This window comes from Pavona decussata, unplaced genomic scaffold (genome assembly GCF_977016875.1).
Source record: "Pavona decussata unplaced genomic scaffold, jaPavDecu1.1 SCAFFOLD_223, whole genome shotgun sequence".
Taxonomy (NCBI): Eukaryota; Metazoa; Cnidaria; class Anthozoa; order Scleractinia; family Agariciidae; genus Pavona; species Pavona decussata.
This window is the reverse complement of record NW_028145628.1, coordinates 3,908,205-4,052,383: the sequence shown is the minus strand read 5'-3', so window position 1 is coordinate 4,052,383 and position 144,179 is coordinate 3,908,205. Positions and strand designations below refer to the sequence as shown.

The 144,179-nt window shown below is 39.3% G+C and overlaps 8 protein-coding genes across 10 annotated transcripts in view; 3 read left to right on the top strand and 5 right to left on the bottom strand.

Annotated features, from left to right (window-relative positions):
• Positions 1-4,615: 4,615 nt before the first annotated feature.
• On the top strand, positions 4,616-6,254 carry LOC146459259 (uncharacterized). The gene has a single exon (XM_085089811.1). The coding sequence runs from the start codon at positions 4,657-4,659 to the stop codon at positions 5,536-5,538; it is 882 nt and encodes a 293-aa protein (XP_084945937.1). The 5' UTR covers positions 4,616-4,656; the 3' UTR covers positions 5,539-6,254.
• A 3,471-nt stretch (positions 6,255-9,725) lies between these two features.
• LOC146459258 (osmotic avoidance abnormal protein 3-like) lies at positions 9,726-12,569 on the bottom strand. Of its 2 annotated transcripts, XM_085089812.1 has the most exons (3): positions 11,541-12,566; positions 10,954-11,132; positions 9,726-10,631 (listed from the first exon to the last, which is right to left on the bottom strand). In XM_085089812.1, exons 1-3 carry the CDS (start codon positions 11,554-11,556, stop codon positions 10,533-10,535), a joined length of 294 nt encoding a protein of 97 aa, XP_084945938.1. In that variant the 5' UTR covers positions 11,557-12,566; the 3' UTR covers positions 9,726-10,532. The 2 variants fall into 2 exon arrangements, with proteins under 2 accessions (XP_084945938.1, XP_084945939.1); XM_085089813.1 differs by having other exon boundaries at positions 10,583-11,132; positions 11,541-12,569.
• A 19,137-nt stretch (positions 12,570-31,706) lies between these two features.
• On the bottom strand, positions 31,707-102,681 carry LOC146459257 (A disintegrin and metalloproteinase with thrombospondin motifs 9-like). The gene is made up of 64 exons (XM_085089806.1): positions 102,445-102,681; positions 77,346-77,594; positions 76,875-77,242; positions 75,867-76,026; positions 73,164-73,357; positions 71,891-71,974; positions 71,564-71,688; positions 71,225-71,265; positions 70,531-70,636; positions 70,022-70,165; positions 69,668-69,812; positions 69,246-69,350; positions 66,329-66,471; positions 66,053-66,116; positions 65,813-65,939; positions 65,419-65,555; positions 64,564-64,681; positions 63,365-63,457; positions 62,055-62,221; positions 61,254-61,386; positions 60,339-60,465; positions 59,294-59,498; positions 58,587-58,754; positions 57,923-58,087; positions 57,310-57,537; positions 57,030-57,212; positions 56,261-56,518; positions 55,832-55,993; positions 54,977-55,138; positions 54,745-54,894; positions 54,355-54,516; positions 54,111-54,260; positions 53,843-54,004; positions 53,592-53,741; positions 53,335-53,496; positions 53,084-53,233; positions 52,647-52,808; positions 52,229-52,378; positions 51,720-51,869; positions 50,770-50,919; positions 50,228-50,377; positions 49,835-49,981; positions 49,603-49,752; positions 49,215-49,364; positions 48,916-49,065; positions 48,566-48,715; positions 47,817-47,966; positions 47,326-47,475; positions 46,127-46,276; positions 45,416-45,574; positions 44,863-45,015; positions 44,590-44,769; positions 43,905-44,075; positions 43,574-43,756; positions 42,328-42,498; positions 41,752-41,907; positions 41,054-41,195; positions 40,376-40,467; positions 40,077-40,171; positions 39,822-39,958; positions 39,271-39,365; positions 36,444-36,548; positions 36,239-36,329; positions 31,707-35,406 (listed from the first exon to the last, which is right to left on the bottom strand). The coding sequence occupies exons 2-64, from the start codon at positions 77,500-77,502 to the stop codon at positions 35,396-35,398; spliced, it is 9,255 nt and encodes a 3,084-aa protein (XP_084945932.1). The 5' UTR covers positions 77,503-77,594; positions 102,445-102,681; the 3' UTR covers positions 31,707-35,395.
• Positions 77,604-121,390, top strand: LOC146459256 (uncharacterized). 2 transcript variants are annotated; one of them, XM_085089809.1, is made up of 5 exons: positions 77,604-77,779; positions 110,636-111,136; positions 117,433-118,457; positions 119,012-119,386; positions 119,788-121,390. In XM_085089809.1, the coding sequence occupies exons 2-5, from the start codon at positions 110,653-110,655 to the stop codon at positions 121,060-121,062; spliced, it is 3,159 nt and encodes a 1,052-aa protein (XP_084945935.1). In that variant the 5' UTR covers positions 77,604-77,779; positions 110,636-110,652; the 3' UTR covers positions 121,063-121,390. The 2 variants fall into 2 exon arrangements, with proteins under 2 accessions (XP_084945935.1, XP_084945934.1); XM_085089808.1 differs by lacking the exon at positions 77,604-77,779 and having other exon boundaries at positions 110,520-111,136.
• Positions 121,391-123,457: 2,067 nt separating this feature from the next.
• Positions 123,458-129,372, bottom strand: LOC146459255 (uncharacterized). The gene is made up of 6 exons (XM_085089917.1): positions 129,322-129,372; positions 128,788-128,958; positions 127,497-127,591; positions 126,274-126,360; positions 125,570-125,631; positions 123,458-124,799 (listed from the first exon to the last, which is right to left on the bottom strand). Exons 1-6 carry the CDS (start codon positions 129,329-129,331, stop codon positions 123,986-123,988), a joined length of 1,239 nt encoding a protein of 412 aa, XP_084946043.1. The 5' UTR covers positions 129,332-129,372; the 3' UTR covers positions 123,458-123,985.
• Positions 129,373-131,754: 2,382 nt separating this feature from the next.
• On the top strand, positions 131,755-132,213 carry LOC146459254 (uncharacterized). The gene has a single exon (XM_085089747.1). The coding sequence runs from the start codon at positions 131,755-131,757 to the stop codon at positions 132,211-132,213; it is 459 nt and encodes a 152-aa protein (XP_084945873.1).
• A 469-nt stretch (positions 132,214-132,682) lies between these two features.
• LOC146459253 (uncharacterized) lies at positions 132,683-141,362 on the bottom strand. Its single transcript, XM_085089825.1, has 11 exons — positions 141,030-141,362; positions 140,764-140,850; positions 139,560-139,622; positions 138,948-139,026; positions 137,744-137,886; positions 137,210-137,314; positions 136,756-136,867; positions 135,822-135,924; positions 135,611-135,667; positions 134,690-134,784; positions 132,683-134,115 (listed from the first exon to the last, which is right to left on the bottom strand). The coding sequence occupies exons 1-11, from the start codon at positions 141,102-141,104 to the stop codon at positions 134,024-134,026; spliced, it is 1,011 nt and encodes a 336-aa protein (XP_084945951.1). The 5' UTR covers positions 141,105-141,362; the 3' UTR covers positions 132,683-134,023.
• A 1,735-nt stretch (positions 141,363-143,097) lies between these two features.
• Positions 143,098-144,179, bottom strand: part of LOC146459252 (uncharacterized) — a 5,869-nt gene continuing 4,787 nt past the window's right edge. The window contains exons 1-2 of the mRNA XM_085089746.1: positions 143,641-144,179; positions 143,098-143,498 (exon numbers count right to left, since the gene is read on the bottom strand). The exon at positions 143,641-144,179 is cut by the window's right edge and continues 4,787 nt beyond it. Coding sequence (XP_084945872.1) covers positions 143,098-143,498; positions 143,641-144,179 — 940 coding nt within the window. The remainder of the gene's footprint in view (positions 143,499-143,640) is intronic.

The window sequence follows — 144,179 nt, the reverse complement described above, 5'->3', positions numbered from 1 at the left end:
GAGAAAGAGAAACCTGGCTATCCAGTTTATCCCGCTGGTTATCACAGATGTCAGAGGTATCCATGACCTCACCCAAGACAGGCTCAGAAGAACCAACACCAGAAACCAGAGAGGAAGGGGCAGGGAATAGGACGGCGGCAAAAGCTGAAGGCAGGGGCTGGGGCGGGAGTGGGGGCAGGGACAGATGCGGGAGCAGGGGTAGGGGCAGGGGCAGAATTAGAGGCAACACCCCATGGGTTAGTGCAATTCTTAGCAAAATGGCCCTTGGACTTGCAAAGACGACATTTATTACGATACTCGCAGTCAGCCACTTTGTGACTGCCCCTGCAAATGTAGCACTCAAGGGGTTGCCCCCTATACCAAATCTTAAGGCGATACTTCCAAAACTGCAAGGTACATGTACATGGAATATCCCGAGCAAGCTTCATCTCAAGAAGATGAGTGCCCGTTGTCACATGGGAAAGACCCACCCAATGTTGAGACCGAACATTAAGAATCTCACCATAAAAACGCAGGTCAGTGGACAAAAGCTCAACATCTTCCTCAGCAGGAAAATAATGAACGTGGACAAGGGAGGAGTGCTGAACATGGTTCCAAACCTGGCACTCAACACCGCCAATAACTCAAGTGGGCTGAGCCGCAAAAGACTTTTTGGAATCCGGAGATTCCAACATGACTTTACAAATCCCACCGGAATCGACTGCACAGAATGCGCAGGACTAAACTGGAGATAAACTGCCTGGGCAATATCATCTCGTCTAGAACCGGCGGGAAACTCCCTCAAATAAAAAACAGCAGTACGAGTGTTAGTGGCCATAGCCAAGCACAAAAAGAAGAAAGATGAAAAACGTTAAGCCGAGCAGGACCGGGCAAAGTGCGCAATGGAATAAATGTGATGATGTACATTGTACTACTATGTTTTCTTCTTCAGCAACATTTGACATCTTAAATGGCAAATGAAAATCTCAGCAATTTACCATGCCAACATTCTAACTGTTGCTTAAGCAAGAATTAAAGCCATTAAGACTCGAACAAAGTTGCACTACATGTCATTGGCAAAATGAAAGGAGCATACTGAAGGGTTTTTTAACCTCTGGGTGCTTTACATTGTTTTTCAGACCTTGACTCAGCAACACCAGGCTGAAATCTAGGCGAGACCACGACGAGTTTGTGACAAGCTTAAAAGAACAACACGAGGAAAAGGTAAGTTCTTTGGTTTTCTTGCAGCGTTTTCTTTTTTTGAAGCGCTTTGCACCACTTGTTTCAAGAGTTGTTTTGTTTACTGCTTTCTTTCTTGGAGCGCTTATCATTTTCCTCCCTGTGGATTCCACGTTAAAGTCCTCATTCCAAAAGAAAGTTCATCATTCTGACCAGCCAATCACACAAGCGAAAACAACTATTGAACCAATCAGTACTCAACAACAAATTTTAATACATGTAATGTATTATACATGTAATACTAAACGAATTTATTACTAGAATCAATTATAAATACAAAGTTGAAAATTTGTAATTTATAACCGAAAAAAATACTGGTAACGTGATTATGCTCCTCATAAACTTAACAGACTGAGTTTTCTTTATAGTATTAAATTAAGATCAGAAATCGTTCCTGCTCCCCCATCCCCATGCTATTAATCTTTCTTTTCTGTTTTTTTTTGTTGTTGTTTTATTCAGAATAAATTAATTATTTTATTTTATTCATTTTTCTTATGTATGTAAGTAACACCTGGTGTAAATAAGCAATGTATATTGTAATATCGGAGGCCATAGCAGGGTACTTTGTCATTGTAATTTGTAATTTGTGATGCGCCGTGTAATTTGTTAAAGATGGGTTACTTTAAATAAATATTGAAAAAAAAATACAAGTAACAGGCACCAAGCGCGGGAAAATGCGTGAGACGGTCACGATTGGTTTTTCGGTTGACCACAGGTGTAATTGATGGATTAAGTGGTAAAAAGTTTTTGTTATTATCAGAGATCACCATAAAGTTCAACAAAGTAAACGCAAATAGCAAAACCGGTATTTCAGTTTTCTTCTGTTTATTTTAGGTTCAGTGTCTCCTTCAACAGATTCCTTGTTGCGATGATTCTCAGGAAGAGATAAAAAACAACTTCAGGTAATGATTGTTTTTGTATCAATTTTTGTTTGTTAGCCCAGAGCGTTTTTCATGCTAATTTGCATGGAATTTTTTTTTTAATTGTACAGGAACAACAAGCTGCTCTTAAACAAGAAAACTATAATTTTAACAAGGTAAGAGGCTGATGTAAGTAGCGTGCAAGGATTAAATTTTTTTGTAACCCTTCATTTCCAAGATCATTAAAGTATCAACATGTAATTCTATTGTACATAACTTTTATCTGTTATATATGTTTAAAAGCCAATTCTATTGAAAATGATAACTGAAAATTTTATTCTTACAGCTCGGGCTTATTTTACATACACCACCCCACAAGCATTCAAATGTTTTTTTTCTAATTCTTCTGTCCTTCTTTTTTTATTATTTATTTATTTTTATTTTTTTATTTCTAGTTTTGCTTTAGCAATTGAAAAAAACTGACAGATTTCTTTGCAACTGACTCACCATTGCCTCAGCCAAAGAAACAGGTAAAAGGTAAGCAAATACAGTGTACCGCATCTGATTTTATTTTATTATTTTCCTTTTCTGTGGTTTCAAAAGTTATGGTTTGGGACGTGAATGACGGCCTAAAGTTTTGATTCTTATCTCTTGAATTGACGCAAATGAGATGTGATAAAGAAATTGAGCTTAAAGATCTGTAAACTATAATGGCCATGTCTCAACAGTTCTGATAAGGTATCTTGCCATATTTCTCAACAGAAAACGAAAAATTCGAAGGAAATACTTGAAGTGATAGATATGGAGTGGGCCCTGGAAAAGAGTGACGAAAGTGAAGCAGAAGATTCTGTCGACCGTGATCCGGACTGAGTCAAAACTCCACGAATCAGTCTACAAAGGAGGCCTGAAAGGCGAACACGCTCCACAGAAAGGCGTTCGCGATCGATAGCCAATTATTGTGGACAGGTAAAGGTACTTGGAGTCGAAAATGTGAACTGTTTTACATTAGAGAACTGGATTCAGTTACATTAATCGACAAATTTTTGTATGATAATCATGTATTAATCAGTGAATGACACAGGTATACTTGGCAAAAGAAAATTCCGAGTGTTCCTATCAGGAGTCGAACCTAAGACCTTCCAATTAATAGTTCGGATGCTCTACCACTGAGCTACAAGAGACTCGTGGGAGCTAAGGCCATTAAACTAGGTTCATATGACAAACATTCTGTATACTACTAGGATTGGAATGTCACTTGCACTGTGTGGCATATGCGCAAAGAAATATTTTTTATATAGATCTTTTTAAATAATAATACAGTTAACTATAATGGTGACAGGATGACACCGAAACGTCGTTCCGTTTTTTCGCTCATTTTTATAGATAACTATATATCTCTTTGTTTATCTTTTTATTTATTTATTTATTTATTTATTTATTCATTTATCTTTTTATTTATTTATTCATTTATTTATTTATTTATTCATTTATTATTTTTACACAAGGCTGTGATTGCTTCAGAAATTGTGCGACTAACAACTGTCCTTGCCGCAAAACTACCTCAGAATGTTCAGAAGATTATCGTTGCAAAACGACAAAATGTACGAACCGCAGTCAGGTAAGAACTTGAAACATTTGATTCCTTTGGGTGCCAAGCCATTAATTCGTCATTTTGTTCTCAAACAAGAAGCTGTTTTCAGCTTATACTCCGGCCATATTTGACTGCGTGGTGCGTAAGCTTACAATCTTTTGGCAGTACCTCCAGCATCGTTAATTCCCCAAATAGATAGATACAGAGATATAATGAGGCAATAAGTAACCACCAAATAGAATTGAATTTCTTGCAGTCAGAATGAAATACAGGGGAAAACGACATTTGTCATGCACAAAAGACTCTATAAAAATAGACACATAAACAGATTCAGTTTCTTCGCGTCTGTTCATGTGACCCTGGGTCAAATGACTAAAAATATTAAGACTTTAGCATTCATAGAGAGAAGTATCTCGGAAATTCTTAATGACTACTTTAAATCATTTCTGTCCAAAACTGTAAATATCCAGACTTGAACAATGATGAAGGAAAACGTTTGTAAAAGTTTACGTTTTAATACAATGTCAGTGATCACCACAAGATTTGGTAGAAAGCGTAGAACACTTTTAATTGAATGTGGCCTTCACATGCACACAACGATAATACCGGAAATTGCTGTTAGCGTGATCAATGCTCAGGGTCATACAGATATTTATATGACTCTTGGATCGTATTGAAGCAAATCGTTTCTGTTTCCAAATGAAAGGTGAAAACGTAAGGATTAAAGCCTGGGAATTAAAGCATCCCGGTATGAAGCACAAGGTATTCTACTTTACAAATGTTTTCCCCTGTATTTTACTCGTAAAAGAAATGATTCAGAAATAAATGAAACAAGAAATATGAGTGATAGGAACCGACGTTTCGGTACATCTTGCGCCATTATCAAGGTTACATAATTAATGATAAAAAGCAGTTTGTAAAAAGGCTAAGTTGAAGCAAATTTGCATAACATAGCGGCAAGCTAATTACTTAAATACTCTGGTCAAGATGCCAGATCTGGTGGCAGCCACAGCATTTCTGGATACCTTGAATCACGCCCATAGCGCCGTAAGTTTCACTATGGAGGTAGAGGAAAATGGGATGCTCCCTTTCCTTGGTTTACAGCTTCTAAATCACGCACCATGTGTTGAAACAAAGGTTTACGTTAAGCCGACAAACACAGGTCTTCTCCTGCACTATCATAGCCATGTGGACAGCTGCTACAAACAGGGTTTACTCGTCACCATGCTTGATTGCGCGCACCGGCTATCATCATCTTGGACACATTTCTCAGAGGAGTGTGAACGCTTGAGAGGAGTTTTCCGAAAGCTGAGGTATCCAAATCACCTTATTGATTCTGTCATCAACAAGTTTATCACCTCGAGAGTCGCAGCGGACCAGTCTAAACAGCATACCGATGACGTCATCCGGATAGCTATCCCCTATAAAGATCAGGATGCTGCAGTGTCTGTCAAACGGCAACTTAGAGATCTTAGCAGCAAGGTGGGAAAGACCATTCAACCCGTGTTTAGTAGCCGTAAGCTTTATCAAGATCTAAGCCTGCGTGAGCCCAAGCCCAACATTGTAACCCAGCAATGTGTTGTTTATTTATTCAAGTGTGACCTGTGTGATGCAGGTTATGTTGGGTATACAAAGGGCCACCTTCACACGCGCGTTGAGGGACACCGTCAAAAGGCGTCATCAATCTGCAAGCATTACTACAAAGAACATAACACTGCTGTTCCGAACAATTTCTTAGCACGCTTCAACGTAATCAAGAAATGTATGAACAAATTTGACTGCCTTGTTAATGAAATGTTGTATATTCAAGAGCTTAAACCAACATTGAATGTGCAGTCCGATTCTCTTCGTGCTAAAGTATTTAAGTAATTAGCTTGCCGCTATGTTATGCAAATTTGCTTCAACTTAGCCTTTTTACAAACTGCTTTTTATCATTAATTATGTAACCTTGACAATGGCGCAAGATGCACCGAAATGTCGGTTCCCATCACTCATATTTCTTGTTTCATATTTTACTCGTACTGCAAATAATGCAATTTTATCTTGTGGTTACTTATAGCTTCACTATATCTCTGTATCTATCGATTAACGCGCAAGACTTCGTACCATGTGTTACGTTGTCGGTCGCGTTCTTTGTAGTCCGGCCATGAGGTGCCGAGTTATAATTACGTGGGATGTCCTAAGGGGCATGCCGTGTCTAAAAATGGGCTCCGGACCATCGCGACCCCCCAAAAATTAAAAGAATTTGATAACGCGACCGAAAACTTAACTTGTGCCACCCGAGTACAAAGAGAGAGACCGATAACTTAACTCGTGGCCCGAAGTCTTATCTCTCGGCCAATCGCGACCAAAAAAATTAAAAAGAATTTGATAACGCGACCGAAAACTTAACTCGTGCCGCCTTACGGCCCGAGAAATAATAATAATTAGCTTAAATCTCGGAGGCTCTCTGCATGATGATCTCTGGATGACAAAGGAAAATTCGTCGACAGGACATGCTCGCATTTTCACAAAGTTGGACTCATTGGTTTTCTTGCGATCTCTTTTTGGTCTGCAAGGAAACAACTATATCTTTTGTTTTCTGTTTGTCTTTTCAGAAGCCTCTCTCTGGACTGCCAGCTGTTACGACCATATTAGAAAGCGAGGGTGGTCAGTAGATTGCGTCATTCTTTCAAGCCCTGATTACTCATTGGTTCACAATAAAAATTTCCTTCACAAACCCAAAACCTTGGAGCACCACTGAAATTACCGCTCAGTGACTTTTCTTAGAATTTTCAAAGATTTTATCCGCAGGTTGAAAAGTGTAATCACCGCCTTGTGCGGACTGCGTTATAAACAGCCCGATAGGAAAGTGCTGCTCAGTAGCTTTCCTTGAGTGGTCATAGACCCTATGCAAAAATGGCTGGATTTTTAATATTCTTTTGTTTGCATTCAAATTAACCCTACTGACCTTGCTCTTAAGTTCAAATATCAAAATAATATTTTTAAATGATCCGACTCTCATGTGAACTGTGTTCAAGAAAACTCAAATAAACCGAAAACAGTAAAAGCTGTTTTAGCTCTCTTTTGGAGGTCAGATATTTTAATACACCCACTCCACCTCTGTTAAACCCTCCCCACCCATCATTTCCCGTGTTAGAAAACAAAAATCACATATCAATGCTTCAAAACTACAGCATACGAATCATTTAGTGCGCCTATGTGAAAACTCGGTCTTCAATGTGCAGACTTATTATTGCGTTAACTAAAGGTAAATATGACATTTGTGATACACAGCCTATTGGTTCTATGTTTCAGTTGGTTGGATGGTAAAAGTTTGGAAAAGTTAATTTAGGTTTTTTTTAAAACTCAGGATTTAAATTAAGAATTTCAATCCCCTTCTTTGTTAACCTCCCCTTTAATTAATAGGTAACTCTTCCTTCCTTCCCTGGCCTTCCAGGGGGAGGTGTTTTGAAGTTTTAGGGTAACTTTGGTCTCAATTAGGCATAAGAGTTTGGATAAAAGCTTCAACGTACTTTTTCAAGCACCTAGTCTGACAAAATATACTTTAAGCACTCGTTCACTATTGATATGAAATGTAAATTTGCAAATTGTTCAACTTGATATCAAGGGAGGGTGAGATTGTTATGTACCACAAAATGCAAAGGTTGGTAATAAAATTTAGTCATTAAATAGAGCAGCTTTTTAGAGCAGTTTCCAATCAAGTGTCGTAAAACCAAAACCAAAGTAATTACTCTGGCCAATCGCAACATGTAAACAACACAACGAGCCGATCAGGATTCGAAGCAAATACTTGTTAATGGCGCCAAGCGCGGGAAAACGCGTGTTGCGAAAACACGATTGGGTTTGGTTTTGCTTCTCATTGTTTGAGAAAGTGGTGCGAGTTTTGTTAACCAATTACAGAGCGTAGTAATGTAAACCCAAGCAAACGCGAAATTACTTTCGACAGTCAATTAAAAACTGGTTAATCGAGTGCCTTAAAACCAAAACCAAAGGTATCACTCTGCCCAATCACAACAGACGCAAACAGCGCAATGAACCAATCAGAATTCCAAGCAAATACATGTAACCGACGCAAAGCGCGGGAAAACGCGTGCGAGCGAGGCGCGATTGCAGAGCGTAGTAAAGCAAAACCAATGTAAACACAAATTACTTTCGACACTCAATTGAGTGCTAAGCGTAATGAATTTAATCTCGTTGACATAAAGAAACTCGGCCATCTTTATTCACCAGTTTTAACAGAAACTTATTGTATGATATGAAAGTTCCTTACCTTAATTTCAGATTGATCCCTCTGACTCTATCCTCATATTTCTTTAGTGAAGTTACTGAAAAATAAAAGTACTCAAATCAATGATTCTACAGGACACATGTTTTATCCTTGTTATTTTCCTATGCCAACCTATTTAATAGGCTATTTGCGTTCTATCCATCTATAGCTAAAGCTACCCATCTAAGGCACAGCAAGTTTCGTTAATAATGTCATATCAGCATCAGCTCAAACTAATTAAGTGCCTTTGTCTTGGAGATTAAAAAGGGTACCATCGTTGAAATTGATTGCATGCAGAAAAGTTCAATTCTCTTTCTTCCCTTACCCCGCGTCCCAAACTAAATGGGTGGTAAACACGCTACAATTTGTTGTTCTTTACTAGCATTTTTGATGAAATCATAGTTCCGATCCAACTTATTGAAAATGAAATTAAATCAAATTAAACCGGGAAAAAAGCTAAATCCCCGGCAAAACTAAAGTACAGACGTTTGAATAAAATAAATTGCCGCCATTACGAACTCTCGCTATTAAGGACACTAACTCGCGGTCTCCAGTGTGTCCGCAATCAAAGGAGATGATTTTATGTGTATTGAGAAGCGCTTTTACGGGATGTTATCGCTACAGATTCCATAGCAATTCCTATTTCCCTTTCCATTTTGTAATTAATGTAAACGACATTCAAATTTTGCCGCATCAATGACTTCAAAAATTAACATTGTTAACCTAGAACTTTGACCAAGCAAAACAGTCTCAAAATTTTTTCAAATGCTGAAATAACAAGAATAAACAAAAAATCCTATTACATTTTAACATACTAGTGTATTTTACAAAGCAGAAGTTAGGTTAAAATATCTGTTTTATGGACAAGTTTCCAAGTAAGGTGGTTTAAGCGAGCAGCAAGCTAGCGCGCGTTTTTTTAAAACTCAGCTAAAAGAGTACAAACTCAAGCCAGTAACATTTTCTACGTTTGTACAAAACTCTTTCCTTCATGTATACCTTCCTATTTTTTCAAGGAGACAGTTCAACCGATGTTTCGAAAGGTTGACTCAGAAATTCACGAGAGGCTTGCAAAGTAAGTCATGAATATGAATTAGAAACTAAAGCCAATCGCTGCTAATTCCACAAAATATTTCACGCGCTCTTGACTCAACGTGCAAAGAGAAAGATACTGCACGTCCTGGATTGGTTCCCATGCAAAATGAGCTTAGATTGTTTCCAAGCGAAAAGGTTGTCGTCATTTCCGAATTAAAAAATGAAATAAATATTTCATGCAAGGAAGGTGAAAAAAAAAAATTCGTTTTCAAAAGGCATCTATGTTAATGTGTACTTTTCTGCTGTCGTTAGGTCAACGAGTGAATGCCACCAAAAGCGCGAATTTGTTCATCAAGACAAAAATGGAAAAAAAAATCTTAATTTAAAGCCTTAAAGCATTAATTTAAGGCAGATTTTCACTAGCAACTCAAGCATAAGCACAAGATAAGAGCTTTATGTCAAGTGAAAACGAACGCGACGCGAGCACAAGCACAAGAAAAGGAAAAATTTTGCGGATCCTTGTGCTTGTGCCGAGGCCGTTTTCACGGGAAAATAAGCATTTTTATGCTTGTACTTGCGTCGCTAGTGAAAACCAGGCTTTAGCCGATCAAATCACCATCGAGGCAATCATCTCTTTGGTCCTAGCGTCAGCATTTTATTTCCTCAAACCAGCGATCGCTGTTGTTTTTTTTTTCCCACTGGTAAAGATACATACTAAGTGTTACATATTGCGGAGGAATCAGAGGGTGAGATCGGTCGTCGTCATAATTCGTCATAATTCTTAGCGTACGAAAATCCTAAAAACGTTCATAAAAAGGCAGAGAAAAGTTATAAAAACTTCAAACCTAGCATACACAATGTTGTTAGTACAGGGACGAATTTTGAAAAAAAAAAATGGTTTTCTGCGAGTCTTTTGGCTCTGTTAGGTTCGCAAGGTTTTTTATATAGAACCTACATCCCCTATCTTATTCCATACGGTGGATTAAAACAGTTAGGACGACTAAGTAACGGCAAAGCGATTAAGATACTCGCTTCCTTCTTTTTCGTTGTCTTTTTGCTTTCTAAACGTGTTACATCCAGTTATGTCCAGAAATGCACGTGTCTAAGATTGGGCTCGCTACCTTTTTTTTTTCTTCATGGTAGCTTCAAATCTGGCCATTAATTTATTCATTAAACTTTGCTCCCTCCTAGAAGGATTCTTATTGCATTGGACGTAGAAAGAACGCATTCCTAATTGTGTTTGGGATTGTATGGGACAACGAATGGATCTTGGGATGCGTATCTGGCATCCTCCGCAGATTTTGCAGGGGAGGGGGGGGGGGGGGGATGATACCATCATCATTTTGGAAAAGGAGAGAAGGCCTGGGATCGAAATAATCGAACGCACTTCCTAATTAGAAGAAATAAATTTTTCTCTTTTTCCTTCTTGCCTCGCACCCTGCTCTCGTCGGTCTGGAGCTTCTCGCTCAGCTAAATCAATGCTAGTTATGCAGTTTGTTTCTGCAAGAGAACTTGTTTTCGCGGCATTAATTTATATGCCTCACCACCTTCCTTCGTTTTCTCAGGGAAAAAAATCAGTCAATGACCCGTCATTGTTGTACCTTGATGCTCCTGCTTCATTTCCAGTCAGTCTTTGCAGCTGCATTTGTAGTAACTGAACCTTAAGAAAATGGAAAAATTAAATTCAGTGCATTTGAACATTTCCTGTCGAAAGACTTGGAATGACGTGCAGTATAAGCCAATCTGGTTAACGTTCCTTTCTTCGTAGTTTCAATTACTTCAGAACTATTTGCTGTATGCAAGTTGTTTGGCGTATGTAAATCCAGCGAAGATCCGTTTTCTTGCTTGTAAATGGAGTAACGATGGTATTTTTGCATAATTCAGATCAAGATTTATTCAGCTATTTTCCCCCTTAAAGGAACGCTATTTTGCTCCGCTTAATAGTTGGAGAAAAAGTATGTGTTGTGTTATTTTCAACGTACTTGTTCTTTCAGCCTAGCAAGTTCATCTGCTGCCGGGTCGGGATTAACGACGACCGGTTTGTTTCTTATCTGCCTGGTGTGGTCCGCGTATCTTAAGGTGTTGAGGATTTCTTCGAAATTGTTGTACGCTGGACTCAAGCAGGCGATCATTGATGTGTTGCTGTTTCCTCCGAGAGAATCTGTGAAACAAAAATAAAGGCAGAAAGTCGTGTTACAATGGTGTTTTTTTTTTTATTACATGTACTTTCTAAAGCCAACTTGGCTATAATCGATAGCAGGCGCCGCTCATAATTATTGTGGAGAGCCTACTTAAAAGGAACAAAAACATAGCTTGAAATTACTCCCTAGCCTTCTACATACTCATGTAATATGAATCAGTCTTTTTGCCCACGAGTCTTTGACACATTTCCGTTTACAGGGATTGTTAATAGACCTACGGTTTTCAAATATCTCTGTGGAGAGTTGGTCTGCAATTAATGATTAATCATCTTCCAGAAAATGACAAAAAGGAGACATGTCGTTGATTTTATCTCCTTTTCCACCGAGCGTGCTCCGATTTATCATTGAGGGGATAATTTGTTGCTTACCTTCAAGTAGGCGCATTAATTTGGAGTTTCTGTATGGAACGTGAAATTCATCACTTGTAAGGGCACTTATAACGTTGCCGAGGGCAAGGAGACCTTTGTTGATGTTGGCTCCTAAGAAATAAAAAATAATATTATATGTATTAAGTCAACTCTAAATATTAGGCGGACACCCAATAGACTACTGCAACCTGTCCCCTTGAAAGAGAGCGCAGGTGTCTGCCCTAAAAGAGAGTTTAGTTGGAATAGAAACAGACCCGTGAAAAAGACGCTTCCACGGTTTTTAACCTTTTACATGAACTAGTTAGCGAAAATCTATTAACACCATCTATTAATACCACCGTTTGTGGTGCCCCCCATCATACTGGCAAACGTCTGTAAAATTTCGCGACTTTGCAGAGCTGTATCTTAGCTCCCTTCTGACATAACACTTTCATACTTGGCAAGTTTACTGATTTTGTGACGCTCTTTTCACTGGGCCTTATCAAAAGTCGAACAAAAAAGGGGGAGGGGAGGGTCTATTCAGCTGAAACCAGCAAACCTGACTCAGACTTCGACAGAGACCCTGTACAGTCAGTTATTCCGAGATTAGTGGTGAAAAGAATGATCATGATTGCTTGGGTTTTAAGTCACGCTTCCGCGCCTTACTCTTTTTATCGAAAGCCGTAAGTGGAATCTTTTGAAAACGCTTTTTATGGTTCGGTGTGGCCGGAAAAACACATATGTATATTAAGCACTGTCTTTTTTCTTTAAGCAATAACACAGTTGCGAGGAGCTGAAAAAGATGTGAAAATGCTACTCTAGAGTAAACGCAATTAATGTGCTGTACACGTGGTCGACCAGGCCCCAATTGTTCAAAGAGCGGATAACTATATTATCCACTTGATAAGTAACTGCACTCCAACCAATGCTTTTGACAAGTTTTCCACACAATCCCATTCTTAAATTTGACATACGTGTATGCTTCTACTCTATTCACAAATTGTAGGACTATCGAGAAAATCCTGCACACATTTAATCTGCCGGATACCACACTATCCAGTAGATAAAGTTATCGGCGCTTTAAAAAACTGTGGCCAAATGTTAAAAACGTGGAGGGATTACCTTTCAAATACCCGTCATGGCAGTGAATATTTGTATATTCTAAGCCAACACTTCCTCTGATTCGACTTCTAAGCTTCATACAAGTCACACTTTTAAAGCAACCATCTCTCTTAATGGGTACGTGACCCCACACAGGGTTACTGCCTGTTTTTGTTTAAACAGAACGTGTCTGAGTTGTTTAGATGTTTACCTTCTTGAAAGTGCTCCCTCTTGAGCATGGGTCTTTTTGACCCCCTTTCCAATCCCGCCAGATCAATTAGGTGGAACTTTGCATTTCTCAGCTCACTTCTGAAGAGAAAGAGATTAGTTTCAGAAGATATGCTGTATACTATTTTTACACAAGTGTCTCATTTTTTATTAAATGGGGATTAAAGTCTCTTCCATTTAAGCTTATAATAATTATTATTTTAGAACAAAACGACGATTTTATGGCTTGGCACACAAAGGAATCGAAAGTTTCAAGTTCTTACCTAACTGGATTGGCTGTTCATGGCGGTGGCCCCGGTTGCCCTTGATGCCGACCCTTGCATGAGGCACCTTATCATGTCTTTGCAACCGGTAACAGGAACTTCCTGTAAGCCAGCAATCTAGAAAAAGAAAAAATAATCCAATGTCAACAGATACGACAGTCAAGCTTGATATATTTACAGTCACTAAAACAGTACTCAGCAGCAACCTTGCTGTCATGACTCTTAAATGCAAGGATATCCCGCCATCCATTTCTTTCTATCCCAACTGTCGCGTATAATCATCACCCACCCAATCTGAGGGAATAAGTCACATCAGATAGAATTGCATTTCTCGCAGTCAGAATGAAATACAGGGAAAAACGACATTTGTCATGCACAAAAGACACTATAAAAATAAAAACATAAACAGATTCAGTTTCTTCGCGTCTGTTCATGTGACCCCGGGTCAAATGACTAAAAATATTAAGCATTCATAGAGAGAAGTATCTTGGAAATTCTTAATGACTACTTCAAATCATTTCTGTCCAAAACTGTAATTATCCGGACTTGAACAATGATGACGGAAAACGCTTGTAAAAGTTTGCGTTTTAATGCACCTTTTGCTATTCATTATGAGAAAATACGCATCCATTTGCGTAAAATGGCGACCAATTGCGCGAAGACACATTCATTAGCGCCAAACAACGAACATTTGCGCTTAACTCAGATTCAATAACGATTTTTGCATTTTTATCAACATTCAAAAACACTTTTGGGCATTCTTATACGTCATTCGACATACAAAAGAGAAAAATATACTTTCATTTGCGCTAATATTCAAGTCATTAACACCATCTTGAAAGTCAATAGAGGTAATAGACAAACATTAACGTGTATAAACCATTTATTAACATTTTTATCACACTGTTTGAAATTCAATAGCATGCCTGGACGGCATTAGTGCGGATAAGACAAATGTTAATGCGCTTGTACAAACAATTGAGCGTTCTTTAGATTCAATATACAAAAATCGATTTTCAATTAAACAGTACAATTTCAAAAAATTATTTTGTTCTCAATTTTAGTTTACCCTTCAATAAGCTCTCTATTCAAACATCTTGGCAGATAGGTCTGCATGAAGCGGTATCATCGCGCACTTTTAGCTTCGCGGCATTTTGCCAGAGGTCAGGAAACCCTTACGAAGTGAATGAACTGTACAAAATTTTCTGATGCTTTTATCCCATTCTGCACTTGACAAACAGGTTACGTAACCTTTGTCAAGTGCAGAATGGGATAAAAGCATCAGAAAATTTCGAGTACATCACACTGTCAATGCAAAAGTCTTGTAAATTAGGTATTGTTCAATTGAAAATCGATTTTTGTATATTGAATCTAAAGAACCCTAAATTGTTTGTACAAGCGCATTAATATTTGTCTTATCCACACTAATGCCGTCCAGGAATCCTATTGAATTTCAAACAGTGTGATAAAAATGTTAATAAATGGTTTATACACGTCAATGTTTGTCCATTACCTCTATTGACTTTCAAGATGGTGTTAATGACTTGAATATTGGCGCAAATGAAAGTATATTTTTCTCTTTTGTATGTCGAATGACGCATAAGAATGCCCAAAAGTGTTTTTGAATGTTGATAAAAATGCAAAAATCGTTATTGAATCTGAGTTAAAGGGGCAGTATCATGGGAGATCGATGGGAGATATCATGAGTTTTGGCCAAAATTCACTAAATTTAAACTTTGAACACTGTGTTAATTAATTTCTCAATCACTAATTTAAAAAAATATTAATAGTGATTCAAAGACGAAAGGTTAAACCAAAATATAGTACAACCAGCGATTTTTGATGCGTTACAACAACGAAATTTGAAAACGTCCGCCAGACGTTTTCAAATTTAAACCCCTCTCTATCTTGGTCCTCTGCCGGCGAAAATATCCATGGATAGTTTCTTTGTATTCTGATAGTCTTTTAATGGAATTTTGTCATTAAATCTTGGCTGCAATCAACCGAATAGCGTCTTTCCGATTTTCGATGTGTTACTAAAAATAGCGTGATACTGTCCCTTTAAGCGCAAATGTTCGTTGTTTGGCGCTAATGAATGTGTCTTCGCGCAATTAGTCGCCATTTTACGCAAATGGATGCGCATTTTCTTGAAATGAACAGCAAAAGGTGTACAATGCCAGTGATCACCACAAGATTTGGTAGAAGGCGTAGAACACTTTTAATTAAATGTGGCCTTCACATGCACACAACGATCATACGGGAAATTGCTGTTAGCGTCATCGATGCTCGGGGTCAAAGAGATAGTAAGTGAACTTTATTTAAGACACGGTGGCCCAGTCAGCTACGGGGCTGTAATCCTGAGGGGCCCTGTATACACCTAAAATTATTATAGCAAAGTAATGAATTACAATGAACGCTTGCAGTCTAAAAACTTGTGGTCTGAGATATTTATACGACTCTCGGTTTGTATTGAAACAAACGGTTTCTGTCTTCAAATGAAAGGTGAAAAAGTAAGGATTAAAGCCCGGGAATTAAAGCATCCCGGTATGAAGCACAAGGTATTCTACATAACAAATGTCTTCTCCTGTATTTTACTCGTACTACAAATAATGCAATTTTATCTTGTGGTTACTTATTGCTTCACTATATCTCTGTATCTATCGATTAACGCGTAAGACTTCGTATTATGAGTTACGTTGTCGGTCGCGTTCTTTGTAGTCCGGCCGTGAGGTGCCGAGTTATAATTACGTGGAATGTCCTAAGGGGCATACCGTGTCTAAAAATGGGCTCCGGACCATCGCGACCCCCCAAAATTAAAAGAATTTGATAATGCGACCGGAAACGTAACTCGTGCCGCCCGAGTACAAAAAAAGAGACTGATAACTTAACTCGTGGCCCGAAGTCTTACCTCTCGGCCCAAAAAGAATTTGATAATGCGACCGAAAACTTAACTCGTGCCGCCTTACGGCCCGAGAAATAATAATAATAAGCTTTAATCTCAGAGGCTCTCTGCATGATGATCTCTGGATGACAAAGGAAAATTCTTCTGCGACAGGACAAGCTCGCATTTTCACAAAGTTGGACTCATTGGTTTTCTTGCGATCTCTTTTTGGTCTGCAAGGAAACAACTATATCTTTTGTTTTCTTTTTGTCATTTCAGAAGCCTCCCTCTGGACTGCCAGCTGTTTCAACCCTATTAGAAAGCGAGGGTGGTCAGTAGATTGCGTCATTCTTTCAAGCCCTGGTTACTCATTGGTTCACAAGAAAAATTTCCTGCACAAACTCAAAACCTTGGAGCACCACTGAAATTACCGCTCAGTAACTTTTCTTCGAATTGTCAAAGATTTCATCCGCGGGTTGAAAAGTGTAATCACCGCCTTGTGCGTGTTGCGTAATAAACAGCCCTATCGGAAAGTGCTGCTCCGTAGCTTTCTTTGAGTGGTCATAGACCCTATGCAAAAATGGCTTGCATTTTAGTATTCTTTGTTTGCATTCAAATTAGCCCTACTGAACTCGCTCTTAAGTTCAAATATCAAAATAATATTTTTAAATAATTCGACTCTCATGTGAACTGTGTTCGAGAAAACTTAAATAAACCGAAAACGGTAAAAGCTGTTTTAGCTCTCTTTTGGAGGTCTGTCAGATATTTTAATACACCCACTCCACCTCTATTAAACCCTTTCCACCCATTATTTCCCGTGTTAGAAAACATAAATCACATATCAATGCTTCAAAACTACAGCGTGCGAATTATTTAGTGTGCCTATGCGAAAACTCGGTCTTCAATGTGCAGAGTTATTATTGCGCTAACTAAAGGTAAGAATGACATTTGTGATACACAGCCTATTGGTTCTATGTTTCAGTTGGTTGGATGGTAAAAGGTTGGAAAAAGCTAATTTAGGTTTTGTTTAAGACTCACGTTTTTAAATTAAGAATTTCAATCCCCTTCTTTGTTAACCTCCCCTTAAATTAATAGGCAACTCTCTCCCCCCTCCCAGGCCTTCCATGGGGAGCTGTTGTAGAGCTTTAGGGTAACTTTGGTCTCAATTAGGCATAAGAGTTTGGATGAAAGTTTCAACGTACGTTTTCTAGCACCTAGTCTGACAGAAAATATACTTTAAGAGCGGATGTCTGTAAATATCAACCAGAGGTGTGCAATAGCGAAAAATTCAAAATTCTCAAAAAAATTCACAACATAGCCCACGGTAAACTATTGCAAGAAATACATGTTTTACTTCGATCCGATAATTATTTTTGATGTGAGGCTATGATCTTGAATTCACCGCTCCTGGTCCGGGTTTTCGGTGTCTGACACCACATGTTGCGAAGACCTTGTTTAAAAATTAAACCAGTTTTGTTCCAAACAAAAAACATCCAGTCTGATAAAGTACATAATTATGAACATCATGAATGGTATCTTACTCATCTGAAGTAAAAATTAAATATTTAGGAGATTTTTCAATATTTACAATTTTTTAAGCGATTTCTCGTGATGCCAAATTGACAAATTTGCAAGGCTAAAATCATCAACTGGTACATGGCGTTGAGGATAAAGATTTACACCACGTGAAAGAGCATCATTTCTTCTTATAAAATCCGCTTTCAAAACTATGGGCAACACAAAAGGAGATTTTTGAGGCCGCGAATTACAAGTAGTACTTTAGTGAAATTTGAGCTTTTCTGTCACGGCATTCCGATGCTAAAACTCAGATAAACACAACATGAAAACGTTTCAAACAACAATTGTTTGTTGGTACTTGCTATAGGTTATGGCCCACGTTCATAATATTACTTTCCATGGTTTTTAATCATTTCGGGCAGGCACAAAAGATTGTATCAGTTTTATTAGACCCCGAGTTCAAAAGCGTATAAAGGTCACAAAGGTCAGTTTACGTAGTCAACGTTTTGAATTCGGACCAGAATGTTTTGCGTTGAATCTTACTTTAGAACAAATGAAACAACAGCTACAAGTGCTACGTAATTCATACCTTTTTAGCGAGCTTTCTGTACATTGTAGAAACCATCACATCAATCAGGAACGATACATGCATCTTGCCGCGATTTAAAAATACGTTTAACGGCAGAGATTGCGTTACAGTTTGCGCAGACCATTTGCCCCCAGGGGGAGGGGGACTCCTATATCAAATTGACGAGTTGATCGTCATAAATTTTAAAAAAGTACCACTAAAAGGTACCAGAATTTCTTTTGTAGCCGTGCTCTGTTTAATTTTCCCACTTAGTGGTACCAATTCTAAAATGAATACGCTTAGTGGCAGTTGAGTGATATTTATAATAACTTTCTCTTATATGTTTTCGCTCAATACCCTAAAACTGGCTAAAAGGTACCGTCATACCTTTGACAGGTACCAAACCACGAATTTTAACCCGCGAAAGCTACGATCACCCCCGTCAATTTTTATATAAAGGTCCACCCCCGGGTACCCTGCGAGCAGAGGCCCTTCGACTTATCTAGGAAGATCAAAGGGCCTCTGCTCGAATGGTACCCCCCGGGCGCGTGCCAAGGGTAATTTTTCACTGCCCTTCGATACAAACTGTAACTGCGATTTACTTGTGAGCTGTATTTTCTGTCACTGAACTTTCTAAACGTGCAGTTAGCCCACGTTGGTATTCAGATCGCTTCAGTTTGTTTATTTTGCTCTGCAATCCAACTTTAATGCTCGATTCTGGTTTCACGGCGTTCAAACAAATTGAGCCGAAATGGTATTGTGTGAGTATGCCTCGATTGTTGGAGGACAATGTGGACAAAGTGTTGGAAATCCAGCGAATACCCAATGTATTCCAATCAGAGATTGTACAACAGACATTCGAAACTATCTAAGGGCCACTGGGTTTGCTGACTGAACGCTGAAAACTGAGGCGGAGCTTCTCGTAGGCAGAGCAGGTATCGAATTAATGTAACGCAAAACTCCTGACCTTAAATAAGAATTACCTTTAGTAACGCTTGCAATTTGATTTTGAATTACTGGTTATTACATCCACACACATTTACGATTTTTAGTGATTTTTTTTAAAAGTTATTTGGCCCTGTGCTTTGTCACTGTTTCAGTTTCCTGACGTAAAGAATGGGGAGCTTAGTGGGGAGGCGGCGGGGTAAGAAACGGGGTTGCGTCACCACTGTCGTCCCTATTTTCCCCAATATTTCCTGCAGTACGACTCACACCTGTTACAGTCGACCACAGTACATTGTCAGTAGGAATAAGGGAGGAGCGTAGGGGGAGCAATTTTTGTCAGAAAGAGGGCCAGGGTTTCACAGCCTGGACGGCACAGCTACGCTATTATTTCTTTATGAAGTTTAATGCTCGGCCCCACTAGCACTTGTGCTATAAACACTGCCGAGGGTAAATAAAAGTTATTTTTTTATTTTTTTATTTTTACGCTCCTTTGGCTGTAAAGCCAGTTCTACAAAGTGACAAAACTAACTGACTAAACTTCAGGGCAAAATTTCCCTTGATATCTTCGAAATCGATGACAGCCATCTAATCAGGTCTATTTGCTCAAGACATCGAGATGCTTATGGCATCAGACGGCGCTGCCTAAACCGATTCTGCGCCGGTCCCACCAAGTTGGGCAGCTAATCATTTCAAGCAAACGAAGGGAGATCGGGGCATCACATTTGTGCAATCTAGACTTATCCACAAGATGACCTCGATATTAGTGCCTGTCGGCTTTCGCAAGTACTCTAAGGCCCCGTTTATATGGAGAAAAGTTGTCCCGGGCAAGAGGGTCACCCTCCCAGCCGAGTCAACTTTAGCGAGCGTTTATATGAGAAAAAAGTTGACCCTTTTGCCCGAGCCAAGAGCTGACCGTCTAGAGATCATGAAAACATGCGAAAAAAAAAAACCGCCTCGAAGTCTGCAAATCAAATCGGTTGTTTTTCTTAAGTTTACAAACGTTGGCTTTTTATACCCAAGAAATTCTGGTTCCTATGGTTTTTGAAACCAAGTTAAACAATTCTGAAGTTAAAACTTGCCGGGCAAAATCGGTTTGCGAAGGCTACACAAGTCGTGGTTGACTGAATCTAACCGCGTGACACTTCAAGTTCTTTTCGCGTTGAATTTCGCCTGTCGTTAAGTCCGTAATCACACAAAACTGAGATACAAGCGTTTGTTGTGGCATGACTTGATAACACTAAACGCCAAATGATTTATATACCTTTTCATATAATTTGACTTTGTCGGCGTTGAAGTCGGTGGCATTGAACTCGCACAACAGAGCTCGCGCATGCTCTGATTGTCTCGCCTTGACGGGGTTGACCCGGCTAGGCGAGCCAAAGTGTTTATATGGGGAAAAGTTGGCCCGGCTAGGAGGATGACCCTACCATCGCAAAAGGGTGACCCGGCTAGGCGGGTCACCCTTCTTAGTTCTAGCCGAGCCAACTTTTTGTTTCTCATGTAAACGGTTCGCCAAGTTTTGTAAGGAAATGTAGGAAAAGTTGGCTCGCCCAGGGTAGCTCGGGTAGGCGGGTGACCCTTCTACCCGGGACAACTTTTCTCCATATAAACGGGGCCTAAAAATTCAGAGCATAGCACCATATATTCAGGCAACATGATCTTGTTGGATCGTGTTCTTACTTTGACCCATTAAGGCCAAAAGAAACCATACTTTGTCTGCTCAAATTCCATTACTGATGGATGAACTATCTTTTATCGTATGAAAACTATCATACAACAGACAATTTGTGTGAACAATAATTTGAAAATTGGGTCTTATCCAGATGAACTAGACAGTCACATTGCTTTTAACTCTCCTTGAGTAGCATTCATGGTAGCCTCGCGAAACGCCCCTCGGGGACGGGAGCGATGAGAGGCGGCTGTATTCGCAGGCTACGTTAGACTGAAATTTGAAAAACTTTATCAAAGATCAAAACAACTGCGCGAGTGTAGACGCAACCAGATAAAATTGTGGTAACCCAAAACCGTAATCTCGCTTTGAACTTATTATATAATTAATTGTCTTTGGGGTCTAGCTGGACGAAACATCGATTTCTATCCCGTGGACAAGGGCGTACGTAAGTGCAAGGTCAGCGGTATACCGATGAAATGTATGTAACACAATCTTTGTGACCAAATGTATAAAACGGCCAGTAAGGTGTTACGATGTTTCCTATACTGATGTTCCATATTTCTTAAACATCCAGTGTGGCCGCTCAAAGGTATGAGTTATATAGCACTCTTAGCTATTTGCTCCATTTTTTTCAAAGTAAGATTGAATGAAAGAAGTCCTGGTTTCATTTTATTCCATTGCGACCGGTTGACAACGTAAGCTGACCCGTGTACGGCTTTTGAACTCCGCTAAAATCTTTTGACACTGCCCCTTAAAGATAGAAAACCAAGGAAAATAGTCTTACAAGCATAGGTCATGCACAGGCAGTGCCCTCTAGCAAGAATTAATAAACCATTGTTGCTTGAAACGTTTTCATGTTGTGTTTATCTGAGTTTTAGCAACGGAATGCCGTGACAGAAAAGCTCAAATTTCACTAAAGTACTACTTGTAATTCGCGGCCTCAAAAATCTCCTTTTGTGTTGCCCATAGTTTTGAAAGCGGATTTTATAAGAAGAAATGATGCTCTTTCACGTGGTGTAAATCTTTATCCTCAATGCCATGTACCAGTTGATGATTTTAGCCTCGCAAATTTGTCAATTTGGCATCACGAGAAATCGCTTAAAAAATTGTAAATATTGAAAAATCTCCTAAATATTTAATTTTTACTTCAGATGAGTAAGATACCATTCATGATGTTCATAATTATGTACTTTATCAGACTGGATGTTTTTTGTTTGGAACAAAACTGGTTTGATTTTTAAAACAAGGTCTTCGCAACATGTGGTGTCAGACACCGAAAACCCGGACCAGGAGCGGTGAATTCAAGATCATAGCCTCACATCAAAAATAATTATCGGATCGAAGTAAAACATGTATTTCTTGCAATAGTTTACCGTGGGCGATGTTGTGAATTTTTTTGAGAATTTTGAATTTTTCGCTATTGCACACCTCTGGCTGATATTTACAGACGAACTCGTCCACTATTGATACGAAATGTAAATTTGCAAATTGTTTGAGGTGTTATCAAGGGAGGGTGAAATTGTTATGTACCAGAAAGTGCAAAGGTCGGTGACCATCAAATTCTAAAATTCTGCAAAAATTCAAATTCTAAAATTCAAATTCTGCAAATCAGGACTTCTTCAGACCTCCCCCAAAATTTAGTCATTAAATAGAGCAGCTTTTTAGAGCAGTTTCCAATTAAGTGTCATAAAACCAAAACCAAAGTAGTTACTCTGGCCAATCGCAACAGATGTAAACGACACAACGAGCCGATCTGGATTCGAAGCAAATACATGTTAATGGCGCCAAGCGCAGGAAAACGCGTGCGGCAAAAACAGGATTGGTTTTGGTTTTGTTTCTCATTGGTTGAGAAAGTGGCGTAAGTTTTGTTAACCAATTACGGAGGGTAGTTATGCAAAACCAAAGCAAACGCGAAATTACTTTCGACAGTCAATTAAAAAGTGGTCAATCGAGTGTCAACCAAAGTTATCACTCTGCCCAATCACAACAGACGCAAACAGCGCAATGAACCAATCAGAATCCGAAGCAAATGCATGTAACCGACGCAAAGCGCGGGAAAACGCGTGCGAGCGAGGTGCGATTGGTTTTGGTGTTCACTAACCAATCACAGAGCGTAGTAGAGCAAAACCAATGTAAACACAAATTACTTTCGACACTCAATTGAGTGCTAGGCGAATGAATTTAATCTCGTTGACATAAAGAAACTCGGCCATCCTTATTCACCATTTTTAAAAAGAAACTTATTGTATGATATGAAAGTTCCTTACCTTAATTTCAGATTGATCCCTCTGACTCTATCCTCATATTTCTTTAGTGAAGTTACTGAAAAATAAAAGTTCTCAAATCAATGATTTTGCAGGGCACATGTTTTATCCTTTTTATTTTCCTATGCAATCCTATTTAATAGCCTATTTGCGTTCTATCCATCTATAGCTAAAGCTACCCATCTAAGGCACAGCAAATTCCGTTAATAATGTCATGTCAGCATCAGATCAAGTTAATTAAGTGGCTTTGTCTTGGAGATTAAAAAGGTTACCATCGTTAAATTGATTGCATGCAGAAAATTTCAATCCTCTTCCTTCCCTTACCCCGCGTCCCAAACTAAATGGGTTGTAAATAGGCTACAATTTGTTATTCTTTACTAGCATTCTTGATTAAATCATAGTTAATTGGGGGCTTCACACTAGAGCTTGTAAGTATAATCTAAGTGCACTTGAAACCCACTTGAGTGTGAAGGGGTAAAACCTACCAACTTGAACCTTACTTAGTGACCATAGAAACGTTCGTAGTTCAAAGAAGCCGAAGTACGCCGCCAAGTATGGCCAACACCACACTTGAGAACATACTTGACCAATAGGAAAAGGGAAACCAACTGAAAGCCACGTGCTGCGGTGCCACAAACAGATAAACATTTTGCCGTGAACTAAAATTAATCCAAAAAAAATCAAAATGGATGGCTGGAGATACGCCTTGCAGTTTGAGGACTCCATGGAACAGTCTTTTTTGTAAGTAAACATAAAAAGGAAGGAAAAGTCGATACAAATAGTAAAACGTACGATCTTATTTGAATTTCATCTTTACAGACAGTCTGAACCATCGATTTTTAGTTCAGAAGATGTTGCCTGTTCTTTTGTTTTGTCGCCAAGAACTCATAAACAATGAAGTACCTACGCATTTCCTTTGATGTTAAAACTCTCTGAGTTAAAATTAAAGACAAAATAAAGAGTAAACAACATAAAACATTTTTCCGTTACAAAGGCTCCATGATTTTCCGACGAGCAATTGCATTTCTGATTTTACCGCGAAAGATGATTGACAGCTTGTGCTTCAAGTGTATACTTTGTCACCAGGTGTGAAGCCAAGTTTTCTAAAGTGCGACTTGAGATTTTCAAGTGCACTTGAATCAAGTGCTTACTTGAAACTAACTTAGCTTGTAGTGTGAAGCCAACAAATAAGGAGAAAAAGACTTTTAAATTTGAAAGACATGTTTCGGCAACTCCTGTGCCATCGTCAGTTTACGGATAAAATTACATTGATGAACAATGAACAATATATATATATATATTAAGATTGTTACAAAATTGCTGCTTTTACGTCCTTTTGGTAAATCATAGTTCCGATCCAACTTATTGAAAATCAAATTAAATCAGCCACTGTACTGTCAAGCCAGCAAAGTATTCTGTATTTTAATCCCCACCAATTCTTGTAGCGAAACTGATTGTATCATTTGAAAGTTCTCACCTTGCAGTTTCGTCTTTATTCAATGATTTCAGACTGTCCTCTATATGATTCCGTCAACGCACTTCCATTTTGACTACTTCGAGTTTACCAACCAAGCTTATCTGAAATAGTAGATGATCAAATCAATATTCAATTTCAATAAAATTACAATAAGGTACGATATATTGCATTAGTATATACCACACTTGTGAATAGTGCTTTTCGCGCGCGCTGATTGGCTAGCTCGGAGGTGATTAGCCAAGTACTATTCACCTCCGAACAACCAAAGAGAAACAAGATGGCTTACAGTTTCGCCACGGTAAAAGAGACGGCTATTACAAAAAATAAAAAAAAATGCAAGAAATTTTGGTTTGACGGCATTACATGGTAGGTTATTTAATCTTTCAAACCTCATATTCTAAGGCGAAAAATAAAAATACAATGCATTGTTTACGAAAGCTGTCGAGCACTATAATTACAGTGTAAACATCTAATGTTTTGCAGTATGGTTTCAACAACAGGACAAATTTCACACAACAATCGAAGAAAAGACACGTAGCAACTAAACAAGTGCCTCCAGAAGTTTTATTTGTCCGCAAGAAAGCAAGACGGAACTTTCTACAATATGAAATCGCTTGCCGCGAGATTTTAAAATTTCCCACCATTTGTCGAGTATTGTCAAAAATAATGTAATTTTTGGTCCACTTCTTATTCAGCTTGTGTGGTATATACTAAAACAATTGTTCACCTCAGTGTCGGTGAAAGTGATGGATATTTACCTCGCCGCTTCGCGGCTCGGAATATATTCATCACTATTCACCTCCACTTCGGTAAATAATTGTTAAATATCGCCAAACTGACAAGCAGAAATTTTACAGCTATAGCCAACTCACGCCGATAATACCGGGACAAAAGCTAAATCCCCGGCAAAACTAAAGTACAGACGTTTGAATGAAATCAATTGTAGCCATTACGAACTCTCGCTATTAAGGACACTAACTCGCGGTCTCCAGTGTGTCAACAATAAAAGGAGTTGAGTGTATATACATTTAAAAGCGCTTTTACGGGATGTTATCGCTGCAGATTCGATAGTAATTCCTATTTCCCTTTTCCATTTTATAATTAATGTAAAGGACATTTAAATTTTGCCGCGTCAATGACTTCAAAAATTAACATTGTTAACCAACAACTTTGACCAAGCAAAACAGTCTCAAAATTCTTTTAAATGCTGAAATAACAAGGATAAACAAAAAATCCTATTACATTTTAACATACTAGTGTATTTTACAAAGCAGAAGTTAGGTTAAAATATCTGTTTTATGGACAAGTTTCCAAGAAGGGTGGTTTGAGCGAACAGCAAGCTAGCGCACGTGTTTTTAAAAGTCAGCTGAAAGAGTAAAAACTCAAGCCACTAACATTTTCAAAGCAGGGCTTACCTTCTACGTTTGTACAAACCTCTTTCCTTCGAGAATACCTTCCAATTTTACCATTTTCCGCTCTTAATTTCAAGAAGACAGTTCAACCGATGTTTCGAAAGGTTGACTCAGAAATTCACGAGAGGCTTGCAAAGTAAGTCATGAATATGAATTAGAAACTAAAGCCAATCGCGGCTAATTACACAAAATATTTCACGCGCTCTTGACTGCACGTGCAAAGAGAACGATACTGCATGTCCTGGATTGGTTCCCATGCAAAATGAGCTTAGATTGTTTCCGAGCGAAAAGGTTGTCGTCATTTCCGAATTAAAAAAAAAATGAAATAAATATTTCATTTAAGGAAGGTGAAAAAAAAAATCGTTTTCAAAACGCAGCTATGTTAATATATACTTTTCTGCTGTCGTTAGGTCAACGAGTGAATGCCACCAAAAGCGCGAATTTGTTCATCAAGACAAAAATGGAAAATAAACTCTTAATTTAAAGCCTTTAAACCTTAATTTAAGCCAGATTTTCACTAGCGATTCAAGCATAAGCACAAGCATAAGAGCTTTATGTCAAGTGAAAACGAACGCGACGCGAGCACAAGCACAAGAAAAGGAAAAATTTTGATCCCCGTGCTTGTGCCGAGGCCGTTTTCAGGGGGGAAATAAGCATTCTTATGCTTGTGCTTGCGTCGCTAGTGAAAACCAGGCTTTAGCCAACCAAATCACCAACGAGGCGATCATCTCTTTGAGCCTAGCGCTAGCAGGTTATCTCCTCAAACCAGCGATCGCTGTTTATTTTCCCCACTGGTAAAGATACATACCAAGTGTTACATATTGCGGAGGAATCAGAGGGTGAGATCGGTCGTCGTCATAATTCGTCATAATTCTTAGGGTACGAAAATCCTAAAAACGTTCATAAAAAGGCACAGAAAAATTTTAAAAACTTCAAACCTAGCATACACAATGTTGTTAGTACAGGGACGAATTTTGAAAAAAAAAAAAGGGTTTTCTGCGTGTCTATTGGCTCTGTTAGGTTTGGAAGGTATTGTATATAAAATCTACATCTGCTATCGTTTTCCGTATGGTGGATTAAAACAGTTAGGACGATTAAGTAACGGCAAAGCGATTAAGATACTCGGTTCCTTCTTTTTCGTCATCTTTTTGCTTTCTAAACGTGTTATATCCAGTTATGTCCAGAAATGCACGTGTCTAAAATTGGGCTCGCTACCTTTTTTTTTCTTCATGGTAGCTTCAAATCTGCACATTAATTTATTGATAAAACTCTGCTCTCTCCTAGAAGGGATCTATTCTGATTGTCTTCAACAAAAATTCTATTATCGACGCGTCTATCATGAGAGAGGGTACCCCCTCATCCCTACCTGCGTGACGTCAAATTAACAAATCGATGGCAGTTTTCTATGGTCTATACTCTTATAGACCATAAAATGACGTCAAAAAATGTTCAAAACTCAAGTGGAACCACGAGCCGCAGGCGAGTGGTTTCACTGCCAAGTTTTGGACATTTTATGGCGTCATTTTATGGTCTATACGAGTATAGACCATAGAAAACTGCCGTCGATTTGTTTTTTAAAATAACATGGCAAAAGTGCGCGTGGAATTGGCTTTTTTTTTTCGTTGAGAAAGCGCGCGCGTTACATCTGACGTCATTTTTATTGTCTGTACTCTTATAGACAATAGCTACGAGCCAATCAGCGCGCGGAAATTTGGACAGTTATTGTAAAATCATCATTTGATTTATTCATTAAACCTGGATTAAATTCTGCTCTCTCCTAGAAGGGATGTTTTTGTCACTATTGTGGCGGCCATATTGTTTACATGTTTTAAACTCAACTGTGCCGTTTTCGAAAAGAAAATTAACCATTTGAAGCGCTAAACCGAAAGAATAGCTTCTAAGAAGCACTCGACAGTTAAAACGGTGGAAATTGGAGAGTTCCTGGCGAAGGAATCATGCTTTGTTTGACAGTTTTGGAACCACGATGAGAGAGGATGAGGTCATTGATGAGCTAAAACACACATCACATCACTTTGTCGAATTGATACTTAAACGTTACTGGAAATCCACTTCTCATGGCAGGAAAGTTATTTTCAATATTCTTGTGCGTGTGTTTAATTCAAAAGTGGGAACAGGATGTAATTCTTTCAAGTGGCTTCACCTTTAAGGATCTAAGAGCTTCCACGCACAAATGAAAATATTTTACACTGTCAAAACACTGAGCTATTTTCGAAAATAAGTTAGTTATTATTTACACAAGAAACGCCCGATTTATCTGATATTCATAACCTCCCTTAGCTCAATCTATGGATTCTCCTAGGAGTATAAAGTCCTTGTAATGTTTGCAGTTTCAGGGGTTTGGTGGTTTATCCCAACATTAGCGTCTAGCTGGTGCTTTTCTTTATTCTGCAAACCTATTTGCTCAACAATGTGTCGAACTTGCAAAGAGTACATTCACCTCGATCACTTCTGCAGTAAAACGGTAACTCTAAGTTTTCGCTTGTCACACAACGCTTCTCCAAATAAATAGCCTGTCACGCAAAATTCATTACGTAACGTAATCGCAAATAATCACAAAACTACACGGTAACGCTTCTAAGAAACCGCCGGGGTACCCAACGTATTTCCGCAATATTTTGTGATGCTCCTATCCATTAAGATGTCACAAATTGGCAATCCGTCACGCTACGCTCTCCCCGAAGATCACGCAACTTTCCCCATGAAAAAAATTTCCTACATCTTCCCTAACTAGCGTCTCATTTCTAAGCTACTAAGGGGTGCCTTGATCACAAATCCTTTGTAACAGAGGGTTCTGTTACATGTTGCATTACAATTCACAGGACAAAAAAGAAGAATGAATTGCAACAAACTTGGACCTGTCTTCCTTTTTTGTTGGTGCTTGGCTGCCCTTGGTTCGTTTCACTTGTTTTTTGTTCTTCTATTCTTGTAAGTGCTGCATACACTCGAAGGCTTAGTCTGTTCTCAAAGTCACACCCTCTAAAATTATCCTGCAATTGAGATCAGGCCTGTAGCAAGGCTAAAACAACTGAGGGGGCTTAGCAAAATGGTTAAACAAAACTTTTTTGTACGTAAGATCACCAGAATTCGTGCCGATATCGATATGATCGATGTGGATGCTACAGTACCCATTGACTCTGAAGTGGGAGATGGTAGTACATTCAGCGCCTTCCACCCTCTTACCGAGAGTGATGTATGTGCCCTCATTCAGAAGCCAGCGAAGAAGACTTGCCCCCTGGATCTTATGCCAACCTCACTGGTTGTTGGTTGTCTCGACGTGCTCCTCTCTGTCATCACACGCATAGTTAATTCATCGCTGTCCTCGGGCTACTTCCCCGCTGAGTGGAAGGTAGCCCTTGTAAGCCCCCTTCTAAAGAAGGCTGGCCTTGATCCGGTGTTCAAGAACCTACGACTTGTTAGTAATCTTCAATTTCTATCAAAACTGACAGAACGCGCTGTATTTGATCAGACGTGCAATCACATGATGAATTTTGGCCTGTTTCCCCTTTTTCAGTCTGCATATAGAAAATTCCACAGTACTGAGACTGCACTCCTATGGGTCCAGAATGACATACTAATGAATATGAACCGCCAGCATGCGACACTTTTAGTTCTTCTAGATCTCAGTGCGGCTTTTGACACGGTAGACCACAAAATCTTACTTCATCGCCTACATTCAAGTCTTGGCATCACAGGAACGGCTCTGAAGTGGTTTGAATCGTACCTTTCCAACCGATTACGACGCGTGTTTTCAGGGGGCTGTCTCCCTGACAGTATAAAGTTACCACATGGTGTCCCTCAAGGCTCATGTTTGGGACCCCTGCTATTTACCATCTATTCTAGCAAGTTATTTGAGGTGATAAAAGATCATCTCCCTGTAGCACACGCATACGCAGATGATACACAACTCTACTTGTCATTCAAGCCTGACACCTCATCAAGCCAATCTGAAGCAATTGAAGCAATGGAACTTTGCATAAAGGTAATCAGAGCATGGATGACTACTGACAAGTTAAAGTTGAATGACGACAAAACTGAATTCTTAATAATTGGTACACGACAACAGCTTAGCAAAGTTCATATCGAGAAATGATCGGTCGGTGGTGTCAGCGCGGCTCCTGTTATTTCTGCAAGAAACCTTGGAACTTGGTTTGACACCAACCTCAGTTTAGTGACGCACATTACTAACACATATAAAGCTGCTTTCTACCATTCGCATAATATAAGACGTATCAGGAAGTTTCTTACGATGGAGTCTACCAAGGTGTTAGTGCATGCCTTCATAATGGGACGCATTGATTATTGTAATAGTCAGGCTCCTCTATGGTTTATCGACCACTCATATTAATAAGCTGCAACTCGTGCAAAATGCAGCTGCCAGGCTGATTTGTTCAACTCCGCGCTTTAGCCATGTTACTCCCGTGTTATTTTCTTTACATTGGCTACCAGTCAAATTTAGAATTGATTTTAAGATTTTAATAATTACTTTTAAAGCCATACATGGCCAAGCACCTGATTACATTTGTAATCTCGTTAATGTTAGGAATTTTTCCACGTATGGTCTTCGCTCAAATTCTGAACTTTTGTTAGTACCACCATCCACGAAAACGAAGAAGACACTCGGTGACAGGGCTTTTACTGCTGCTGCACCATCACTGTGGAATAAACTGCCGAGCGCAATAAGGGACAAGGATAATCTTACACGTTTTAAGTCCAAATTGAAGACATTTTTATTTAGACTTGCTTACAATACGATGTAAGGACTGTAAGAATTGTAAATAACTATTTTTAATTAATTATTTTTTTTAATTTTTTACATATACAATTTGTTAGGCGCATTTGATCATATGCACTTGCTAATTTGCGCCATACAAATATTAATTATTATTATTATTATTATTATTATTATTATTATTATTATTATTATGTTTTTGCGATCTATACAATGCATAATTAGGCAATCAAAGTATTGTGAGCATTGTAAAACTTGTAAAGGTTGTTTGTATTGTAAGGTGTGCAATTGTTAGTACTGCAAATATCGTAAGCATATATTGTAAGTATTGTAAGTACAGTACTGTAATTATCGTGAATAGTGTAAGTAGTGTTTAGTACTGTATTGTGTGTCAAGTAATGAGAGTTGTTAAATTTGGATGCAGACTAAAGAATTTTAAAATGGCTTTCATTTTTAATAAGGTCTATACTTTAAGGTTTAATCCGGCACGCTCCCAAAATTCACTTAGAACTTCTACACACGTTTATATAGAATTTAAGCTGTTAGATGAAACATTCTTCATTTAAAGCCTATTCTCTGACTAAGTTGATAAATTTGTTTTTTCTCATTTGATTAATTTAGACCCGTCACTGCATCTGCTGACAGATCCAGCAGAGGAGCGCAAGATCTTGAAAGAAGTAAAAAATATAACGTCTCAAGGATTGAAAAAGCCTGACAAAATGAAGAGGACAGCTTCATCGATTCTCAAACCAAACGGATCAGAAAATCATCCTTTGCTAAGCAAGCGTCCTAAAGTGCTCAATAAGCCACATTCCAAAAGTTCTATTTCTTCATCCGACGAGGACCCAGTCCAATCGCGACAGCATGGTATTTCTCGACCCGGGACCACCCCTGGTCGGTCTATTCCCGTTCAAGGAAGTTCGAGGACTCCTGGGTTCAGCTTTGGCGATGGTAGGAAGGTGATTGTGAAGAAATCAGTAACGAAGCTCAATACGGAAAACAAGAAGAAGAGGAAACTTTTGAAACCAGTCAACAATGCTTCAATTTTGGGTGTGAAACTTTAGTACAAACTTTAATAATGTGCGTTAGAAATTGCTTTGGTTGGCTGTCATTTACCAGTGCGATACAACAATTAAATTTACATAACGGTAACAGTTCGTTAGCAGTTACCAAGGGTACAGGAATTATAGATCTTACGTATTTATTGAGTAACAAAGTAATAATATAAATACCACAGGGACAGTAGAACACATTACGCGCCAATAAATTAATATTAAAAAAAAAAAAGAAAAAAGAAAAAAAGAATTACACGTGGAAGGATGAGGCGTCTTCTCTATACAGTCAACTTTTCCAGAACATATTTAGGATTCACTCTATTAATAAAATCTTGGAGGAGGAGTGCTTCTTCGTTCAACATTTTCTTATAAATGTAATACTGTATATTAAATAAAAGTGTGTAGTTGAATTTTTTGTTCAATGATGTAGGGCTATTGAGATTTCCAAAGAGTGTCGCTTCCGTGCTTGGAGCAAACGTAGGGCCGTTTGTGTCATTAAAATACTGGACAACCTTCTCAGAGAAAAGTTTGGTGAAATGGCAATGAATGAATGTGTGATCAATGGAGTCGAGATCTCCACAGTATAAACACTCGCCATCTGCTTTGATTCCAAATCTTAAAAGTTCTGTCCTTGTCACCACCGTCCTGTGTAAAAATTTAAATTGTAACTTTCTCAATTTCATTTCTTTACAGTTTGTTTTGACCGACTTGGAGATCGATATCCAACTGTTCTCATCACTCTGAACGGTTTTATCGCATCTTTTCTCACCTGTTTCTTCCTCGGTATATAAACAAGTGGCGATATTCCAAGTGATTGAATAATTAATACTCCGCCAAACAAAGTTAAATCACGGGAACTCCATATGTCTAGATTGGATGGTAATTTTTTGCATTTTATATCAATGACAAAATTTTGATGGTCATTTCCTTTTTTGTCATAAGAGGTCATAAGATAAAATAAAGTCTAGGAACCTCGTCGGCCCGTTAACCCATTTCAGTTGGAGCGGTGTATTTCTATTATTAGCACTTTCTCCAAGCCACATTGCCTTTGTTTTCTCTTTGTTTAGGCTAAGACCCGAGATACAACCAAAATCAATAACGATTGATACCGCGTTTTCAACTGACTATATAAGGTTTGTGTCATCCGCAAACTGGCTTGCCTAATAGCTGGGCAATGGGGTTTGCTATAAACAGTGAGCTTGACAGTTTCTGGAGTGCGAAAATGTCTGTTTATTGGCTGCTTCTGAAAAGTTCTGAAAATGAATAAGTGTTCACGGTTGGAGTAAACGAACAGTAATACGGTAACAATAACGGTATAATGGCAATACGATTTAGAGATGAAGGACAAATAGGACATTTTCACTATGGCGTCATTTGACTACAACCACCAGAATCCTTCAGTTTTTTGTTTTCTCATGCTAATTAGAGCTATTGTTCTTTGCTCTCCAATGGTATTACAAAATTTGAATTTGAAAAGGAAAATAAAATGAATTCTGGTAGTTGTAGTCAAATGACCCCATCATGAAAATAGCCTTTTGAAATTAACTTGAACATTCAACCCAGTGGGTAATTCAGCTCAAACAAACACTTCATCAGATAAATTTCAACTTTAACTTTTATTTTCATATGATATATTTAAACTCTGTACAGGCACACTAGTCACCAAAACGAGGCGAGCTAGTTTAAATAAATAAATTTCAACTGTATGTATAAATGTATATATAAATCTCTACATTCTCTTTGTGGTTTAATATCACCTACCGTATTTGCATTAAGACATTTTTGATACTTAATAACATTTATGATAGACATTCTTGCTATATGACTGCATTACAAAAATCAGGCGTTGTGTAAAATGTCATTCGCTTTTTAATGTAAAATAAAAATTTCTTTCATTAGGCTAATAATAAATATAGAAATCTTTCAATGCAGCTCATTGAAATCAGCTCGTTGAAATATGTACAACTTTTGCGATAATTATCTTTTGTTGGTTATTCAGGCATCTAGACTAGTGAAGAAACAACAACTACACGTGAAAAAGGCGGTAATTAGAGCGATGAGTGTCGCATTGGTTTTGCTGTACCACACTCTGTGATGGGTTAGCACGACGCGCGCCACTTTCTCAACCAATAAGGTTGGCGCGTTTTTCCGCGTATGACGCCGGTCAAATGTATTTAGTTTGAATTCTGGTTGGCTTATCGCGTTGTTCACGTCTGGTGTGATTGGCAAGGATAAGTATTTCGGCGTTGCTCTTACGACACTCAATTAAAAATCGTTATAAAATTTTAGATTTGCAATAATGTAGATTAGAACTGAAATGAACTGTAATCCGACAAGAAAGCAATAATATTAGCTATTAACTGCAGTTTCTTTTTGTAACACACTTCAAATAACTGATCCTCTTAGAAAAGCAACTTGTCCTAACGAAAATACTTTCGGCTGCGAGTAGGCGAACTAACTCTTAAATAATCTACATATTTCATTAATGTTAGCATTGCTAGTAAGTACTTTTTCAATCCATTAAAAAAAATAATGAAAATAATTGTGTTGGCGAACGCTCTTTGTATTTCGAAAAAGTAGAAGTAATTACCAAACTAACAAGAAAAACAATATTTTACCACTTGAAAATGTAATTCATATCTTCGCGCCGTCGTGTAATACCCTCTATATTAAATTTTCTTTTACCATTATAATTTAAATGCAAATTCGTGTTTAAAATAGGACATTATGAATTTATTACAAAACAGCCATATCTCGCTATACTAAAGTGTAAGTCTTGACCGTTTTAAGGAAAACTTGAAAAGAACATGGCCTAATAATTATTGTATCGACTTGTTTATTTTAATCTTATTTAATTTTGCCACACCTTCAAAAGTTCTTAATTTAAATTAGTTTTCTGTAGTCCACGTATGACTAACAAACACAAATGATATATTACGTTGTATTCCGTTAATATTTTACGCTTTCTCTTGTGCCAAGCTAAGTTTGCCGCCAACCCGCAAGAAGAAAATCCAAGCTCAATTTTAGCAACCAATCGATATTAAGAGATAACACAGTGTCGGACTCAGCAAAACAAGTCGGGTGACATCTTTTGACTCAACGAATCGACATCCTTTCCAAAAAACTTAAATTAAAGCCAATTTCGTTTGCTGTTGGCGCGGCATCAGCGGTTGGCATTTTATCTCTTTCTTGTTAAGTTCAAAAACCATTTTTATATCAAAATATCTACTCCCATAACACATCATTTTGAGACGAAGGATCAGCCTTAACTCTGTTCTCTTTACGTGTCATAATTAGATCAGCCTTAATCTATTCCGTCAATATTTCAAGACGCGTTCACTCTTACTCCAATCTCGTCCCTAGGGCAGCTCTGGGGACAAGGTTACTCTTCATACTAAGCAAGCATATTCACGCATGTTTAAGACGTCGACAATGACCTTTTAAAAATGAAACGTCCTACAACGGCCACTACATGTAACAGAAAGATATAAAACGAAACGCAAAATACAAATCATGATGCAATTTAATCTGCGTGCATCCAGTTTCGTGTCGTTTGTCTCTTCCGTGTTAAATCTTTTACAAACATTTGCAATAAACAATAAATACTTCCATATAACTTTTAAGATGACAGATTGTCCGAATGAAATGAAAATATTTTACCTTTAAATGGAATAAATTCTAAAAAGCCTATGAACAGAAATATGTACACCTATTATAAAACAGACTAAATTATTCTCAATCCTCAGGTGGCATCTGAAAAAGAACATTTATGCAAGATCAGCAAGCTTAACAACCAAACCACATATTGGGTGTTGTTTAAGATAATTATGGGGCGTAGCTTACCCGTTTCTCCCCCCCCCCCCCCCGCCCCTTAGTTTTCCTCGGAATTTGACCCTATTTGTATAATTTTCCAATAGTTGTAGCCTGCGTGGGAGGCGCTAGAATGGGGAAGGGAGAGGGGAAAATTGGGCGCGCGAGAAACGCGCGGCGCGAGGGAGAGGTTTAAGGTTAGGGTTAGACCTGAAGCCAGATTCACAAAGCACTGCCAAGTTAAGATATATCTTAAGTATTGAGGATGATGAATTATTCAGTCAAGGAAAATCAGAGTTCTTCCAACAACAGCCGAACTCATGACCTTCCGATTACAAGTTCGGATGACCTACTACTGAGCTACAGGGCCCAGTTGTTCAAAGCCCGATTAAGCTAATCCTGGGTTAACGTGAACTTTGATTGGAGTATATTTACTAATCCATAAGGATTCGTCCAAACGATTTTTGTCCCTAAGTCTTGCCTTAAACTTTTCTTTACCATTAACTTAAAATGAGCCTTTAAAGTCATTTTTAACGAGCGAGATGAAAACCTCGGTTAACTTTTAATCGTGGATTAGCGTTAATGGGCTCTCGAACAACCCGGCCCAGGAGACTCGAGGGAACTAAGGCCATGCATCCTAGTTGAGTTTTCACCGCTCGTTGCGTCGGTCTTCGGCCCATTAGGATCCTTCACCATGCGCGCAGGAAATTAAAACTTCTTGTACCCAGGGAGTAAATCTTAAGAGATTGGAGTCTGCTAATGAGACATAAATTACCTTCCACAAGTTGAACTTGTAGCCCTACATCTTCTTCAGGGCTGCAGGTGCCGCACAACCCTCCACATTTACCTATAACTTGAAGGCCCTCCTGCAGTAAAACAGTAATGAATTTAACAACGAAACAAAGCACGTTTTCTGCTGAAAAACAACACAGAGCGGAATATACAAGATCAATAAAATGTACTGACTCGAACATACTCACCGGATATCTATAGATAATTTGAGAATACGCCAGCCCAGTTGATCCCCACATTACTTTGGAGATTAATCTGATGCCAGTTGCTTTTAAATTGATACTAAAACGACCCTGAAAAAATAAAATAAAAAAGTTTAAAATTTGTGCTCTGTTTTTTTGGTGTCAAAACACTTCAGCCTACCAAGAGTGATTTGAGTTTCTATAAGTAAAACAAAAGTAATAGTATAAGTAACCAATCACAACTCGAAGCAAATATATTTACCGGTGTCGAAAGCGGAAAAGAAAACTTCAGGCAAATAACAATTGGTTTTAGTTTTGCTTCTCGTTGGTTGAAAAAATGGCGCGATTTTTGCCGGCCATTTACAGAAACGTGGTAAAATAAAACTAACGCCAACGGAAAAAAAATTGGATTTTAATCCAACATACCCGGATATATTTTTGAGTACACTCCGACACCTCTCGTCTCAGAGGTGTTGGTTTGTACATTAATAAATCTCTGAAGTTTACAGTTATTGAAAAAACATCTAATGAGGCCTTCTAGGCGCTATGGATTGAAATCCAATCCTCACAAAAAAGCAACATCATTTGTGGTATTATATAATTATAGACAGCATAATTCTCCGCAAAGGTTCCAAGAATATTTTTACGACACTCTTGAGAAACTAATAGCTTCAAACAAATCAGTTCATATTATGGGCGACTTCAACATAAATCTCCTCCACGCCGAAAGCTCCTGCAATGGTCAGGAATTTTTACTTATTCTTTTATTGCAACTATTGATAAACCAACATGTGTACATAACAGCTCTGCCACCTTAATCGACAATATTTTGACTAACAATGTTGATGCTAATATCACCAGTGGCAATATTGTCTCAGCGACCATTTTTTACAGTTGTTGAGAAAGCAAAAGCGAAGAGATTTTTCTGGTTTTGCACACTGTCTGGTCTCGTCGAGATACACGTTCCTTTGAAAACTCTCTCAAAACGCAAGATAAAGCAGTTTAAAAAACATGCATAACCAATGGCCTCAAAAAAATCTATCAAAGTGAAAACTGAATTCTCTTTTTCAATCAGGGGATTTTTCACAATATAAACTCTATAGAAATAAAATTTCTGCTCTTACTAGGTTGAGTAACAAGAATTATTATCAAGCATTCTTTGCTGACAATCTGAATAACATGAAGAACACCTGGAATGGCATAAATAGCCTTATCAACGACAAAAAGAAAAAATCACGGGCTATTTTTTACAAAAACGACACCCTTGTTAAATCACAGTATGGCTTTCGTGAAAAGCATTCCACTCAACCAAGACTTGACTCAACACGCTGTTATTGACATTGTTGATATCATGCAAGACAATATGGACCTAAAATTATTTACTTGTGGCATCTTTTTAGATTTAAAAAAGGCCTTCGATACCGTCAGTCATTCAATCTTGCTAAAAAAAAGCTTAATCACTATGGTATCAGGGGCATCATTAATGACTGTTTTTTTTTCGTACCTTCTTGGCCGTTCACAAGTGACTGAAGTAGATTCTAACTTATCCACCATTAGTAAGATCTCGTGTGGTGTCCGCAAGGCTCTGTTCTAAGCCCTTTCTTATTTCTGATTTATATTAATGATTTTCACAACTCTTCAGCGAAATTTTCGTTTTACCTTTTTGCAGATGACACAAGTTTGTTGTATGCCGAAAAAAATGTTAAGTCTCTTGAAGAAACGTTCAATAACGAACTAGTTTTAAAAGTCTCGGATTGGCTCAATGCAAATAAGCCAACATTAAATGTTACAAAATCAGACTTTGTTATGTTTCGTCCTTACCGACGTAAGATGGACCATTCGGTCAATATTTAAATGTTTGATAATAGTAGTCACTTTCTTGCTTCCCTTGAGTGTAAGAATCATGTAAAAATTCTAGGTGTCTTACTGGACAGTCATTTGAGCTGGAAATACCACATTGACAATGTAACTTAAAATAAGTAGAATTATTAAAGTAATTGCCCGTCTTAGGCACCTCGTCCCTTTTACAACTCTATGAAGTATTTACCGTTCTTTGATACTGCCCTATCTGTCCTATGGTTTGGCTGCTTGGGTCCAAGCTGCCAAATCCCATCTACAAAAAATCCTCGTGCCACAAAAACGTGCTCTTCGGTTGATGTATTTCTCTGAACCCAGAGCGCATGCGGTGCCTTTATTTACCTCCTCAAAAATCCTCCCTTTAAATATGTTATACGTTAAAAGAGTCTCCTCAATAATGTTCGACGTCTCATGTTTAACTGTTTCCACTAACATTACAAATATTTTCATTAAAGACAATGAAAAGCATAATCATGAGACCAGGTTTTCTTTTTTATAATAACCCATCGAGACTGAGTCATTCCAAAACCAAGGTTCTTTTGCTAGGTACGGTGCTAAGCTTTGGAATTTCATTTGCAATAAACTTCGTCAACTCCCCAAGAGTTCTTTGGAAAAACATATCAATGACATGTTATTCTCGTTATTAGAGGCCGAGGACGATTATGATGAACCGCCCATATATACTGCTTCAAAAAATAGTGATCTTTCGGACGGACACACAGTTTCATTTATATACTGAAAATCTTATTTAGTTTAGTTTATCAGCTGAATTTACTTGTTACAAGTGGTTGATTTTGTAAATTCATTATATACGTTTGTACATGTTTTTTATTTACGTAATTTATCACTGACTGCTGTACTACTTATCTCCACCCGCCTCGACTAGAACCTGCTGTTTGCGGGCGGAACTAAACCTTATGTAAATGACAGAGTGTTAATAATAATAAAGTGTAAGTGTAAAGTGTGCAATTCTCACCTGTGGACAATTTCCTTGAGCGCTGTAGCAATCCCCCGCTGTCCCGTATGGTGGCGGATTGAGACCTCTTGTTGATGCAAACGTTTTATCCTCCGCTGAAAGGTAACGAAACACACTTTGAAGATTACAACTATTCGATACCTAAACATTTTGGCACAAATACAAGGCCATTAAAACGAATTTAAATGCGTACAGAAGAACAAACTAGCACCAGTTTGGCAAAAAAGTCAATTCCTAGTTAAAGAAATAATCGATGCCGTGCTGCCTCCTCGTCCTCAGCCGGGAATCATTGTTATAACAAATGAAACAACAACGTTCTCAAGAAAGTGTTAGTCTTGATACGTGCCTAGTATGTTCTTATAGTTTTGACCTTACAAAAAAGCGTACATTACGTCAATTCACTTGATGCTTATCAACTTAATAGCCCTGAAAGCGAGCATTTTTTTTTGGCAAAGCTTCGTACGTCTCCCGGGCTATTCCAACAAGTTAGGTCCTCTCACAGTTTCTCTAGGCATAATAACAAATTGTTTGTAGTGTTTGGGGCGACTTACCAATAATTCGCATAGATGTCAAATCTAATCTGATTTTTGTGAAGTAAGAGCCACCTGACACCTTATAATCTTCATCCTCACAGTCACATTCTTCAAAGTGCGAACCATTAAACGGACAACTCCAAGCATTCCGCAACCTGAAAAAAGAAAAATATTTATTCCTTAAAAAATCCAATATTATATGGTAGGCAGAGGCCAAGGATAAAGCCTTTCGATACAAGCTAAAACTCTACTTTACGCAAAAATACGACTTACCTTTTAGGGTAAATTTCTGCGAAGTTATCAGTAGGACCTGTTTTGAGTGTAATATACTCCTTAGGCTCTTCGGACATCATTGCGTGACAATACACCTGATAGAAATACAGTAGACATAGTGATTAAACCTTGCAAAGTCTTCATTTACGAATAGGTTTAAGGCACATTAGCAGAAGAATTATTGAAAATTGTCTTCTCAGTATAGCGGTTTTTCGATTTAGGGTTACACTGTTGTTTGTAAAGGAACAACGAATGAATTTTAAGCCATCGTATAGATAGCGATGCTCAGCGTAGTTTACCTGAAGTTCCTTTCCTTGAATTATTAAGGTTTGTTCGCCATCAGCTTGCAATCCGCTGATTAACTGGACTTCTTTACAAGTTGTGGGCGGACCTTAAAATAAAACAAGGAACATCTTATTAACCTGTGCGGCCAAAGGTTCACATGCTTTGATCGTCATTATCATCATCTTTATTTATTTACACACGGAATAACTTTCATAAAAATGCTCTTTTAGAGAGCCGTGTTAAAGATACAATATGTCATACAATATGGAAAATAGGAGTAATAAGGCTTAGGTATATATGAATAAATTACAAATATAATACAATTTGGAAAACATATAATAAAACATAGATCTAAATCTGGAAGCCCGACAAAGAGCATTCTTTCCAGCACTCAACGGAATAAAAGTTTTGTATTGAAACACCAACGAATATTTCAATAAATGCACACCATGGTCAGTGTATGTATTGCAAACAATAAAAAAGGTAACAATAAATAAATAAATAAATAAATAAATAAATAAGTAAATAAATAAATAAACAAATAAGGAATGCAAGCTACCAAAAATACTGTTTTCAATGCGCAACAGGATTTTGTATTCCTCTTGAAATCAACACCACACTTGCCCAGTTATCAACACTACAATAGCGTGCGCACGTATTGAGTGCCTATATTAATGTGCTGCAAAACTCACATGCATTCATTTGACACACACGTGATGGGTCCGGTTTGCTTGATGTAGGCGTTGTGCAGTATTCGTCACCAAGGTAAGTTCCGTTTCTAGCCAAGCACTTGACAGCTCTTCTCATGATACCTTGGCCACAAGTAACAGAGCACTAGGAGAATAAAATTGGTTGACGTAAGCCTTAGCAAGTGATGGAAACCTACAATGTAACAGACGGAAATCTTTGATCTAGGCAAGATTCAAACTCAAGACCTCTGTGTTAAGATCCTCTAGCGCTGTAACAGGATGAACTACGAGGTAAGTTGGGAGAGGGTTGTGAAAGTTACTTATGCGAGAGTAGACCAGGGAACTGTTGTTGGTCAAATTGACTGACATTTCTAAATCCTGAGCAGAAGTCCTCATTACAGAAGGGTAACTGGTCCATCGTAAATTTTTCACATCCACCATTTTCTTTGGTTGTTAGCTTGTTTAGCAAGAGAATGAAGAGAGTGATTTCAAATTGGCTTTGGTGTTGCTTCGCAGTGCTCTTTGATCGGTTGGCAAAGCAACCTTCTTATCCTAAGGCAAACCAAACCAAAACGAATCATAACCTGCCCATATTCTTCGATTTCGGATTGGTTCATGGCTTTGTTTTCGTCTGTTGTGTTCGACCAGAGTAGTAAGTTTTTGTTTTTACCAACAAATGTAATCGCTCTATATTGCATTACCTGAGACCAGGGCCCTACTCGCCAGAACAGAAATCCACCGCACTTTCCCATGTTACACGGCCGCCATACGGGAGGCTTCGTTCTCTTGTCACACCCCGTGCCACCAACACACTCCACTATCCTGTACTGATAACCGTGTGCACAAGTTCTAGAGCACTGTGGGCGCAGAGACACACCAACGTTAATGTAAAGAACAAGGATGTTAATTTCGAAGAAAAAAAAGATTCCCGTCTCCCTTTGAAAAACGACATTAGCTTTTAGTTTTGGGATTGGGATATAACTTAGCGCTCCATGAAGTATGGAAATATTTGTTACACAAAAAATCCATGACATCCTTTTGGACGCCGAAGTATTCTTAAACCAAAACAAAGCCAAATCAGTTGTTGTGTCCCAGATAAAATGACAATTTCGACAAAACTTAGCCTTCAGATTAATCTTGAAAGAAAACTTCTCTGTGCTTGCGAAAGTAGCCAGGGAAGAGCTAACCATAACCTACTATCTTGTTGTCTTTAGCTACAGTCTCATCTCCAATAACCTGAGTCTGGAAACTAAAGAGGTTAGGGCTTCATCACTTACCACTGACCAGTCACCGTGTTTCCACTTGGCTGGACATTTGGACCCATAGCACACAGAAGCATTTTCTGGTCTGGAGGCGGGGTTACACAGCGTGTCGCTGACTTTACTTGCAGACAAGTCGACACACCATACGTCACGTGACTTCTGGCCGTAACCACAAGAACTAGAACACTAAAATTAGAAAGTGAGACAAAAAGGTTAGTGACCCGGCTACTCATTTCACGTACTACATACATTACGGTCAAGAGTAAGGTACGTAAGGTTAAGTGAGCAGCCTACGCCCATTCCAATTGAATGGATGAGCCAAGTCAGAGGTTGCTTGTTCTTTTGAGGTAATTGTTGTGTGAGTTAACACGTCAATGAGTGACTTTGACAGAAGGCCTGCATACAGTCAGGTAGGGTGTTGTGGAGTTAGTGGGGACGTGAATAAGAAAGTACGACGGAGTAGGAAAGAACTATTTTCCACGCGTTTTATTTTCTTGATCGTTTATTCGTTCAGTGTATTTCGCTGGTGAAACTAGAAGGTCGTTTAGCACCAGGAAAAAGGAACATGTTAGAAACGTAAAAATGTGTGCCAAAAGTTCTAATGTGGCTATCAGGCTTGGTCCAAAACCACAAGATTGACTTTGAGAATACCTCAATCATTAACAAGTCGAATTATCGCCACCTTAAGACCCTTGAGTCCTAGAATACCGCGAAAACTGTTGACGCTGACAATAACTCATGCCCACTCCCTAATCTTATTCTTCTTAACAAATAATGTTTTTCACACTTATCACCCGTTTTGCATATTTTATGTATTTATTAGTCCTCGTTTCATATTCTCTTCATATTTCATCCGTTGAAGACAACAGGACGGTTGTCGAAAGTTCATGTCTTTTCAATTTTTAACCAGACAACGTTTTAAAATTTTTAATCACCACACGTTACACGATCATCTGGGTGAACGATACATTTATGTCAACATTCCCAGTGCATTATGCCTTAATACCCACGGCCAGTTGCCAGCTAACCTCGTAGCTCATTTGGTGAGAGCGCTGGTGATCTACTCAAGAGGTCGTGGGTTCAAATCCCGCCGAGGTCAAAGATTTTCTTTGGCATCGGCAACCCACATTTCCTGGGCTAGGATGACTGGGGAACTAGTAGGACAGTAGTCCTCACGGCACCTAATAAACATATTTTCATTCCATTCCCCAGTGTAATCCCGTACTGTGTTTCACTTAACAGGGATGTGTTGACATCATACCTCAGTCCATGTCGAAGTCTGCCACTGGTATTGATTAGGAAGAGCTGGGCATCTTCTTTTGTTACATGGCTGTTTATCTAATGGTCGCGTGTTACGGTCACAAAACGTATCAACCTTGTACTCTAACGCGTGAAGACATCTGATGGCTCGGTCTTTTGTTCCCTCTCCACAAGTTGCTGAACACTAACAAAACAAATAGAAATGTTCTCCTTAAAACGATCAAGCGGAATGATCCAGAAAAAATTCCGAAACTAAAATAAGGCCTCCTTAATAAAATACATCCCTGCTTAAATCTGAACACATTAACCCTTTTCTAAACAGTTGGTCTTACCTCGCTCCACAGGCCGATCTCCCACCCACCGCACCGACGTTTCTTGTTGCAGGACCGCTGTGTCCTGGGCTTACGTTCGCTGGCGCAGTATTCATCCGGGACTCTTGCTCCGTTTTTAGTACTGCACCATACGTCACGCGTCTTGTCACCAACACCACAATAAACTGAGCACTGTTATTCAGTTTGAAACATAAAATATGACATAATTTAGAGCAAACTGAAACATCGCAACAACAACAACAACAACAAGTTACAATAACGATAACGACAATTAACACTCCACCATACATTTTGAGACTTGTCATCGATATCACAGACTAGTATAATTTAAAAGACAAAAAATAAAAATAAAAGTTAAAAGCCAACACTAACACCACAGCCACAATAAAAATCCATCAATTTATTATACTGTGGTATCGAAATGGTTTTCAACTAAAAATTCTAAATCAAAACCAATCGACTCACTCATAATAACCATCTTATAACTTGGGGGAAAAAATCGCGGGAAAACACATTCGAACAAATCACAGTTAGTTCTGTTTTGTTTTAATTGGTTGATAAAAAGGCGCGAGCTTTTAAGCCAAACAGAGAGCATGGTAAAGCTACACCAAAGCAAATACGGATTCGCTTGGGCATTTGATTATAAACCACTAAATACTTGCGCAATTGACGAATGCATGCTCACCTTAGTCCACTCGCCTTTACGCCATCTGGCCTGTGGGACACATGCCTTCACAATGCAATCCTCTTGACCAGTGGGTCTTAGCTTCCTGTCACAAGCGGAATCTTGCACTCGTTTACGGGTGATCATTGAGAAACAGCCAACAGCTCTTCTTTTGGTTCCGGATCCGCAAGTACGAGAACACTACAAGAAGTATAACATATGTTGGATGAGGCTTTGGAATGGACAAGAGTCGGTGATAGGGATTAAGATGGATGTTAATTTGTAAGGCAATACCTGAGTCCACCGTCCCGTGTTCCACCTTGGGCAGAGTCCAAGGTCACATCTGGCCGTCGTAACAGGTTTGGTTGTTTCATCACATGACGCGTTTACTCCGCTGACACATTGGATGTTTCGTTGCTTGATTCCATTGCCACAGGTTACTGAACACTTTAAAACAAATCGCAGAACAGTTGTTAAACAAGCGAGTTATTACTCAAATTTTGAACTTGTCACTTTAAGGATCATCGTTAACTTACTTTTTGACAAGATTCTGTGAAAACTACGGGATTTTCCCTCTTTCTTTTCGTTCATATCACATGTTGTCAGAGAAGAACAGAAGACAAACCTTTCCCAAAAAGAAGGCCAAATCCAAACCCACATTACCTGAAGGAATAAGGGGGTTAGTTTCTAAAGAAAACCCTGGCGCTGCGTCGGTGGGGAGTGGAAACCAAAGTTTAGTTTCATCAACAGATGAGGGAATTTGCTCACCGTAAAGATAACATAAAATACAATATTGTGTTTCGAAAGAAGACGAACTTCATTGCTTATGTAAAACGAGTGTCCTTACCTCGGTCCAGTCCCCAATCTTCCAATGTGGACACTGTCCCAGATTACAGTTCGCTCGCTCTGCTGGCTTAGTTTCAGGGTCACAAGCGGAGCTCTTTCCAGTTTCCCCGCGGCACTCAACCAATCGCTCCTTGACTCCTTCACCACAAGACGCTGAACACTGCAAATTGGACGACATTTCTTAGGGTGTGGTTTAACTAGGAATATTGTTTCTCTCAATGTGCTAAACTGGAAATTACACACTTTCAGAGGTAAATATTGCGTCATAGTAGCAAACATCTTTTTTAACTCGACTTGATTCAAAACGATGTTCTCGTCTCCGAGAAGCCAAATTTGTTACCAAAACTCATGTGTTTTGTGAATCTGAGACGGTAAATATTCGCGTCTACCGCAATGCTTTCTTAATCTTGTCTCCACACTGAAATCCTTTTCCTCAGCGCCAAGGATGACGGATCATGCATCAGTAGCGCTGACCAAAAGAGCGCAGCTGTGGGGACAAGAATATGTCTCCTTGCAGTCCCACAACAAAAGGCATTTGTTTTAAATAAAAAAAAAATACATTTCCATGACAACGTTTTAATTGACTTAAAAATGGCGAAAGCGCGTGATTTTCTTGCTGGAGAATTCATGAAGTAAACGAGTGTCTCCTCCCTTTCCAGCTTCTACTAAGTTACAGCTTGATTGTAAGAGAGGCGTCGAAATACAGTCATACCTCTGACCACAGTGCAATTCTCCACTGTGGGCAGGAACTAAGGTTGCACTTCGCAGATGTGGCAGGTTTTGTTTTGGGGTCACATTTGTTTGTTCCTTCGCTGCACTGGACGGTCCTCGTTTTAAGTCCATCGCCACAAGTCACTGTACACTAGAGAAAGATAACCAAGACGTTAAATTAAAACAAACAAACAAACAAACAAAAACAACAACACAAACAACCCCATAACTAGCAACAACAACAAAAAACAGATAATGAAAGTTTGTAAAAGTTTTAATTTTTAGCTTTTTTTCCCAATTAATTTTAGTTGAGTAAGTCGGGAAGAATCCGCGACCTGTATAAACTGCACCGTATCAAGAGGTCACACGCTATTGGGCGGTCAGTTGTGAAAGTTTCAAACATTACTTATTGTAATTTTAACCTCTATTTAGCGGTCATGGCCACCCGTTGCCAAGTCCGAACGAGCTAGTTCTATTGTCTTGACTTGTATTTTAAACGGTCACTTTGTAACAGGAAACCACTCAAATACAGTAACAAATAGCCTGCCAGGTCATTGAATTCCGTGTTTTCACAAATAATTAAGTCACCGGGAAATAATGTATTCACTGGAAGGCACTTTGTGGTCCGACAGTCTTCTCAGCATTGCATGTCGAATTCCTCTTTCATTAATTTTCTTTTAACCAGTTAAACGAGAAGTTGTTCCCTTGAAAATGATGTACATGTTTACACGGTTCCCCTTAATGATGGCCCTTCCCAGTTTGCGACCTGTATTTTAAAAGCGGTCACGTAGCCATCCCCCGAAGGAGGCCGCGCCTAATACAATGGTATTCTTTTATGGTATTGTCTCATATGGTTGGACCTTTGGTGTACAAATAAATAACGATTGGAACTTACGTACTTAGAACGGAAGAGGCGTGGACGGTAAAAGCAGACAAAACAAAGATTGCTGTATACCGCCTCTGTTCACGCGTGAAAGATGGAAACTTCGTCAGGGACATTTGTTCAAGTCGCTAGAAAGTAGAAGTTTTGGCAAAGCGTTTTCAACAGACAGCACCCTAGTCTGAAAAACTGTCCTTAAAATATTCGTTTCTAACGAAAACGAACGATAACGCATAATCGTGAACAAGAACTGAAAACAAGCATTCCCCTGACCCCACTCTCCTGAAATTCAATGCTACGGTCATAGTAGAACCACTCACCTGACCCCACTCCCCTGCTTCCCACACAGGACACGCATCAAGGGCACACTTTGTTGTTGATGCTGGTTTGATTGCCACGTCACACGGGACATCTAGTCTGCTGCACGTGATCGCACGTTGTTTTACACCACTTCCACACGTGAGAGAGCACTGTAACGATCGATATTTTGAGAATTGTCAACATTAAACACAGTTTGACAGAATTTGAGGAAACACAAGGCCCTTTCTCAACAATAATTATAATAAATGTAATTCATTGACTCTTATAGGTTATATAAATTATTTGTCTTCTCTGCTTTATAAATAAAAAACTTCCCTATTTCATTCGAGAACTTACTGAATGGAAGGGAATTCTCGGTTTTCGTTGTGAACTGAGAACTGTAATTTGGTGTTTAATAGTTGTTGCAAAAACATCCCGTATTGAGGCGAGAATCACTGAGGGTTTTTGCTGGCTTCCAGTTGATTTTGGTTCAACATGAAGATTCTCGTACCTTGCTCCATTCGCCTTTTCTCCATTCAGGACAGGATCCGGGGCTACATCGAGAAACAGTTTCAGGTTTTGATCTGGAATCACAGTTGTTTACTCCTCCACTGCAGAACACTGTACGCCTTCTGAAACCATCTCCACAGGTAACTGAACACTGTAAATTAAAAAAAAAAACTAATGAGAGTTGTAAGAAGTGACAAACGTAGAGGAAGAGAGTATAACGCCGTTGTGGACGTATCTCTCTGTGGCAACCAACAGACTATTGACACTAAATATCTGTTACGAAGACATTAAACGTCTCAGAAATAACTGACCTCAAAATTTCGTGCTTACAGTGGAAAACTAATTCCTTTTATTTTCGACAAATATGTCATTCAGAGTGCGAAATAGGACCAGCTAACAACAACTCGTAAATTCGAGTACTTAGATTCTGTTCCCTAAAAATATCTGCAACTTCAATTTTCTGCTTACATATCATTTGAACAGATCAAACTTTGTTAGCTTACACAAATATGACTCTTAAAGGTCACAGAACGACTTGGAAAGACACTTAAAAACATTTTAAGTATTGATCTTAAGTGTTCTTGTTGGGTGCTTCTCATTTCTACTTTGATTCACTTGTCTCTCATTACCCATGTACATAAATGGTGATGGCGAACCCCTGGAGAAACCAAACAGAAAACCGACAAGCTCTTGAGCTGTGCTTCCAGACCAGGTTAAATAAACCTTAAATTAAGTTTAAATTCAGCGTACCTGTCCCCACTCGCCAACTTTCCATTCGGGACAGGAGCCAAGGTTACAACGGGATGTTACTGGCGGTTTGGTTCTGGATTCACATCTGACATCTGATCTGCTGCATTTGACTTCTCGTTGTTTCGTGCCATTTCCACAAGTAACAGAACACTGAGACATAATCAGAAGATAATTCCGATTTAATATGGCGATCCGGCCAAGGAACAGGAACACGCAATCTAACATTTGTTTGTTCTTATTTCAAGTATGCGAGTCTTCAACAAGAAACATAAACGCGTTAAGTATGTGGTATGTGCGTCTTCAACCAGGTAGAGAAGTTAAAACCGAAAGTAACTTAAAATTCAGCGCACCTGCCCCCACTCGCCAACTCTCCATTCGGGGCATAAGCCAAGGTTACAATTGGATGTAGCTTGCGGTTTTCCTCTGGAGTCGCATGGGACATCTGATCTGCTGCATTTGGCTTCTCGTTGTTTTATTCCATCTCCACAAGTAACGGAACACTGGGAAACAATCAAAAGGCAATGCCGAGTTACTATGACAACCGAGCCATGGCGCAGGTCTAAACAATCTAGAATTTGTCTGGGCTCAAGCATGTGCTTCTTCAAATAAGATGAAATAAACACCGAAAGTAATACTTAATTCAGCGTACCTGTCCCCACTCGCCAACTCTCCATTCAGGGCACATGCCAAGGTTACAAGGGGACGTAACTTGTGGTTTGAATCTGGATTCACATCTGACATCTGATCTGCTGCATTTGACTTCTCGTTGTTTAGTGCCATCTCCACAAGTAACAGAACACTGGGAAACAATCAGAACACCTGCTGAGTTACTATGACAACCAGGCCATAGCGTAGGTCTAAACAATGTAGAATTTGTCTGTTCTAAAAATAAGTATGTCAGTCTTCAACCAAGGAAAAAAACCTCTTTTATATGTGCTTCTTCAACTAGGTTATAAAACAAACAATACACAAAACAAAACCAAAAAATCAGCAAACAAACAAAAAAACAACCTAAAATAACTTAAAATTCAGCGTACCTGTCCCCACTCGCCAACTTTCCATTCCGGACAGGAGCCAAGGTTACAACTGGTTATAACTTGTGGTTTGGTTCTGGAGTCACATGGGACATCTAATCTGCTGCATTTAACTGCTCGTTGTTTTATTCCATCCCCACAAGTAACAGAACACTGGGGAACAATCAGAGCACAATGCCGAGTTACAAAGGTGATCAGGTCGAGGAACAGGTCTCAAGTACTGATGTGAACCTACCTGGCTCCAATCTTTAACTTTCCACTCAGGACAGGAACCAAGGTTACATGAAGTACTAGATTGCGGTTGCGATCTAACATCACATTTCCCTCTTACACTGCACTTGACGGTACGTGTTTTTGTTCCATTTCCACATGATACTGAACACTAAGAAACGAAAAACAGAATATCTCACGGTGTTATAAGGCAAATTGTTTTTCGTATTCTATTTATATTTCATAAAACAATTCTATCGGAGTACTAGTTTACGCCGGTTTTCACCGCGCGCGCGTTCTTTGGAGTAAATATATATGACGCCAAGAAGGCACACGATTTAGCTTTGATCCTCAGGTCCAAGGTAGCAGGCTGGAGTCCTGTATTTTTTGTGAAAAACAGAAAAAAAATGTTTATCACCTGACTCCATCTTCCAACATTCCACTCTGGACAGGAACCAAGGTAACATCTGGCAGTGGAGTGAGGTTGGGTTCTAGCGTTACAGTTTCCTTTCCCTCCAGTGCATTCAACTGCGCGGGTTCTCGCTCCATTTCCACAAGTCACTGAACACTGTAAAAGAAGAAATAATTTAGTAATCCTCTTTCTGTACCACTTATCTCTCATGCTCATCCCTCCTTGACGGCTCCCGTCTCTTCCCTTCATCCCCCCATAAATACCATTATCCGACTTCCCACCCCTAACAAATACCGGTTTACCTCACTTCTCACCCATCCCTCCCCCACCTCCTCAAAAACCGTTTCATCCCGCCTCCAACCCTCTCTTCCCCCATCTCCCAGGTACTCGTAGTAAATATTTTTATCGGAATATCCAGTTATCGACTTTTGTCGACACTTATTGCATGACCGAGCTTCAAAAATCCCTATAATCCATGTTTCTCTTTAATTCCACGAAATTGCCGTTTCTCGGCCAAGAAAACATTTTCAGTGAATACGAATGTTTACCTCGCTCCAACGTCCTGTTCTCCACACAGGACACCTGCCCATATTACAAATACTGTACACGTCTGGCTTGCTTCTGTAATCGCATCGGTAATTTCTAACGGTACATTTAACTGTACGCCTTCTCCATCCTCTTCCACAAGTAACAGAACACTGCAAAAAATCGCAAAAATAATCAGCACATTTGAAATTTTTTGGCGACACTTCAGTAGTAGTTTAAGTTCGGACAACGGCAACAGCAACAAGTAATAATACGTTTTATTCGGGAAGAGAACGATATTTTAGCAGGTCAAAATATTGGACACGGAGCGTTGTTTTCAGCTGTATTAATTACTACAGTGGAGCGTTTATTTATATGACGTCAATTTCAACCACTTAATAAATTCTGAATTCCTACATCGATAATAAGAAAGGAGTATATACTTTTCATTTATATTTACTCTTGCGTCAACTGTCGCTTTCTGAAATACCTTTTCTCACCAGTTACAAGGTCCAGTACCATTTGGTGAAATTAAATTTCGAATCATCAACATAGTCGTCTTTATCTTCGTTAGTTTACGAGAATCCCACACTCACTTATATTTCCTTCCTCAGTGTAAATTAATTTTCAACCTCCTTTTCACATTGATTATCTGAGTGACTTTCCTCTTTAATCCACACACATTTCCGTCACCTTAAAAGGTTGGCACACAGCCAGGAGGGTACAAGTCCCCCGGGACTTCGTCTTCTTAAAAGAACTAATCCCAGGGACTGGTTCCATCTTCGTCACTTTCCACTACATACCTCAAAGGAAACATCTTTGAACGTACTATCTATCCTCCGTTCAATAGCCTTTCTAATAGCAAATTTATCGGGCATGGGAGTGGGATTTGGGGGGGGGGGGGGGGGAAGGGGGGATTATTACGGTTGATAAACACATTCAAGCAATACTGAAGATCACTATTGGAATTCACCTGTTGCCAGTCTCCTACTTTCCACTCCGCACACGGTCCAAGGTCACACACGGCTCTGTTCGCTGGTTTGGTTTTAACATCGCATTGGGAGTTGAAGCTGTTGCAATTCACTGCACGAGTTCTTATCCCACTTCCACAAGTCTTTGAACACTGAAAAGCAGACAAGCCCGATTAGAGAAACCAGAAAAATATTTTTTTTGCGTCCTTTCAACTTGCGTTTCCATATATCTTGAATGTAGTTTGTTACGTAAAAAAAAAAACACTAATGAACAGTGAAGCAAAATAGTACTTTGTTGACGAAACAAAAGTTATTTACGTATGTTATGATCCACCCATACAATAGTTTTCTTAAACGGTTCGCCAGTGGAAAGAATAAAAGTGTTGAGTACAATTTGATTACCTTACAAAAGTACGACAAGAAAAAGCCACATTTTATGGGTGCACAGTGACTGGTCACAGAAAGCCAAAGATAAAGGTTTCAAGGTATAGTAGTGTCATAATATTTTCACCTCTCCCCAGCTGCCTGTTGTCCACTGTGGACATACCCCAAGGTTACATGGTGCTGTGGTTTGTGGCTTTGTACTCGGGTCACAACTGAGGTCTTTATCACTGCACTCTACAAAACGTTGTTTTACCCCTAAACCACAAGTCACGGAACACTGAGGATAAAGACAGACAACGGCATTGTTACTGTAAGATTCTCTTCAAAAAGGAAACTAAACACTTGACTAAAGCCAAGAACAGCATAGAAAACACTTATTTCGACATATTAAGATTTGTACTTGGCTACGAGGCTTGGGGGAATAAAACAACATAAATTACATTGCGGTTCAGAGATGGATAATTTATTTCTTTTGTTTTATTTCCCTAAGCCTCGTAGCCAAGTACAAATTTTAATTTTTCGAAATTGGTCTATTGACTTCTTACTCTTCCCCAGTCTCCCGCCATCCACGTAGGACACGATCTGATATTACACGCTTCTTTAGTGGCGGGTTTGTTTTCCTCGCTACATCCGGGACTCAACTGGCCATTTGTCAATCTGCAATTCACGCCACGTTCCCTGACACCGTTACCACAGGAAACTGAGCACTAGAGACAAAAAACGAAAATGAAATGAAAACTTATAATACACTACCAAGCACACACACCTTATCATCCAAACACGCATTCTTTTCCTGAAAGGGATTATTTTTCATCGTGGTAGAATATAATAAACTAATCGTTTTTCTCACTACAAAGTCACTTAAGTTGCAGATCACGTCGTTTGGACTGCTTACTGCTAGTCCTATTAGGCGATGAGGTCGACTAATCACGTTTCAGTATTTATATGACGAATAGAAGTTCGGATATGTTTGGTTGTTTACCTCTCTCCAGGGGCCGCTCGTCCACTGTGGACATGCCCCAAGGTTACATGGTGCTGTGGTTTGTGGTTTTGTACTCGTCTCACAACTGAAGTCTTTATCGCTGCACTCCAATGAACGTTGCTTCACTCCTGAACCACAAGTCACCGAGCACTATTAATAGAAACAAAAGCAGACACAATACCTTAGTGCTTCATACAATGAAGAACAACAAATAAAGTAAAAAGTTGGGCATTTTATAAATCATCACTTACTTCGCCCCAGTCTCCTGCCATCCATTGAGGGCATGGTCTGTTGTTGCATACTTCATTACCTGCAGGTTTGTTTTCCTCGTTACAGTGGGGACTTGTCTGGCCATTTCTTAATCTGCAAGCGACGCTTCGCTGCCTGATACCTTCCCCGCAGGAAACTGAACACTAAGGAATAAAGAAAATGTATCTCAAATCTATCGGTCTTGCTCGCCTCACCTTCGCACATACTGTATTCTCAAACACTGGTTGTTTTTATTTACCTCTCTCCAGCGACTTGTTATCCACAGTGGGCACGGCTCAAGGTTACATGGTGCTGTGGTTTGTAGTTTTGTTCTCGCGTCACAGCTGAAGTCTTTATCACTGCACTCCACGGCACGTTGTTTCACCCCTGAGCCACAAGTTACTGAACACTATTAAAAGAAACAAACATACACAATATTTTTAGGGTTTCGCACAGTGAAAAACATCAATTAATATACCAAAGAGCTGGGCATTTTAAAACCTCACTTACTTTGCCCCAGTCTCCCGCCATCCATGATGGGCACGGCCTGGTGTTGCATGCTTCTTTACTTGCAGGCTTGTTTTCTCCGTTACATCCGAGACTTAACTGGCCATTTTGTAATCTGCAATTAACGATTCTCGTCCTGATGCCTTCACCGCAAGAAACTGAGCACTGGAGACCAAAAGTAAATTGAAATCAACCTATGCTAAACTCATGTGTTACTGTGTGATAAGGATACACTTTAAATATTACTCAACAGCTGGTTCATTTTATTTACCTCTCTCCAGGGGCCGCTCGTCCACTGTGGGCACGGTTCAAGGTAACATGGTGCTGTGGTTTGTGGCTTTGTACTCGTGTCACAATTGTAATCTTTATCACTGCACTCCACTGAACGTTGTTTTACCCCTAAACCACAAGTCACGGAACACTGTGGATGTAATACACGAAAGGAAAAATTATTGTCAATAACAATGCAATACTTTACAGAAAAATAGCACGACTTGTTAAAGCTGTTTCCTTACTTTGCCCCAGCTTCCCACCATCCAAGTTGGACACGGTCTAACGTTGCACGCCTTTGCAGCGGCTGGTTTGTTTTCTTCGTTACATCCGGGACTTGACTGGCCATTTAGTAATTTGCAATTCACGTTTCGCTGCCTGATGCCCTCGCCACAGGAAACTGAGCACTAGGAAGAACAAAAGAAGGCTACATTTTAATGAAACGCTTCGAGAAGCACTTCCTTTTATATTGAGCTGTTCACTAAATTGATGAACTAGAGAATAGCCCAATGCAGACAGGGTAAATTAGCACTGATGCCAACCCTAATCCGTCCCTCTACTCCCTTCTACTCTTCGACATCTCCACCTCTACAAACTCCCTACCCCGAGGTCCATGTATCAAGTGTTTCCAGTACCTCTCCCCAGCTGCCTGTTGTCCACTGTGGACATGCCCCAAGGTTACATGGAGCTGTGCTGTGTGGCTTTGTTCTCACGTCACAACTGAAGTCTTTATCACTGCACTCCACTGAACGCTGTTTGACTCCTGAGTCACAAGTTACGGAGCACTGAGGATGAAAACAAACATATATAATACTTTTACTATTTCGTTCAGTATAAGCAAGAAATGAACCAAAATTAACTGCTTACTCTTCCCCAGTCCCCTGTCATCCATATAGGGCACAGTCTGATGATACACGCTTCATTTGTTACAGGTTTATCTTTCTCATTGCATCCACGACTTCTCTGGCCATTTCGGAACCTACAGTCGACATTTCGCTGTCTAACACCTTGTCCACACGAAACGGAGCACTAGAAGATAAAAAAAATGTTTTATAACCTTATAAAGAAAAGCGATCTCCACCTGGATTACGACTTTGTGAGTTGTGTATTGTTTTCCCTGAACTAGTGTATGTCTCGAGAGTATTGGAATCGACAAAAAATGACAAAACTCTGCGTAATAAGACGCTTTTGTTTTTCGACAATTAACCCTTTAGGCTCGATTACCATCCGCTGTTCGGAAAAATGAGCCCACATTCCTTCCCTGAACGGTCTTCTCCCGGGGATGTAGTAGAGACCTTATGCAAACACGACGGCGACCGCGAGGAGAACGTCAAAAAAAACAAGACGGTGAATTGTTCTTCCTTTTTGTTACCTTTCATATTCCTGCACACTTTGGCCACATTGTACATGTTGAACAGGTTGGAAAAATCACGAAGGAGACCAAATGACATTAATATGTAATTCTAAGTGAGCTTTATCTTTGGCGTTAAATCCCTAATAACGAAACCGAGAGAGCGGTGGAAATGGAGCCTATCAACCCTCTACTCACGTGTAGTGGATCTCACTTTTGACTGCGGTTGAAGTCCTGAAGTGTGACCATTCAAATGAAAGCTATTGAGGCAGTTATTACATGGCAGTGATGCTGTGCGCTGTTCCTTGTTATAATGGGTATTTTGGATGAGTGTAACGATCAAAATGCTAAAAGATCCGTTTTGTGCTAACCTCACTCCAGGATTCCGAGCGCCACGCGGGACAAGCTCTAAGTACACAGTCCATGACGCTTTGCGGTCTGGTCTTTTCATCGCAGTTATTACTTGTCCTGCCGTCATTAAATCTGCAATGTACTTCACGAGTTCTTTGTCCCTGACCACATGTTACAGAACACTGAAAATAAGCCACATAAAGAGATTTACTTGTAGCTCCTATCCAGGCATAAACTGGAGTAAAATACAGCTTCCTACAATTCCGTCTTTTCAAATTATTCTTTTTTTTGGCATTTGTCACATTAGCCTAGTTTCCACGAGTCTCCAGTAGGTCAGTGTTAGATCATTGGGACTGGTAATTGGAAGGTGATAGGTACGACTCCTGTTAGGAGTGATAAAATACAACCTTTTTAAAATTGTTATAATAAACAAAAGAACCTATCCTTACCTGACTCCAGCCTCCTTCGCGCCAGTTCGGCACCAAACGTGAGGTTGTCGGAGCAGAAGTCGTCGTCTGTCGTGCTCGGGTTGTTTTCTTGTAATTAACAGGCACCGTTTTCGTTGGAACACATGGTCTTATCTGGCAAGCTCGAATATTGAGTGGCCTGCTTGACAAATCGCAGTTTTTGTCATCTGTTATTTTAAAGTTATCATAGGTGCATTTCACCACACGAAGCTGGACACCTCTTCCACAGAGCCGTGAACACTGCAATTAACGTAGATGAAGTATAAAAGCGTTGTCGCATGAGTCAATGTTTCATGTAACTTGTGTCAAAATAAAATTAACACACAAACTTCACAAAAAAATGTCTTATGTTTAATATTCTTCAAGAGAAATTCTCGCATATGTTCCGTTGTCGCAATCGTTGCGAGTTGAAGAATAAACTTCTCGTCGTCATCATCAAGTTCATGAACATCATCATTCTCGCATCTATTGTGGTAACACAGACTAATATAAAATAAATAAATAAATAAATAATTGGGAATTTCAGTGGCACATCCACAGAGCGGCTATTCGTCCACTATTTCCTGGTCGAATTGGAATTTGGAACTGTTGGTTTTTGACCAATATTTAAGAGCTGCCCAAGTTGTTAAAATCAAACGGTCTGAACTGGTTCTTAATCGTTTCTTAACAGACCGTGACTAATACGTCCTTCCGGAGTTTCAAGGGGAAGCCAAATCCGCTACTAATAGAAAAAAAGAAAGACAACACATACTCTTCCCCAGGACCCGTGCCTCCAGGTGGTGCACGGTGAAACAGAGCACTCCTTCATGACAGCAGGTTTTGGAGTATACGTACAGTGGTTCTCATCGACCAACACTTGTTGCCCAGACTGCACAAGAACGCACTCAACGTCGCGGTACTGTGTCCCAGGCTTTTCTCCACATGACACTGAACACTGCAAACAACAAACGCACAAATCAATGAGTGAACCATTTTGAAGGTAATCAGGCCAGCAGGTAATGACATCAATAAAAAAAATCAACAAGCCTTACGGGAGTCCAGTTGTTTATTCTCCAGTAATAATCCACTTTAACGTCCCCTTCTTGAAGATTGGGAACCGGGTACAACCTTGACACGCATTCCTGTTTTTTGCACACTTGTTGTGACTGGGGTTTGGTGGCAGCTGAGCACTGTGCGTCATTTACTTGCTTAGCGACTTTTTCTCCAGACAAACACATAACATGCCTTGTCCTGGTTCCATTGTCACAAGATTGGGAGCACTGCATCAGAAGAAAATAACGTAGGTTTAGCAAGAGGTGTGACAAAAAAAAAGGAAAGGCAATACAAACCCTAGCCAGCACATTGATGCAAGTCGCTCTAAACATCGAAAAAACAACTAGAGAAACCAAAAGTGTAAGAAATAGGATTTATTCTCCTGCTAGCGGCGCTTACACACAGGAGAATTCTGATGCGATTGCTGTGGCGATTTGCACCGCTAGCTTTTTATGACATCAGGTTTGTCCGTTTAAAAAGAAACCAGCTTCTGATATTGCAGGTCCTGATATACCAAATGACTGACTTCACAGAGGGCGTTATTATATGAGATTTGGGCTGTTAGTGGTGAGAAGGTTTCTGTTTAGAGAGTTATTAAAACTATTCACTTACGTCAGTCCATTTACCCGCGAACCAATAGGGACACGACTCCAGATCACATGACTTTGTGGCCTCTGGCTTCTTTCTCTGGTTGCATAACGCATTTCTCACGGGTCCCTGCTCTGCTATGCATTTTACTACTCGAGTCTGATGACCAGACCCACAAGTTACACTGCACTGAGAGAAGAAAGATATGAACGTCATTGGTGTGGTATTCCTGTGGCGTAGTTGTGCTCTTTAAATTTCCATTGCAACGAAAACAAGGCTACAATAAAAGCTACGTGAACATAAATATTAAACTTGCTAACAGTCCAAAACGATTAACTTTAAATCGTTTTAACAACGAAGACATAACGCTATATATAATACTTCTACAAACATATCGCCAGGTTGTTCCTTGATCTAACTTTTGGCAATAAAATAGTTAGTCTAGCTTGCTCGTTGCATACCACAGTTTCTCGTGAACCTGAAAGTATTTGAAGGGTATTATGGGCCAATCTTCTACGGTCGCACTTGAGTCTAGTAGATTAATCCAGTTTCTGAACTTGAATTGTTACGACTTGCCTTGGAGAGAAATTCTTGTCTAAGATAACAAAAGGGCACCAGACACAAACCGCAGGACCTCACATTTAAAGTCTAACAATAAAAGTCGTACTTATCAACCCGTCAGACTTACCGAACTCCATGTTCCGTTGGTCCACCAAGGGCAGATAAGAGTGTTACACGGTCTTCTGAGCGCTTGTTTGTCCGATGGACGACAATCTCTCTCCTTTAAACTTTCTCCAGATTTATCCACGCACTCAGTTCTCCGAAACTGCTTGCCACCATTACAACTCTTTGAGCACTGGAATCAAAACATTGTTTTATATTCCTGGACAAGATTTACTATGCTTTGCAGATGGTTAGTTTACCAACTCAAGGCTAGTCTCAACTTTGGGAAGCTTTAGTAATTTTTCTTTCTCTTTCTTAACTTGAACGACGCCCAATTTAGTTGCTATGTAGGGGTTAGGGTTCCCGTCTTAGTACGAGTTACAGTAACCACGAGACTAGCTCCAATAACATTGGTTCATATTTAGGTTACGTTTTTAGTGTTGCCGTACCGCTGCTCAAATTCTCTGTTTTTCTTTGCAGAGACACCATGAACGGCATAGGCCACGGCATAAGTAGCGAGACAATAGTTTTGTCCCCATTCCCCTCCCAACTCCGTCGTTCAGACTATCCCGTGAGCTACATAGGATACTAAGTTCCCTATTGTGTCTTGGGACACGAGCTTCCTTTACTCCAAGTACTGGCTGTACAAGTTTAATGACATATTTCTATCGAGTAATTGAACATTTGTAACCAATAAACCATCTTGTTTTATCATGGCTATATCATAAATACCTCGGACCATTCAGTGTAGACCCATCTGGTTCCCTCGCACGTACCAGTGCATGGTATTACCACAGGAGGCATGGTGCTCGTTGGACAGTGTTTATCTTGTACCTCTCCGAAGTGACCATTAATAGCACGAATGCAACGCACTTGTCGAGTCTGGTAGCCAGGTCCACAACGGGCTGAACATTTTCCCGAATTTTGAATTTGCCACCTTCAACGGGAGAAAGAAAAGAAAATGGTTGTCGAAATTAGAGCGCTGAAATAAGATCAATTCATTACTGTTGGTGTCATCTAAGCGTAAAAATGGGAAACAGAAACTTAATGGGTTATTGAACGCAGCGCAATGTTTTTGTCATAAGGACTCTCAATCAGGTAGGTGAGCATTGAAACGCATTTAGGAGAGCAGGGATGGCGCAGTGGTGACAGCAATTGCCCCCCACCAATGTGGCTCGGGTTTGATTCCCGGACGTCATATGTGGAATATATTGTTGGTCCCCGTCCCCGCCCCCGAGGGTTTTTCTCCGAGTTCTCCGGTTTTCCCCCTTCCACAAAACCAACACTTCCAAATTCCAATTCAGCCCGAAATGAACCCACACCTTTGAATCGAGGTTCTCCATGGAGATCTCTTTGGTACTCCGTGGGTAATTATATAAACAATTGTTATGTTTATTACGTGTAATTGTCGGTCCGAACCGAGTTCGGGTACAAACATGTTTTCCAGTGAGCCTCAATTGCATGAATGTTAAAGAGATTTTTTATTTCTCACCATTAACAAGCACTAATAAATAATTTATTTAACAAGAGCGCGAAAGTTCACGCAACCAACGAGAAACGCGCAAATTAAGTTTGACAAACAAGCACGCCATGTTTAAAACTAAACTTAAGCCATTCTTTTTTATGACAAGTTTAAGCCTTACGCCTTGGGTTAATGCTTCGTCACAATCGACTTTATTGGTTACTTGTGGTCGATTGCTTTGGTTATTAGATTACGTTACACTCTCGTGACAACAGTGCGAACGGTTAATTTGAAGTTTAGATTGCGTTACTTTACCTGAGGCGACAACTGATGTTACAGTCCTCCGTAACACTGCTTGGTCTTGTTCTCTGATCACAGCGTGAATTGGATACGAGTTGACCATCAATGGCGCGGACGCATCTGGGCCGTCGTTTCCTTTGTCCTATCAATTTACAGCAAATTGTCAATTATGGAGCGCCTTGGACCAATGAGAACTAACGCAAAGCAAATATATATCACGGGCGTCCGTAGCGAGGTTTTTTTTTTAAGCCAAAGCAAACGTAATTAAAACTGCTTTAATCCATGAACCATTTAGCGAGTTTTTCGTGCAACCCATCAAGCGCCTTCCCTTCCTCTTCCAGGTGTTGTGCAATCTGTGGCTTCGTCATTGTTGTTTCTTAAGCACAAATCATTTTTACATTGTGGGGTTGCTGGTCTCACGCATACCCCCCAACCCGGAGGACTGGGATGTTATGTTTCTCTGGACCCTCTTTCGTAGACCATATCCGACATAGTTAGATCTGCCGTTAGCGCGAGGCTCTCGCCGGCACATCTCTGGTGGTCGCCAGATCACCCAAACGTCCCTGCCACGACAAGGCTCAAACCCAGGGGAGGCCACTTATCGTATATTTAACAATTAGACGGCGAGCTCGAGGTTTCTATCGGCTGATAGTTGGCGAGGGGCGAAGCCCCGAGCCAACTATCAAAGGTGATAGAAACCGAGAGCGAGCCGTCTAATTGTTTTAGCATACCTCAGTGATCGATCTATCAAGCAAAAAAATATTTTTATTTCATTAATTTTGATATATTTGTGCAATGATGCATGCTAAATCGCGCGCGCTCTGACAAACTGCCGTTAATCGATCGATAGACAGCACCTGTGTAGCCAATCAGATTGCACGTTACGCGATAGTCGGTCACTGAGGTATGCTAAAGTGCATTATTTCCTACCTTGACAAAGCTTGCTGCACTGTGTCCAAGGACCCAGGCGATCCCATTTGTAAACAAACTTCTTTGGTTCAGCGACCTTCTGATTGAGATAGTAGTGAACATTGGGTGGTAACACCTCTCCCACCTCAAGGACCTGAATATTATGGAACAACCATGAAAAATTCACTCAACTTAGTTTTGTAACTTATCTTAACACCTAGCATCAAAGAGCGGATTTTGCTTCAGTGTCAAAAGCAATGGGCGTTTACCTTTGTTTCGATTTATTCGCTCTGTGATTGGTTATCAGAACTCGCGCCACTTTATAAACCGATGGGAAGCAAAACCGACACCAAGCGTCTTCCCGCGCTTGCTTTGAACTGAGATTGATTCATTGCACTATGTTCGTACGTTGTGATTGATCAGGGTAATCACTCTTGTTTCGCTTTTACGACACTCAATTGAAAACTGCTCTATGAAATAATTGGTCAATAACATTCATCTGATTGGCAACAGCATACGATTTTGCCATTTTGTAGGCATGGTACGTATTTAAAACAACAACAACATCAAGAACAGCAAACACTGTAAAATACTTTCAGAAAGCTTTCATTTGAACAGTTACAACGACAAAAGTTAGTATGGCACAACAAACGGGAACCTACTGCTAAATTCCGCTATTTTTCTTAGGGATAGTAAAGCGAGCGAACCCCAAAACAGTGAGCTGACGCGACTTGTAGAGTTTATTGAACAGCAACCTTTTTGCTGTGAAGTTCAAGAAAAGGTCGGTGCGTGAAACAAAATCTTCGAGCTTGTCATACTTACGTGAACTTTGATGGGTTCGGTGGTTTTGCCGTCGATCCTGATTTGTTCAATTGGTTTCTCTGATCCTGAATACCAGATCTTGGAGCCCGCTGCCCTGAATTCTCTGACTCCTAAACCTATCACCAAACCTCCGTTCAGAAGAAACCTGCCACTGTCACTCTGAAGTGCTAACATCAACGAAACCAAAGCGAAGTGATAAGTAGTATATCAAACATTCAATTCCTAAGCACCCAGAAGTGTATTGAAAAAAAAAAATAAATAAACAAACAAAAAAGAGACGCACAGCCGAGTGTTTTAAAGGGAACCTCCACTCTCACATCAAATTGACGGGTAAGCGTTGGAAATAGTGTCTAAATTCTAAATATTTGTCTAAAACGTAGAAATGACATTCAAGTGTGTTAAAAATTAGATATGATTATCGACAACTTTCGCTTTTAAATTTCCAGGGGGCAGCCATTTTGAATTTGATGACGTGTAATGGTTGCCGCTATTGTTATTCAGCAGAAGTTCTTTTGTGTTAAACAATTGAGCAACCATATTACGTCATGAAATCCAAGATGGCGGCGCGCGGGAAATTTAAAAGCGAAAATAGCCGATAATCAAATTATGTTTTTTCCGACACTGAAATATTAGTTCCATGATTTCCAATGAAATTTCAAAGAAAATTGTATTTTCAATAATGTAAACTTAACATGTTTCGAGAGTGGAGGTTTCCTTTAAGGCTGGTTTACACGTGTGATAAGCGTAAGAGCAAGGTGACGTACGCAGGCGCAGCAACTTAAAATTTTGGCGCCAAAATTTTAAATTCAATATGGCGGACGCCGAGGAGGTATTCAACTACAAAGTGATGTTGTTGCTTGTTCTTCTCCTGTGATTATGCTGGTGTTATCCCGGTTTACTCGGGCGATGCAACGACGCAAACATAAGCGAAAGCACAAGAAAAAGGAACGATTTCCTTTTCTTGTACTTGCGCTTATGCTCGCATCGCCCCAGTTTACACGTTGGTTCTTGCGCTTATGCTTATGCTTGCGTGTAACCAGCCTTTAAACCAGCATCGAGCTGTTTGATATAACTTCTCAGACAATTAACAGTTCTTGGAGAAATTCACAGCAAAAGTTTACAAAAATCTTATACTAATTAAAATCACATTTCAAAACACCTCCACGGAGGTGATTACGTTCGTTTTCTCGTCATGAATTATTAATAATTTGAGAAAAATTTACGATCGTCCAAAACTTATTGTATCCAAAGGAGAAACAAGACCCGCTGCAAAACCAACAACCATAAAAATAGCAACTGGATTTACCAACCTAAGAAATTGTTGTCTTCGCCATTTTTCCAACCATACTGGGTAATCAAGATGTCCGTTGATTCTACTGGAATTGTAAATATATAGTTGTATCCTGAAATAGGAACATACCCAATCATTATAAACACAGTCCCTGGATGACCTGGATAAGTTATCAAATAGGAACATACCCAATCATATATATGCACTGTCCATGAATGACTTTTAAAATCTGAACATACCCAATCAGTATATACACAGTCCCTGGATGAGTTATCAAATAGGAACATACCTAATCATATATACACACTGTCCCTGGGGTATAAATGGGTTTGTAACAGTGCATGGATTCGAGATCCACATGTCATATTTCTTGTCTGCCGAGTATCTTAAGGACGGCGCCTACTATTGTTACTGCGCATACGTTCTGCGCATCTCGAGATACTCGGGTTTCCTATGGGTGGTGCCTACTGATACAGGGATATTTTTGCGCTCTTTAAAACTATGCGGAGAAAGCAGAACTTAGCAATTGACTTTGGTATCCAAAAAGAAAATTGGGGGTAACCATGCATTTTTCAGAGATAATAAAGCTTCAATTTTGGAAAAAAGCGCCATACATTGCTATGTATTTTGCTGCTTTTTAGAATAATTGTTGATAAGTTATCTCTAAAAAATGCGTGGTTACCCCCAATTTTCTTTTTGGATTTCAATAGCCGCTACTTAAATCTGCTTTTCCCGCATAGTGATAAACTGCGCAAAAATACTTCGCTATTAGTAGGCACCGTCCTTAATAGCATTTTTAGAGACAATAAACTTTTCCCATGTAACAGATTCAAATTGTCAAGTTTCCCTGCCAGGGGAAGTATGATAAAGCCGGACCGTGAACAGTTCTCTTATTAAATAGGCCTGAACGGTTTTTAAAAGCACTAAAGCAATACTGCTAGTTGTCAATCATTCTACGGTCTGTTTGCAATACTGTCGAGATATAAAGTTGATTACTTATTTGAAGAATAAATGTAGGTCCACATGGACCAGCCCATATACCACAAAGGGAAATTGCTAATAAAGTCCACTGAATTGAAAAGTGTTAAATGGATCTTCGACTTGAGTTCCAGTGTTTGTAAAATGACGCGATGAGCAACTGATGAAATTTTAGCCCATCCCTGGGTTATCATCCATAGCATTTTGTGAGATTTCACTATACGTTTAGTCACGCCTTACCAAACCTTGTCTCGTTGAACGTTCCTGAGAAGCGTCTGCAGGAGGAGTTGTCTCCATCACACACGCCACACTTGTCAGTCTTCTTATTCGAGTTCAGCACCCGATCACATCCTGCAGGCTACATTAAAAGCACAAGTGTTTTAGGGACAGTGCCTACTAATACAAAGTTATTTTTGCGCAGTTCATGACCATGCGGGGAATTCCTAACTATTGGAATCCAAAAATATAATTGTGGGTAACCACGCAGTTTTGAAAGATAATTGTGCAACAATAATTCTTCAAGCTCTAAATAACATATTAATCTTTGGGTTAGGGTTAGGTTAAGTCAGAAAGCTTTTAAAATTGTGTCTGAAAATGCATGGTTACCCCCAATTTTCTTCTTCGATTCGAATAAGCTTTGCTAGGATCAGCGTTTCAGCATACTCATAGGTTGTGCAAAAATCACTCTGTACTAGCAGGCACCATCCTTAAGAAACCCGAGTATCCCTCTACCGAGATGCGCAGAACGTATGCTTTTGAAAAGAAGGATGATAGCAGAGTGTCCCGATATCAACTAGAGATTCAGGAACACAGACCTCGCCGATTGGGCACTGTCCTGAGAATGGAAAATCACACGGTAACCAGAGTGACACTAAGTTGAACCCGCGGGGACGAGGGCTAGAAAAGGACTAGAAACTACCTGGCGCAGGACGGTCAATAAGGGTCTGAAAATAATGGCCAGGAATGGATTGAAGCTGAAAAGAACGTGGAAGGTGGCCAAGTTAAATTATGGCAGCTTGTGTCACAACTGGCACGATACTGATTAGGTTAGGTTCGTTAAGAAAATTGTAGCTTACTTTCAGTTTCAACACTTACCATACATTTTCCATCCACACAAATGTCAGTGGTTTCGCGGTTACACGGCGTACCATCGATAACTTTGTCTTTCAACTTAAAATAGATTGCAGTGCCGGCCTTTCGACAGTACAGTTTACATTGATTTTCTTTACTAACTGTTTTAAAATAAGACAACAAAAAAAGACAGTTACTTACAAAAGGTGACAAAATACTCTTATTCTCAAAAATTAAGTTTTAAAAGGTTTACGCTTTTTGGGTTTTTAGCTAACCACGCTTATATTTTTATGACCTTAACTTGAAAAGGTGAAAAAAGTCTTAAATCTTATTGTGAAGACGAAAGTAAAGAGCATTGCAGTGAAATAACGAATACGCGTTGTGGGTTATTGAGCTTAGTTAGAACCCAGTCTCTCACCTCCAGCGTACTTGGGTACCCACTGCGTGATTCTGTATCGCGTGGAGCCCGACATTACCGTCCGAGCGTGCGCATGTGTGTTCACACATTGTAAGGCTCGGAAGTCCACTGAACCCTTGGGACAATTCTGTTAAAGTTATAAAATAGACAATTTAAGTGAACCGAGTTGAGCTTCCAAAGAACTGCGAGTTAAAGGGAAACTCGAACCATACTTAATTATAGGGAAAAAACGGTACTTACATTAGTGTTACATGACTTGAATCTTTTCCTTGGACCAATACAATATTTCCCGCCATTTTCTGGCCTAAGAGAATGAAAATATCATCAAATAAAACTTTTAACATTTATCCCTGAAGCAAAAACCAGTTCACAAACCTAGCATAAATGATATTGAATTGTTTCTACTTTTGCTTTCTACCTAACAACCAGTGACAAACGAAACAAAAAGCTATTGCGTGTCAACCATTGCGTGAAATGACAAATGAAGTAACCAGAAGCTCTAAAGACTAAACTTACATTGGATTGTTACATTTCCGGTACGAGAAGGAAATTCCTCCGCCACATTTCCGGGTACACTCCATATATGGACCCCACTGCCCCCAGTGGCCATCGATAGGCTTCAGTCTCCGCTTCTTCACACACTGTCCCCTTATGCACCACTGGATAAAAAACAAAGTGAAGATAGCAACTTTAGCATCAAAAACTTCCCATCATATCTTACGTTGTAGCAAAAATATAGAAACTAAGCAAATTCGCGCATCGAACTGTTGCCGGGGTTCTTCCTTTCCGCACAAATGTTGTGAAGTTGTACTTTGTGGAAGACAAGGGTTCCCATCGGCTCCAGTCAATTTACCAGCAAACAACCTCGCTCCCAGGATCTCTGCTCTTCTTCCAATCGGTAGGAAAAAAAAACTGGAAACGACATCGACCCAAAGAGTTATGCAAAGCAGTTTCTGTGTTACCAAACGGCATGATGAACATTTGGGAAAACTATTTCTTGAGCTTTACTTGACAACAATATTTGTTTAGTATCAGGTAAAGGGCCAGGATACGCAGCATATCGTATTGACTTATTTGGTGATTTGGTGGTTTCATAACTCTTTCGTGCACCGCATTCCATATAAGGAGTAAAAGGGTGATCAAACATTAGTATGCCACACGTGCAACGGCACATCCGGGGTAATCAATACTTAAAATGACGGATATGCGGATGTTTTCAAGTCCTTATCCATTTAGTCACAGAAAAACAAAACACTTGTCAGTCTTTAATTAAAAATATCTGGAGACCGACGTTAACGGGACTGTAAACAAATTGGTCCATTGAATAGTAAGCATAGTTCTGGTCATTGCGATTAAAGATCGCCCGCCCTGGTATTAAGGGTGATAACAACTAGGTAATAGAGAATTTGGAAACGAAGTAGATCGTAAAAATACTGCACGTTACAACCTTGTAGCACTTGAAACATACTACACGCTCACAAAAGTGTACATATTTCATGTTTGCATTGCAAACGAAATTAACCAATTGTGTTTGAACTGATCGCGTGTTTGAATAAAGTGTTCGAAACAAGCATCCACTGCCCTGTAATTAAAAGGTCAAACGCTACAAGTTCTTCATCGAGAGGAAGACACGAGTTGAACGCATGGTGGTGTAAATAATTAGAAACGAGATTGCCTTCTTCTGGGATTCTGGGATGGATCCTTCAGCGAACAATGTTAGGATCTTTAATCCCGTTAGAAGGTCGGAAAAAATACAAACTTAATCAAAAACTATCTGAGGTATTTAAAAATAATTTTCTTTGTAGGATGTGATGACAGCCGACTAAGAAAAAAGCCACGCTTTTGAAGACTTGCAAAAGACGACAACAAAATTCCATCGTGTGCTCAACTGTAACACGACAACGCTATATAACTGAAGATTGTGCTGGCAGTTGATATAGACAATTTAGTAAAAATCAGTCATAATCACAAACCCTGCTGTTTTGTTTTCTAACCTGACAAGATGGAAAAAAATAAACTACCTTGAGAAAAGTACCTCCAGAACGTGCTACAAATTGACACCAGAACGTTTCGATTTTTAGCTCTCCTCTCAATAATCGCTGTTCCAAAAGAGTGTTAATCTAATTTTATTTACTTTTTATTTAATTCTCCATTTAGCAACCCTTACACCAATGAGTGTCTAAGGTAAAAATGACAGCAAATCTATTGACAAAGAAAAACAGGTGTGTTCTAAGATTCCTTTCAAATTGAACAGGTTTTTCTACATATTTATCGTATTTTTGTTGCTAGAGCTGCATGCGGTTACTGGTCATATTTTCTGCAATTTTAGTCGTGTAGGTCCAATTAGAAAATAGCCCTGCCTTGCCGTTAATAGGCAGCTTGACTGCAGTAAGCGCCCTCCCTTGATCTCATGGAACAACATTAACGCTCTGGGCGTAAATCGATTACGTTCAAGTACGACAAGATACCTTCCGTGTAAAAGTGCACGTTTTTAAAACTGTGCATAAGACGGGTATTAAATGTCATTGACGGCTAAAGGTTAACATAAGATTAATCACGCACAAAACTGGTGACTGACTTGCTGAATTAGTGACACCAACATTGCTTTAACGTTTTCAGCGTTCATTATGTGATATTGGTTTTAACATTGGAAAGGACATGAGAATGTCACAGGTCGAAGAGGTGGGAACTTTCTATCAAGTAAAGGGCTTCAAATATTTACAAAAAGTGGCAACTAAACGAAGAGCCATGCAGTTCCAATTTTCAAGGCTATGCGTAGAAAATATCTTTAACAATTATTCCATGAGCACGCGCTGGATATGGGATGATAGATGGCGCGCCGAGTTGGCTACAATCATCTCAAATCCAACAAGCGCGAGTGGAATTAATATTTTAATAAAAGCAATCAAGAAATATTGCTAGATCTTGCTGATTTCGCTTTGCAAGGACAACCAGAAGAGATGGTCGCTATTTCTCAGCCTTGGCCTAATGGCTCATGTACCATGGCCGCTAAGCCAATCAAATCCCTGGAATTGCATTATAAAGTGATCCAGTTTTCAATAAAGTACTTCAAAAAGTGTATTGAGAACCAAGAGGAAAATATCCATGCAGGTTAAAGGCCAGGTTAAACGTTTCCTGTGTTGTACTGTGTTGTCGCGTGTGTAAACAAGTGGTCATTTCAGCGCAATTTATTGCTGCGATATCGCAGGGTTTTTGAAGGTGCTTGACCTTCTTAAAATGCGTGCAGTAATATCGCACTGAAATCGCGACCGGATGACGCGTGCGTTGAAGACGCAGCCTGGCGCAAGGGAAATTATTGTCGGATGTGCGACAAAAGCTGTATACAAAATTGTGTAAGCGAAAGTTAAGGTATTAAGGCTGGTGGCCTAGTCCTTTACAGGGCGTTATTTGAGGGCAAATTAGTTGTTTCTACCTTTCTTTTCGCGCAAGGCGTTCCGTCTGCCCAAGGCATGTGATGAGTGGAGCAACCTCTGCGTCGTCCGATCATCTTTACGCACCAGAGTCGTCTGCAAGGTTCCTTGGAGAATAAGGGAAGAAAACATTATGAAAAAGCGAAAAATGGAAAACAAAACAAAAAAAACAATTAAGTTCGGTAATACAGTAAGAAAACTTCCTTGTATTCGGAGAACCGGGAGCATTGGCCAAACCGGAAAAATCTAAGCCTCCAATGAATGTCGAGCCCTTGGGCTTGCGCACAACAGTAGGATGCTCTAGCCACTCTACTGCCCTTAAAGCGATTAAAATGATTTCCAAAAAAAAACTACACCAGACTTTGTTTTTGTTAATAGTTAAATAAGAAGTAAAGGAAAGGGAGGTAATAGAGTGAAAACTTACCATGAATGGACAGAGCGAAGAGTTTTCACCGAACACCATTTGGCATTGTGTGTCGATATTATAAAGTTCCCCCGGAAGTCTGTCTTTGTATTTAAATTCATCTTTATCACCTGGGTTGTCTGCTAAACAGGAACCGTATCCCAGACTGAAAAGAGAGTATTAACAGTTCTTAACCAAGCAAACATGCGTGGACGATACCTGATGAAAAGCGAGCGATCGGGATGAAAAAAAAACTCTACGGATTGTGCAAGTATATGAAGATTGCGCTTTTCAACTGTTTCAATCAAGATCCATTTATTTCACAGTATACCCATTCAGAGAATACTAACTTCACGCATTGATGATTGTACTTACTCTAAGAAGTTGGTGAGTTTATCACGACTACAGTTGGACCAGGACCAAGGTTTGTTATCAAAACTCAATGAACGCGCCATGAGATGCTGATCCCCTCTGCTTCGTGTACAAGGATTGTTGTCTCCATCATGAGGCAGATTGAAACTGGGGTGAGACAAAGCAAAGAGGAAAAATAAGTCAACTCTTTGAAACGTCTCTGGAAGAATTTGAGAGTGGTTTAAAATGCGGAGCAATGAGGAGCGCAAACATGGCCCAGTAAAGCAACAGCATACTTCTCTTGCTCTTACATTCGTGCGTAAGAAATGAGGGAATCGATTCAGATGTATTTGTGTTTGCGCCTTTTGTGTAAACTCAAACAGAAAGGTCACAAACGCACGCAAAAGACAAAACACCTTTTTATTGCGTTTCTCCGGTTGTTCTTGACTTTTACGTTTGAATTGCACGCTGGCGTCGATTCCTGCTTTGAGAATCATTCTTATGCTTCCTTTTACTTGCCTGTCTATACTTACACATGTCCTAGCTCGTGTGCTATGGTGTATGCTGTGCTGAGCCCACTGTCCTCAGCTAACGAACAACTCCTGGAGGGATTACACATGGTGCCAAGCTCAGCAAGACCTAAAGGGAAATGAAGGCAACGTCATGGGAAAGGGGAAAATTCTTGGAGGAATGGAGGAAACTTCAGAACAGGTGCAAACAGGAATTACTCATTCCAAGCCTCCAATAAATCTACCAAACGTCGTTCTTTCACGCTACACCGCACAAGCGCACCCATACCCTGGGTGCAGGAAGTGTAGATTCTCGTGTGCGAGGCCACACGCGAGCTTAGCTAGTGTCAGTGATTTTCTTATCAGCACATATCAGGGAAAAAGAGGGGTCCCCAAGCGCCATACGACTTTCGCGCGCTCACATGTTCAGCGCTTCGTTTGACTACGTCATAGAGCAAAGAGGGTTGGTTTGTGATCAAGCTTGACTAGCTTTAATTTCAGCGTCTTTGCAGAGTCGCAGGTCGTTTAAACCAAAAATCTTCATGCAAGAGAAATTATTTTCCTCGTCCTCAAATTAAAGCTGATCTTACCGTCCCCAACTCCATTTTTAAGAATGAACTTGTAACGAATAAACTGTCAGCTTTAGGATGGAGAAGTCAGGAGATAGGTGGCAAAAAATAAAAATAAAACAAACAAAGAAAACTTGTACTGAACTTACCTAACGTATCACACTTCCCAGGTGAACGACATATATTCCTCCTAAATTAGAAACAAATTAGAAACTGTGAGGTTAATTTGGAACAACCAAAATAATTCAAATAAGCCACTGAAACCAGTAGGCCATTTCCGAGTTGCTGTGTACCTCATTATGAAAGCGAGGCTAAGTGCAAAAGCTTTTCATATGAAAATTAGTTTTGTTTGTATATGAATGAAAACTAATTTTTATAACAAAAACTTTGCACGTAGCCTCGCTTTCATAATGAGGTTCACAGCAACTCGGAAATAGCCTGTTTCGCTTCTGTAGTATTTAAGAAAAACCTCAAAAGATAAATCTTACTTTGTTAACAGAATTGCAGTATCGTGGTGTTCGGGATGTTGGCGATGTTTCGTCATCACTTTTTTCTGCCAGCGGCAAAAGCTTTTCAGCGTTCGCGAAGCTTCTGAAGAAATATGAATACCAGGCTGAAATTGACAAAAAATTTCACGACATGTTACAGTCTTCGTTGACGACAGGTGTCTGCTTCATAGAGTTAAAAAACACAGCAGCCGCTTTGCCTTCTTCCTACGTTATGTTTAAGGCACAAGATTTATCGTACTTTTTCAATTTTTGTCTTTATGTAAATGAATCACATACAAATAAAGTTGTATCAGTGCACAGCCCTACCTCATTTGTTTCTAGAAAGGCAATCTTCACTACTACAATGTTTACAGGATTCCCGATGCTTCTATCGCGATAAACTTGAGAAACCTTAAAATAAGGACATGAGCGTTAACAAAGCGTTAGCTAACACACTTATTAAAAAAAAAAAGGGTGGGGGGGGGGGGGGGTTCGAGAGTTTAGCTGCCAAGAAAAGTCGCGGATACAAATTTTTCATTGACGTAATGTAGCATCTGGCTTGCTTCGATCATGACGGTACGGAGTTTATCTGATCAGGACTGAAACTACGTCATCAGTAAAGATTCTGAGTGTCGGTTAAAGCAGCAGCTTTGTTGAGCTCCAGGCAAGTTAGTGTAACTAAGGTATCAAGATTTCCCTGTCAGGTCCGATTAACCTTAATCATTTCTTGCGTTGAACTTGTTAGTTAACGTGCATTACTCGTGGTGGACGTGGCACGTGCCCAGTGACGTCAGAAAGAGTCAAGCTGACGCCAGTGCGTGGCGGATATGGTCGCGTGGGCACGCACGCGACAGAAATTATCATCAAATAGTAATTGATTTACCGTCCCTTAAAGACCTTTTGCTGAGTAATGTGCGGATATGAATGTGTATGGCTGCATGTGCACGTTGTTGTACTTGCTGAAACGTCTTAAAGCGCGCATGAAGCCAGGAGGTCGCGATTTCGCTGATTTTGGTTGAAAGTATACCCATAGATAAGAACGTGTTTATCTGTTTCTGAGACAAAACACCTCGTACGTCACCAAAACGACGTCAAACGACATGAAACTCCCTTTGTATCGTACACGCTGGGGAATACTCTCGGGATCACCCTCGGGAGCATCATTTAGTTTTCTTAATGATAATCCATCAGTGATTAGTGGTGGGGGAGTATATCAAATTACACTACGCAGACCATGCACCTATGTTGTAAATCAACGTCCTGGGCATTTCGGTCGGCAACCGGATGTGTTCTTTTCTCATTACTGAAGGTACTTCGAACCACGTATTGACCTTATGACGTCAAAAAGAGTTGAAATAGTGAGAGAGTAAAAAACGAGGTCATGGAGTTATTCGTTCATTCAGTATTAGGTCCAGGTTTAGGTCTAGGTAGGTTTAGGGGAAATAGCTATGGCCGGGCTAAACGAGGCCAAAAGAACAGAAAATATTAACAAAATAGTCAACGTAATTGTTTCATTGGAACTTAGATGAAGTGCCCGATGAGTCTGTGGTGAGGTTTATAACGTGCGATATCATTATCTGCTACATTCCTTTTTACTCACCACTCCCATGAGAGTAAGAATGTAGCTTTGTAAATCTGCCTTGCTTCCAAACGCATCCACCATTGTCCTGTCTGCTACAACTAATGTTTCTACAAAACTCTCATCGATCGATCTTCTTTTTCTTCTCGGGCCTTTGCTGCTGTTTGCGTGGTGTGTGAGCTGTCCCCGCAGTAGCGATAGATGCATGTCAGTATCTAAACACAGTGGATTTAAGAAACGTCAGCAGTTAATGATATTCAAAGAAATAATGCTTGTTATGTTAACAGACTACATTGATCAGCTGGAAGGAGACACGTGTCTGCCTGCCTCAGGGTAAGATACAACTGACGTTGATGAACGTGCTGCTTGAAGAAAACGTTTGTTCCAGTGAGCACAACATAAAGTAGGAATGTTTTGGTATGTTTCACTTTTGAACTTAGTTTCTTTAACAATTCCATCTAGTGCTCGATGAAGGCATAAACTGCGCCGTGACAAATTGTTACCAGCAGGAGGTGAGTGGAGCAAATGTATTTCAAGAAACTATTTTTAGTGTCACTTTGATAGAATAAATAAAAAAGTACATTTGTATCAATGGATCAATAAAGATGTTGAAATGATGGAAGAGTTTTGTTATAGCTTTCTCTAACAGTCAGTGCACAGAAAATAGTCTTACTCATCTTTGGCTGCAGATCGTTATGACGGAAATGGATAGTTAATTTTTTTTCAAGTTCTTCCCATTCGTGCCGGACAATCACTATAAACTGATTATCGCTTGTTTCTTCCTCTAGAAATCTCTTGGGGCACGTTTGAGCAAAGGAATTTGTCAAATATTTTGTACAATTTGATCAAACTCAAGTAAAATCCCCATGATAATGCCCCTCAAGTCCATTGCATATCTAATAACAGCAAAACATACTGCTGTAGTGAGCTAATAACAGGGCATATATCAGTCACCTCAATACACCTCTCAAACTAAACTGAAGCACTCGTGCTGACAGCGAAAGCTGCAAAAGGACGTGATATAAGTCTCTCTCAAAACAATGCTGATCGGATGATTTTTCTAGAGGGTCACTTGTATGAATCGTGGCTCCAATCGCCCAGAACGCAGTTACACCTACATTAGCCCAACTGGTGTGATTCGTTTTAACTGCTGAGTTCGTGGGTAAATCTTGCAGTGTGACTGTTTGAACATAATTTTTTTTTGCTGTGGTACTCTTCGTTTTTTCATACTCTCAGGACAGAATGAGTCTCTAGACTTGAAGAGGAGTCGTTTAAGAGGTTTAATTACAGGACAAGGCGTTAAAGAGGGTATCAGTTACAGCATAACATGTTATCGCCGTCATTTAAAATCGATCACGAAAGCGTCTTAATACATTGTTAAAATGCGTTGCGTACGCACATGTTCTTCACAGACTAATCCCCTTATGCCGTCATCACGAAAACACGAGCGAAATACTTTGCAGAAAAAATATGCACGCCGATGTAAAACGTCTGCGGTTGTGAACTGTAGGTAACTTTCAGTTTTGCGGTTTGACTACAGCTTGAGCTTCAGTAATTTGTCAATGATTTTCATGCTGCGATGGTGGTTTGATACCATCTGCTAAATAATTCACAGCGAAGAAAAATTCTTTCCGCAAACGATAACAGAGGTGACTGGTATATACCATTGGAAGCATTACATTGCATTTCCTTTCTCCGTAAACGTTTGGCCAAAGTTCTGACAGCCAAACGCGTTTGCTGTATTTTAGATTTAACAGAAAAGCACATTGTAACTTGCAGGAAAAAAAACATTGTGTTTTTGGAACAAACATTTATTTAGAAAATCTGAGGTATGCGTCATCTTAAATTAAGACTGTGACCTCATGCAATTGACAGGTTGCCAGAAAATCTTTTCCTTTCAGGATTTAAGGATTGGCAATTAATTGAGCAGTTGGTGAAAAAGATCGAACAGGAGGCTTTGAGCTCTCCAGTATGCAAATTTTACCTTGTTGCAACATCTTTTCACAGGAGGAATAAACAGATAAAAGCCCTGGTGGCACACAGGAACAGACATAAAGGATAAGAGTTAAGCGCAGGTTCAGACAGCTAAAGACACTAAGTAAACTAACAAAGTATTTTCAGTGATCGTATCTGTTTTGTAATCGTCACGTGGGCATTTAAAAGATCAAGGGCAAGAGAGCTTCGTGCTGTGATAAGCTATCGATCGATATTGATCAAGTACATCTCTTGGTCTTCCAGCATTTTGATCTTCTCGCGCCTGCACGCACTAACAAAAAGGCGTCCAAGGCTAGCAAAACAAACGACAGGTAATGCGCAAAGGGAATTTGCTCTAAATGAATCGTGAATTACAGTACTTATTCGTTTGATACTGACAAACTCTGACCACAAACTTCGTTGAACTGCTATCAACTGGGGCTCTTTGTTTTCACATGTTGCAGCACATAAAACAAACAATTAGCTGCGCTATCAGTGCACTTGTGGCATAATTTTTTTTTTGCTGAGGCCATGCCCGTCTGATTTGGTGCATGTTTCCAGACTAAGTAGCGGCGGCAATGTCAGAGTGATTCTTCTAGTAACAAAAAAACTTTCTCTATGAAGATAAACTCGTTGGATTGCGGAAAATCTCGCGGCCAATACAAACGCAGCGGACGGCTTTGGGTGTTGTGTTTTGGAGGCGCGCGTGGAGGCACGAAGACTGTCTGATGTTATGAAATGGAAGCTTACCTTTCACACCACACGTTGAACCGTTACTAAGGTCATCTTTGCTTTCAGTAGGACGGCGAAACACGATATGGAATTTCCTGAAATTTGTGCTTGCATTTGTCTTTTGCTCGTCGACAGGTTCAACAAAATAACGCTCGTTGCTTGAAACGAAAGAACCTCGCTGAAAAATACGAGTGGTAAATTGTGTAACATGATGTAAAAAAGAAAAACACACAAGGACACAACAACAACATTATATGCTCTTCTCTTTTATAGCGCGGAGTTAATTCACTGACTTTTTGCCGGCGATCTGTGCTTTTTAATATATATTAATTAAGGATTCGGCAAATAGGAAGTCGCTACTCGAGATTTTATAAGCTAATTAAATATTTATACCACAAGGTACGGTTAAACACAAAGGACATCTATGAGGTTGTCTTGTAACCTGTCAGACCTGGAAGATGGTGCGTGAGAAGTGTAAAATCTTTCGTATTGATTACCAGGGGGTCATTTGCCGCAGCCGCTGGCTTCCGGTTCAATTCAGACTCAAAAATTCGAAGCGGTAACCACAGCTAAACTCAAGCCGCTGACAAAAAATGTTTGGATAACTGTGCTGACGAGCATAAATTCTAATAAAGCGCTCATTTTACTAAGACGAAAATCCGCCTAATAAAAGGTGACTTTATTGTTTGTACTCAAGCCTAAGCATAATAAATGCACAGACTTGTCAAATGTCCGCGGCATTGCTTACAATGCTCAGGAATCGTTAATTGAGTAAATAAATACAAGGTTATGCCGCCTGAAAATGATAATTTTACCAAATGTTTTCGTCACATGTACGAGTATCGCATGAACTTGGTCAAAATGGAATTGAAATTACGTCAAGGTGCTGATAAATATTTGAGCTTCAGCGGCTGAAAGTGCGCGGAATTCAGCGTTACTAATACTGCAGTACTCAATCTTACCACACGGTTTAGACAAAACATAGCGACTTAATTAATTAACGAACTAGGGAAGCAGTGTACTTACCAGCCCATTGCACAAATTAAATACGGCTGTTGAGTTGTGATCCCCCTGTAAATCCCCGCGGTAGAAACAGTGCCGCAAGTCTCCAGCGAATGGCAATCTGCGCGCATCGTTGTAAACGTGTTCCACCGTGAGCAGAGGTGATACAAAACTATCATCGCGCTCCAATCGGAGATTAAAATAACGTCCAAAAGCGGCAAGACTATAATAAAGGGTCCCTGTTCTTAGACCGCTTTGTCCATAATTCATAAAATGTCTATGAGGCGAGTAGCGTTGTCCATTCCGGTTTACCCGCTCCACTGTCGTTATCTCGTATTGAAAGCGCCCATTGTTGTTGGTGAAATCACTTGGTATAAGATAGCGCGCGCGACCTGAAGGAGAACACCGGGCAAATATAATTATATCATATACACACGAGTGCCACATTGAATTAATATTCTTATCTGGCGCGTAAAAGCTAGTGATTTGCCTTACCTTTACTGGGCCTCTTTTCTGTCGCTGCGCAAACGTGGCAAATCAAAACAATTATAAAAACAACACAGTAGAGTCTCTTCATAGTACAGGTTTTACGGTGTGCTTGTATGTCGATCGAGTTCCAGGGATTTTCACTGAGAGTTACAAGACCGGACATTATGAAGGAACGCCCACAGAGCCCAGCCAAATAACCAATCAGAAACCAGCGTGTCTGGAGCGACGTACATAAAATGCGATGACACAAATCACCTGGTGACAAAATGAAAGTTCTGAGTCAGAAATGTGTACACTGTATGTTGTGGGGTCTGTTTAACGATTCATTCCTCCAGTTTATGAGTGAATAACAAACTAAGCCAGTACAAGTTACAGAAGTTCTAGTTCCTTTCTCTGGCTTGACGAAGATTTTGTTTTTATAGTTTCTCTCTCGTTTGTAGGTGAGTTTGAGCTTGGGCTTCAGCTTGTATTTATTTATGTCAGTGAAATAATGCAAATACCAGGTTAAGGTGATAAATGAATCGCACGTAAACAAACCGTGCTGTGGCTAGGGCATGGTTTAGGTACTGATAGACGAAGTTGTAGTTATGACACGGTTAGTCAACTTTAGCTGCCCTCTGTCGCTCACGCGTTGAAAAGACTGCCATAAAAAACATTTGATAGTTTTTACAACACAATGAAAACATATCAACCAGGCAGTATTACAGAGCAGGCAAAGCACACTGTCACAACCCAAGGTATTAAATTGTTCGTTGATAAGGTTGCGCAACACAGGGGAATATTCTGTTCTGTTTCAGTTTTTAAAAGAGTTTTACTGACCGCAAGTAAAGGTAAATATTTAGACCGACGGATTATAAGGGCCGAAACTTGAGCGGCCCGGAGGTAGATACGACAAATATTGCACAGGTCCGAAGTTCCCCCCCCAAAATTCCGATAACATCGATAATGGATATTATATCTCGCAATCAGTCCTTGTCGCGTACGTTTAAGGGAATCAGAAAAGATAACAATTTGAGACTTTCTTAATACATAGTATCCTGTATTTGCGTGACGTATCATTGATACTTTGCTCAAAATAAACCATGGGGTTAAATTAATTCATTCCAGAGAAAACTGATCAGGAGTCAGAGAAGTTCGGTAAAGTTTGTATTCTGTGTTTTTTATGAAAATATAGTTTTAAATTTTGTGGTTGGCATCTGCGAGTTAACCGAAAACTTTTAACCTCAGGACATCGAGCTATGTTTACTCTTCTACTGACACTCGACACGTGAATGCAGTCATGGAATTTTACAAAATAAAACTTCTGAATTCAGTTATATCATCGACACATGTTAATAACGAACAATTTTTGTCTAAGGTCATCCGGAATGGAGTTCTCGCATTAACAATATAACTTATAAATACCTCGGTGTAATCAAATTAAGTTCAGATGCAATCGATTTAAAATGCGTTTATATAAATGGGATGATGAGTTGCCAAACAGAAAAAGCAAAATATACGTGTCATTTTTTAGCGCTAACAGGCGCATTTGGCAGTCATCATCTCATATAGTATATCCTTTGCAATAACCATCTTGTGCTCGGTTTGTTGTTTCTGTTTGGATGTCTTTTTGGGTGACACAAGGGATTTAGATCCCAGAAACTTTCAGACATAACCTTTTCAGATCGGCGGAGCCATTTCTTTCATCAAAAGAAACCGGAAATTGTTATAGACCAAGATCGAGTTGCTCAAAACATCAGTGAAAGCGGCAATCGGGAAAAAGTATCTTTACGAATATGCAGCCTTTCGGCTCTCTATCGTATAAACCAAAGAGAGTCTAAACAGCGCATTTTATAACAGACATAACTGGACTTAAATTAAGATGCACGCATTTGTTTAAAATTTCGCGGGAAAAATTAAAAGGAACATGCTAACACTTGTCGCGCCGGCGATCAACGATAGAGACTGTCGGCGGTTTCTTTGGTGGCTTTACGGATCGATTGATTTATTTTGATCGCAAGCATACTACAGTTTTGATTTCGTCGCATTAAAAAGCTCACCTTCAATTTACACATGTTTAACAGACTTAGTAAAAAGAAGATCTGTTTGTTTTACACAAAAACAAACATGTTTGGAATTTTTCGCGTTCGGCAACCGGCGGTAAACTTGCAAACTGACCGACTTTGTCGCACTTTGAAACCCAACCGCAGATTTTGTGGCTCCTAACATGACAAAAACAAAGCCGATTTGAACTAAAAAGGTTTTATTCTCCAGCAGAAATCTAATTACATTTTACCGTCTTTAGAAGGATTTTCTTTACGTTCGGGTGAACCGACCGCAAAACGGCGGTGAAGCATTTTGAGAGAAAGTCTTCAGTGGAGCCGCGGCCGGGGCGGTGTGCAAAAGTGAGTTTAGAAGCCGGATTCACAATTAGTGCTTCGTAGCAGAGGTCCTGTCTTGCAGATTTACATGCATCGACTCAAACTCAAATTTTTGTGTTCTGGCCCAGTGACCTTTCAAGGACTTGTTATTGTCTGATTGTACCGTCTTCTTTTCTCCATTGGACAACACTGTCTTTCCAGTGGCATAACATTATGTCTGTTTATCAGTCCACTGCAACAGCGACAACCGCGATAGACACCTACTGTTAATTACAGTTATTGCCCTTGTCACATTTACTATTGTTCACGTTGAGAGTATTTCGTTATTTGGTACAGTATTGCGACTCTTTACCCTGGTGATCGATCGCTTCCTGATTTCTCATTAACTTCCTGCCTAAGTTTGCTTCATCGACTGAAAGAGGAATTTATAACGTGATCACTAAAAGTGCTGATAAAGTTGACGAGTTCTTCAACTTATTTTTCAAATCATCATCATTGTGGAATACTCATCAATCATTGCGATAGACAAAACGGGTGTTAATTTTCCCAGTAAATACCTCAAACCTTCGAATTACGTTCCTTCTTCGGTGAACGGTCAAACCAGACTGCTTGTTGGTGGTACAAAAAGGACACCCGATCATCACAAAGATGTTCTTTATAATCTTCGTAATCAGGTGTATCCTCAGCCATAGCACCTTTATTAAACTGATCGTTTTAGCGCATTTGCTATTGTCCATCAAAATTAGGTAAATTTATATGTTTAGGAATCTCAACGTTGAACGTGAATACTTTAAACAGTATTTCCGTAACATACCTCAATTGCTATAAGCTCTGGCGGTTTTAAAGAAGTTCCCTGTTGGCGGTTTAAGGAAAGAAAATAAATTGTCTTCCCTACTTCCTGCGCTTCTTCAGTTTACACGTAGACACAGAGGGGATATTTATATGAAGTTGCCTCTTTTAGAAAAGGCGCGCTGGTTCTCACTAGGCCTCACTCGTCGAGTGACACAAGTTAGCTGTCCACTGTCCAAATAGTTTCACTCGAGGTCCTACCGAAAATAGCAATGGCCAACGTGATACCACGGCAAGCACGCGTGCAGCTAACGCCCCGCAATTTACAGCGAGTTTCGAGTAAGACGATATGTTTAAACACAATTCACATTGTCCGGTAATTTCCCAGTTAAAAGTAAAACCCTAAATTCCATTTCACAAACAACTCCGAAGGTATTTTGCGGTTTATGAGGATGATCCCTTTAGTTTAGCTTATAGAATGAAAAAATCGTGTTTTCCTTGTTTAAAATAAAAGGATGCATTTACGGGTCAAAGCGGCGACCTAAAAACCATGAAAAACTAAAAACATTCATCAAACGCCTATGTTATGACATTTTTTCGTAAAACACGAAGGTTCGTTTCATTTCATCTCCTTGACATTCGGAAATACTTTTTAAGTGTTGTTTTTCCGTGGATTCGTTTGGGTGGCATGGATATTTCCTTGTATTTCACTCATATTTACCAGTTACCGCGTGTTGCGAGTCGTCTCAAAACTATAAATAAGACATCCATGTTATCCTAAAACCGATATTAATTAAATCAAATCTGTCTATAAGATAAGACGAGATAAGAATTGGCAATTAGCAATTGTTCACAATAGTAATGACAGTAGTAGTTTTTAAATTTGTCATGCACTTCGAGAAACTTTCTTGTTTGTGAAATTAAAATTTTAAACGACAGCCAACTTTCTCCTTTCTCTAATCCTGTAAAATGTTTATGTTCAAACAAAGATAATTTCACAATTTAGATATTGCTACGGAGTTGAATTTCTCGCGCGCACTCCATCATTTAAGCCGCAGGGTTATAAGCTGATTTCTTAAGAATAGCATTTTATGCTAGACTAACTTAAAATACTTGCATATTAAGTTATTGATACTGCACGCAACGCAAAACGCAACGGCAAAAAAGCTAGAAGTTTCTGACACGTTAGGACCCACCTAAGAACTGCTTGTCTTTAGATCCACTTGAGTAAAGTCAAGTTATTTGAGCTGAAATTTCCACGCATCATGTAGAGGCATTAGTTTTCAGTAAGCAAACGGATAAATGCTCACAGAGTAGCCACACGCACTCACAAACATTATACGAGCGAGAAAATTTAACAAAGGACCTGTGTGTTTCGGTTGAAATGTCCGGCAAGCACCATCCTTTGTGGTCAATTTCTCTTGGCCAGAGAACCAATCGCTGAAGAGAAGACATGCGCAGTGTTGGTTACCCAGGTCGGCCGGTGCGCGAAAGGAAAAATGTCTTGTAATGAGACACGATTAACCGATTTAGTAAAATTGATCGCATTGAGTTTTTCAAAGCCGGATGAATAAAACTTGAATCTTACGTCCGGTGCGCTGGAAAGGAGAAGCATTTCTAGTGCTTTCTGCACGCAAAGCAAGGCATTTTTTCTCAGATACTGGCGTATAATGTCACAGTCATCATATCGTTCTTGTAATGTGACGATAGCTTTTTAGCTTGGTCGATTAACATTTTCACCGTGACCATTCAGATTTAAAGCTACTTAGCAATATCTTTCTGGTTGTGCTTTTTGTTTTGAACTCCGATATTTTGTACGAATTGCATCACTTTTTTTAGTTTAAATACGCTTCCAAATGAAACATCTAGTTATCTTCCCGGGATCAACGGCCTCTTTCGGCAAGTTCCAATCCTTCCCTTTTTTCCAGTTGTCTATCAAATCGCAGTATGTGGTACATATAAGCAGCAATACTACGTAATCTTAGTTCAGCGCTTCCTACTGTCATTCGTTCTCAGAACAGCGGGTGTCAAAGGCACATGACTTGTTTGATAATTTTTACGTTCTTTTTTTTGTTTCGAAGGGAAAGTTAGACATTGATGCTAGATTGCAGACGATTTGTTACACGGAAAGGCGTGTTCAGGAGTGGCTTGATATTCCTGTTTGTTCATGATACTGGTTAGGTTGTTCTTCTCTTATGTCACTGAGGTCAGAGATTCAGAAAAGTTTATAAATAGTAAAATAAAAATAAAATAGGTAACCTTAATTTACTCTCGGCAGTGTTTATAGCACAAGTGCTAGTGGGGCCGAGCATTGAACTCTACAAAGAAACAATTGAAATTGAAAATAAAATGGTTAAAAATCCCAACTGGCAGGAGGCAGACCAGCTGGCTATTTAGAAGCGCAGCCGAGGACATGAACTCGGAACTACCGAGAAGCAACTCCTGTTAGCGGTCAGAACAGGACTTGAACTTTTAAGTCCGGCGCCCTAACCACTCCACAAACCTGCCTCTCCTAACCAACATCAAACTGAATCATCGCCCTCCTACTTCGAAATTTATGAATTGAAAACCAGTTTCCTCAGATACACAAAGAAGACATATAAAGCCATGTAATCTTACTTGTTTGTGAGGAATTACTAAACCCTTTTAGCTCAACTGGTTTAACTAAAAATGACAATGTTGGTGGCGATAGGGACACTATAATTCATAGAAAGAAAACAAACGATATTTGTTACCAGCGTGGCTAAGGATGTTGAACACTGGGTTAGGGTTAAACACATTCTGTCAAGCAAATCCAAGTGGTCCGAGTCAGAACGGGACCTGAACCGTTACCCGCGGGACCTCCAGACAACAATGACCGGGACCCTTAAGCCGCCGGCCGTTACACGTTGAAACTTTTAGCTGAAACTTGTGTGCAACGGCGCTGCGAAACAAGTTTCAGCAGGCGTTGCACCGTGTAACATGGTCGGTTTCGTAAAACTTTTTCAAACTTCCGTCGCGAGACAAGTTTCACGAAAAGTAGAACCGCTTTCTACTTCTGCTACGGCAACGGTCGCAATGGTGAAAAAACAAGAGTTTCACCGTGTAACACCATTTCGTGAAACTTGTTTCGCAGCGCCGTTGCACACAAGTTTTAGCTAAAAGTTTTAACGTGTAACGGCGGCTTTAACAACCGGAATTCTTCCACTACTGTCTGAAGTAAGCAATGGAGTTTTTAGTTGAAGTAATGAACTGATCCAAGGAGAAAACTATTCGATATTATCTACTGAAGCAAGCTGGCGCACAAATCCAGTGAGAAGACAAAGTCGTAAAAGAATGTCAGAAAATCGCCAAAGAACTAACGAGAAATCGAAAAGGAAGAGAAAGGCTATAATGACTTACACTGAGGCGAATGGGCCTTTTGCACTAACTGGTCACATGGTACAAAATCCGCCATACTGGATGGCAACAGATGTAGTAGATTCGAACACAAAGGAATTCCAACCAGTCAAGCTCGACTTTCCTCTGTTCTCGATGTCCCAGTGGAGAATGCCACGCTTTTTTGCCATCCAGTATGGCGGATTTTTACCACGTGTCCAGTTACTGCAAAAGGCCCATTACATTATGCACTACTAACACGAACACTTTAGGCTACTCGTTTCAAGTTGAGATATTTACAAGACAATAAAGTTCGTTATTTGATATGCAGCTTCCTTAAGGCTGTAGACGTACGCCAACCAGCAAGACCAGCATCCAAATCTTCCCGCCCTTATTTCCCAGTCCTGCCACATGTTCACAAATGTTATGTGTGCCGATAATTCGAAGGTTTAAAGGGGAAGTATCCTGGGGTTTTTGACATCTTTTGTTAAAAATGATGAAATAAGACCTTCCAATCACCTTCCAAATAATTCTAGAATGACAAGAGGAACGAAATCAACTCAATTCTTGAAAGAAACAACTCGTGATCTGTTCTAGCGCATTTTGGAAACAAAAATGTGAGAACTTGAAAAACATTAGCCTAATACTTTTCAAGTTTCAATCCAAACCGGCCTACTCTGTCTCTAGCCAGAGGCACTAATCGGGGTGATAATTTTTAACAAACATGACAATTATCTCGTTGTATCTGCTGACAGTCAAACATTTTGGGGTTTTGAAATGACAGCAAATTTTCGTGATACTTCCCCTTTAAATCAAAACATTTCTCCCCGAGATAGACAATTCCATCTTTCTCCTTACTGGCTACATTAGTTTGTCACGTGACAAGACTACAGTCATGAATACAGTGCGTGCTTTAACACACTCCAAAAAAATTGTGTTTTACCTTTTCTCACGCTTGCTTGTCTAGACATGCTTGGTCCTTATTTCTACACGCAAATTGAAAATCACTTGCGGTCTGAACCAGAGATAACCAGAAAGCCACTTATAAATGTAGATCCGGTGTGTTCATCACGAAAAGTACACGTTAAGCAGTAAGTAGTAAATAAAAGTAGAGAACACGAGGGCCACAGTTTAATTGAACGTTGCCACGCCCTACCCTAAGGCGTGGAGGCCTGTGCCAAGTTGAAAGCCCTATGACAACCACGTAAATACAAGTTAGCTGGTGTTGTTGGGAGTGTTCTGTCTACGAGTAAAATTCGTGAGCAATACATGCAAAAGAACATTGTTCTCTGGGTTAGTGCATGCAATGTCGCACGAACGTTCTAGCTCGCGTGCAATCATTCATCTGCCGGCACTTGTACACAGGACGCCACAAGCTTAATTCCCAAGTTATTCTGTCATTTAAAGAAAGTGAATTACATGTATTCCTAAATAATATATATATAGACACTCCTCTGTAGTAGACCTGCTAAAGACTCGACCTGGTTGGTTCATCTTTGTTGGTAGATTCTTTAAAAGAAATCCCTAGTGAGGTTGCCGCCAGTGATTAAACTCACACAGCCGCAAAATTTCGCCGAGGAAATCCTTGTATTTGTATTTTTTTGTATATACTGTTTGGGCGGTCAATGTACATGTCAAGAATTTGTTGAAACACTTCTTTATCCGAACTGATTAAACTGTTTGTAAAGCCGCTTAAAACTATGACTGAATTTTGGGCAAGATTTCATGCAGTTGCTGCCTTCGTTAGAGTATACTTGTAGAAGTCACGAATATTCATAACAGATTTAGAAAATCTTTACGGAACGTTTGTGGTCCCTTAAGGGTGTCAGGCGGGACCATGTGACAAAAGGCAAGTAATCCCTAGAAAACGGCTGCTGTTCAGTGGACCGCGCTTTTCGTTACGGTGGAATGTAAAGACGGCTCCAAACATAAGCTTTTGTGTCGATCATACCGTTCATTCCACGTTTCACGATTTCTACATAATTTGGATGTATGTCGTGGCATGTTGTTTTATTTTTGATGGTTCACTCCTGAGCCAGGTTTATGCTCTGCCCAGCGGGAAATCCACGTTTTTTTCCTATCAACAATATATATTTAAAAAGTCTTTATTTGGTCAGATATAGAGGATTTATCACAAATGTTTAGGTATCCTTTTCTTCTGTACTCTGATCCCATTGGTACTCCACACAGGGGCAGACTAATGAAAAAGCATTCCCATTTTGCAGTATATACGTTGAGTGTCTGGTCCTCTGAGCCAGATTTATGAAAAACTCCCCCCCCCCCCCCCTCTGACCACACCCCATTTCCGTAACCATAAATTGAGATTCTTTTCTTGAGGAGCATGCACCCAAATCCCTCTAGAAAGTTCTGGATGCGGCGCAAACAAGTAATGCCTTCAGCACGAAAGAGCTTGGCATGCCGCTAGCTAGTACACTTTCATGATATAGGCTTGAAACCTGAATTCAAGTGGCCTTAAAACTTGACCCTGGGTATATGAAGTTTGATATATTTAACATAACCTCTTCACACAGTCACCTGGTTTCTGTGAATTCCTGGAGAAAATTCAGGGATCACCATGTCTGTTACAAAAAGTGTATGCAAGCGATCATCACGAGATGGAATATTCTCATGAAGCTGTAATTAGTTATTCAGACAGATATAAGTGTACTCACATTCAACGTACATTAAGCTCAAGGGAGCAGGAATACCAACCCGGCAGAATTTGAACGAAGACGCTTTATTCCAGCTGGCTCCACAGCCGACGCGTGTTACTGACACCAAAACGACACTAAACTCCGCGAAATATTATCCTTTTATCCGACATATATTCAAAGTTTCCATGTGTATCAGTTGTAATCAAAGACTCTCTTTTCTCAGCTAACACTAAGTGAGTCCCATTAAGTCCATATATTAAAGGTGGTTACCACACAAGCTGTGAGAGGATTTAGGAAGGAAGTCTTTCTGACGATGGCTCTTACTTTTACTTAATTACTTTGCTCTAATGGAAATGAACCGTGTAACTGGAAGTCTTTTTGACCCTGTTGGGCTACAGTAAAAAAACGTTTGAAGCTGGATAAAGATACTTGGTTAAAGCAATGAGAAACTTATTACAGCAGCTTACAACCGAGTTGTTATTCTACTAGAATTGATTTGTAACTCTTTAAATAGGATTTTATCCTCAAATAGCTAAAAAGTTAGAACCACATTGCCCAGCATAATGCAATACACAGTACCACAGGAAAGTACTGCTCAGTAGCTTTCATTTGAATGGTCACACTTTAATTATGATTTCAACCACACTCTCAAAAGTTAGAACCATCTTGCCCAGCATAATAAACAGCACCCGGCATCGCTAGGTTCCGCACTCAGAATTGACGATTTGATCCAAACAAATGATCATACTCATTTTCATTATTTTACATGGAACGAAATTTTGTCTTATGCAGTAAAAGGATTAAAGTCGCTTGGTCTCTGCTAGCTACCATACCTTGGTTTCATCGCGTGATCCATGTCGGATGCTACTGTCATTATCAGCTTTCATTTTTGGTTGAAAATTTCCGACCAGTTGCACCGCATGAAAGACAATTCCATTTAACCTGGGAAATATGCCGTCGTGTCTGCACCCGTGTCAGGGCCATTTTCTGTAGCCTCAGGAGGCTGAAGGCAATTATTTTAATCCTGAAATATTTCCTGATTAATAGACGAAATCTTTTCTGCATAACAATCAAGAAGAACTTGTCGCTTGGAGCATTGGGATCGCTTTAAGCATTTGGGATCTCTCGTGCAATGTATGTTCGGCCGTCAGGATCAACGATTCAAAGTCTTACACATATTTAAAAGATAAAATGTAATTTCTCTTTCTTCTCCAGACACAATTCTATCCAAAACCTCAGTTGTTACTTCCAATTTTCTTCCTGTTTATATAACGGCGGATATTATGGAATCGGCTATATATTATACCTTGCGCAATGCCCAGTTTGTCTGAAATCTAAGCAGAGAGATCAAGAGACACAGTGGAGCAAAGTGAAGTGTCTTGCCCAGTCAACATAAATTTAAACCTGCAGTGCGTGGAGATAGAGAAAGGTAATTTGAGATCAAAGTGCCTCTCTTAACTCTGCATGTTCTCCTCACTGTATTCGAGTTGGGGAATTGTTTTGAATACCAAGACACGTTATCTTTGTTGATCATTTGCTTTCTTCCCATAACCTGTATGTGTAATTAAGTAGCGATATTGTAAGGAGAAATTAGATGCTAGCCACTATTAGGGCTTTATGGCTCAAGCTGGTGAGTATGCATCTACTGAGTTGTGTTTAATCAACTGTCTTCAAGGGATATACTATACTAACACTCTCGATCACCGGCCTTCTTTGTAAAATATGATTCTATAACCGAGAAGCATGAACGCGGTAGTCTTGCCAGCAAAATGAAGACGTTGCTTTCAAACGTAAGTGTGATTTACAGATTACTTTGTTTTTACAGGGATTTATAATACGTTATCCGAGTAAGAACGCTTATAACATTGCTAGACAAGTTGACGATGGTCTTTTATAACGCAAACATGATTTAACAAAGCCTGACGACAAAGCAGCGACATTGAGCTTAAATTGGATTTATCACTAAAGACTCACTGAAGAGTTCCCATTTGCAGGCGTTCATTGAACCGGAGTGGCGTGCAAACTGGAAAACCGCCAAGACCGGGTTAAAAAATGTTACCACTGCACCTTGCACAGCATGATAAACGCACTACGTTCACGGGCTAATCAATGACTTCTATTTGAATGATCGCCATTTATGGATTTCATCGTTAGAAACGCCTTGTACAACATAATAACTGAAGAGCAGTTTAAGAAAGAACCGCTCAGAGGTCCTCAATCAAACATTCATTTGAATAGTGACACTTTAGGATATAACCTTACCACTCAAACATAGAACCACATTGTACAACACCAATGTCACTACACACCGCATTCTTCTTTCCAAATAAGTTTAATCGAAAACACGCACTGGTTATCACAAAAAGACTTGTAACGTAGAACAAACTCGAAACGGCTTTAACAGCTTTCTTTAAAGATCAAGAGAGATTTTTAAAAAGAAGATCAGTGGTTAATAACAGCATTCAATATAGCTCGGTATTATCGCCGGAAGAATGTTGCTTTCCGCTTGAATTTATATATACAGTTACTCTTGGATTAACACAAGGCTACGACGACGGTCATGCGAGAAAAGGAAAATTCCCCGTGTTCAGGATTACAAATACCACTAAAACTAAAAAAAGACTATATACGGAATTTTAGTTGGTTCACACTTTACATTTCTAAAATAAACGCGGAATTAGAAACAGGGTCAGTGATAAATGTGTGCTATATTAAGATAGAGGTCATTGGAAGAATGTAAGGTCCAACTGCTTTGAACTACAGACTTATTACGAAGAAGATAAACTATAATGGTCTATAACATTAAGATGCCTGGACGTAAAAAGAAATAGCTCTCACAAGGTTCCCTTGATTGCTGTCACATGAATGATGATACCGACCACAAACTTAAAGTTTAACAGCCTGAATTACATTCAATAAAGAAGAGACACACAACGGACTTAAAGATGGAAACAAATTGTATTGCATTGTGAACAGGAAGTTAGGTAAAGACAGATCCACCTTGTATATTCAAAAATACACTTCCACAACAGCGAATTCCTTAATACTTTGATGTAAATGACATTTTGAGAATCACCCTGTTTGACAGTTTTCAGAGTCATTCACCAATTCCCTCCATTACAAATAATAGGTTTTTATACTTTTTGACAACCTCTAAAATTAAAAACCAAAAACGTGACGATTCAATTTGCAGAAACAACCTGGCTTTGTTTTGCATGCAGCATCAGTTTTTCACTAATTATGGTCCACTTAGTTATCCAAACCTTGGTTTCTTTGTCAGGTGCAGAGAGGTTAACAGTACGGGCACTCGAGCGCACATTAACAAGATTTGTATCTCGCATATCTAACGTAAACACAGATGTCACAGATAAACATAGTAAACCCTCTTACCTACGAGGAACAGAGATCCATTGACCGCTCTTCTCTTAGTAAAAATGCAAATGTAATTTTTTTTTTTCGATAATTAAACTGATACACAAAACGTAACCGGTGGTCTTCTTGTCTTACATTTCCACCTCTAGACATACAATCGGCGGGAAATACGATTCTTTTTGCTTGGCTCAATTTCCGTCTGTGTCTTGTTTCATGTCGATTCGTAGGAAATAGCAAAGTGTAAAAGCTCGACAAAATCTCTCAATTTTGCTGGTTAAAAATACGAAAAAAGAAACAGCCCCGTATGAAAGCACTGCTCCCTAGGTTTCATTTGAGTGTCACACCTTGTGGATTCCACATGTGAACAGTCGCATTGACTAGAGGGTAGTGAGAGTGGTTATTTGTAAAAATGGTTATTTAATAGGTTATACACCCTTATACACACCCTAACAGCAGTTTTATAGAAACGGGATTTGACAACCAAATGGTCTCAAATTAACTCGAAACAAACCAAGCACGGAAAATGAGTTTCTTTGTTTCAACAAAGATACGATCTGCACTTCAGAACTATGAAACTCTCGAAACACATTTAACTGTTTTTGTTGGGTCGCATTTTAACCGTTGAGAATTTCTGGCAAACATCCCGCTGAATCAACTCAGAAGAAATCAGATTTTGAACTTCCGTTTATAAAATCGTGATTGGCTAATCTGATTTGAATGGGTATCTTCCAGCATTGTGTGGTGAGACAAACCACCGTCAGTGAGTTCGCCTTCAAGTCTAGTTATCAAATGCTTTACAGAGCTGATGCTTTAAAACGATAACCAACTCCTTTTCAGCTTAAGTAAACACACTAATTGGATTGCAATCTAATAGTTGGTTTCTAAATACAGCCAGCCGAGTCTTGAATGGAATCTTAAGTATCCTTCATAGTAACCTTTGCAGCATTTCTTGAACTTTAAATTGCTTCGAGCAAATTCTACAATTTGATGCATTTACACTCTTGGCCACACTCAATGGCAAAGTTCTTGATAAATGAAAACAACTCAGTATGTAAACCGACATAACTCTAAAAAAAAAAAAAAGACTATTAAAACTCTAAATTCTACTATTCACGTCTGAGTTCACATTTTTATCTCTACTGTTAACCTTTTTCAAAATCTCCTGTATGTTTAGGATAAGTTAGATGTATGCTTCTGAAACTCTCACACGAGAAAAAATTCATAACCTAATTACTACCTAATGAAAGTATTATTGCCGGATTTCCCGACATTTTGAACTGTAAATTGTTAATTGCTTCTATACAGATTAGCGGATGTCCTGTAATAGCCGAGGAACACAAAGATAGACGGAGAGGGGTGGGGTGTGGGACTCAGATGAATCTTGAAACTTTCTCAAGTTGTTCACTGCCAGCCTCATTCCCGTGTTCTCTCCCCCTTCCCGTCCTCTGGACCGAGAGAGAGACTCACCAACTGATTACAATCCTTTCTACTAGTTTTATTTTCCGAATTGAGTTGAGTTTATTGGAAAAAAAAAAACGAGTTTATGAGTTAATTGAAAAAATTGAAAGAAGAGGACTGGGCCGCAGGTAGCTAGACAGCTAATCGAGGCGGTCCAGTCCGTATTATTTCTGTATCTGTCTATCGAAATCAGTGGGCAGACTCACAGAGAGTTTGCTGATAAAAAAAAAAAACCCTCAAAACAAGTAAACCTTTTCAATAGAATTTAATATATTTTTCTGGGACGTCGCTAAACATTTCATTAAAGAATGAAATTATTAAATGCAGCAACATATGGAGTGCATTTGAGTCATTTGACCTCGCCTATTCTAAACTGCAGCATTATGGGACTTATTTCATTGAAGATTGCTGTCAAACAATTCAATAATTTGTCTTTATTTATCGATGAATAAGACGAGCTGACAAGTACAATCGACATTTTATTGATGGCTAGTTTTGATCCAATCAAACTCAGTTGGAGGTGATCAAATCAAGATCAATTAAGAATGTTTACAGGTCAAAGGAATGTTTAGGATTAAAGCTTTTGTTGTAATAAAGATATCCTTATTAAATAATTCTTGCAGTGCAAGATTGTTCAGGGTAAAAGCCTTCCTTAAAGTACCCCAAAATAGTTTGCAGCAAAAGGAAAAAAAAAACGACGATGAAAGCAAGAAAATACAGCTGTCCGAAAATATAGAAGCAAAACTTTCTCTCGCTTAACGAATATGGTATTTAAACGGCCATATAAAGGGCGAGTTTTGATGCGATTTTTGTCGTAATTTTGTCGCTCTAGAGGTTTTGAAGAAAAACGCACGCGTAAACTAATAGCGATTGTAATGCAATATGCGTACGATTCGGATTCCTGATGTTTGCTGCGATTGGCTGCAATTTCAAATCTCTGACAAGTTAAATGAAGTTTCGAGCACGTTCGTGGCAAGAAATTCCACCCAGACCGCACTGAAATCGCTCGAACGCGACAAAAAACTGCAAAAAAAAAAAAAAAAAAAAAACGGCTTTAAAAGAGGAACTGTCTAACCACACACAGGCTGATTTCAAATGCGTTTCCTTTATCTTGTAGATAGAGGTGAGATTTTGGTGAAGGAGCGTAAACCAGAGAAAAAAGTCGTTGGCGAAAGCTGAAAGCACAAAGCAAACTCACCTCACAAATGGCCACAAAGCAGAGAATCTCCTTGTAATCCTGTAGCCAGAGAGCTAACTGGGTTAGAACTAACGCAGACAGTTACGAAATGCCAAGCAACGCGGTCTGTTTGAGCCAGCTGATCAGAGCGGCTACTTCTTCAAATACTGTCACGTGATTAATCGCCTTTAACCCACGTCCTACGCCCCGCATAACACGTACTCACACAAATGATATAACGATAAGAAAAATGGAACTTTTTTTATGACAAATGCGCGCGAAAACTCAAGACTTGCTATTAGACGTTAGCTTTGAGGAGGGATTTTTAAATTAAAAGCTTCAGTTTCCAATACACGATTAACTTCAGAATGGAATGCGAATGAAGTCCAGTGGTCTTAAGAAGTCAACAACAAGTTAATACAATAAGGCCACAATAACTTACAAAAAAACTTATCTTTTAACTTGGCACTTATGCACCTCACGTACACTTTCTTTGCTTCTTGATGGAGAAGGCGCGGCGGATTAGTGGTCAGCACGTCGGAGCTTTGATAACACAAGATCAGATCGAGGGTCGATGGCTCAGCTTTGCTAGATTAACTAGATTGGTATCTGCATTGCCGTGCTGTTTCTTAAGTAAGAAAATTTTCTCCACTTTGTCTCTCTCTATAACTAGGTGTGGTACGGGTGTAAACCTGCTGAGGGGAACCCTGGGAGGTTACAGGAACCGGGTTAAGCGGTTCCGGCCGTATTGGCCAACTGGGCCCGACTTCTTTTTGCTGCCCTTAAGAGTTGCTTATCCGCAATCTCTTAATCTGTAACATGAAAACAGTCAACCGCTTAAACCCTAAACGGGCGGTAAATTTTCCAAGTTGATTAAGTCTGGCAAGTTGTTTAATAGTAACGAAAGTATAATACCCTGCAAATTTGCTGGCGTTATGGAAAACTTTAATCCTTTGACATATTGTTAGTAAATGAACAAAATAGAACAGAATGTAAACGAGTTGTGTTGGATACCAACTAACGTACTTATATCTTAGTCAAAACAGTTGAAACACTTTTGACCGCACCTTCGATCGCCCAATGTTGAGAACAATAAGCCGCAAAACCAAATATTCTTCACCTAAACAATGAGGAGAGGGGAGAAGGGCGTATACATGGTGTATTCTCATCCTAAGCCAAGTGATTCAAGTAATCGTGGCGAGCATGTTAGTTTTGGTATCGAGTCTATTTTGTGAGTGGATGTGCTAAGTGCATGACGTCACATTAGGCTTTTTTGAGCGATCATACATTTCTTCTTTAAATAGATACAGGTTCCAAACTCAGAGAACATACATAACTTGATATCGCTCTGCTGACGAAATATAAGCCATACAAAAACAAACGCTATTTTTTTTTAGGATTTTAGACCGCATTTTCACGCGAACCGACTTCTAATTTATTTCCGTCGCAGCGACCGATTTGATGAGATCAATGAACTTAACAATCTACTTCAACTTTGACTTATTTTGACCATCGGTCCTCCTTAGCCCGCTTTACGTCCCCAGAACAGTTCGTTTTTGTTTTTCCGCCATTTTAAACCATTGCAACTCTTAGAACGTGGCCTTGCTACTTCATATAGTAATTTTACGCAAGACCACTCATAGCTTGATTCAATGCTTAAAAATAACCATATATGGTTCTATTTTTACCAGCAAAATATTGTTAACTGAAGGCACGGAAAAGGGAGCAGTCAGTTATTAATTACATCACCACTGGACAACTTTGTTGGAAATTCTATCGATACATTATGGTGTTTTGCTGATCAGTCGACCTAAGCTGTCCCTGTGGTGTGAAATATGTTTCCGTTTACAGTTTACGAGGATGCTATGAACTTGATCTCCTTATATTGAAATATATCAGTCTGATTCTCTGGCAATATCTTTAATTATTACCATGATATTTTTATAACGGTGTCTTTTTTCAATTGTTTCTTATCATAAAACGGTGCTACTTAAAACAATTTCCCCTGCTCACTAATAACACACTGAAAAAGCTGCTTATATCCCCGGCAAAATTGAAAGCAGCGCAACCCACATTTCAGTTTAATAAAGAACCAGAATTAACTGGAAAAGTAATGAAGGTTTAGCCTTTGAAAATGTCCCTATATCGGTGGTCGGTAGGAGGCTGAAACTTCATTGCACCGCATATATTGATCTAAACTTGCGACCACGAAACGATTACCGGTCATTAGCGACACAAAGTTGTAAAAAAACACTCAGTTATTGGAAAGAAGCTTCAATGCGTAGAGCACTTAAGTGCTGTGGACTTGTATCGATACCGATGATCTATCGTGTTTTCTACGGCTATGAAGCCCAGGGGAGTCTAGCCAGCGACCCGCACGTCTGAGAACTTCAATCTTTTTATTTCTGTCAGTATCATTAAAACAAAGTGTTCAGTGGGAAACTTGACTTGACCAACAAGAACACGTGCTTTATCATTCTTAACTTTTGAATAGTTTTAGCTTACCTTAAATTAAAGGCGTTGGAACCATTTGCTGAATTGTCCAGTCCGGGAACGTTTTTGTTTTTTCAAAGAATATCGGCTTAATTGCTTGTCGGTGCTATAACAACATCCCTCGACTATTTCCTCTTCTTAAATAATACTACCGTTTTAGCCGCTACCTCAACGAACGAAAACAGTGTCTTGGTGTCCAATAGTGTCCAAATGTCCAATCACTTCTGTTCTGGGAACAAGTGACTCGTGAAAAGCAATATCATTGTCCAAACATCGTGTGAAGGCATGATCAAAACTCCAATAGCGATGAAACTTTACGAATATTAAAAAAAAAAAACAGCGCAGCCAAAACAATATTGCCTTTGTATTCTGTGACTGATTTCGTTTGTGGTGGTTTTGTGGCGAGGTTAGGGCTCCTTAAACCTTCATGAATGGTCCATATATATCATTGACTGAGCTAACCTCTAAACTGATTACGACCTTCAAGCCACAACTTGTCTACTAACAAATAAACAGCACCAAGGGAAAGTATTTGATAAGTAACTTGAAAAGTTTTAATTTGAATAGCCATGCATTACGATATCATCGGCAGGCTCAAAAGTAGACCCATTTTGTACAACATGATAAACATCGCGATTCACGATTTAACTTCAGGCAGCGACAGACGTAGACCTTGTACTGTGTAAAAGACAGCACCACAGGAAAGTCCTGTTCAGTAGCTTTCATTTGAATGGTCACACTTTAGGTTTTTATCCACAGACTCAAAACGTTGAACCATCTCTTACGGCCTAGTAAACATCACATTAGAAAAGTACTGCTCAATATATTTCATTTGAATGGTCACACTTTAGGATTTTATCCACAGACTCAAAACGTTGAACCACCTCTTACGGCCTAGTAAACATCACATTAGAAAAGTACTGCTCAATATATTTCATTTGAATGGTCACACTTTAGGATGTTATCCACAGACTCAAAACGTTGAACCACCTCTTACGGCCTAGTAAACATCACATTAGAAAAGTACTGCTCAATATATTTCATTTGAATGGTCACACTTAAGGATTTTATTCACAGACTAAAACGCTGCTCAATAGATTTCATTTACATACGATTTCATCCAGAAAGAAAGAGCAAAACCAGTTATCACTTTGGTTACAGTAAGTCAATTGAACTACCCAAGATAAGGCTACAACCATCAGAAAAAAAAAAGAGACACAGGAAAAAAAGGCAGGACACAACATTGAAAAACATAAAAGCAGAGCAAGAGTTAGATACATTAAAGTTCATTTTAGCACAAAACAATCAAAAGCATTCTTAAAAAGTTTCGGCAAAGCCTTCATGATATTTTTGGAATTAAGCTTATTAACCCCGTTTGTTTTTTAAGGTATATGAATTTACATTCCTCATAAACTGTTAATACTATACAGCAACATAATCAACATGTTTGTAACAGATTATTAACGCAGAGATATTGTATAAAAAGGCGAATGTAATCAATACTTTCAATTCTAGGAGCTTCACACATTACTTTTCATCCCAATTTTCTCATTATAATTAGGTTGAAAGTCAAACACTACGTTCGATCTCTAGCAAAAATTTTGAGATATTTGCCATGCCTTTACGCAGCCCAATACAAGGTATGACAATTTCAAAAAAACAGCTGCTCTGACTAGTAACGTTTAACTAAAAAATAAATTGCATGTATATAGGTTGTAACTGACCTTACAGCCAAATACTGTAGTGTATACTGAGTCGAGCAGGTTCCAACGTTTTATGGCCTCAACGAACCTGTTTTTTGTTTGTCTTTTGATGAAGTTCAGATAGCTTTCAGGTCTTAAAAAGCAACGTCCACTCAGTGATCGTCAATGGAACCACGCTAACATTTGACGGTACCGTAAAAAAAATCGTACACGCAACAGGCTTGGTCTTTCGTGCTCTGACGCAAGATTGACGTATTATGATACAGACAATGAGGTGGAAATTTGGATTATCCCTCTTAAACAACAGATTTTTATATAGATAGAGGTAAGGCGGTGCTCGATCTTTATCACTATCCAAACCGATTACCTAGAGAGGGTCTCGCAACTGCGGTTCGAGGGAACTGAGGGATCTATGTTAATAATGGTGTTGTTATTCTTGATAGCTAGAAATACAGTGCATTTATTTGACATGTACTGTTAAAATGCACTTGATTCTGTCTTGTATGAGAGATAAACGAATCATGGTGAAGTAAATCAATTCTGTTTCATGATTTGTAAAGACCAGCAAAGAAGGAACATTACTTGATAGAAATGCGAAATCATGCAATCCGTGACAAGAGTAAAACTTCAAATTCCAGAGAAACATCTGCTATGAAAAATATGCCGGTTATGTGTGCTTCCTGAAAAATGTATTAAACAGAATTATTTGCTCACGTAAATTCAGTCTGAAAGGAATACGAAACAAACAAAAAAAGGCTTTACATGCTATTAAGAGTGCGTTGTCTCTTTTGTGTTGTGTGGAAGCCTTTAACAGTCCCTAATCGATGTATTCATTGAAGCTTTATATTTATTTTGTGTAGTGATCAATTCGAGAACTCACGTTAGTCATCAAAACAGTTCACGCATACAGAATGGTTTTCAGTCGAGTATCGTACAACCAAATAAATTACTTAGGCCAATCACAACTGATGTGAACACCGCAATGAACCAATCAGAAGCAACTTTATGGATCCGGCGCCAAGCGAGGGAAAACGCGTTCGAGCAAGTCACGATTGGTTTTGGTTTTGTTTTGTCATTGGTTGAGAAATTGGCGGGAGTTTGTTAACCAATCACAGGGCGCAGTAAAGCAAAACCAAGGCAAAAGCGAAATAATTGTCAATCGAAAAGCGCCAAGGCTACAAAACAAAACACCAATTTGATCAGTGTTATCATAATTTGGTACTATATCCCTGCATGTGAGGCTTCTTGACATCTATTTTTGGAACGAAAAGGAAAGACGTGGGTGGTTAAGTACACTTAAACATTCAGTAGTTTGTTGAAGACACTGAAGCTAGAGCCTAAAGTTATGCAATTAAATACCCACTGGCAGATAAATGAGACAGAATTATGAAGGTATTGGAATGTCGCATGGACATTACGAATACATATTCCTCTTTTTAGGTAATATTCTATACAATATATTATGACGATTTCCGAATGGATAGCTTATCCTTGTTGCAATTTAAGCATGGCTGAAATATCAGACGGATCTGAATGCTATTGTATACTTTCGCACGTTGTATTGAGCAATCAAACAGTTTTATGTGGAGTTGGGACGCATACCAATTGGCTTATATATTGTTTTCATTTTTCGCTGTTTTTGTTTTCACGTTCATTTGAAAATACTTGGTTTGGTTAATTCATAGAGGGACTGGTTCTGAAACCTTGCGATGTTCAAAGTTCGAGAAACCGAATGGTGCTGTAATTTACGCGGTTGGAAAGGTCGCGACCGTGCTCAATCCTTTGTTTTAACGTTCAACCAAAGCTGAATATCTTAGCAGGAACGTTACTATTGGCCACTTGCTCCAACCGATAGGTGGAAATCTACGGTGGTACGTTTGTTCACGGTCGAGGCCAAAATGCTAACAAAACATAACAAAGAAATTTGGCTGCTTAGTCCTGATTCTTAACAGAACATAATCTTGTTAGAACGAATGCTTCAAGATCGGATTTGTCTTTCGTTGAAATGGCGTTTACAGCAAAACGTTATTCACAACAACCGAATAACGGTCCAGTTAGAGAGAAATTATGTGCTCGTTCCCGGGTGATCACGGGAACACACTGGTTGAAGCTTCCGTTTAATAAGCTTTTCTAACGAGATCCATGGGTTTTACTGTTAAGAATAGCAAAATTCTGTAGAAACATTGAAGAATTTTAACCCAATAAGAAACTAAACTAATACATGACGTCAAAGATGTAACGAGAGGTATCGCTAGGTTTGTTTTTGGTAAACAGTTTTGTCAAGGAGGAGCAGATATCTGCGAAGACATTATGAATCAACTACAGCCTATATAGAGACTGAAGTATAGCAGCATCTGACACATACATGAAATAATGTTTACAAAATACAAACTGTTTTCTAGGAAATTACTGATAAAAAGCTAAAATTTACAGTTTGTAGAAACATATGTACAAAATTTGCCAAACCTAATCAGCCAAGCATAAAACCCTACAAGAACGGCTTAGTGGGTGATAGATCGGTATCAACATTACAATATACATGAAAAGAACAAATGGAAAAAATAAACTACTACAAATTTACAAAAAAGAACAACAACAACATGAAATATTAAACCCACCTTGCAGCAGAAACAGTATAAAAGCGCGGGAATCTAGCGATCATGTGGTACTTTTCGCGGGAAGAATTAACGCGATGTAATCGCTCTGTTACTTTGACCCGCGGTCGCTGAACTCCGAATCTTCTCTATATTATAGTTAGTTATATTGAGAGTAGAATGACTGAACAAATCCTTGTCAAAAACAGCTTTAAGTCGTTAAATGTATAACTGCTTACTATCAAGGCGTTTTGTACAGTTGTCAATGCGTGACGCGCGCCAGCATTTTGCACGGAAGCTGCGGTTAATCTCCGCCTTAATCTGCGCTTAATCCTCTCAATAAAGTCAACTGGTCTCATCTGTTTACAAGAAATTATTACTTAAAACACTTAAGAGGAAAATCGTCATGAATTCCAAAGATGGAAAAGATCGAGATAACATTTTTTAAGTTTGTTCTGTCAAATAAAGGATTTAAAGTTACGTCCATGTTTCCAAATTCGTTACAGGGAGCACGAGATTTCATTAATAAAACGCAAACGCCCGATTTTTCGGAAGAGTTTTCAAACATCCTCCTGGAATAGCCGACTAAATTGTTATTTTACAGTGAAGACCGTTTAACGACCGGCCATCTAGCGGCTTTTGGCCAAAGTAAAAAGCTGACAAGAATTCGATTAAAATTCTTCTCCAATCCTGTTTTTGTGTTATTTATCGATAACGGCCGATAACTAAAACTTTCTTTTACGAGAAAAATCTAAAAACAAGAGAGATTTGTTTGCAGGTGACCTCTAGAAACACGAAGGAAACTCTTTCTACTTTCCTTATTGGATAGCACTGATGACGTTTAGTCGATGACGTCTTCCTGTTCCGAAGATCCCCTTGTGGTCTAGTAATAATCATGTTGGTTCGTTGCATGACTTCATAAACCGACACTGACGCAGCACCGCAGGAAATTACTCTCAGGGCTTTCATTTAAATGGTCACACTTGAAGATCTCGTCTTCGTCGAACTCAAAAGTTGGAATCACCTTGTACAGCAAAATAAACTGCGCCACAGGAAAGTACTGCTCAGTAGCTTTCATTTGAATGGTCACACTCTTTAGGATTTCATCCACAGACTCAAAAGTTACAACTATCAATGACTCTATCCAACGGTCCCACTTTTAAAATTGGAGAAAAAAAGTTAGAATACATAAAGAAAAATATACTTGAACATGGCATTCTCGATCAACTTCCTTTATAACTTTTTTTTTTATTATTTTATTTTTTTTTTATCAGTCTGAATTCGAAAATACCAGAACAAATTACCACAATGATTTATAAAAGGAAAAACATTTATATGAGTAATTATCAAGTACATGATACAATCTTAAGAATCTAAGTTTGTGACGTGTCCAACGTTAACAGTAATAAAACTGTCGCATAAAAGTCGATCAATTTTGTTTTTCAGGTGATGTTTAATACGTCGTTATGGTTAAATTAGGTTTTACAATATAAAACAGTGAAAACAAATGCTTGTAAAATAAGGGGCTGGGCTAATTGCAAAATATTTTAAAATACTGATTTAAAAACAAAAGGTACAACAGGCTTATCGTTGTGGCTAAGGCATACGCTTGGTTAAGGCCGGCGCTCATTTCTTTCCTTGTGACCTGACTCTTTACTACATTCATTGTGTTTTTCATCAAGAAAATCAAACAGAGATATCGTATTTGATGACCTTTGATAGGCAAATGGTTTTACGCTCCGGAAATACGGAATTCTAGAAAGACAAACAAGTCGCCTGGAAGACTGATTTTCAAACCAAACCTTACACCTAAATTCAACCGCAAAGCAGCGGTGTCCACTGCCTTTAAGGAGCGGGTTGGCTAGAATTGTCTTTGAATTGTGACGAAAGGTGGCTTATAATTTAACTTGAGTAATCTGGATCTCACTTCAGCTTATCAATGTTCTTTATAAACTCGAACAACTAAATTTACATTTTGTTTCATCACCTTCACAATAGCATCTTATATTCTTAAACAAAGTTGCCGGCAATAGATTGAATTGCTCTGTTGTATCGTTTATTGTCTTTACAATTCCCTTCCTTCGGAAATGAACATTTTTGCTAATTTCTCGCGTTTTTACACATCTATACTAGAAGCAAGCCAATATTTTTTTGTTTGTAACATCAGCTGGCCGTTTTCTGTTTAGTTAGAAACCAATTGGACCGTGGATTTGTTTAAGAGTTTTGAAGTCCGTTTTACCCATCCGGTACAAGACGACTTTCGCCGCTGTTAATTGACTACCGCAAACCAATGTTTTGAAGAAATGTAGCCGGTAAAACACAGTGATATCATGATTAGAAGCACCGGCTTACTCGCCCATCGCATCTGTGTCAAGCAATCTTTGATCTGTCAGTTTTAAAGACAATAAATAAAATATAATTTGTGGCTCCCGGGGTTCGCTTGATTGCAACAGGTCTCTGATCAAGAAACTCTTGGTTCTTGATCTTCACACGAGCTCCTTGACTGGTATGCCTTATAGCTTTATCTTCTTGTAGTCAACAAGCCAGCTGGGCTTGATGCAGTTAAAAGATTTTGTTTGAGCAGCGGGGTCTGTGAGTCGAGCCCCTCTTAGTAACACAAAAGGCATCTAAGTTATCAACCGGCCACCCGTGCATCGAATGCAGCCGACCCGTGCAATACTCCAATATCATTCCCTTGTAAACAAAAGGTCTAAACGAATTTTTCTCGGGTCTGATAATTTTTCAAGCAACAATGGTTGCTGTGCGCGGAGCTTCAGAGTTTTTAAAATCAATTTTTGAGGCTACAGAGGTGATTTCATTTCAGATATCGTATGCAGGATATTGACGAGCGCCACCGAATACAAGGGCAATGGCCTGAACTGGAGTGTTTGTCGTCAAATTAAGTGGGAAGTTTGAGACGTGCTCATATCAACCAAATGGTTTTCCTGTCGCGTTTATGGGGTCACTCGTTCAGAAGAACACGCTTTTCAAGTTATTCTTCACGGGCAAAAATTCAGAGAACTTAGCTGTCGTTTTGGTCGCACAGCTTTGTACAATTATAAATTACACGCATGCTCCTCTGTGTTATAATCAGTTATATTCCTAGTTAACCACCGTTACAGATTGAAACAAAGATAATACGACTCACCTCTGAAAATGCGGCAACAGATTTCATTCAATCTACGGCAGATCACAATTGGCCACACTTCAACTCGTCCGAGGTTTACCCACAGTTGTTGACAGTTTACACAAAACTGCTTGAGATTAATTCTGTCTGTTCTGTAACGAGGTTAATAATGAAAATCAAATTTACTGGCGTTAAAATTCCCGCAGTACTTATCGCTAATGATTCTCAACTGATTTGACGCTAAATTATAAACACCGTGACGATTTATAGGCGTTTTGTTCGCGACTAGGGCGGGTGTGAAATTTTTTGTGCTCGATTGAGGAAGGAAGGCTACGGTTTCGTAATCAGTATGACGCTTCTTCTGTGGCCGAGCGTTATTAAATATAAAATTCTTGTGGTGTTGATAAATAAAGCGATGGGCTCCAGATCAAGTTGTTTTCTTCTGGAGTCAGTGCGTTGAACCCTCCGGCAATTTCGTTTGGTTTCGGAACGTTTGAAATCCTCCGTTATTCTTGCACAAACTACTTTCTTTGGTGAAATAACCTGTCTAGGAAAGAGCCAAGTCACAAAGTCAGGAACGCTACTTAAAACTCCCGCTTTGAGTTTTAAAAACATATGTTCGCGAAGCATTTATGTAAAACGTTGCAAATCGTTTGTGTTCAGTTCTAATTACTGATGAATACAACGCTTGTAATAATCGTCGAACAATGGAAAAAAGAGACTTTTGCGACCACCTACTCAGACGAAACACACCCGAAAATGGCGCGCAGTTTTTCCCGTTTTGCCGCTAAATTTAACTACCACCTCCATCTTTACATCTGAGGACACTTCAAGCCTCCGTAGCTGTCGATAGGTTTCGCGCGATGATGAAGCTAATGAAGCTAACACGAGAAACGAAGTCTTAAGCCAAAAATACCGCGGGCGAAGTGGACTCTCGGCGCGGCAAATAGGCTTGACCTGATAACAGATAAGACGATAATAACCTTGGTGACATTGAAAGACGCCTAATAACAACCGCTCCAAAAATCAGTCTGACAGAATGCGGGACATTCACAATGGTTCAACTCTCCCAGCTTCCTTTTGAGTGACATTTTAAATGCTTGCGGTTAAACACGTCCATTTCCGACACAGAAAATGTCCCGAAGGACAAGCGACAAAGAGCTTTTGAAAAATCCCAGCTCATTAAAGAGACTTAATCATGCAAGGGTGTGAACATAAAAGTGAGAAAAGCAAAGTTTATTTACAACCGAACAAATTGCTGACGAGAGATTTAAGCTTTAAAATCTCCAGACGAAAGGCGGCGGGTTGTGTTTGCTTACAATTCTCTATTATTCTATATTTAAAATGAATTAGTGAACAGTAATTCAGTAATGACCGCTTCAGTATTTAATTATTTGGTCGGGTCTTGTATAAATTCACTCGGAAATGAAAAGAAAGGTCATCGTACCATCTAAAATTTCAAACTGAAATGATTTCGCGATCGTTTTATATCCTTTCCGTGTTCGACGGAGGTGAGAAGTCATCATTGTTATCTCCTAAACGTGTATCCAACTCTTTCCTGTAGATACAGCTATAGTGTACTGAGACAGCCTTGTCTACTCCACCCAGCTAACAATATGTCACAACTTTCCATCATGAACAAGATCTTTGTACAATATAACTCGATGGCGTTAGCACACTTATCTAAAACCCTTTACAACACGCACAGTCTAGTCGCTAACGATTGCACCAAAAGTAACAAACAAGTGAAGCTTATTTCAATCAAAATCAAGAGACTAACCTTCCCTAATAAGCGCCACACACAGCTGAGCAAGTCTCCTTACAAGCGTCTTCAGTGTGCTTCTCTGCGCTGTTCAAAACCACACTGAACTTTAAAGGCTGAAACAAGCAACTAATGAAACATATTAAGTTTCGTGCTGAATTTTGACCGGCCTTTAGCCATTAATTGGTCTTTGCTTTTGTTGACAAGTGCCTGGCGAGCCTATCTGATCTGATAAAAGCACTTTACTCAATGAGGTTGACGCTGCTTACTTGTCAAACCCTCTGCCAGGTCGGCTGCGATTACAGAACAACCACAGAACAATCAGAAAATTCACCTGCGGCTAGATAATTCATACAATACAACAGCTCTGGGAAACATTGATGAATACTTTTCAACTACATTTAGAGTGAATGTCCATTATTACTACCAACGAAGTGAACTTCACAAAAGCAGAGCAATTATATTGACTCAATTCTTCAGTCCAAAACTCTTTTTCACCTCTGTCAGCGCAATTAAAAGAAGTTCTCCTACTTTCGACAATTTCATTAGAAAGTATTCATCATTTAAATACATTACCACAAAAATGTACACGCATAAATGGCTTCATATGATGAAACAAAATTGAAAAGGTTAGTACCCCAGTGCTGTAAAACAAACAGTGCAGACTTATACAATGCATTTTGTCATCAACAAGTTGCTGAATGAAGCCGTACTTAACATTTTTTTCACAAATTAAGATAGCTTTTAGGAGGTCCTATTAATGAAACAATACCTCAAGACTTTAGAGAAATTAAAGTAGAGAAATGTCAATTAAACTAACACAATGGATAGAAATTTAAGGACATCGTCGGTTCATTTCCATTGAAATTAAAAAGAGAATTTTTACTCCCCCGCACCGATTACATTTTGCTTCCAATAAAAATAATCTGAAATGGATTCGCTTCTGATACAATTGAGTTTTCCACTGAGATTTATTCAATAACAGATAGGCATGACATTTTAAACGATGTGATCGTTCAGTATTTTTCGCACTGTGTAGGCTTATTTGCCAAATCTTATAGCATCAGATGATTCTGAAAGAGGGAATCGTTCCATTTCTGGATAGGGTCATCTTGTGAGCGTGTAAAAACTAGCCACTGCTTTTAGTGGTTGTTGATGCGCGAAGAACTTTTTGTATAGGATGCACAGTGCTCCAACCCCCATGATCTAAAATAGAATTGAACAGATCTGATAAAAACCCTCCAAACAAGATTAATGGCAAAACGAAACAATCGGAAAGCAGTGTGGCTCGGAAAAGGCTTGCCACCTCACCGGAAACGTTTGTAATGATGATGTTACCCATGGATTAAAAATAAATTGACTGCAATTCTCCTAAACAAAATTCTTGTTGTTGAAGATAAGGGTGAGAACTGATACTACCCCGTTTGGAAAAATGACATCGGGCAGAGATTCCTTTTACTTTTATGATCAAGATGCAGTGAGGAAGTAATGGTTAAACTCCTACGCTACCGAAGGCCACGCTGAGGTCAAAAATATTTCTTTCCGATCACCGCTCGATATCTTAATTTCCTTCCCTGGAATTTATGTTCAGTAGGGTTTTAAGAGTTTCACTCTTGTTAACATTCATAACATTATCTTACACTTTATAATTTCATTTCACTTTCTACGAGTGCTACACGGTCTATACGCATTGCAAAGACTGGAATTTCTCCATTGCCGAGACTAACTTAATTCTCTTAACCTGCTCCGGCCCAGATGATCTCGTCGGCGCTGATCGTTAAAATCCAAAGGCCATTAGTTCAAAAATCGTGCCGGAGGTCAGGGATTGTCACTGATTCTCGGTGTTCGGGAGGATTGTGCATCAACGAATTTAATAAAATTTATCTATTCAGCAAAGACCGACGGCCGAGCTAAAAACAAAAAAACATCTTTGTTCTTGTTTTTGCATTCTCATCCGTTACAAAATATCGTCGGACCCAATGAAAACTGAAGCTACTTATCACAAAACCTCATTCTCGACCCAAAATATATCATCCTTCCCTTCTCATCCGCAGTTTTTGTGTCTACGGCTTCTAGAGAAGCGTAGACACTATGTCATCGGGTTGAGTGAAAGAGTGAAAGAGTGAAAGAGTGTAAGCGTGTAAATGCCACAGGAATCCCAAATGGAATACTATCGAAAGCCGACGCTAATCCTCGACTGACCGAGATCGAAGCGATTGTATTTGCGGATCAGGACAATGGCGACAATACGGTAAATGATGTTTTCCGATGTTGATTTGCTTTTTACAAATAGTTTAAGTGATGATTTGAACCAGAATTCTGTAACTTCTGTAATTTTCATGGCAAACATGCCCGAATTTACTGCGAGTGATCGCTTTGAACAAACACGGAGTATCTTCAAATTTTACATGCGTGTTTGCACGCACGCAAAAAAACTGAAAGTTTTTTGCCTCTAATAGCAAATGCATCGTTTATTTCAATAAAATGTTTTTTTTGGAAAGCTTTTTGTTGATTTTTGTGTCTTTGTCAATTCATATATGCGTTTGAGAAGCGACAAATGCGTAAGGACAATTTGCATAAGCGGATGAAATTTGACATGCCAAAGGTCTTCATCAACATGCCATGAATTTTGCGTTCACGTGTGTTTTTCGGCAAATGATTAATAGGTAACCATATTATTTTACGTCAGAAAACATTTGTTTAATCATTCCAACTTAATATGCAGTTAATTTTGGAAGCCAACGATATTTATTTATCTACTGCGCATTTTATTCAGTTTAAACCGCTCTGGAAAAAAGTTAATTTATGCGAAAACTATGGAAACACGCCATTCATAAGTTCAGTATAGATTAATTAATAATTTCTGTTGCATTTTATGCCTACATTTCAGATTAGAACTTTGCTTTCAGTACTTTATGTTTAGAACTTTGCTGCATTGCTTTCAGTACAAAGTTGTGGTTCAGGTTGTAAGATTATATAATATATTGTTTATGTTAGAATAAAGTTACAGTTCTCTTCATACAAAATGTTTGTGGTAAACGATACCAGCTTAATCTCTTCTCACCAGTATTCTGTGCAACATTTTTACAACCATTTTTTTTTATCTCTATCCTATTTCCACTCCTCCCTCTTCGTTTTTATTTCAGTCTTATTTCCCTTTTCTTCAATTCTTTTATATCACATTTCTATACCAGTACTGCAGTAGACACATGCAGTCTGAGACTGCCTATTTTTTAGTTTTTGTGAGGGTGTTTCTTCCATTTGATATCATTATTAATTTTGTGGTTTATTCTATTCCAAACCAACTTGACCTTGGAAAAATTATCTAACATGAAGTAGCTAGCATTGCCTTCCCTTATATTTGGACACATAATTTCCTGGCTCCACTGGCTTGCAGTAAATACCAGCAATAATTTCTTACCTTCAACATTCACTTCAAAGGTCGGTAAATTTTCTCTCTGTCTGAAACGGAGCTGAGCTCAAACGGAAGGCTTAATTTATATGCGGAACAGGCCATTCCTAGCAACAATGCTTTCTATTTTGAACGAAAAATAACTAATACGAAACACATGCAGTGATTGGCCAGGAATCGTGTTGCTATATTTTTTTTTTTTACAAACAAGAGCAATTTCTATAGGTGATTTTCTAAGCGAAATAGAAAATATTTTGTCCGTTTTTCTGAAGTTATAGTTAATTAAACACTGGCACAAGTAGCAGCCGATACACTTGTTCATGACCAAGCAGTTGTCGTTTCAACAAACGTTTAAAAAGAAAAAAATGTTTTGCCCATTCTTGAATGATGGTTTTCCCGGTGCCACAGGGATAAAAATGTAACGCGCCGTTTATAAATTAAAATAATTTAAAATTTAATAATCCGCCGAGAAGAAAATAAAATACTGATTACAAAATAATGGATAGAGAATTATAAACATGACAATCAAATTAAAGTCGAAATTAATCAAAAGATCCTAAATGGGGGACAGAATCGAACCTTAGCTTTCCTCAGTCGAGACCTTTCCAAGGCAAGTATATACAGAACGAAGTCATTAGCATTGAATAAAGCCAGCTGTAGTAAAAACGGTAATAATGAATATGAGGAACAAGCACAGTCACTCTCCTTATCTTTCCTATTTATTTTATTTTATTTATTTTATTTTAAGTTATCTTAAGAATTAGTTAATGAATCAATAATTAGCTATGAATAGCTTTTGCAATACTGTATTTGTTATAGTCATGCAAATAAAGCTTGTTGTTGTTGTTGTCGTTGTCTATTTGCCCCTCTAGGAATCAAGTGCTGAGGCCATCCTCGTGGAATGTCTCGTTTAGTTCTATTGTCCGTCGACCTCTCTCTCGTGAAAGTTGCTCGGTGGGTCGGTTGGTCAAAACATATCGAGATAGGAACCATTGACAAAATTTAAAAATAAATAATACTAAATTCCAAGCGAGCCTTTATTATATCTTTGTCGTGGTCGTCACTTGCAACGAGCCGTTATCACTCAAAAAGGAATTTGAAGGCGTACTCTAAGATGTATACAAATCATCATGTTAACTTGGAACTGATCCAAAGAAAAGGAGAACACAATGAATCAAAACCTTTTGTTTATTATTATTATTATTATTATTATTATTATTATTTATTTTTTTTCTCTTTTTTTTTACTTTTCAAAAAGATTGGGTCTGTTGGGAGATGGGAAACGAAATATTTTATGGACCACAAGGCGGACAGAAAACCTTTTTTACTTACGTCTCACTTGCTTGTGCCGAGACCGCTTTCACGTTGGCGTTTACGCTTCTCCTTCAGTCGCTAAAGAGCGGGGTCTTCAATATTTTTTCTGTTCTTCCTTGCGGTTTATAAAAACTTCTTTGATCGGCGTTCAAGAGGCCCAACCATGATTCGAAAAAATGCAGATCAAAATGGGGTTATAAACATATCTTTAAAAAAAAACTGCAGTTGCTCCTTTCATCATTAATTTCGGTGACTCAGGCAGACTGCACTGTCGGTACTTATTAATCTGGAGCCGATGCAGTTTTTAGATTAAAAACAGCATTTTAACTGTAACTTGCGTGCAGGGTGATGAGAGTTCCCACGTGGGCCTATCAACACAAAATCAAATTTAGCACACGGCAGTTGCATACGTGCCAAAACTTCAAGTGGGTCAGTGTTCGCGGTCACGAACAGACATAAAACCAAGCCAAACTTAATGCACCGTTTTCGTGGTCGGTTTTTTTTTTTTTTTTTTTTTTTTGCATGTCAATAAAATGCGATCGCTAGCGAACTGTCCTTGGAAAGAAAATATATTTTAATTTTTTGAAGATACCAGCCAAATATCGTTTATTCCATGATTTCAACCATTCGGTTGATTACCAAAAAGTTGAAACTGGTAGATGGTGGTCGCATGATTAACTGTAGACTGTGCCTGTTGACTAAGAATGAAAATGTTACTTACAGACCTCATTAATAATTCATAAAGAGAAAGGTATCGCTACCCAAGGTTTGAATATGCGATCCTTCTGTCCATTAAACTTGCTCACTTCTTACTTTTAACTCTCCTTGAATTTTTAACGGCTTGGCAAGCTTTATCAAACGCTCAAAAGAATGTTTCATCAAGTAATCAAATACTTCCAAGTCGGTTAAAAAAGGATCGTGTGCGCCTCGCTCAACCAACATTAATTCTCGGCGTGTGGCTATCCTGTTGAAGCAATCTTTCTCGTGTTGTTATTAGAGGGGTCAAGTCAAATCTTATTTTTCATTTTAAACGTGATGTATTGATCACCGAAAAGCCCCTCTGGGGAGTGTTCAATAAAGTATTATCTTATCTTATCTTATAAATCTGGTGAGGCAAACGTCCTCAGGGGAAATATTCTACTAACATCAACTACACAATCGGACTTGAATATCTTTATTTTCAAATCTCGAAGATCTTGTTTCTTGCCTCTGAATCTCCTTTACCGGGGGCGGCTTGGTCGAATAGTTAGAGGCGCGGACCCCCCTGGTTCCAGTCCCCTCTCAGGACCACTAGCTTGGATTTGTTTTGGGGTAGTCTCCTGTTCAAATCCTCGCCATGCCTTGTCAATAGCCAACTGGTAAGCCAGCCTGTCAGTTGGGATTTTTAAGGAGCTTCTGTTTTGTTTAAAATATTTGTTTGGTTACACGGCCTCACAAGCTTCTAGCTTAAAATATAACCGTGCATTAATAAATTTACTTTACTTAACTTTACCACGAAGTCTAACATGCGCAAAAGATTAAATTGTTCGGAAGCGCGTGCGCAGAGAAGGTCAGCTGCGTGCGTGCGCGCGAATGTGCGCGCGCAGTTTAAATGTCATTATCGTAAGCCTTTGTTTCGTCAGGTGGCGAGTTTTCAACGGAAACAACAACAAATTTAAAAGCAAACTATGTTGGTGCAAAGAATTTGTTTTCAAAAACTCAGCAAAGCGGTATAATATTTACAGGTGAAAATGCGTCTACGATGAGTTGGGCTAGAGACGAATGGAAGCTTGATTTACCGACGACAGCACTAAAAAAGATAAGCGAGTTAGAAAACGATGCTGAAAACCTCCGCAAAAACAAACAACAGCAACAGTTCCAGTTGGAAAACGTTGGAAGCGCTCTACAAAAACAGAAGAAGCTGACCGCTGATGAAAAAACTATCAACACAAATCTGCGCCGTGAAATTCAAGAACTAACGCGAAAATGCTCCGAACTCGAAAGCCAGGAAGAAAAGCTACAAGTGGATCTCAGAGCGAAAGACAACAAAGTTGAATTGTTGGAGGATCACCTGCGAAAAGTGAGAGCGAACCTCAAAGAAGAGGAAGAGACAAATTCTGAGTTGATAAAGAAACTTGACGAGCAACAGGTGAATGCGGAAACAAAGGAAAATGAAATCAGAGAGTTGAAAAAGGAACTGGAAGGAACGAAAGATGCAACGGAGAAAATCGAGAAAGAACTTGATGGTAAGTTGGAGTTTCTTTGTTTAATGACGGTGCCTGCTTATATTGAAGTATTTTTGCGCACTGTTATGGCTATGCAGGAAAAGCAGATCTTAGCAAGGGCTAGTGGAATCCAAAAACAAAATTGGAGGTAATTAACCACGCATTTTTGCAGAGATAATCAAGCAACAATTATTTAAAAAAAATTGCTAAAATACGAAGCAGTGTATGGCCTTTTTTTCCCAAATTGAAGCTTTTTATCTATGAAAAATGCATGGTAACCCCCATTTCTGATACCAAGAGCACTTGCAAAGTTCGGCTTTCTCCGCATAGTTTTAATTGCGCAAAAATATCCCCCTATTAGTAGGCACTACCCATAGAAAACCCGAGTATGTTGAGATGCGCAGAACCTATGCGCAGTAGCAAAAGTAGGCACCGTCCTTAAGAAAAATAAAAACATTTTAAAATCAGTTTATCAACTCACAAATTCTCCTATATCTGTACTGAAACGCATCACTGTAAGTTTATCTTTGTATATATATATTTTTTTCTCGCGGTAGTAGCTAGTTAGGGAAAAAGTATGACAGCGATCACTCACTTGCTCTCATAAGTGTATAATAAATTTTGAAACTGATGTTGTGACAAGAACTGTCCATCAGTCAGGTTTAAGACTCTAAAGTGAGCTAACCTGCTAAAACGAAAGCCGCTTACCTTGGTAAATGATTCATTGAAAAAATGGTGAATGGTGAAGGCGAATTTTCCTAGAGAGATTTAAGGCGGCTTTGTCATATATTAATGCTGACAAAAATTTTATGACTAAATTTTGGAGAAAGTTCGCAACATTGAGAGAAAGATGGGCTAGTGAGTAGTGAGTCAACTAAGCATATTATCTACATCTCAACCTTTTCATCGATTTTCTGGAAAAGTCAAAATAATCTCTAGGAAGGTTAGAGTTCTTATAGTTGTACCACCTTACAACTCGCCTTAATCTGCTTCTAGTTTTCAGTAAAATTAAAAGCGGATATAAGAAAAGTAGTGTTGAGCATGTCGTCGGATATGGACAAACCATTCTAATGTTGTCACAATTGCAAAGTACCGGAAGGTGTGCTGCGACACTCAGAACTTTATCCAGGACAGATAGCCGCCCGGGGTAAATTAAACCAAAGTGTGCCGGGTGTTGCCAGGAGGGTAAGGTACCGGCATGGTTTTATCGTTGGTAGTTAACTGAGGCGGTCTCCTCCCCCGCCCCAATGGTGAGGCGGAAATGGAAGCTTCTTCACACCTTTCGTGTGAAGTCCAGGAAGGTTCGAAATTTTTCGTATTTTAGGCGTGTCTCCATCCCGTGTACAAAATAATGAAGAAGTGACAAATTCTAGACAAATGATTCACAAACCGAGAGATACCGGATGCGTGTCGTATAACGAAATTCTGAGGGTATGTCACAAAACAAAGACAAACAACGAAGAAAGCAATGCTTCATTACTAAGTGACACGTCAGATGTAAGGTTTGCATAAATGGTTTTCCGAGAGAAACATATTGAATTTCATTAAATGTACTTCTGCCTGCGCTCTACATACTACATATACATCTACATCTACATAAGTAACGACGACTAAGGAGGACGTTTCAAGTTTGAAAAATAAAACAGAAAATTGGAAAAATGAGGTGCAAATCTGAGTGCAGTGCAAATAGTCATTAACAGCTCCGACTAGCTTGTAGCCGTTTGCCTAGTCAATACAAGACCTCTGTTAATAGATGTTTCAGTCACTGATGGTTCTCGGCCAGATCAGAAACTCCACTTATATACGTGTATATCACGTGATGCTTGCGCGGCCGAATAAACATGACAAGCTTTCAAACAATGGTGATGAATTTAGTACAGCCTTGGGTTAGTTCATAGGTTTGGAAATATCATTTTCTGTTACCAAACAGCTGATTTCTGTTGCCAGTTAGTTTTAGAACTTGATTTCCCTGGTTTGTAGAGAATTCCGTAAATGTGGGAGGGGCGGGGATGATCACCTGAGGGTGGGTTTAATTAGGGCGTTTTCTGGATATTTCCAAACCACAATGCAGACAACTGTCTAAGGCGGACTTACCTCGGAATAGGCGTTATCTGTCCACCAAAAATATAAAAGAAGTTTAGTTACAGACAAACAGGTGGCATTCTACTGAGACCAATCTACCTGGTGATGTTTGCTTTACAGTGAGGACCCAAACGAGTCCACTTTACCCAATACCCCTGCATAAACGATACTCTTATACTTCAGGGCTGTATGCAGACTTTTTTGGTGCTCGGTAACAAGTATTTTTCAGTGAATTATATTTTGAAATACCCCAAGTTAGGTTTATAAAATGTAAGCTAGGTTTATGGCTCAGCTACGGCGGTTTGTTCACAGTTCTCTATTTTCCCGTATGAATGCAAATCGATCATTCGCTGATCACTAGTTCAGGTACCTCTGCAAGCAAACAACAGATGCACGACCTTCGCAAATAATCGTTGGGACACTTTACAATTTTTAAGCCTGCACCTAGCTTGCCACTCCTGAAATGATATGCCGGTATTAATATCCACGCCTTAACACACTTATAAAGCTAATTTTTAGGAGAAACGCTGACTTTTTAAAGACATGTTATAATACATGTAAAAAGGCAGTCTCACTTCGCGTTTTGTGCCAGAATTGCATTAGTCAAACGAATCGCCAACATTCTTCCCGAATTTCTTTTAAAATCCTTGTTACGTGCGTCTGTATATACCTTCAATTGAATTGAGTTATGCTTGACAAAACACAACTGGAGGTCTTCAACGAAAGTTAACCCTGATTTTGATAAGATAGAATCAAACATTGAAGTAACTGTTATGGTTAGCTGCACACAGTAATCGGCCGACCAATCATTGCTAAAAAGGACAGTGAATTTGAGGGACAAAATCAACTTAATTTCGAGTTTGGATCCGGTTAAAAGGCTACTTAATCAAACTATTTAAGATTTCATTTTTTTTTTGTTCCTTTGTCCCCATTGCCATAAACATTGCGCATTTCTTAAGAGAAGCAATCATTTCTCCGGAGTGCCTATGTAGATACGTCATGGCGATCAAATTAATCAAATTCAGATCAGTCATTTCGGTAGCCGCGCGGACATTTCCCTCCTAGCGCTTTAGTTGTTTTCGTGCGAGCTCCTACTCCAAGAACATTTATGAGTTTTTAATTAATCACAGCTTTCATTCTCTTCCTAATATTATCCAATACTAATTTGCACTGAGCCTAATGTTTATCTTATGTATCGCACGGAACAACAGGTGGAAAAAACTATAGCGATTGTAGAGTAGCGTAGAGGTTAGAACACAGGGGAGCTATCTTAAGCGTCGGTCGATAAAGCGCTTGGCCTGATATCATCGACATTCAGGTCTTAGCCGTCTTATCCAGCCAGACTAAGCTTATCTCATTTTGGAGTAAAACAATTGAATTCTCCCAGAATAACTAGTTCGCGTATCTGGATGTTTATCGCTTCTTACATTCTATATCAGTAATCAGGGTAATCGGGCAAAACCTTCCCGAGGGATGAACCAGTTAAGAAAGGGCTATAGTTCTGTGGATTTCTTTAGAGCGTTAGCAGGAAGAAATTAGAAGCAGAATTAAGGTACATGTGCACACATGCAAGATACACGGAAGAGTGTTGCAGGGCTTTCTGACACCTGTAGCCATTTTCATTTGAAGCGTTCTTCACGCAATCACTTTTTATCCTCTTGTTGTCGGTTCAATTTCTTTACCTTCCTTGCTAGTTTATCTTCTCGCCTGCTATCTTTATATGATTTTTTTGGCTTTTATCCTAAATTTAGTTTTCAATGCTGATCGAAACCTTTACAGTATTTTTTTCAGTTAATTCAACTAGTTTTCAGGAAGCCGACGTTTTAGTGGTAATTGTCAAGTTGCCACGTACTTACAACAAAATCACAACTCGTTGTTAGAAAGACTGAAACTGGGAAAGGATTAATTCTAATCCATCTGAGTTGAAAGAAATGGCCGCGAGTTCGGAATTCCGGTCGAGTTATCCCTGCCAACACGTCTAGTTATGGCAGCTAAAGGCGCTGAGGAAGTTAACTGTGGGCTGAAAGTATTTTCCCCATATTTCCGGGGGCGAGACATCACGTTCGGGAGACGTGCTCAAGGCAAAGACATAACCTTTATAATTAAAAACTTATTTAAAACATGCGTTACATATAAGCACCTTACTACTTGTTGGTTAAACAATAGCCATTCATTGGGATTTAAGCCTCAGAATCACCTAAGCCAGGTTGTTCGATATTTATTAGCTGGTTAATTAACGCTAATCCACGATTAACAGTTAACCGAGGTTTTCATCTCGCTCATTAAAAGTGGTTTATCGAAAGCTAATAATAAAGACATACCTAAGTCAAAGCTGAGGGACAAAAATCTTTGGAAGAATGTTCAATGATTAGTCATTACCAATCAAAGTTCACGTTAATCCAGGATTAGTTAAATCGGACTTTGAACAACTGGACCCAGGCTTGTGTGCCGGTAAACCACTAATACTGAAACAGCACCACAGATAGTACTGGTCAGTTGCTTTCATTTGGATGGTAATACATTAGGATTTCATACACAGAGGCACCAACTCTTTAAACAGTGGCACGTAGACTGTTTGGATTTCATCCACACACTCATAAGTCAAAACCCAGTTACGTGATTTTAGCTTGACCCAGACAGGGTCAGGGAAGTGATTCAGGGAAGAAGCGACAGAAACCGCAGTTTTAAGAGGTTTGAATACGTGTTGGCAGAGCGATAAAATGTCGTAGTTTTCAAGTGCTCTTGTGCCGTCAATTTATCCCATTAATCCTTTAGAAAATCTGTTATTTCCGATGCACAATTTGTCATAGTCAACAAAGTGGACCGCAGGCGATAAATATCTACACTGGAGGAACATTCGTGAAGTTATGCACTTTGTATTAATCTTCTTTCGGAGTCTTTTGTTTAGTATCTAATCTTCGTTAGGAAATATATTTCTTTAAAAATAGAAAACTATCCGACTTATCGTATGATGCTCAAGAACTTGCACGGTCCAGATAATGGCATTCGGTCATAGCACTGTTCAACTCGACAAGAAGAATACCGTAAAATCACTTAAGGCAATCCCATCCAACAACTTCGATTCGAGTTAAAAGTTTCATCCACTGATTAAAACATTGAGTAAAATGATAATAACAAGACAATACTGCTGGTTCTTTTTTTTTTATTTGATTCAGTCAAACTTTTTATCATTTCATCTCTTTTTTTCTCATACCATAATAATGATTATTTTAGGTGTATACAGGGCCCCTCAGGATAACAGCCCCGTAGCTGATTGGGCCACCCTGTCTAAATAAAGTTCACTTACTTACTTACTTACGGCAAAAGTTAAAACTTGGTCACAACTCTTTGACCCTCGGTGTATTTAACATGACGTAACGGAAGGACGACATGTCGACGGATTGAAGCTGTGAAACATTGACTCAGTCCTAAAAGGAAATGACCCGTGGTTTAATTTGTGAAAAATTGCGAAAGAATTGCATGTTTGGTTCGACTGTCGTGCTACGTACTGGGACTAGAAGGAAGTTTGATGATTGTTTTTTTTTTTTTGAAAGCGCTTGAGAGTTAAGTGAAGTAAAAATAGATGTCTTGAACGGAAATGCCATCCCTTGAACAGTCCATTCTCGATCGTTCCCACTTCCCAGAACCTTCTAGTTTTCTTAGCGCACCTGGCCTGGGCACGAGAGTCTGGTTCTCGTGCTCAGTCCGCACCGACACAAAAGGCCGGTTCACACGAGGAACGTAAATGCAAGCGCAGGCAAACACACGTGTGAACTACCACAACGCAAATGCAAGCGCAAGAGCCAACGCAAGAAATGGAAAACTTTTCATTTCCTTACGCTTGCGTTTGCATTTCACACGTGTGAACCGGCCAACGTAAAGGCAAATGCAAGATAAAAAATACTCGTTCCCTGTCTCTACGGTTTAAGTTCAAACCAAAATGACGTCTTTAATCTCGTTCCCAGAGTCCTCGTTTCCCGACTGCTGGTCTAGGGTAACGCGGACACTGGAAACAAGATTATCGCCATCTTGGGATACTGAAATGCGCGTGCGTATCTTATTCTGCTTGCGTTTGTATAAACACGTGCGCCCTTGCGCTTGCGTCGCACATGTGAACCAGCCTAAAGTGTCGCAGATGGTTACCAGTCTTCATCAGAGTGAAGTTGATCAGGTTGAATTTTATCATTTTTGAACAACTAACTGATTTGTGTGTTTCTTGTGATTGATTGCTTTAGCCGCCAAAGAAAAAGTTGAAATCCTATGCGGAGAAAATGATACTCTCAAAGACCAACTGAGACAGCGAGACGAACTGCTGACCGAACACTCCATTGACAACGAGGCTGCGTCCATGGCAGATGCTGCTGACCCGAATTCAGTAGGTTCCGTGGGTGGCGCCTTTCTGGAGATCTTAAAAAGGGAGAATAACGCTTTGATCAGCGACAATGAAGAACTGAAGGCTCAGGTGGGCCAAGTGAAGAGCGTGCTGCGGGAAAAGGAGAAAGAACTGGAACGGGTCATGGAAAAACTGGCTTCTTCACACGCGGAGAACGAAAGGGCATTAAATGAATTGAAAACTAAAGAGAGAGAAACTTCCAGGCTGGAAAAGAAGTTGTACAACACAGAAGAGGAATTACGCAAGGCTCGAGCGAGAGTGGAAAAGCTGGAAGAAAAGACACAACAGCTTAAAGAGGAGACCCAGAGTGAAAGAAACGAACCAGAAAAGACGAAAGACGAACTTGTTAGTCTGACCAGCAAGCTTGAAGAATCCAAAAACAAGATAAAAACTTTGGAGACAGATTTGACTCAACGAACAAACCAAATCAAGCGGGACAGAATTGAGACCTTGGAGGAAGAAAATGTTCAACTCACGCAAGAATTAGATTCTTTAAGGCGACAGAACAACGCAGCCGTAGAGTCCTATCTTGCTCTGACCACGGTGCTAAGAGATAAAGATCAGAGGATTAGGGAACTTGAAGATGATAATAAAGAAATGAAAAAACAACTCAGAACTCAGACTGAGAAGTGTGAGATTCTGGGGTTGGAAAATAGCCGCTTAAAAGAAGAACTTGAGCGCGCGGAACAGAAGTACACGGACACAGAGCAGTCTTATCGTTTGGTGTCAAAAGCGTTAGATGAAAGCAGAAAGACCATCAAAGATAACTTAGACAACATCGGCCAGGCGCTAGGGGGGACAGAAACTGACGAAGGACAAGAGAACAGGAAGAGAGAAGACTATGTTGGCGGAAAATCAAGGGACACGGTAAGTGTTAAAATATCTTGGGATGTTTTCAAATGACTTTGGCAGAACCAAGAGTTATTGACGGAGATATTTATGGAGAAGCTGTCTTTACCAGAATCAATGCAATTACAGAACAAAACCAAGGCACAAGAACACTCGTAAGCCAAGCTGCAGTTGGTTTTGGTGTTTCTGCTGATCATTTGCAATAAAAGTTTGTTTTCTCTGATAAGTCGAAGCTCGTTAACATGCTGTATGAATTTTTTCCCACCCATGTCACATCATTGACGTTAACTCTAGCCATGCAAACATACACAAATCCCGGCTGCTCTCATACGTGAGGTATCCCCGACAAGAGTTGGACCAGACGTGGCTGCACCGATGACACTAACTCCCCTTGCTTTTGAAGAGTCTCCTGTTGGCTTAATTCTTAAAGCATCTTCTTTGGGTCCCCTTTGAGCAAGCAGAATTTTATACCAGTGACCTTGTGGATACCAGTAATGTCACAACAAAAAGTTTTATAAATGTAATAGCGCTTCAAGCCTCGCTTTTACGCCGAACATGTGTTTATTTTGCAGAAGTCTAAGCAGTGTGGTAACTGCGACCAGCTCAAGGAACGGCTTCAAGAACAGGAAGAGGCCTACGCATTAAAGATCCGGGAGCTTGAGACCTGCATACGGGATCTCACAGCCAAGAAAGAAGCCCTGGAGCAAAAATTAAAGAAAGAGAGAAGATCAAGCGAAGAATTCACGAACCATGTGCAGCTGATGGTGCAACGACTAGAAATAGGACAACGAACAAACAAACAGGAGAAAGGGGAAGCTAAAGAAAAGCTGAGGGAATCAGAGAACTTTTTTTACATGGTGAAAAGATTCTTCACGGAACACGAACCTCTGAAAGATCAGGCAGAAAATTGTTTGCGAGATCTTCAACAATTACAGCAGTATTTCCAGGTAGGGTTTATTCAGAGGATACATTTGTTAAAAGAAATCCTCACTGTAACTTTCGTGAAACCTGGTTCCCAGGAAAATCATAAAGCCTTGTAGTAATCTCTGTATGTATTCCTTTTCTGGAACAGGATCAATGCAATGCACTCTAACCATACCAACTGCGAATAACAAAATTAATTAGATCTGATACATGAGGATATCCGGTGTAAAATAGACTCACTCTGAAACTTGTGGTTCTTTTAACTTTCGATTCTTTTAAAATCACTTTGATAATCGATTACATCAGTTGACTGGCTCTTTGGGGCTGTGGTATGGAAATTTAACACACGCTGTTTCTTGAACGTTCCCGAGTCTTGCATGTGCGTGTTAACCCAGTATAACGCCCTACAAATCTCATTTTTTAGGGTTGCTCAGAAGGCACTAAAGAGGTCATCGGCCACGCCCATACATTTGAAAAAGTGGTCAAGCGAATTGCACTGTTAAAATCATTACTGGAGTCACTTGTGGGCGAATTTGCACGGCCACTGAACGATGCGGAAAGGGAGACGAAAGAAGGGAACGAACATTCACCTTTTGAGCCGTGTATAAAAGCAGAAATGTCCTGGGATAACTATGAGAGAGAAGTGGCTTTTAAAGCGTTCAAGGGTGACGTGGAAGATCTTCTTCAACAGCTTGAAAACGATAAGAAACTGGCCGAGAAGAAGGCGGAGGAGCTACATGAGGTTAAAAGGGCTCATTTGGCTCTTAAGAAGGTGAGGAAAAGATCCAGGCAGGCCATAGAAAGGGCTCTTGAACTGGAGGAAATGGAGACCTTACACGAGGTGGGACCGCGAGAGAACGTGCCCAGAGGGTCCCAGAAGACAAGTTCCCGGATGGACTTGGAGAATTTGGTAGACGTCATCAGGGATTTGGTCAGCCAAAACCGAGAAGAACTGGAAACTAAAATGGGTGAGTGTTTTAAACGCTTGGAAAACTCTTTAAACAGTCAGCGCGGACAGCATGTTTCCTACCCGGGTCAGAGAAGCCAACAAGCTGGTGCAGAGAACTTCAAGGATGTGATTGATGGGAAGTTTGCCATCGGCGAGTTGGATATTGCCAAGCGAAGTCTTTCCGACGTACAGAAAAGCATCAAACACCTCATTGGCTCTCTAACAGAAACGGAGAAAGAAAAGAAATCCGTCGAGTCTAGAATTGATTTATTGAACGGAGAACTCTGTCGGAAAGAGTCGCAATACGAAGCCACATGCGAAGATCTCAAGAGGATGGCGAAGACAGCTTCGGAGCGCGAAGTCTCGCTACGAAGCAACATCGAGGGATTAACGTTGGAGAAAGACGAACTCAACTCGGAGCTACGAAGGGTCGTCGGAGTTCTGAAAAAGAAAGAGTTGGAACTGGTGGAAAAAGCACAGGAGTTAAAACACGTGCAGACTACGTACAAAGATGAACAGCGCACGATGCAAAACAAGATGGCGGCTTTGGAGCAGGAGAACGACGGACTGTGGTTGGACTACACAGAGGCAAATAAGCGAGCGGACATTAAAGAAAAAGAGTTTAAAGAGCTTGTCGAACGACTTAAAGCGAGTCAAGGATATCTACATACCATGTTCAACAGCTTAACTAATATGGATGATGAGCTACAGAAGGCTAGAGAAATTCAAGTGTTTAGTGATCTTAATTAACTGAGACGCACTGACATAGGGGAAAATAAATACTTTATAGGTTCTCATGTACGTCTGATCTTTCATGCTAAATTCTAAATATTGGGAGAAAACTAAACTGAAATATATGGGGAAAAAAGGACAGTACATTCTACTTTAGGTTATCGCAGCTACGGATTAAATAATCAGTCTTGTTGCCATTCATACTTTATTTCTTTCATCCACTTGTTTCATTTTGTACGTCATTACTGTGGACTCATCTCACCCCTTAAACTACCAGACTATTTCCTTTTTTGTAATTTTGATTCTTTTTATTTGGTTCATGAAATAAAGCTATTAATAGAGACAACTGTCATTTTGTACTGAACTTACACACGGAGTTTACCAGAAGCACCCAACCAGAAAATCTAAGATAGTTCAAATTTTCAAGTCATTTTCGGATCCTTTAAAACGGTATCTTGCATCCTCTAATCTGTCCAAATTCTTCGGTTGCATTTTTAAGGACATTGCCTACTAATAGAGAAGTATTTTTGTGTGGTTTATAACTATGCGGGAAAAGCAGATCCTAGTAGCGGCTATTGAAATCCAAAAAGAAAATTGGGGGTAACTACGCATTTTTTAGAGATAACTAAGCAACAATTATTCTAAAAAGCAGCAAAATACAAAGCAATGTATGGCGCTTTTTTCCAAATTGAAGCTTTATTATCTTTGAAAAATGCATGGTTACCCCCAATTTTCTTTTTGGATACCAAAATCACTTGCTAAGTTCTGCTTTCTCCGCATAGTTTTAAAACGCGCAAAAATATCCCTCTATTAGTAGGCACCACCCATAGGAAACTGAGTATCTCGAGATGCGCAGAACGTATGCGCAGTAACAATAGTAGGCACCGTCATTAAGTCGAAGAAAATTTTAGGCTCCAACACCCAATGCCCCGAATTTACGAGCTGTTGTTGACTTTCCGAGAATTTCAGCTGGCTTAACTTGCACTCTAAACAGTCAACATTTTTTGTCCCTTTGAAAACAAAAGGAAAGGGTGGTTTGCATTGCTGCCATGTTAGTATACAAAACAAAAGAAAATTTGTTCACATAGTTTGCATAAAAATGAAAGTTACAGTCGAACCAGGTCAAGCGTACCCCCCTAGATTCTATTAATGAATCTATTATTTGAAAATTGAACCCGTTAGTCGTTTCAAGTATTCAAATCAAAATTAGATTTCTAATTTGGATTATACGAACAATACATGAAACCAGAAAACCAGAAAGCCCGCGGGAAAAACCCCTCTTAATATATTCAGAGCGGCAATTCTTGACTTATATAACAATGGATTTTCCAAAAAGCAGATTTCTCTTGATTTACAGCAGTCAACGCGTACTGTCAGAAAAAAAATTCGCCATTTTAAACCGGGCACGGTGGTCCTGTCGCGTAAGTTTAAACTCACTAATGATCACTAAATGGACATTTTCCGTTTGTACACTTGCGTTTTTTCCGTTAGTTATTCAAAAACAAAAATGAAAAAGGACTGGAAGCGTTTTATCATAATAAACGGTTCTCTTTTTGAGGTATATGCAAATTAATTTGGCGAAAAGTATGCGAACTCACAGTGAAAGATGTTCATTTCAGTTGACCTTCGACAATGGCAGCACATGTGTTGCGCTATTCGTCGCGGTATAATGGACAGTCTGGTGAAATAATAATACATACCAAACTTTTTCATGCTACAAGGTGGGTAATGCTAGCTATACATGAAAGATAAATTGGAATTTTTCAACCCGACTCATTTGCAAGCGCTTGACTTTGTGCTCTTGCCATGACCAAATTTGCATAACGAATTATATGAATGTGTCAACAACACGCAGGAACAGTTTTAACGAACGAGCTGTTTCAATTATGTACTGTAGTTTGAATTTTACAGGCTATTGCTTTTACTGTTAGCGCGGATCTATGTTATACGAATTTTAATTTGAACATCGATCCGCGCTAACAATAAAGAGATGAATGCATTCTTTGAAACGACTAATGGGTTCAATTTTCAAATAATCGATCCATTAATAGAGTCTAGAGGCGTACGCTTGACCTGGTTCGACTGTAACTCGCAAAGGAGAAAAATCTTATTGTTACTGTACACCAACATGGCCGCCATGACGTCACATTCAAACCATCAAGCCATTTCCGAGTTGCCGTGAACCTCATTATGAAAGCGAGGATCAGTGCAAAGCTTTTCGATTTCATGCGAAAATTAGTTTTGTTTTGCATATGAATGAAAACTAATTTCCATACCAAAAACTATGCGCGACGCTTTGCTTTCATACGAGGTTCAAAGCAACTCAGACATGGCCTATTGATTTTCCCATGTCACGAAACTCTTAGGCGACATTACACTTAAGAAATGGATAGTTTTTCTCCGCAATTACAAACGAATTTCTAGGGCGATTTAGGTCTTCCGAACAGATATTCCACCAAAATGAACGATTGGGTGTCTCCAATAGCACACTGTTTCGTTGCAAGTACTTTCTAAACCCATATCATAGGATTTGATGCCGTTACAATGTGCATAAAGGACCTTAAACAACCACTACGGCGACGAAACGAGAGCGCACAAAAGAAAGGGTTTGAAATGAGCAAAACAATGGCATTGCGCGTGCATTATAGAAGTTAGTTTATTTCACTGTCGTTTTTAGCCCAAGTACATTTGTACATTGTCGACTCACCAAATTCAAGGCCTATGGAGAACGAGAAAAAAACTGGAAGGTAAGAAAATACATTATTTTCTCTTTCTACACTTGAAAGCCTGGTAGAGAAACTCGGAATTATCGCGAAGCAAGAAAAAAACCACTTCTTTCTAGTTTTCGACGTGGTTGCTTTCGATCGCTGTCAAGTTATTAAACATTTGATCAATATTTGCAGGTCATGCTGCTTCACTCTTCAAGCAACGTTTAGAGCTCTCAAAACATCGGGCGAAAGTGTGGGTCTCCGGGTGGGGGTCTTCCCGGGGGAGGAGCCCCTGGGGGAACCATGTTTCCCACACTCCGTGGTGGAATCCAGTCCCTATCACCCCGTCCAGGAGGTGGCATCCAGTCTCTCTCTCCTCGGACAGGAGGCCCTCGTTCACCTGGAACCCAGTCCGCCTCTGACCGTGGTGGCCCAGGAAATCTTCCTGGGAAACCGGGCCCTACTGGTCGAGGCCCAAAGCCTTCTTCAATCGGTGCAGGCGCCATTGGTCTTGACACTCTCATCTCCTCAAATCTCGGGGAAGGACCTTGCTCGGGCCGCGGAAAGCCACCTTGAGGGACATGTGGTATAGGGGCTGGGGCGGGAGCTTGCGTCGGAAAACCACTGACCACAGGATGCTGCTGGCGTGGCCCCTCCATGAAGAATGTTTCGCGCGGTATTGTGGGTACCCCGGGAAAATGGCGTCCATCCATAACAGGAACAGTCCCTACATTACCAAAGGGCCTTTCAGCTGGCAGTATGGGGTGTGGAGGGACCGCAGGGATGGCCTCGCGCAGAGGGGCCGGAAAGAAGGGTGCTGCCTGAGGAAACATGGCGCGCTGTATTTCGTTCTCAGCTTCCTCTCCTCCGTCACTCTCCCCTCCCCCCTGCTCTCTCTGGTGACGTCTTTTGATGTGCGATTGCAAGTCTCGCTGAGAGAAATAACTCCGCCGACATCCCGAGATTCCATAGCGGCTTCCGCCTACTGAACACACGTACACACTGCCCAGCGGTGCTCGCTCGATCCGTTGAACACTGTCTCCGCATCTTAAGTGGAATTAGATGGATAAGTTTAATTAGTCTAAAATCTTGTTTCATTTTTCTCCAACTTGATAAAGTGCCGTAACTAAAGTCTTGGATGTATACTACTTACATTATATCATCCAACTGGAAATTTACGTTTTACGTGTGACGAAAAAGAAACTATTTAGGAAGAAGGAAAAGTCAAAAGAAAACAAACTGGAACCTAGTACATGATCAAACATGAGAACTAAAAAGAGCAAGCCATTTGGTCGCTCTTGGTATTTCTTTTTGATAGTTGAATTGACTTTGATGATAGGACAAGGTAATAATTTTACACTACAAACAAACTGAATACATTTATTGTTAATCCTTAAGTTGTTTATGAGAAGTTGAAATATTTATCAAGTTGGAACACCTTTGTCAAAAAATGGCCATCTCCCAATAATTGGGAGATGGCCATTTTTTGACAAAGTAAATAAGTAATCCAATTAAAGACAACCGGTTTAAAATTGCAAGGAGGAAGAGAAACCTATTAACAAGTGTGCGCGTATGGCCCAGGAGTTGAACTCGTGTCTACCAAGAAACAACTCCAGCTTGTGGCCAGTGCAGGGCTTGAATTTGAATTTACCTTAACCACTCAGAAATGCTTCCTCCTTTTATATAAGGGAATAAAATTTAGACAAACTTCGATCCATATCAATTTTCATTAGTCAAACTATTTAGGATAGTTTCCCCAACTTACAATGGAGACATTTGTTTAAAGAAAAAAGACCACAAATCTTTCTTCCACCCACCTTGGGCATTTTCCATTTCCTTTTTCTGCACACGTCAGACAGAAAGAGTGTTTACATGGACTCTGAACAGAGAAGTAAAGAAAGGATTAGATCTGAAAGAGAGATGCATGTAAACAAGCAATCAGCTGCCTGCCTGCTGTGGCACTGCCGTCAACAGCTACCATTAGAGGAGATAACTGATTTCAAGGTTATAATAACATCACCTACTCTGGTGCCTCCAGCAGCCAAAAGCACACGCTTAATGTTATTTGAGTGACAGTGTCGTTGTTGAGTGTGCGAGTTATAGAGCATTGTGTTCTCTAGAATCAGTGACTAGAGAATGTCTATTTAGCCCAGCTTGAAGCTTTTTTGGTAGCTGGCTGGCAGAAATCAGCTCATGGCACGCTTGAGAGTGGCTTGAAATATTGCAATTTGAGAGCAAAACTAAACATGTAGGTAATAATTAAAAACAGTTACCTGAACATTTAGATGTATTCATACAATAAGCAATATACCATTCACATGCAGTGTACCAAACAATATAACGCAATTTGTATGTCAAAGTTGCGTATTATACATCAATTAAACAAACACTACAAGATTGATTGTTTAGGACAACTCTACGTCTTCACAAGTTACAGTAGCACTGGTGAAAGACTAAGAGTTTTCATAGTTTTCTTATATAAACTGTAACAATGAATGCACCCCTGGGTGACCATACTAACCAGTCGGCCATACACAAGGATAGGAAGAGCACACTTCTCACAAAGATGAAGAAGGGGATCTTGTACCTTCTGTCCAATTGGCACAATCTATGAAGAACAAAGGAACATACAATTTTCGTTTCTTTATTGGCAATGCTATACTTTTATTGCAATTTTACTACAACTGAATTACTATACATGTTGTAGGTTAAAATGAATCCAGGTTAAAATGATTTCAACCTAGCTTGATTTGTATTTTCCTTTGTTAAGGTTGGGTAATTTACATCTGAAACAAAAGAAAATACAATTCAACCTAGGTTGAAATCATTTTAACTTGGGATTCATTTTAACCTACAACATACATGCTAAGTCACAAATCTGCTAATACAAATCTTGACACTTGTCAAACAAAATAAATTATTAATCCTCTAACAGGACTTCAAATAAAAATGGTATTACTCAAAATGCAAAACGAATATTAATAAACAAAAAATTAAACAAATAACTGTATCTTACATGTATCTACAAGTACATGTAACAAAGAAATCCCCTAATAACTGCTGATTGATTTTGTACCAAGGGCACACTTCTTTCCAATGAAAGGCTCATGAATGATTAGAACAGATATCATCATAATAAGGAGCCATTCACTGCATGTGATTGCTCATATCCAATGGTTGTCTATCAAATATTTTCCAACTGAGTGTCAAAAGTAATATTATTTGGTTGGCAAAACACATGCCACTTTAATCACTATAATAATTGTACATAATATTATGACAGTAATGTGTAGTATTGTTAATTAGTAATGTTAGCATTGTAAGTTATGTTAGTATCATAAGTAAAGGTAGTAGTTGGTAATGTTACGATATTGTAAGTAGTGTTACGGTATTGCTAGAAATATTAGTTTTTGTTAAAGTAATGTTAGTATTGTAAGCAGTGTTAGTGTTATAAATAACCTGTGGCATTTCAATAAAATAAAACTAAAATTAAAAACTTGTGTCACTTTCTCAACCAATGAGAACCAAAACCAAAACCACTCATGAGTTGCTCACATGTTGATGCATGCATTTTCCTGTGCTTTAGTGCTGTTTGCTCTAAGTTCGGATTGGCTCTTTGGGCTATTTACATGTACATCTGCTGCAACTGGCCAGAGTAATAACTACTTTCAATTATGGTATTGGTTTTACGACATTCATCTCAAAGTGTCTCTATCATACATTGTAATTTATTATTATTCATACTTGGTGATCCCATTTAAGTTCTCTCATGACAACCACTTGTGCTGCTGGCCCAGAGGATGCAGGAGATTTCTGCTTCTTTTTACTTTCTTTATCACCTATAACAGACATATATCACCATGAGGATGAACTATGACCAACAAATCACCATTGGACTATCAAAGACCTTCAGCAGCTCAGTGCTCACAAGAATTAACTTTGCCGAATGGTTGTTGGCTGCCTTCAGTAAAAAAGTTGTTACCAGGACTACCAAACTGGATCGATAAACAGCTGTACTGAAGAATTAACACTGTAAAAGGACTCTGTAAATGTAAATGGACTGAAACTAAACTAAACTGTAAATGGACTCTGCCAAGTGCATTACCTACAGTACAAATTACTATCAACGACTCACTCTGGAAAGGTGGTTTAATAACTTAGAACAAACGCCACTCAATTGTTGCCTACAACTACCTGCACCATACAAACGCCTAATTGACAACAACAATGAAGCAGACAAACAATAGATATTTTACTAACAATAGACCCACAGACTTTTTGACTAATTATAACAAAAGACGGATCGAAATGCACCAATCACTTTTTACAGTCTTAACAGCCAATAACATCATGGCTTACTGACAAACGACCAATAACATCTCGACTTCATTGACCAATCAGGTTAACAACCAGAGACGTATATACCACCTACTGACATTTCACAATTCACCTGACTCTGAAGATGACTTCCACCCAGGTTGTCGAAATGTCAGTCAAAGTCACCACAAACAGTCCTTCTGAGGACTAGACTCACCCGGATGATCATAATTTACGTACTTATGAAGCATTAAAATATTACAAAAGTATTAAGTGTTATTATTATTGTTATTGTTATTATTATTATTATTATTATTATTATTATTATTATTATTATTATTGTTATTATTATTATTATTATTATTATTATTATTATTATTATTAAGCATTGCTTTTAGCTCAGAAATCTTCTCCATAGATTGAAATAATCAAAGGTGGCATTGATAGTATGACAGCAGCTCATGCATAATTATGGTGGAGCTGTGCAGAATTCTTTCCCAAATTTTAATCACACACAGAATTACCAGCATTTGTTCCAGACAATAGTAATGACCCGGATACAAAGAAACTGGTTTGAAAAAAACAAATTTAAAACTCGACAGTAACATCAAGCTTGACTTGCCTCCATAAAAATACTGGTACATGTAAGTCATTGATTAACTGTAGGGTGGACAGAGCAAACAGTAACATTAACAAGATCAAGTACATGTAGTTATACCATCTGATCCACTCCTGGACCTTTCACTGCTTTTTCCATCCTTTTTCTTGCTCCTCCCAGAAGACAGTGAGCTGGCTGACTTGCTTTTTGCTTTAAGTTTCAAGGAAATATTGCGTCTCACTGGCTGCGAAGTAGAACCTGGAGCCGCTCCCTCGTGTTCCAACTCAAGATCTGTAGACAGCAATAATTAAATTTTCCAACATAATTATATCTTCCCGAAATAAGTTAAGAAATACCTGTGTTTTAAAAGATGAATACAAATCTCTTTCTATAGAATTACTCTAAAGGTTGTAATGCTGTAGGAATGGTGATAAAACTTTACAAACAAATTGACTTCATTCATGATCAGTTGAGTCTCGTAACCTTTCACTGGACGCTACTGCACTATAAAACAGCACCCGACACTCTTAGAAACTTCGATTTTGCGTACATAATTCATCCAAAGACTTTATAACTTATAAACAATAATTTTAGGACCTTCTACGCTATAAACTGAGGAGAATTTAACAAGAAGAAAGCAATAAACTAGCATACCATCCTCCATCTTGAATTTTCCAGCTCTTTAGCTTAGTACCGCTGTACAAGATTTCCCTGAGCCCACGTTAATCCCGAAACGTACTTGTTCCCAGTCTTTTGTGAACCTGGCGGCCGACGGTCGACGCAAATGCTGGTCGTCAATGCAAGAATCGAAATTATGACTAAATTTTGAAAGGTAAAACTTTACAATTAAAGAATCACACTGGAATAGTTTTCAAGAAAAACCACTACCAATTGACAGAAAATAATATTCTTACTAAGATACCGTAAATGATCTATTAAACGCCGGGGGCGTTTATTGAATTTTAAGGGTCCGACTGGGGCGTTTAAAAGATAAGAGGCGTTTAAAAGAGAGAGGCGTTTGTTCTAATAACTGTAACATGGTAACCTAAAGAAGGTGTTATAAAAACCTAAATGACAGAGCTTTACGAGACTATCAAGTCAAACGTGAAGTAGTCCTTGTAATTCCGGGATGCTACAATGCTGGGACAAGCTGAAAGAAAATTGCTGATATCCTAAGCACAGTGATCAAGAACATTAAAGAGCGCTATCCTCACTTTGAACTGGAAATTGAGCAAGACGCAACTCGCACACCAGTGTTGATTAAGCAAGAACGCAAGTAAATTGATTGATCTGTTTCTAGTTTATGTGTGGTTTTCAGGGAAGGGGGGCGTTTATTAGACAGGGGGCGTTTGTTAGAAAGGGGCGTTTAATACAAACTTGTCAGCTTAGGGAGGCGTTAATTAGATAGGAGGCGTTCATAAGAGAGGGGGCGTTTATTAGATCATTTACGGTAATTAAGTTTTTTAACTCGGGTACACCAGGTACTGATTTGGTCTAATCCCTTATTCCTTTGTGTTTGATCAGTGAATAACCGATGATTTATTAGTAGCCAACAAAATTCAGTTAAGGTGGGGGTTCACCTGAAAGCCGTTTTCACGCCGCTTAAAATCGGTCGCATGGAAATATCTTGTTTGCATTTCAAGCAATACAAAAACCCTCCATTCATAACACAAATCAATGGTTTTGGGGTGTTTTATGAATTTTTGGGTGATTTTTAGGTATATTTGAAAGGAAATAATTTTTCGTGAAGGATAGGTAAAATTAAGAGAAATAAGAAATGTTGAAGATTTAGTGAATTTTTAAAATTAGAATTTGTAGTTAATAATTAATAGACGGATACCAAGTTAGTCCACTAGCAACCTGGGGTGCTCTTGCGTGGTTATCGACTGTCTGTTAGTGTTCCAAAAATCATTTTCTTTCTTCTATCCATTCTTAAAACCTCTTCAAATTTCACTCAAATTCAGGTAGAGCCCCACCTTAAGCCATGTCACCGATTCGCCATGCACTGCACTCATTTTGTACCGGTATCATGGCTACTAATGGAATTATTTTAAACAGCATTATAATCGAATGTGAAAAAAAGGGAAACAAATTGAACGTCACATACACAATGTCTTGCGTTAATTGTTTTTCAGTTTGGTTGTTTTATGCTAATATAATCAGCTTATCTGCAAATCAATGCTAACTCGGCCGTTTAAAGCGCATCCAGGCATGCCTTTAAAATTAATTTGCCCCTCACTTCTTCCAGAAACTAAAGAACAACATCCCCATGGAGGACACAGAGCTTTACTTTGCGTTCGGATCAAATTTGAGCGAAAGATTGATGCGAGAACGTGGCACAAAGTTTTTCTCGCGGGAACGCGCGATACTTCGAGGATTTCGTGTTGTGTTCAACATCTGGAAAGATGACGGCTTCGGTTATGCTAATATTATCCCGTACGAAGAATCCACGGTGCATGGGGCCCTGTACGTGTGTAAGAAAGGAAGCTTAGCTAAGCTAGACGAGCATGAGGCCGGCCGGCTTGGTAGAGTTAAAGTGCAAGTTGAAAAAGAGAGCGGTGAAGTCGTGGAGGCAATAGCATACCAAGCATATGAAGAGTACGTTAAAAATGGGCTCAAGCCGAGCGATAATTATTTGAATGAAATACTTGAAGGAGAAGATATTACTCCTAAAGAGCATGCTGACTATTTTCGAGGCTTGAAGAAAAAGGAACAGAATTGAACTTATAAAGACATCATCGCAACTCATAGACAGGGGGCACGAAAAATTAGTGAGCGGAACTCAGCGTGTACAGGAGCCGGGCAGCCGGTCATGTACGGGAGGCTCGCTCGATTGGGAAGTCGAAGATAACCAACCATTTTCCCTGGAAGCATTCGTTCACTTTTAGCGCTCACTTGGAAAGGAAACGACTGCTAAGCAGGCTGGGCAGCTCGGACTATCACGGGACGGTTTCGCCATTGTTATGTTTTCGTGAGCCCGCCTTTAGACCACGTGTTATGCAACAAACAGCAGTCACGGGAAGTTGATTGCGCAACTTCCAGCTCGCTCCCTAACCCTCTGATAAAAGCCTTCAAACATCCCGAAACATGGAAAGCGAAGAGATTTATTTCGCTTTCGCCTCAAACTTAAGTGAGAGAAAAATGAAAGAACGTGGCGCCAAGTTTCTTTCCCGCGAAAGCGCCATGCTCCGAGGATTTCGATTTGACTTTAGTACCAACTGGAAAGACGATGGATTTGGTTATGCTAATATTACTCCAGATAAAGATTCCGTGGTTCACGGAGCACTGTATGTATGCGAGAAAGGAAGCATGGCTAACATGGATCATGAGCATATTCACGAGGACAATCGCTTTCACCGTATTATTGTACAAGTTGAAAAGAAAAGCGGTGAATTGGTGGAGGCCACGGCATACCGGGCAAATAAAGAACATGTTCAAGATGGGCTAAAGCCTAGCGAGATTTATTTGAACGAAATACTTGAAGGGGAGGATATTATTCCTAAAGAGTATGCTGAGTATCTAAGGAGCTTAAAGAGTGGAAAGTGACTGAGAAACAGAGAGGAAAACAGTTACTATGGTGAAAGAGGACGGATATATGGTACTATAACGGCTAAGCTACGAGTAGTAGAATTTCAGTCGACCGTGAATTGAAATAAAAGGATTTTACAATGTTCTACTTTTCATTAAATTCAAGTACGTGAGCTACGCCACGAGCGGCACTCCCTTTTCATTCTGGGAGTGCGCGAGCTTTCGGACGTAAACTCGGGTGAAAACGCGATGCGTGGGAGGGGCGACAATTTCCCACGCGCGCTACACGCGGCATCGAGCGCACCCAACAACCACAAGCATGCATGTATCACGGCAATGACGTTGCAACTCGTGCCAGGCTATTTTAAAGATTTGAGAATTGTAATTAACAATCAGGACCCTTTTGATAAAGGGAGCGCTTTTCACAAAGGGGTGCTAAACAAGAAACCAAGTCATTACAAGTCATAATCATTATTGAACTAATACATAAAGTTTTTACCAACTTTATTACAGCAAATAGTACAATATGCGTTTACATCACAACCTTGTTTAGATTGATTAACAGCAATGGTGATACATCTGAATGTCCAGAAAATGAACAATTAAAGGGCCAAATTTTAGGTTGATAGGCCATATGCCTAAAATTCAAACAGACATTTCAAATTGTAGTTTTTGTTTTCCTGTTTCTTTGTCCGATTGAGACACTTCACTCAGCAAACTTATGCCCACAATTGGGTCGTATTTCCAATAAAAATAAAAAAAATCAACCTAAAATTTGACACAAGTCTTTTATGTGCCCAGCTCCTGAATAGACACCTCTGCAAATTTCACAAACGTCTGAATCCGTCCCTTTGAGAGAAATGGATAAACTAACAGCAGCATGGGCAAATGCTTTCATTTCAACAGTCACACAGGACTCAAAATATCAAATAAACTTGTAAGGGTATAATAAAAAGCACTACCGTGAAGTTTATATTTCGGTTCTTACCCACTAGTAATTTTTTGAAAAGGGACAGAGTTGAGCGGATCCCAAATATTAGTATTAGGAGTAGTATTAGGACTGTTTTTGCTGTTTAACAGTAAATTAATCATTTTTATCTTCTAAAACGTTTTGTTCTAAATCTTTGGTTTATAGGTCCGTACTTTCAACAGCAAACTGGCTCTGAGTCTGATTCGTGACCAGAACCCTTCACCTGTCCATTAAATACTGTATTTGGCTTGTTAGTATTACTGTATGGCAGCTCTTTTCACAGCCACTTGCGACAATTACATGTACTCTATACATGTACCTTTTTGGCCAAAGTATGTGTCTTCAGGCTGGGTCTGTCTTAAGTTCCTCGTCACCTACCTACAAACCTTGTACGGGCCGGATACAGCAATGTAGACTTCTTGGTTATTAGTTGTACAAATGAGTTGACCTTCCATGGCAAAAAACTCTGACTCCATTTACTTTTCGCTTTTCAGCAACAAAGAACATTCCTTAGGAATGTCCGTGGCAAAACCTTCGCTTATGGAAAGAATAAATTATGTGCACTGCATCAGAGGCTCTGATTTAAGTTAAAGGTATCCAAATCCTACAATCCGCCAAATTATCAGCACGATGAAGAACCATTATGAAGCCTGACTGACGATTGCAGAGAGTGCTGTAGATGCTTTTAGTTCCAAGTTGATAAATTATGGCTGGTCATGTCCAAGCTGGGTATTTTACATTTACTTGATCCAAGTCCTACAAACGCTTGTCAGAACCTTCTACACCAAAAGATGAAGAGCTCCTGTAAGGGTTGCTCATAGAAGAGTTGTAGACATCATGCAGGCTTCTCTCCTATTGTTATTTTATTTCTCCATACTCAGTGACGCCATGACTGGGAGGGCCAAGCCTGTACACACCTACACTCTGATCCTTTGATGCGGTAACTAAATCTATTAAGATAATTAATTTCAATATTAAGGAGACAAACTGATCATGTAAGCTTGATACAAACTTAAGCACTAGACACAGTAGCTTAATCATGAAGACAGACAAATTTTCTATGCTGAGGTAGTTTTGCTTGTTATGATATACAAACAACTGATTAAAAGGTGGGGGGAGGGGGGAAGTCTGATGTAAAGGTGAATGGGGGTGGGGTGGGGTGGGCAGTAATTGTCACAAATTATGAAAGACACTCCTTTAAAGAGTTTAAAGTGCTCAAGTCTTGTCTGCGGCCAAGCTCAAATTTTCTCCATTTCTGATCACGTCAGCTGTATCAATGTTTTAGCAATGATGAAATACTGAACTGCAATAACATGAGTGCCAACTGTGGAACACTCCTAAGTAGGCAGCACTGCATTTGTTAAAGTGAGCTGACCTTATATATATTGATAATGACAAATTTTCCATCCGCCCGACCTGGCACAAGATGCTGGATAAATAAATAATAATTATTGTAAGAAATAATTATGTGAACACCAATGTGAAGAATGTTGATGTTTGGGACTAAAGGGAAAAGAAGGATACATTCATCATAAGGTGAAATATCCATGTCTTCAACATCATCTGAATGGCAGAACAAGTCATCTACAAATTCATGGTGATCTGGGAATCGCCGATATCTACAATGGACAGTTAGTGGCATATCAAAATTCATGGTACCACTAGATATGCTACAATAAAAACTAACGCATAAAAGAACAAAAATAATAATAACTACAGTCTACCTGTATTTTGAGGTAAAGCATACGTTACACACTAAAAAGTGATGCGCTTTTCTTTAATGACACCTGCTATCAAGAACTCTACTATTTAATAAAGAATGCAAAAATTCTCATTGCCTCCCAATGTTCATGCTTTGCTTCAACCAATCAGAGGTAATAAAGTTAAAAGGTTGGTTATCATGATCTACATGACTTGTATATCTGAACAAATATTTATACCAGTGGTAGATTCAGGGTGTCACCTTTTTGTCAAAAGAACTAATGCCAAGGGGCAGGGCTGTCAGTAAGGGATGGGGAGCTGGGGTGCTGGGGGACTGGGAGCTGGGGGCGGGGGGGGGGGGGATGCTTGGGGGCCATCGGAACTTGGGGGGCCAGGAAGCCTGGGGCCCTCGAGCTGGGGATTTCCCTGGCTAATATTATGAGTACTTGAACCCTGGCTGCTTTGACCACTAAAGGAAAAGAATAGCCAGTTCCTTTTTTCACTTCCCCACCCACTTAAAAATTAGCAACAACCTGCTTGACATTTTTTCACATTTTGTTCAAAACATTTTTAATCTGGGGGCCCCACATTACACTTCTATTTTTGTGGTGTTTGGGTAGCTTAATTTCTCAGAAACCTTATAAAGTACACCTTAAGTACAGTGTACGGCCAGACCAATGTTCCTTACACTGCAAATTGAACAATGCATGATCTTTTTTTCACTAGTTTAAGCTACCAACTTACTTTCTTATGATGCCTCTATCACAGGCTGTAAAAAGTGTGCTTCCATTTGAGGTATACCTAAAAAAAAATTATCTCCTAATGTCAGTATTACAATAAGTAAGTTATGTTCTTTCCTACAGTGTATTTCTTTGAAGAAAATAGGACATGCAGTGTCAACATAGAAAATTCATTAAAATTACAGTGACATTATGTTAAAAAATGATTGACCTACTTAATTTTCCACAGTGGATCTTTCCCATGTTCTAGCATACGTTCTTGAACTCCAACTTCTGGGACAAAACTTGTTAGAAATTCTCCCCCAAACATTATGAGACCTAATGAAAAAAATACATTAATTTTGGTTCCCAGATCAACAAAAAAAATAATGAACAGTAAGTACTACATGTACAGTGTACACTAATTTCATGACTTTAGTTGTGTGAGTGCACAAACAGTGATCATATTGCAGCATGTCAGCACCCTTAGCATGGATTCGATTGACCCTATTCTGGAACAGGATTCAAAATAATTAACTTTGCTACATTATGGAAGAATGTGATTTGTTTTGGTGTGTATTTCAACTCTGAAATATTACATGTAAGCAACCTTGCCAAACTTGCTCCTCCACCATCTCATCATACTCTACCATAAAATAATACTGTTTCACTGTAATTCTACTCTACAAAGTAGTTCTCCTGGTTTCAGCCCGCTTCTTTTCCAGTTCATAACACCATTCCTCTCAGGCTCCTGACCCAGTTCTTCTGATGCCTTTCAACCCAATCCATTCAATAATTATTTCATGATTTGGTCTGAACAGTAGAACAGGTTGGCTTAGGCTAATTTACTTAAATGTACAGATTTATTGGGCAAATTAGCAGGCCTGTCAATCGCATGGGCTAATTAAATAGTTGCACATATAATATATAGTAAGCAGTGAAAATCGGCCTGATTCAAAAAGTCTGTAACACTGCAACAGACATTTATAATTTTTATGTTTATAGTATTAATTTAATTATTATTTATTAACTACGTCTTATTAATTTATTTATTTACATAATATTTGCATCCACTCACTCCTTTTCATTGTCAAATTCCAATGGGCCATATTGGCCTAATTCATAATCATTGGTATGAGTGAATTAGCCTTTATATAAAGTAACACTTACTGTAAAATCCATCATCAGCCATTGAGCCAAATGGTTCAGGAGTGGGTGCCGCAGTGTTCAACATAGAACCAAGCTCCGTGCTCTGTAAAGGACGTCCATCCACTGTGGATACCTAGAAAAAATGTTATTGAAATATTGTATGACTCATTAGTATGTTTACCCTCTTTCCAACCTTGATATTATGGGTAATATTGACAGCTCCAGGGTTCATTTAACTCAGAGACCAACAAGTTTGTTGGGTTTGGGACCGTGTATTGATGCGTCTAAAACATCAATGACAGCTCTGCTCAGAGAGAAACGTTGATGGGAAGGCAGCCTCAAGTTATGGACTCTGAATGATATGTACTGTGTACACCGACACTGTATACTGTACATGTACACTGTATACTGTCCTGCAGCTACAGTACTATCAAGGATAGTTTGGGTTATAATCATCAATAATAAATAAATATACCTTTGCTGTACCATCGATTGCCACTGTTAACAAGGCATTATGCCCCTTGCACCAAGGCCAGCTTTCATGAAGAAACATCACATCTCGAATGACGTTATTATGCAGCTACAGAAAGGGAGCAAAATGTTTACTATTTTTAGACAAATATGATAGACATAATGGAAAGTAATGACTAAAGAGTGGTCTACATGCAGTAGTTTAAGAATTCAAGTTTGCAATTGTTAGAGAAAAATAGGGTTCAGGTTCAGAGTTCCAATAGTCATGGAATTTTACAGCAAAACTCAAAATTCTACTTCAAAGAGATTGAAAAATCAGGGAATTTCACTTTCAGTTTTCATGAAAATTTACCCTCATAATATTGTTGGTATCTATCATTTTATTGATTGATTGATTAACTGATTTTCAATTGATTGATTGATTTTAATAGAATCCTCCTTCCCTCACTATACAGACTCCATTTCATCTACTACTTGTAAGATTTGTGCTGGCTTGTTGGTAATTATTCTATTGAACTATATAGTGTGTGTAACTCACATCATAAATGAAATCCAATGGGAGAGGCATTCTAAGGTCAAACATGGATAAACCACGCCCATTTACACAGCAGCAAGCCACAATATTTGGACCTGTCTGGGCATCTACTGCTAACCCTGTCCGGTCAGGACCATTGTAAACACCTTTGGAATGGAAAAAATTTATTAATCCTTTGCCATAGGACATTTGCAGTTCACACGCGCACTCTTACTGTCACAGAATTCATACTGTATGTGTTACATTTGCCACAACACACATCCAGGATGACATTAAGTTGCACCCGTAAAAAACTTGTAGCTTGGTGAACAATTTATACCAACAAAATACATTTGTTCACCTGCCTGTCCAGTAACATCAAGGTCCAATCAAGCACGCTCATGGCAGCTGTAATATGTGTTTCAGGTTAAAAACAGGTGTTACGAGTTACGGCCGTGAATGACAGTCAGGACTGACAAAGCATCAAGTGCGTACTGAGAATTTTAAAGCTAAGTGTGGTTTTGTATGTAACACACTGGAGTCTGAAACTTAAACATTGATAATAAACTTGTGAAGATTCATATAGTTCAATTCTTAAGATCCACTGATTCTAGTGCTCAATATGGCACATACATGTAATTGGTCCATGCTATTGTGCGTAGTACTGTAAATATTGTATTGTGTGCTAGGCTAATAAAAAGCTAAAAAAAAAAAAGAAAGAAAAATTGAGTTTTCATTCCAAAATGGGGTGAGGCTTATCTGTGAGGATACATGTAAAGCTGTACCTGGAAATGGCTTTATATAAACTTCTCTTGCATGGATCAATGAGTCTTGTCAAGACCCATCATATGCTCTTTAGTATGCAGACACATTACATTCAGACTATTTGAAAGTTGTATCATTCTACAATGTAAAAAAAGTTGTTCATTGTTAATTTTTTTCTTTTTTTTTTTCTTCTTCTTCTTCTTTTTTTTTTTTTTGTTCCTGTTTGAATGGTCAGTATGAATGATGTACAGTTGTAAGTTTAATTTATGTTTATTGAAGAAAGTATGCAATCAACCTTCCTGATCAAGACTGATCAACTCAAAGTGTGACTTTTAATTAAAAACACCTTTAGTTAATATTGCATGTGTGGCTACTGAAAATCTGTAAGTGGGGCATATCTGCTTGAGACTTTCTATCTTCCTCCATGACTCCCAATGACCTTTTTAGAGTAAGACAAACTTACAGTTGTCATAAGAAAGTACTTGTTCTCCTGTTTCCACATCCAAAACAAGCAATCTCCTAGCATTGGTTGATGCTATAATCTGTAAAAAGTCAGTTCAGAACAGAAGAGATCACAGGATTTACAAATAACCATGATTATAGATTTTGTCTTAAAATCTACTGAATCTTCCATAACACGTACAACTAAACAGACGCGAAAACCTGGCTAATACATTGTGAATGAGAAACACAAGCATAAGAATCATGTCCCATAATAAAATCTGGCTATTTTTGGAAAAACAAAGAAAACTGTTTTCTTCAGATTTCTCTTCAGATTTACACAGCACATGCAGCTGTAGTTGACTATTGTCTTTCATACATGTAAAATGGTAGCAATTAAAAAGATATCAAACATTAAAATAAGATAACAATAGAGCCAACTTCAAAGTACTCCTTTGCTGTCGCAGCTGATTCACAAAAGCTGCCCTTCTTTCCCCACCCACTCCCCCTCAAAAACATTGTAAGAATAAAAAAATCTTAGGGTTAAAAAAACTGTACATGTATTCATGATCTTGATTGCAACAATAACAACAAACCAAACAAATAATCAAACAATCTTGATATTGTTTGTTACCTTTCTCCCATCACTTGTAAATCGCACAGCTTTTATATTCCTTGCAAGGCTTAATGTTGTCACCTGTGAAACATAAAATATATAATATATAAAAAAATTGAAAAGCCTGTAATACAACTATGCTGTGGGTGGGTCCTTGAGCATACTGTATGGCTTGCCTGCAAGAGTAACTCCATGAGTCAAGAAGAAGAACTGTACAGTAAGTATTGAAAGCCATTTTACCAGCCAAATGACTTTTTGATCACACAGTTGCTAGTTTTTTGTTTCAGTTGTATAGAAGTCACTAAGTAAGAAGTTTGAGTAAACATGTATGTTGTAGGTTAAAATGAATTTCAGGGTAAAATGATTTCAACCTAGGTTGATTTGTATTTTCCTTTGTTTCCCATGTAAATTACCCAGCCTTAAACAAAGGAAAATACAAATCAACCTAGGTTGAAATCATTTTAACCTGAGATTCATTTTAACCTACAACATGTACACTGTTTTGGGTTGGTTGTCCTGAAAACATCCCATCAAGATTATGCTTACAATGCTTAACCCACACCTAGGTCATGCTAGATGTATAGTATCAACTGGCCAATATGTGATATGTAGCTTGCAAAGCAACTGTTTACAGTAAGTGAAAAGCTAGTTTCCATTGGCCATGTGAGAATTGGGCAAGCGCAAAAAAGTTTGTAAGGTCATTTGCTTTGCACTTGCCCTGTTCTTCCGTGGCCAGAAAGCCTGGCTACACAGGCTAGACTAAACAATACAGCGTAACGATTTTTCATGCATGGTTAAACACAAGACTCTTGTATTAGACAAAGAACCAGACCAATTTCCTCCATTTTGTTGAAACTGGTGCCACATTTTTACAAGCAAATTTGTTTTTGATGATTTAATACTCCTGCATTTTTTTTCAGGAAATGGCATGTCAATCACTCAGTTAAGTCAATTCTTTAGTCAATGAACGTCAATCTAATATCATATCTCAGGGAGCATGCTCCCAGACCCCCCCTGGGGGTTCATACTGTATGTGTGGTTCGGTTTAAATACAGAGGTGCAAACCTCTGAGGGTCTGGCAGCATCCTCAGGTTTCTCTATTGGATCCACACCTATTCCCACCAGCGACAATGTTTGTTAGTCATGTGAGGAAGTGAGGGGTGCTAATCCCCGCCAATAATTGATTTACATTAAATCAACCTAATTATTTTATAAATTATACCGGATAGCTTCCCAATAGATTACACTTCTTTGCACTGTAAATGTTGACCTTTCCATCATAAGCACCGGAGCAAAACAAGTATCGATCCTAAGGAGGAAATAACTTTCTTGGAATTTAGTAAGCAAAAATAACAACTTACAGTAAGTCTGATTAAGCTGAAATACGACCTAAAACTCAAAATGTTTAGTTGTGCATGGAACGAGAGGCAGTCACTCCTAGCTACAACTGTACTGAACTCATCATTTACGACTTTTTTTAGAGCTTACCACAGGAGAAAATGCAACACCACGGACATATCCTTCGTGAAATTTTAAAAACTCAACTTTTGGATTGAGATCCATTGTCAAAATGAACGCGAGCACCTATAATTTACAATTTGCTACAAAAGAGTACTAGTTCCTTGCCTATTGCCTTGCCAATCTGTCATTTCACTGCGTTTTGTGATCCAAATACTGAATTGAAAATAACATATTAGAAGCGATTTCGTTATCAGTCTCGTGATTTAGTCATAAGCTTTCTGTGAAGTCCACAATTCGCTTTCATTGTCGAAATTCTAAGAATTCAACAGAGAAGGAGAAAGAACTGAACTCGAAGTGTTATGCAAAAAAAAAACCTCGTTTGCGATACCTGCCAAATATGGGCAAGGTGTCTGTCACGCAATGTTGCCCTAACTTTCCCGGTGTTACTCAGTGCTATTAGAAATTAAAAGTACAATAAAATCTGCGACAAACCGATGAGTGGTGCCGGACCTGAATCAGCAAATTATTTCAAATACATAAATATTGACGGCAGACTGATCCCAACGGCGGAGGTGACGAGCTTGATAAAATAAACAACAAAGGCTAGAATAACTGAAATTTTTTTGTTTTAAAAAAACAAATTTTTGCCCGATATTTCTGTTTGCAATACAACTTCTTCGGGGGCTGAACGAAAAAGAAAAGTGAGAAACATAAATTTTATATTTTAAAAAAATACAAAATGTGTGACAATGATTGGTTGTTTAGGACTAAGTTACAAGTGTCGACCCTTGGCGTGTTTCGTCATGTCTATTTATACCAAGAGTAAATAAATGAGTCGGGGCCCGGTGAATATTTTTATTTTATTTCATTTTTTTTGGGGGGGGGGGTGGGGGGTTGATTCCGCCACTGATATGAACTAAAACCAAAAATGAAGGGAAGGAAAGTGATTTTTCCTCTTCATTTTAAAACGAGATTTTGTTTTTTATTTATTTATTTACTTATTTATTTATTCTATTCATAGTCTGAAAAAATAATGGCCTGCCAAAAATTGATTGCCATGGAAATATCAAAGTCAATCAACGCTAATCGACCACACAAATCAATTTTTTTCCCGGATAAATTTCTGAAGTACTAGTTTCTTTTTTTCCTGCCTGTTTTGACTTCGTCTTCGCCCCACTAGTATCTGCCCCTGGGTCTCCGAGGACGGGCGTTTGCTCAAAATTCAGGTTGAAAATCGCAGAATCCCCAACCCTCCATCCCCTCCCCCTCCCCCCACCCCCTCCCAAGCCCGCCGGCTGAGATAGGGCTAAACAAAACCTGCCGGAAACCATGGTTTTACTCATACGAGAAGGAATTTTGATTAGTAGCCTCAAGGAAATTATTTTCCGACATCTGAAAGCTGATATTTATTATTTTAATATTATAATAATGACCGAAATGTGCACGTTCTGGGTCGTCTAGAAAATAGACCCTTCTCCAAATTGGCGGCCGAAAATTCAAATAAATTAAAATTAAAAACGTATACCAGCACTAGAAAGAACATTTTTACTTTAGTAACCCTGCAATGTCTCAGCATTTCAGGTGTAATATCAGCTGAGAAAATGTAAGTTGAAAAAATAATGAAAAATTTACAGACATTTGTATGACTGGGGGTATATGACTGTAAGAGAAGGGCTGCGCTACAGGACGCGTGTCGCCGGTTCTTCGTAAGGATTCAACTCCACACAAGGATCTTTAGGCTCAAATCTGATTGACTGTAATATCAACTCAAACGTACCTACACTGTACACAAGGTAAAACTACTTTGCTCGAAAAACGACAACACTCCAGCAATCACATGGTTAGCAGGTCCATGATGCAATGCGTTTAAGTCCCACGTGAACGGTGTCACGCCGTAACGCTATCTGAATCTGTAACACTCCCCCCTGTTGACCAGATTATCCACTACTGAGCTAACTATTTGTTCTGGTCAACACAATCCCTACATAACCGTAACAAAACTACAACGATACGAAACTAAAGAGTTCCTTGGTTCAAAGTCATGTTAGCAAAGTTCGACACTGAATGTTTAATGTCAGGAGCTTGTCAGTGTTCCTTAGTTCAGATCCTCTAGCCACGTTTTTCTCCTACGGTCAGCTTCTACTGCTGCTGCTCGTCTTGGGCGGCTCTGTCTCGGCTCGGGCTGTTCAGGTCTGGCACAAGGGACTGATGAATCAGGAACAAATCTGGAGATTGCTGCGGGCTCAGCGACCTGGCATCGGATTTCCAAGGGGTAAAGGCGTTGCACCGGACGTCTGATTGTTGTGCATTTTCCTCCCTTGCTTTGGACTCGAACAACAGCTCCTCTGATAGCTCCATCAGCTCCTGCAATGAGATCTTCAACCTTGCCAACCCGCCATTTTCCTCTAGGTTGATCTTCGTCATGAACAACAACTACATCTCCAGTGGACACAGTTCTATCAGTGTTCCCCTCGGTGGCAGCATATGATGATGCATCTGATGATGCCGTTGATCGGCGAAAGCTTGGATTTCAGTTTTTAGTTTTTAGTTTTTAAACAGCAGTGTAAGGCCTCAATTGAACAGTTTTTATATATTTTTAATCATGCTGCTGAAGGACAACATGAACAGATTATATAACGATGAGAGTTTCGCAGTTCCACGAGATATTCTTCTCTCCATCTTTTCCAAAAGTGGTTCATAACATTGCTCAGATGCTGCATTCTTCTATCTAAATCTTGTGGCTGAATGTCTGGGTTGTAGTCCGGGGTTTCACTAGTATTGCTGTCAGGAACACTCATCAGACGCCGTCCACACAGTAAGTGCGATGGCGTGATCGGTTCTTCAAGGTCTTCGCTTGACACGTATGAAAGAGGTCTGCAGTTTAGTATCATCTCAACTTCCACAACTACAGTCGACAATTCTTCATAGGTAAGTCTTGCTCCTCCGATAGTCTTCTTCAGACACCTCTTCACTGATCTCACAAGTCTCTCAAATATTCCACCCCACCAGGGTGCTTTCTCAAGGTTGAATGTCCACTTCATCTGTTCCTGGGCGAAGTGCTGCTTTACTCCTGGGTCATTCAACACCTTTGCGATTTCTCGTGCTGCAGGTTTAAAGGTACTACCATTGTCGGACACCACCAACGACGGTCGTCCACGTCGGGCGGTAAATCTTCTA

What these genes read in the sequence shown, in the direction of transcription:
- LOC146459258 (XM_085089812.1), bottom strand. An exon ending in TTGCTAGGCTGAAAGAACAA is followed by an intron (nt 10,632 to 10,953) that starts GTACGTTGAAAA and finishes CATTTTCTTAAG; the next exon opens with GTTCAGTTACTACAAATGCA.
- LOC146459257 (XM_085089806.1), bottom strand. Translation starts at nt 77,502, where the DNA reads ATGTCCGGTCTTGTAACTCTCAGTGAAAATCCCTGGAACTCGATCGAC. An exon ending in AAGTTGGCGAGTGGGGACAG is followed by an intron (nt 49,365 to 49,602) that starts GTACGCTGAATT and finishes ATTGTTTCCCAG; the next exon opens with TGTTCTGTTACTTGTGGAGA. An exon ending in GAATTGCACTGTGGTCAGAG is followed by an intron (nt 45,575 to 46,126) that starts GTATGACTGTAT and finishes TCCAATTTGCAG; the next exon opens with TGTTCAGCGTCTTGTGGTGA.
- LOC146459259 (XM_085089811.1), top strand. Translation starts at nt 4,657, where the DNA reads ATGCCAGATCTGGTGGCAGCCACAGCATTTCTGGATACCTTGAATCAC.
- LOC146459255 (XM_085089917.1), bottom strand. An exon ending in AACTTAAATGGGATCACCAA is followed by an intron (nt 126,361 to 127,496) that starts GTATGAATAATA and finishes TGTTCTTCATAG; the next exon opens with ATTGTGCCAATTGGACAGAA. An exon ending in TCCTTGTGTATGGCCGACTG is followed by an intron (nt 125,632 to 126,273) that starts GTTAGTATGGTC and finishes TTCTCTGTTCAG; the next exon opens with AGTCCATGTAAACACTCTTT.
- LOC146459253 (XM_085089825.1), bottom strand. Translation starts at nt 141,104, where the DNA reads ATGGATCTCAATCCAAAAGTTGAGTTTTTAAAATTTCACGAAGGATAT. An exon ending in GTGTTGCATTTTCTCCTGTG is followed by an intron (nt 140,851 to 141,029) that starts GTAAGCTCTAAA and finishes TTTCCTCCTTAG; the next exon opens with GATCGATACTTGTTTTGCTC. An exon ending in TTACAAGTGATGGGAGAAAG is followed by an intron (nt 139,027 to 139,559) that starts GTAACAAACAAT and finishes GACTTTTTACAG; the next exon opens with ATTATAGCATCAACCAATGC.
- LOC146459254 (XM_085089747.1), top strand. Translation starts at nt 131,755, where the DNA reads ATGGAAAGCGAAGAGATTTATTTCGCTTTCGCCTCAAACTTAAGTGAG.
- LOC146459256 (XM_085089809.1), top strand. Translation starts at nt 110,653, where the DNA reads ATGAGTTGGGCTAGAGACGAATGGAAGCTTGATTTACCGACGACAGCA. An exon ending in AATCGAGAAAGAACTTGATG is followed by an intron (nt 111,137 to 117,432) that starts GTAAGTTGGAGT and finishes TGATTGCTTTAG; the next exon opens with CCGCCAAAGAAAAAGTTGAA. An exon ending in GCGGAAAATCAAGGGACACG is followed by an intron (nt 118,458 to 119,011) that starts GTAAGTGTTAAA and finishes TTTATTTTGCAG; the next exon opens with AAGTCTAAGCAGTGTGGTAA.